The sequence below is a fragment of the Rhinolophus ferrumequinum genome, chromosome 5, assembly GCF_004115265.2.
Source record: "Rhinolophus ferrumequinum isolate MPI-CBG mRhiFer1 chromosome 5, mRhiFer1_v1.p, whole genome shotgun sequence".
In the NCBI taxonomy this organism is placed as follows: Eukaryota; Metazoa; Chordata; class Mammalia; order Chiroptera; family Rhinolophidae; genus Rhinolophus; species Rhinolophus ferrumequinum.
This window is the reverse complement of record NC_046288.1, coordinates 62646399-62790577: the sequence shown is the minus strand read 5'-3', so window position 1 is coordinate 62790577 and position 144179 is coordinate 62646399. Positions and strand designations below refer to the sequence as shown.

General features: G+C 36.0%; 1 protein-coding gene across 1 annotated transcript; it reads left to right on the top strand.

Moving 5' to 3' along the window:
* Positions 1-107853: 107853 nt before the first annotated feature.
* Positions 107854-108642, top strand: LOC117022367 (obg-like ATPase 1). The gene has a single exon (XM_033106387.1). It carries the CDS (start codon positions 107904-107906, stop codon positions 108234-108236), a length of 333 nt encoding a protein of 110 aa, XP_032962278.1. The 5' UTR covers positions 107854-107903; the 3' UTR covers positions 108237-108642.
* Positions 108643-144179: the final 35537 nt, after the last annotated feature.

The following is a 144179-nucleotide window of genomic DNA, read 5'->3' as shown; positions in this document are numbered from 1 at the left end:
TGTATTTCGATTTGATATATTGAAATGATAGGCTATCACTGTGGAATTTGGCTGTGTCAAAATCTTATTGTTTCCTAATTTGAAATCTGTTTTTAAGAAACTTGCTTTAATGAGTGATAGTGGGGGAAATTAATGACCTTCCTCTGTCCAAGTATTAAAGTAATTAAAAATAGACATTAGAATAAGGTAAGGATAAAACGACCAATTTTATTGCCAATGAAACTGAATTACATAACAGAGTCAACCTGGGGTGACCTCTTTGTTTCTACCACTTTACTTGAAATTATTCGTCCGGTCCCCGGCAGTTTCTGAACGTGAGAATGCCCCCAGGATCCCCCCACCCACCACCACCAAAAAAAACCCACAAGGAAAGTGTACACATAGTGCTTATAAGAAAGAACAAAGGGTTTCTATACCACCTGCTGACAATGACACTTTCCATTTCCCACCAATAATATTCACAAGAGCTCCTTCTGCCAGGAGACACACATTAAGGAGGGGACAAGATGGTTGGAACATTTCTCATCACTGTTGCTAGGTGAAGAGAAGTTACTATTTTATGCCCCTACAGAGACAACTCAGTTATTGCCTATCTAGTTATCCATTCATCCATTAATGTATCCATGTACATAGCTAAGTATATGTAAATACATCTATGTATCTATGAATCAATGTATTTGTGAATATATCTATCTATCTATCGCTCTATTATCTGTCATCTATCATCTATGTATCATTTTATCTTACAAACTCTTCAGGCCTAAAAATAGTACATGGATGTTTTTACGTACCAAATTCATTCTTCAGATGTAAAACTATTATGACCAAATACTAAAAATATTAACTAGAAATATGTGTGTGGAGAGAAATATAATAAGTGATTGTTTTAGGCATGGATTTCAGGGACTTCAAGTCTCTATGTGCTGAATATAATAAAATCTGTGCTGTATGTAGCCATTCAGGGCAGGTACAAATTCATACAGATACTATGTCTTTCAAATGTTCAGTAATTTAAAATTTTCATTTCGAAGTGAAAATAGTCCACCCACCCTGAGAAGAAAGAAGCACATGGCAAAGTAATTAGCATGTAATTGACCTCTCTAGGGTCCCCAACTCATTTCAAACAAATGTTTTTAATATCACAGTAAATAATAAGAACAGCACTTTACAAATTTAAAAATATGTGAAGCATCAATTAGATGGGATAGATGCTCTGCCACGTGTCACTAAGCAATGTATTTGTGTGCTGAACAGACAATGTGCTACCGGTATAAGCATTTCAAACCTTATTTTAAAGACCAACGCTGTGAGTCTCCTTAACCCATAAACACCACCTCACAATTTTCCTAAAACTGAGCATCCTAGCTGAATGAAAGGAAAAACAATGCCTAAAGAGCAATCATTAGAGTTTATTTTGCTATTTTTGTTGCTTAGGATATAGTAAATTCTCTTTTTGTGGCAACTCTTTTTTTCCTCTTTCCCTCTGTGCCGTTCCCCTAGTCAGGAATTTAAGGACCAAGTTTCTTATTCCATCTTATAACATTAAAGATTTTTTTCCGGATTCCCAGAAACCTTTTATAAGATTGCAGAGGAAACCCCTTGTTTTTCTTGCTGCTCAATGAACAAAATAGCAGAAAGATTATATTCATTTATTATTTCCTACATAATTTTCATTGAATACCCCCCCGTGTGACAGCAGAGCTGTATTCTGGGCTCTTCCCAAGAAGTATAGTCAGGAATTCACCACCCCATGGCATCACGACCTGGGTGGAGAAAACTTTTCTGCAGGCCTGAATAAATTCTGGAGATCTGCTGGTGTGAACAGTTTACCTACCATTACCAATACTGTATTGTACACTAAAAAATTTGCTAGAAGGCTAGATCTCATGTTAAGTGCAAGTAATTTTTCTTTTTTTTTTAAAAGATATGCTGTTCATCATTTCCTCTAGGACTGTGCTTCTTAACCAAGGATGGGTTTTAGATTTATAGAGAAACTTCTGTCAAAGCACAGAATACACACGCCGAGGCCCGTACCTGTAACTTCTCTTTAAGTCTGGTGTTGGGATTGTTATCAGGTTGTGATAATAATCCTCAGTTCTTTATCCTCTCGAGAGAAAGAATTCAGTCGAGAGACAGTGTTTCGGGCAGGAATAGGGTAGTAAGAAGTTTATCGATGAAGGCAGATACACTCCAGATGTGGAGCAAACCAATCACAAGACGGGGAAAGGCCCCTCTTTACACTGTATGAAGGCTTTGATTTCTGTGGGTAGAATTGCCTCCCCCCTCCCTTCTCTTTATCTCTTTCTCTTCTGCTGAAGTGCCCAGTCCTCCCTTTTGGTTCTCAAGGCAGTTTCTGTCCATTTTCTTTTAAGGATTTATTTGAGAAACTCATTAAAATGGTCCTGATAAGCAGGATGTATACTCTGATAAGCGGGATGTCTTCCTCCCTCTCTGGCTTCTAACACCATATCTCTTTGATTTAGGGCAGGAGTGTCCAAACTTTTTCCAACGTTTTTCACCAAGGGCCATATGCAGTAAAATACACACACAGCCGGGCCACTCACTCGAGGTGAAGTACGTATTGCCTCACCTGGTGTATTTAAGTAAACTAAATGTATTTTTGGAATTTGCTGCAGGTCAATTAAAAATGGATTGCGGACCGCAGTTTGGACACCCCTGATTTAGGGGCTTGTGCAAACATGGCCCTTTGATATAGGGATAAGTGTAAGCATGGAATTCTGCTGGGCTAGGAAGGCATTGCTGCCCTAAGTGAGGGCTGCTGCAAAGGGTCTTGACCCAAGTAGGAGCTGCAGCAAGGGGTTTTCTAACCAGGCCTAGGTCTCTCCTGCTCATTTCAGTGTATCTACCTACCCTACCAGGATAAAGTTATGTTTAATAAGGAAAAGCTACCAAATGTGATTACACTGCTACCCTCGACTTGGTAACTGCTTTTCTACAAAGCATGAGATTTACCCCTGAAAGAAAACCACACCATCGGAGAGCAGCATATTGGACTATTTATTGCAGCTGTGTCTTCCCCACACTTGGGGACTACAGATCATGCCTTTGGCCTATGTGTCAAGGTTTTGTTTTGTTTAGGTCCTTTGGTTTTTCGCTTAACTTCCAGTCTTCTCTCCTCTCTTCTCCAGTTAGAGACACTTTTAAACATTAGTTCGAGAGGGCATTTTGCTCTTTCCTGCTGAGCATTATGAGTGCATTTTTTTTAACAAACAGATCTTTCAAAGAGTATTTTCCAAGACTTGGATTGGCTTGCTCTTAGCTGCCTCCATCTGCTGCCCTTCTTTAGAAAGAAACACCTGTGTCACTTCATAGTGAGACCCATATGCACAGAGGGCATCTTCTCCTTCCAACCATCCCCTGAGATTGCAAAATAGGATCTATGATTCCTTCCTTTAATTGTTTGACCAAGGAGTGCCATTTTGGGTAGAATCCTTCGTTTTGCCAGACTCGCTCACTGCAGCCTGGTTAGTCTCCCTGCCATCATTCGCTGTCATTACTCAGTGTAAAATCCAAAATATCTCCACCTATTTTTAAAGCCGGTTAGGACAGCATCACTCAAATTCAGAACCATTGTCTATGAATTTAGGGACTCAGAGACCCCCGAAAATCCTCTTCACATCTCCCTAAAGGGCACAGAGACACCCATTGGAATTGGATGCTAGGGGAGTTCTGGGAACTATTAAATACTTCTGATATGTGAATTCTCTAAGTGTTGCCACGCAGCAGCCTACCCGTCTGTCCCCTCGTACCTGCCCCTAAAGAAAGGAGAGTCTGTGAGACGGATACTTTCAGGGACTTTACTTCACCTTTGTGCTTGCACCTTATGTCTCCCTATTTGGCCCCAGAAAGATGGCTGGTCAGCCAATGATGAGTAAGATTCCCCACAGTGGGGACAACTCAAGCCAGGTGCAGTTGAGTGGGGACCCACAGGAGAACCCACGGGGTTCATAGAGGTGGGCATAGCCCCCCCCACCTTCCCCTGGCTAAGGAGAGCCTCTGCCTCTGTGGCTGCATTCCTTCCCACAATGAGCAGGGGAAGAGATTCAATGATGTGCTCTCTGTCCATTCATATGCATAAAGGTTTTGTCCCTTGGGGAAATACATACATCCTGAGACTTAGGGTTCAGCTGTCTGCAGGCAAGGGTGGTTGGCTTGAATCAGTTTCCTATTATAATGTATAGGATTCACAGATCTTGAGATTGACAAGCTTTATCTCCTTTACTTCCCCCACCTAACTAATAAAAGCTAATGCGCAGGCCCGATTAGGCACCCAGTCCTTGAGACTGCAGGTCCCTTGGCCCCACTTACACTCTATTGATGGCTACTGTCTTTTCTTAACCCTGCGCCGCCCTCCTCGCTCCCTACAACCCTCGTCCCGCGGAACGCAACATCTAAGAGTGTATATATATATATATATATATATACACATACATATATGATATATGTAAGGGATAAACACTTTTCAACATGCTTTCTCTTCTAATGATAAGAGCTTTTTGAACAGATTTTACCTTAAGTACAAATATTTATTACAAAGTAATAAAAATATGTAGGCTGAATGTCATCCAGTGTCTCTGGTCCCACTCCCCACACAAGAACACAGGATATGGTGAGACCAAAAAGGAACACCCACGGAGCCATAGATAGGGGAGTCATACCACTATATTCTTGCTGGCAGCAGGTTGGAGACACAGGAAGCAGGAGCCACACGATCTACCATCCGCCATCCGTTTCTCTGCCAACCAACCAACCCAGTAGCCACAGCAGTTTATATTAGTGGCTAATGGCCAACTGGCCACAGCTGATGGCTAACTAGTCACAGCTGATGGCCATCTACTACCCAAGCCAGCAACTTTCCATGTGAGGTCGAGAGCCTGGAAACTGCTCTCCTGGCTCTGTCCCAACACTAAACTAAGTTATTTTTTTTTTAACTGAAAAATATAAAACACAGAAATCAGAAGAAAATAAAACCACCATTCTAAAATCACCTATTTGATAATGTATGGTGATGGAAGGGGAGCTGACTCTGGGTGGTGAACACACAGTGTGATTTATGGATGATGTGATACAGAATTGCACACCTGAAATCTATGTAATTTTACTAACAATTGTCACCCCAATAATTAAAATAAATTTAAAAAATAAATAAAAAAAATAAAAAAATAAAATCACCTATTTTTAACACACTTTTTACAAAGTACGGAAACAACATTTAAGACAGTGTTTACAATACCTGCGCACTGGGATCTTAGCACATATGAGGTATGATCAAAGATACGGTGAGGGTTTGAAATAAAAAATTACAGTAAAGACACATTGCCATTCATCCCCATCAAAATACTCCCCTGACTTCACACACACTTATCCCATTGTCTGAAGCACTTTCTGAAGCAGTTCAGGAAGTCCTCATTTTGAGTACCTTTACTTCATCCTCCATCATGACAAAATCCGTGTTACACATCTCTTCTGGTACGGCAATTTCTGTCAAATGAAACCATTACAGTGTTCTCATCCACCCTTATTCTCCAAATCTGGCACCATGGGACTTCTGGCTCTTCCCCAAAGTCAAATGACCATGAAAGGAAAATGTTTTGAATTGACTCAGGACATTGAGGCAGCCACAACAGTGCAACTACAGACATTCACAAAAGAGACTTCCAGAACTGCTTCAGAAAGTGGCAAGAATGATGGATAAGTGTGTTCAACGTGAGGGGGAGTATTTTGAAGGAGATGATGGCAATATGTCTTTTACTGTAATATTTTTTTAAAATTTAAACATCTGCTGTATTTTTTTTTATCATACAGCGTATACTTACTATTCTTTCAAAGCTTGACCCAGGTGGCTATCACAGTTTTGGCTTCAAGCAATTCTTCAATTTCTATGTTACAGTTTCTATACTCCTGAAAGAGAATGTAATTAAGTGAATAATGCAGGCCTCTGAGTTGGCTGTGTCCCAGACAGCAATTCAGAATGGGCAACTGTTTCTTTATCCTAAGAGAGAGAAAGCACGCTGTGATCACATCCATTCCATGAAAAACTATCTTGGATTAGATCACATCCATTCCACGAAAGACTATCTTAGATTATTTTAAGTCCTCCTGATATCTTCTTGCATTGCCAGGCAAAGAACTTATACAAGGATTAGTGAGGTCTTTTATTTCTGGTTCTCAGACCTTGGGTAAGTTATTGGATTTCACTGCAATTACTCTAAAACAGGGTTTTCTCATTTTTTTTGTTATTACTCCCACCAACCCAAGGAGAGTTTTCAGAAATTTGTCCTGGCTCCACCTCCAAACAACTTAAACTCTCCAGAACTGATGACTGGGCACGTACATTTCCTAAAACTCCACAGGCATTTCTGATTTGTAACTCTGGTTCAGAAATATTATAGTCTAAGATGGTGGTACTCAAACTTTTCCATGTCATAGAATCACCTGGAGGCTTTGATAGATCGGACATTGCTGGGCACCATCCCGAGTTTCTGATTCCATAGCCTGGATGGGGACCCGAGAATTTGCATCCTAATAATTTCCCAGGTGATGTTGATACTGCTTGACAGGGGAACCGGGGACGACACTTTAAAGAACTTTGTTCCGAGAACTTAGAATTCTAGTTCTAAGAACTGATGGTTGCCAGGGGGAAGGAGGTGGGGGGATAGGTGATGAAAAGCTGAAGGGGAATAAAAGGTATAAACTTCCAATTATAAAATACATAAGTCACAGGAATGTAGTATACAGCACAGGGATTATAGTCAATAATATCATAATAACTTTGTATAGCGACAGATGATTACTAGACTTATTGTGGTGATCACATTGTGAGGTATATAAATGTAGAATCACTATATTGTACACCTGAAAGTAATACAACATTGTATTTCAACTATACTTTAATTAAGAAAAAAAGTGTGGTCACCAGATAGCTTGTCAGAAAGACATTATTTGGGATATCGTTAAAATGCAGAGTCATAGGCCCCCACCCCAGACTTACTAAATTAGGATCGACTTTTTAACAAGAGCCCCAAGGGACTCAGATACATACTAAAATTAAACAACTGGTCTAAGGTTTGTTTGAAATGTCTATGATTTGGATTTTGATAACGAGCTGTTAAGCCTGCTCAATAATGCCATGTATGTGATCAGTCTACTACCAAAGCAGTAATTAGCTTCTGTGCTCTACAGTACTAAAAATAAAAATTAACTTCTAATAAAATATCACAAAAAATCTTTCAATCTTTTTTCCTTTTCTTTTACCTCACCATCATTTCCTGATCTGATGTTTGAGGATAATTTAGTTTTATCTTGAAGTTCTTTAAAAAACCGTTTCTTTCACAACTTGGCTTTGGCACACAGGAAGTTCTGCTGAAATGACTTGTTCATTCACATTGTTCCTGCTGTGCCTTACAAGTGCATTTGTGTTTTAGGTTGTCACTGTTATCCCTTTCTCTGTCTACTTCCTGCTGGGGTGTTTAGGGAGATTGGTTCATAAAAATAGTATTATATATATAAGATATTAGCAAGAAACCTTCCTATAACAAATATTTCAAACATTTAAGCAACACAGTTCTCTTTCTTCTGCCTTCTGCCTCCTACCCCTAAGAACATAATTTTCTAAATCTCCCTAAAAATAGGTGTGCATAGTGTTGTGTAAATCTAATATTTCCTTTTTTATGTGACTAGTTTTCACTCTTAGAGTACTTAGAGTATTCCTAGAGTACTTAGTATAATTTTGGCATCGGATATCAATGGAATTGAACTATCACAAAATAGGTATAGTATGTAATAGTTTAATAGATCCATAATCAAAGCCCCTGTCCTTTCTCTTGCAAATCTCACTTTAATGCTTCATTTAATATATATATTAGAATTGATAAATGAATTTAGTAAAATAGCAGGATACAAAAACTAACATTCAGAAATCAGTTGCATTTGTAAACACCAATAACTATCAGAAGGTGAAATTAAGAAAACATTCCCATTTACAATTGCTTCAAAAACAATAAAATATTTAGAAATAAATTTAACCAAAGAAATAAAAGACTTGTACTCAGAAAATTATAAGACATTGAAGAGAGAAATTAAAGAAAATACAAATAAATGGAAACACATACCATGCTCATAGATAAGAATATATGAGGCCTGACAATTAAGTTCACGAACTCATCCTAAAAAAAATGCTACATACCTCAATGCTGAATATCTCTATGGTCCCCTTCGAAGTACTCCCTTTGGGAAGCTATGCACCACACCAGCATCTCTAGTCCACCCTTCAAAGCAATTTTGGAACTCTTTCTGGAATGGCCATCAGAGCTGTTGTCTTATACTCTTGATGTCCTGAAAGTCATCAAAATGTCTTCCTTTCAATATTTCCTTTATCTTGGGTAAAGAAAGAAGTCATTGGGTGCCAGATCAGTGAGTAGGGAATGTGTTCCAATACAGTTATTTGTTTACTGGCTCAAAACTCCTTCACAGACAGTGCCCTGTGAGCTAGTGCTTTGTCATGATGCAAGAGCCATGAATTGTTGATAAAAAGTCCAGGTCGTCTAACTTTTTCATACAGCCTTTTCAGCACTTCCAAATAGTAAACTTCATTAACGTTTGTCCAATGGTTACCAATTCATAACGAATAATCCCTCTGATATCAAAAATGGTTAGCAACATTAATTCAACAAGTTTGCAGACTTAATTATTCATACTACCTAAGGCAATATATAGATTCAACGCAATCCCTATCAAATTACCAATGACATTTTTCACAGAACTAAAACATATAATCCTAAAACTTATATAGAACCATAAAGGACCCCGGATAGCCACGGCAATCTTGAGAAATATGAACAAAGTGGGAGGTATCACGCTACCTGACATCAAATCATACTACAAAGTTATGGTAATCAAAACAGCATGGTATTGGCATAAAAACAGACACATAGATCAGTGGAACACAATAGAAAGCCCAGAAATAAAATCCAGACCTATGTGGTCATTTAATCTATAACAATGGAAGCAAGAATTTACATGGGGGTAAAGACAGTCTATTCAATAAATGGTGCGAGGAAAACTGGACAAACTCATGCAAAAAAATGAAGCTGGACCACTTTATGCCATATATGAGAATAAACTGAAAATGGATTAAGACTTAAATGTAAGGTCTGAAATCATAAAACTCTAAGAAAATATAGGAAGTAAATTTGCAGACATTGCCCTTAGTAATATTTTTACTGATATATGCCCTTGGGCCAAAGAAGCAAAAGAAAAAAATAAACGTGGGATTACAACAACTAAAAAGTTTTTTCACAGCAAAGGAAACCATCAATAAAACAAAATGCATACTACTGAATGGGAGAATATATTTGCCAGTGATACATCTGACAAAGGGTTAATACCATGTTTCTCCAAAAATAAGACCTAGCCAGACCATCAGCTCTAATATGCCTAATATGCCTTTTGGAGCAAAAATTAATATAAGACCCGGTATTATATTATATCATATTATATTAGCCCTGGTCTTATATTAAAATAAGACCTGGTCTTATATTAATTTTTGCTCCAAAAACACGCATTAGATCTGATGATCCGGCTAGGTCTTATATTCATGGTATCCAAAATTTATTTAAAAAAACTCATACAACTCAACACCAAAAAAGCAAACAACCCAATTAAAAAATGGGCAGGGGACATGAAGAGACATTTCTCTAAAGAGGATATACAGATGGCAAACAGACATATGAAAAAAATGTTCAACGTCACTAATCATTAGAGAATGCAAATAAAACTCACAATGAGATACCACCACACTCTGGTCAGAATGGCTATCATCAATAAATCAACAAAACAACAAGCGCTGGTGAGGATGTGGAGAAAAGGAAACCCTGGTGCACTGTTGGTGGGATTGCAGTTTGGTGCAGCCAGTATGGAAAACAGTATGGAGGTTCCTCAAAAAATTGAAAATGGAACTACCTTATAAACCAGCAATTCCACTCTTGGGTATCTATTCAGAGAACTCCAAATATTAATTTGAAAAACTATATGCACCCTTATATTTATTGCAGAACTTCTCACAATAGCCAAGACTTGGAAACAACCAAAATTCCCATCAGTAGACAACTGGATTAAGAAACCATGGTACATTTATACAATGGAGTATTATTTGGCCACAAAGAAGTTAAAATCTTACCATTTGCAAAGATATGGATGAACCTAGAGAATATTATGCTAAGTGAAATAAGTCAGATGGAGAAAAAGACAAATATCACATGGTCTCACTTGTGTGCGGAATCTAAAGAACAGAGTAAATGAGCAAACTAAGCAGAAATAGTCTCAGACATATAGAGAAAAAAATTGATGGTTGCTAGAGGGAAGGAGGGTGGGGATGGGGGAGAAAACAAAGAGATCAGAAAGTAGAAATTAGTAATCACAATATTGCCACGGGGATATGAAAGACAGTTTGGGAATATAATCAATAATGTTGTAAAGATTTTGTAGGGTAGCCAACGGACACTTGTCTTATTAGGGAGACCACTTCACGGACTGTGTAGATGCCTGACCACTGCACTGTACACCTGAAGCTGAATAATTTTGAATGTCAACTATAATTAACTCTCTCTCATCTCTCTCTCTCTCTCTCTCTCTATATTATATATATATATAGTCACGGGATGTGGAGTACAGCATAGGGAATAGAGTCAATGGTATTGTAACAGCTATATACGATATCAGAGGGGGGTAGTAGATTGGGGGAGAGGGTTATCACTTTATGAAAAGTATACATTTTATATATATATTTTATAATATATATGTATTTTATCATACATATATATGTATTATATAAATATGTATATTTATATAATAATATATATTAATATAATAATAATATATATGTATTTTATATATATATATATATAACATATATATTATTGAGCCCATCAGTCAAATGTGAATAGGTGATTCCGGCAATTTGTCTTGGTAACAGAGGTGAACTGGATCTATGACTCAATCAATTTTACAGCTCATCCAATCATTATAAATGGATTTTTTATTGGAATTTATTCTTATAAATGTTAAATATCTTAGATTGTATGGAATAAGCTTACAGATGGTAAACTGCACGTATTCCTTGAACTTTCTTTTACTTATCAAATACGAAGTAAATGGTTAAGAAGTAATAGAAAGAAAAAGAAAGATACATATCCCCCAGTATACAACAACAAATGCCATTTCTGTATAGAGACAATAGTGTCCTGTAAAGAAGTCCTTTTTTTTTTTTTTTTTTTTTTTTTTTTGGTGGTGGGAGGAATAGGAGCCGCTTGCTTGCTGTTTTGTTTTTAAAATCCGGACATAAACTTATCTTCTTTGGACCATACTTTTATAGAAGTAAAAGCATCATGTAAAACATTTACCAAAAAGAGGGATCAAATATGTTGGCCCTATTGTTTTTGAGGCATATTGTTGTTGGTGATAAAAAACCAATTAAATTCTCTACTGCACTTTAAGAAGGAATGCTTCCCAAATGTTTCCAATCAAATATAAGCATCATTCCATAGCCTAGGGATTTTGAAAACAGAAGAGGATCAAAAGATCTCTAAAGCATAAATGTGATTAGATATTGGCAAATGGTAGCAATGGGAAACAAAATTAAAGGTGGATGTTCGTATCTTAACAATCATCAATAAGGCAGCTCTAGCAGACCCAAATTTAAGCAGAACAAGTAGAAAAAAGTAGACAGAGAGAAAGGCACATAAGCAGGATGAATATAGGAAAGGCACAGATGTCTCAGAACAGTTTCTAGAAATAGAAATCCTAGAATAACCTGAGGCTTGTGAAAAAAGGTGAAGGCAAGAAAAATGGTATTTTTTTTTCCTTGTGTTTTCGAGGATAAAAAAGAAAAGAAATATAGCCATTGCTTAGCACAGATGATGTAACATGATAAATAACAAAATGGAGAAGATTCTCAAATTTTGTTTTTTATCATCTGCTCTATTCACACTTAAATGGATGATCTTCAGACCAGAAAGTTTAGGACTGAACTTTGTAATAAGAAGGAAAAGGTATTAAAAATAGGGAGTTGGAGGCAGGAAATCCTAGTATTCTTATAGCTAGTGGACAAATTGTAAGAAGTCTTTGGAAATATCTGTTATCACTTCATGTAGAGTCTTATATTCAAATATTTCCTTAATAATTTAGTGCTGGTTGTTTTATTACTCAAAGCAAAAATCTCTGTTTTATAGCTACATTCAGTGCTTAGTTGCGCACATGTTTTGTCTCTACCATAATTAGGTAATTTATCTATCAGTTTAGGGATATTGCCTGGGCTCATGACATAAGGTTTTTTTGTCATGTCTGAAAAACCATTTGCTATTGCACTTTTTATTCTAAATGGCAATTACCCAGTCAATCCACTTTAGGCTTCATATAGATCAAGTTTTACGAGAACTTTTAATCCACATACCTTTTCTTAAATAATGTACAGTGAAACATCATTTTGGGTTTAATCATAATGATCCATAAGTAGACTGAATAAAATTTATTTTTGTTAGTTTTGGTTCTTGTGTGTAAACTGAAAATTGGGGATATTCTGCATCAAAATGTGTTTTATCCAGTCCATTCCATGCAACAGAGAAAGGTTGTGATCCTTAGTACCTGACAAAGCTTCTCCTTTGAAGCTGTCTTGATGAGTAGCGAAGAGGGCAAAGAAATTAAAATGGGGCTGTAAGAAGCAAAGAATGCCTGACTATCCACAGTGCTGACAGGTTGGGAAGGAAAGGTGAAGAGCCTACAACGGGCAATGATTAGAAACTGTAACCAGGGTTAGGAGACAATGACAGAATGTTTGCAGGGGCCACTGATGAGCAAGGAGAAGGCAGTAGCCTGCCACCAGAAGGTAATGCCAGAAAGGGAAGGAAAAGTTAACTAGAATTTGAAGAAGGAGACAGGGAGAAAGAGCCTCAGGATGTAGCTTTACTAATTAGAGCTTGAGATAGTTTACAAGGAAAGTCTGTACGCCTTCAAATCCAACTCAGGCTATTTTCTGAAAGAAAGGGGAATACACAGACGTGAAATATAGATGTATGATTTTCTGTATGTGAGGATGAGTGAATTGCAGGAAGGTCACTAATGAAGTCACCTTGTGTTAATCAGACCTTGTTCTCCTCACTGTGGCTTTCCTGAGGCAAGGGGCTGGATCTTCATCACCGCATGACACAAAGTGTCTCTCATAGAATGGGAATCCAGTACTCACACTTATCTTTCCATGTAGAAGTAAGCTTAGCTAAATTTTCCTAATAATTCTTATAGTCTTGTCTATGCACTTGTATAATGTTACATTTTTTTTACAGCTTGGGGAATTACAGGAAACTATAAATCCTTTTTCACTAAATATATTGTGACCATTTATTAGCCATTTAGTTTTTCTCTAAAGCATGAATTTAATACAATTCCTGCATAGTTCATGACTAATAATAATGATAATTAAGATAATAATAGCAACAATGTAATAAGTGGTTGTTGCAGTAGAAGGGACAACTGGTGCTGAGAAGAGAACCTCGTGCATTAGAGTTTCGTGTATTAGAGTTTTTCTCATTATTGTTTAGCATCAAATTTTGTAACTTAAAAAATAATAATAAACATCACAATTTAGCTATTTGCCATGGTAATCAGATAAAATCTCAGGAAGTCTCTACAGTTTCTACTGATATCAGCAAATTTGAAAATTTCAATGATAATAAAGAGACAGAGACAGAGAGAGCGAGAGAGACAGACTTAGTTCGAACAGGAATTTAACCCCCCAAAGACAGCATTGGACAGTTTTGCACATTTTATCGTACGCTGAGTTCTCATCCTTAAAATAACGTGTTTTTTTTTCATTTTTAGGAATGAAAACTCCCTAGAACTTTTTAAGATTTACATTTTTAACATACTATTTAAGTCAGACAACAACTTTAACATTAAAAATGAGATGCATAAGAAAACTAGAAAATACCTAGAAATCAAGTTGGTAGCTTATTTTTTGACTTTTCAAAATATAAATGGCAAAGAAGCAAGCAAGATCATTAAAAGTCGTAGAGGGGCATCTCGCAATAAGTAGATTAGAGTTGCCTTATAAAAGACAAATGGAACAAAACATATTTATGAGATATTTACAATGCTAAGTTTATAGTAAACATTATTTTATAAAAATGTATAAAAATAAAATAAGGAAGAGGTAATAATGGTATTCATTTCTACATTTATTTGTTTGTCTCTCTTTTTAAAACAAATTATAAGTTATTTTGGATATGTTCTTGGCTCTGGTTATTTATTATTTATGTAAAATTTAAATAAAAACCTACCTTAAATTTTATCCACTTCTAATTTAGGACACATTTCTGTTACTCTATAGTATATAGTTGTGTCTGTCCAGAATACTTCAAATGAAATTTTGCCATAACAGTTTTGTCATATATTTCATTATAAACAATGACACAAATTTGCCCGACCTTTTACAATGCTGTCAAAATGTTAGACTTATGATGCAATTACACTGGAAATTGACCTTTTTCGAAGTTTAAAAAATATCTAGACCCAAATAGACATCAATTTCTTCCTTTATTTCCTCTTGAATAAATTGTAGAGAAATTAAATTCTGTAATTTAGAAATTGTTTCCCAGAGAAATAGTTAGCTTTCATAACACTGAAGTTTTGAAATCGCATGACATCAGTGTTAAAGCAGAATGTATTTAAGTACAACACATTTAGCAAATATTTGTTGAGCACCTACTGTGTGTCTGTGGTTGTATCTTCTAGTCATAAATGTAGGGAAAAGGGCAAGGCTGCAGAAATTAATTGAGAGTTTTTAGCATTAGATTGTATTTGAACTTATGGCACTAGAAGGAATTGTCTAAAGAAGATGAAACAGAGAACAAAAAAGGGAAAATCTATTATTCAGCCCTACATCACCCCAACATTTAGAAATCAAAGAATGGGACACAACAAATAAATGTAAGATGTAGTGGCCAAGGAGATGGGAAGAAAACCAGAGGAATGTCATTTCATGAAAACAAAGAGAATAAAGTTTATAGGAAGAACCAGTTTGCTAATTGTACTGAATATTGCTAACAGGTGAAGAAAAATTGAGACCCAGTGAAAGCATTGAATTAGGCAATATGGAGTCATTGGAGTTTCTTACAGGAATAGTTACAAGCTGTAGAAATACAGTTTGAAAAGAGTATGTGAGGTCAGGAGGTTCAGAAAGACATAGGGAATACTAAGATTGGTATTTCAGGAAGAGAAATAATTAAGTTCATATAGACACCTACTTTGTGTTTAACACTCTTTCACTACTATGGTTTAACGATATTACATTTCCCTTCAAAGGTAAAATATTTCTCTTTGAGGATGGATTTTTAGGAAACCTTCATCACTTTACATTTGTTTAACATACTTACATGATAGAAAGTCTTTCAAGTTTGATTTGGAAACTCTGCAAGAGAGACAATGTTTTTGCTTTTCTCCATTAAAATCTGTGAGCCTGGGAAGGTGGAGTAATGTAGTTACACATATAAGAAAAAACAAATGAATGACTGGTTCTTCCACTCGATCCTTCCCTTCCACCTCAAGTACATACACACAAACATACAATGCAATCATATACAGATGAGCAGGCCAAAGGATCCATCGTAGCATATTTTAAAGCCTATGAGATAAATGGAGATTATATTGCAAAGCAAAATGCTTTGAGAGTAGAAGGTATTTTTTTCAATAAATGCCAAATCTGAATCTGAGTGTTATAATAGAAAGAACCTTGGTTACTAATTAGACCCAAGTTTTATTCCTACTCTGTCACTAACTTGTTAGTGGCCTAAGAAAAATAATTTAGCTTCATCTCTGTTTTCTAATTTTTAAAGCTAAGGAGCCACCTCGATTATTTTGAGGTTCCTTCTATGTTTAATATTCTCTGACTTTATAATTCTTTTTTGCCATAGACTTTTGACTTAGAAAAATGAGCAAAGATCAGATCTAAAATAATAATACAGGGTTCATGTGCTAGGCCATGTAATTTTACAAATAGTTTCTGTTGCAATAACGCTGTGCTATTTTTAAAGGTCTTATATTCTCTAAAATATGTACATCTAATTGTATTATTTAAGTTTAGGATTGTGTTTCTCACAAAAATAAATGTTTACCTATATATTCATTTTGAATATATATATATATATATATATATATATATATATATATATATATATATATATATATCATTACACAAAAGCTTTCTAAATGAAATGCTAGTGCAGCCTTTTAATTAAAGCAGTTTTATCACATATCTTCCAAAGAATATTTACAAGACTTTAAAAAATGTTAGATAGCACGAGATTATTTCACAAAGAAATAAAAATGCTGAAATTGAAGGTTTCTCATTTTATAATGACTTATTGAATAAAATTGAATGATGTCTTCCCAGGGAACGAGATTAGAATAATATTATGCATATAGTTAATGATATATGCATGAGATGTTTATACAGAATGCTGTGAACACTTTTTAGTGAATGGACTTGTTAAAAGTGAGCTAAAGCTTTCAGTTTCATTTATTTATTACTGGTCCATAATAAGCATTTTCTATTTGTTAAATCAATATATATTTAAACGTAATATTTACTGAGTAGTATTTAGATAGCTACTTATAATTAAACGTGGTGTCTTGGGGAGAAGATTATTATTTCTTTATACTCAAGCATATTTTCAGGAAATTGGAAGAAACAATCAGAAACCTATTTTAGAAAAATGGGCTTTCCTATCAAGCCACAAAAAAAGTGCTATTACCAAAAATTTTAGTACCAAAGAACAGGAAGTCAATCCATTCTCCAGAAAATCACTGAACTCATGAGGAAACAATGAATAAAAATCACCACAAACGGAAACCACAAGACTAGATCTCAAATACCGTAGATGTTAGAATTATCAAATATGGAATGTAAAGTAAATATGTTTAATAGATTTTTAAAAAATTAGAAAGGGAATTGATAATATGACAGAGACAACAAACATCAAAATTTACATTGCAGATTTTAAAAATACCCACTAAGACTTCTAGAAACAAAACTGATAATCCTTGAAAATAGTAAACAAATGGAGAAGTAAAACATCATATTAAACACTATTAAAAAGAGAATTAGTTAATGGGAATATAGATATGAAACATAATCCAGAAACCAAAACAAAACGAACAGGGAAAAGATACACTAATGCAATTAAACAGTAAAAAAATAAATAAAATAATGAAAAATAAAGTCCTCCCCTAAAGGAGCCTTACAGAGTAGAGACCAACCGAAAACCATAAACATAATAAATAATCGCACATACACAGATACATGTGTATATTTAGGGTCACAAGAGTTTTGAAAAATATTGAACGGGGCGGGGAGTGTGTGGGGTCTAGGAGAGGGCACAGTACCCATTTTAAGGCTGGGTAAACCTCATTTAAACTGACACTTGGATAAAGCCTTAATGGAGATGAGGGACTTAGCTATGCAAATATCTAGGAGAAGAATATTTCAGAGCATTCCATTCAAGATGTAAATAGTTTCAATAAAGGAGGGAGGACTGACAGACAGGTTTAAGGAACAGTCAAGAAGCCAAGGTTGAAGTAGACTGAGCAAGGTGACACTAGACGAGATTAAGTCAGAGAGGCAGCAAGCATCTGAGCATTTAGGACCTTCATACTATTGTAAGGACCTTGGCTTGATCCTAAGTAAAATGAATAATCATTGATGAATGTTGAGCATAAAAGTAACACAATCTGAAGTATATTTTTAAAGGATCGGTTTGGTCCTCTATTCAGTATATACTGTGGCAACAACAAAAAAAAACACAAAACAGTGTAAAGAGTCAATAAACATAAACTATTATTCTATTATGTCATAGTAACTTTTATAGAACTGTCGTGGGACATACCAGGAACTTTTAGAGTTTCTCAGTAGAGGATCAGAAAGCGTTCAAGGTGTCCTCTAGATTTCCATTTTAACATAAGGATTAAAGCCATTCTTGGGAACGGGCGGGGACAGGCTGAAGGTGCCAGCTGAGGAGCAGAGCTGGGGAGATGGAGGGAACATGAACAACACCTGAGTTCTTCTGAGGCCAGAGCAGAGGTTTAGTAGATGAGGCCTTGCTATGGATTCAAACAGAAGTGGTCCAATCAGGCTTCTAGCACTTTCTGTCTTTATGACCTTGGACAGATCTCTGAATGTAGATCTGCCTTTGTTTCCTTTCTATAAATTTGTATTGTCTATATCATATATACAGAGAAGTGTCGAAAACATAAATGAACATCCATTCAACTATCCTAAGAGTAGTAGTACCATGAAAGCCCTGGTATGGACGCCTCCTCAATCACCGAACCTAATCACCTCCTTGTCCCTAACCTTTAATCACCCCTCTTTCAGAATGACCTTTATCTTGAATTGTGTGATAATCACACCTTTGTTTTCTTTACACTTTAGTTTTACCATCTATATATAAATTCTTGAACAATAAATGTTTCTTCCTTTTCTCTACTCATTCAATAAATATTCACAATTTAATTACTATGTCTTGTTGTTTTTATTGCATATCATGTATGTGACATCCTTCTATGTTAATGTAAATCACTGTAGCTTATTTATTTTGATTAGTGTAGGTTACATGGTAGAAATATACCATAATATATGTCAGACAATTAAGTTAGAGAACTCATCCTAGAAAAAGTGCTACATACCTTATTGCTGAGTATCACTATGGTCACCTTCGAAATATTCCCCTTGGGAAGCTATGCACAAGTTCCAGTGCCTTGTCCACCTTTCAAAGCAATTTTGGAACTCTTTTTTCTGGGATAGCCATCAGAGCTGTCATCGTATTACCCTTGATGTCTTGAATTTCTAAAAATATCATCCTTTCAATATTTCCTTTATTTTCAAGTAAAGAAAAAAGTCATTGGGGGCCAGATCAGGTGAGCTGGGAGGGTGTTCCAATACAGCTGTTTGTTTACTGGCTAAAAACTCCCTCACAGACAGTGCCCTGTGAGGTGGTGCTTTGTCATGATGCAAGAGCCATGAATTGTTTGCAAAAAGTTCAGGTCATCTAACTTCTTCTCACAGCCTTTTCAATATTTCCAAATAGTAAACATGGTTAACTGTTTGTCCAGTTAGTATCAATTCATAATGAGTAATCCCTCTAATGTCAAAAAAGGTTAGCAACATCATTGCAACAAGTTCATGAACTTAATTGTCACACCTCATATTTGTATAATACATATTGTACATTTTATTGTTGTTTTCAGGATTTTTTCCTATGATCATTTTTGCACACATATCTTACAGAAAACATCATGGAATAGAATTTCTGGATCAATATTAATAGATAATGTCAAACTTGTCTTAAAATTATTTGTACTAATTTACTCTCCCAATGCCTAGTGCGATAGTTTCCTTCATTCAGTATGTATACCAACAATCAGTAATGTCAGAAATTTTACTTTTTGTAAATATGGACTTTGTATTTTTATTTCTCATTGTGTTTTAGAGTTATTTCTCTAATTACAGTTAAAATAAAATGTTTTTTTAATATATATATGAATTGGCCAGTTTTATACTCTCTTTTACAAAGTTCTGTTTTATGTTCTGTCCTTTTCCTCTTAGGTTGCTGTAGCTTATGATGTTATTGAAAATAAATACAAATGTGAATCTAAACTTAAACATTGGCTTAGTCAGTCCATTCAGCCTGCTACAAAATTCCATAGACTGGATGGCTTATAACCAGCAGAAATGTATTCCTCACAGTAGTGGAAGCTGGAAATCAGAGATCAAGACATAGGAAGATGGGTTATCTGGTGAGTGCCACTTTCTGCTTTATAGACTGTCTTCTCCCTGTGTCCTCACATGGTGGAAGAGGTAGGGGAGCTTTCTGGGGTCTCGTTTATAAGGGCACTAATCTCATTAAGGAGGGCTTCACCCTCTTGACTTAATAATCACCTAAAGGCCCCACCTCCTAATACCGTCATACGGGAGGTTAAAATTCAACATACAAATGTGGGAGAGAAATATTCAGTTTATTACAAACATAAATATAAACTAAACTCACACATACAGAACATATTTTAGATAATAATCCTTTGTCAGCTATATGTGTACCAAATATCTTCTCCCACTCTGAAGATCTATATTTTTACCATATTTAAAATAACTTTTAAGTAACAAAATTTATAATTTCAAATAGTCAAATCCATCAACTTTATATTATGTCTTCTTTAAGACATCTTTTCTTTTCCCATGTGGTGAAAGTACTTTTCTTATTGTCTTAAAAACTTTTGTTTGGCTTTAATTTCTTTAGACCACCTGTGACTGATTTTATAATATGATGTGTTGTAAGGGTCTAATTTTATTTTTTCCAGATAGGTAACTAATTATCTTAGTACCATGTACTGATTACACTATCTTTACTACTTAATCATTTTTAAAAAATTAATTGTTGGTGTTAGGTAGGGTACATCTACTTAACTTGTCTTTGTTGAAGAATATCTTGGCTATTCTTGACATGTTCACTTCAATAAATGTTTTACAATCATATTTTTAAGTTCATCAAAAATGTAGGGACATGTTTGCAATTGCATTGAATCTCTAGATGAACTTGGGGAAAATTGGTATCTTAACGTTGAGAGTTTAAAACCAGGAACATAATTTTATCCAAATATTTCACAGTTTTTCTACTACTATAATTTGTATATTTTAAGATTTCATTTTCTACCATTTTATTGTTGTGTAGGAATATAATAAACTTTGTAATTTTTATCCAGTTATCATGCTAAATCTCTTATTAATTCCAATATTCCTATAGATTCCTTTTGACATTTTTCTATGTATAAAAATCTCTGAATAGTAGATTTTTCATTTTTAATCTTTGTATCTTTCTTTTCTTTCCATTTTATTGTGGTGGGTAGGAGCTCCAGTAAAATGCACAGAAGAATTTATATTATCAGGCTTCCTTGTTTCTGATCTCAAAGATGATGCTTCCAATATTTCACTGTTAAGTATAATGTTTGCTGCACATTTTTGTAGATACTTTTTATCTTATTAAGGGAATTTCTTTCTCTTTCCACACTGCTATGTGTTTGTAATCATGAATAAATGTTACAGCAAAACTTTTTTGCATCTCATCTATCCTCATGGACATGTGATTTTTCTATCTACTAGTTATCTAGCACTTCTTGAATAAATCCACCTTGATAGTAGTCTATATCTTTTTTTTTTTTACTTCATTACTGAGGTTAATAGTATTTCACTTGAGATTTTGCATCTCTTGCTTTCAGGAAACATTTTAGCCTACAATATTTCAATTTTCTTTTTCAATGTTGATCTTGTCAGGTTTGCTATGAATGTTGTGCTCACAAGATGAGTTGCGTTTTAGTGCCTTTAATCAAAAGAAATCATGTATAGCAATATTAATAGCCATATAAAATAAATGGTTTTATGTGTCTACTGTTTATATGTGTATTCTTTTAGTCATTTATTCAATAAAGATTTATTGAGAACTTATTATGTGTCAGGTATTCTCCTACATACTGGAGACAGTGGTAAGCAAAACAGACAAAACTATTTGTCTTCAGGGAGTTTATGTACTAGAAATCTGAGACAGAAAACAAACAAATAAAATATATAATTTATATAATTTCTCAGATGCTGATAAATAGTACAAATAAATACAAAGCAGGAACAAAGGGAAATAGAAAATACCGGGAAGGGGCAGAGATCACAATTTTTAAACTGGAATTAAGAGAGAGTACCTTAAGAAGATAGCCTTATAAAAAGACCTGAGGGAGGTAAGGTAGATACTTCGTGATTTCCATGAGAGAGACTTCACCCTCCACTCTTGAGCAATACACGTGTCCTTCACATAATCCCTGTGTAATTTAATACTGACATCCTCCCTACCCTGCCGCCATAGGATCTCTATTTTATGCCCCACATACACACTGAAACTTTGTACTTTTCTGAGAAGCTCAGTAAAGTTTTCCTACCAAACTTGTAAAGTAGCCAAGCACATTTTATACTACTTGAAACCTTTCATAATAGCTTTTCTAATTAAAAAAAAGTGTAAGTTTTTTCTTTAGCTGAAATGCAATACCATATAATATCAATTGAGATACACTATGGTCTTTATCAGCTATAGATTTTGGTGTATTTTTCTTGTGGTCTTAAAGAAGGAAACCAAATGCATTTAATTTTCTCTGGACTCAAGCTTTATGAAACGTTGACATTTAATTCTTGCCCCAAATGGTCTGGAAAAGTCAGACATTAGAATGAGCTGGGGCCCATATAGCTAAGGTTTTTTGCATTATCAAACACTCAACATGTCTCTGGACATAAAATTTACCTGGATGCTTAAAATTCTATTTCCCAACACTTCTTGCCATGACTTTTTGGATGTTGTCGGTGGGGAAAAATATATAAACAATGTACAATATATGTGTACTTTAAGATCTTGAAAATAACTTGTTTTCAATCTTCTTTTAGATTTATTTGTTCTTTCACGAGATCATCATTTTTTTAAAAAAGTTTTTTTCAGTTCAAGGCTATAATGGCCAACCATTACTTGTCATTTTTTATTTTAATCCAGAGACAGAAATGTTAATCTATGTGTCTTTCTCCAGTGATGAACTTTTAGGGCATCTGTCTGGGATCAGAGAATCCTAAGACATTGCAAGACTGTGGGTTGAACTGTGTTGGGGAAATTTTTTCTCCTCTTGTTATATATGTTTGAAAAGTCATCTTGAGTGGAAAAATCTCTGCGTACACAAAATCATGTGTTAAAATTAATAGGAGCTGTTTACGATATTTGTGTTAGTGCTAGAGGAAAAGTAAATAATAAAACAAAAATTTATTTCGATACATTAGTTCTTCTATTTGGAAAGTACAACTCTGAGGTTCTCATAGTACAATATAGTCAAAGAGAATAAATGGGGTTAGTAGGAAATACACCAAAGCTTATATTCTATCTCTCCCCATCATTACCTGTGTGGCCTTGAGCAACTTGCATTTACCTCTTTGAGTTTTGATTTTCTACTTCTATAAATGGGTTTAACAACACCTACCTTGCAGTGCTATTGAGAGGACTAGAATTAAGGTACACATCTGACCCAGGTAAGCAGTGAACAACTCCTCGTAGTTAAATTTTTAAAACGAAAAAATGAACCCTTTGGAAAATAGAGATTATAAAATAATTATTTTGCCTTCCAAAAGAATATTTCACTTTTGCAAAAGTTTTATTGGCATAATAATTAAATGATCCCAGAATTTGATAAGAACTTAATGGGATAATGGATATAAAGTATTTATAACAGTGTCTGATTAAGATAAGAATACAATTTAAGGTAGATCAGTGTATCTGAGTGTATCAGAGATTATGATAATTTAAATACAACTCAAATGTCCACGGATAAAACATTTTCCAAAACTAGAAGTATAAACCAGTGACTGAAAGATGCTTCCCAATGTTGGGAAGAGGGCCATGAGATCAGAGGTAGAAGTCAAAAAGAACTTTTCAATTTTAAGGATATATGTCTTGAAGCAACAAAGAGACTGAGGGCAAATGTGACAAAATGTTAACAGTTGCTAACATGAAATAAAAGTGAATAACAATCTGTTTTGTTTTTTGGCATTGTTCCCTGCATTTTCAATACTTCTCAAGATAAAATTTTACCGGCATTAAAAATTTAAAGGAAGAAAAACCAAGCATATGGTTATGTCCAAGTTCCTGAAAAATCATTACGGTGTCACAAGTGTGCTCTTGGGACAGAGGAAGAGATCCAAATGTTGGGAAGACAGCAGTCGGACAGAGTGGCCAGCTGGCTCCACAGTGCAAAGGGGGCTTGTATATTCTCAAAGCCGCCTGATGTAGAGCTGACTAAAATCTGCTCAGAGGCCTTGCAATAGGATATCATTTGCAGAATTGTTTTAAATACATGCATCATTAGGAAACCAGTTCACAGAGGAGACAGCATAAGGGAAATCAGCACTCCCTGCTCTCGTGTCCTGAATCTCTTCAAATAGAAAAGGTCAGCTTCAGGTCCCTTTGATGACAGCCTCACCGCTTCATCAGATGTGAGCAGCATTTCTGAATGTTGAAGGAAACTTAAAGTGTCCATCTGCCAAGTGTGACCCTGACCTTTCCTCAGAGGAGTTTTCTTTGGACGGTACCCGGCTCCACAGATTGCCTTGAATTTGACATAAACAAGGTACAGAATGGTTGTCTAAGAAAAAATAATATTGTGTTGCAGGCCAAGCATATTCTATGTATTTCCTTCTCCAGGAATTCTAGTGTATTTCTTAACTGCTGTATTGATTTCTCCATTTTAGCACATGACATTTGTATATTCACACTGTTTTCTTTTTCCAGCAGGTAACACAGATTTTGTGCTACAACAAATCTAACCAAGTTCATTTATTTATTTATTTATTTGTTTGTTTGTTTGTTGTTTGTTTTGGAGTTGAATTAGTTGATTTGTAGAACTGCTTCAATAACATAGCTCCAGATCACCTGTCAGTTTTTTTCTGTTGCTTTCCTAGGTGTTTTGAGAAGAGACCTATCTGTAAGTAGGGAATTTCAGTTTTATCAGCAGCTTGCTAAGACTTGCTGCCAAAGGCTGCTACCTTTCTCAGTTGTAGACTAGAGAGAGCTGATAGATAATTATTTTCAGCATAAAAACAAAGCCTTGCTAGATGTTCACTACTTAAGGAAATTCAACATACAATTTACTCAAAAGATATATTTAAAGGCAATTGCTTATCTTTCCTTGAGGAATTCATGGTAAAACTCCTAGATAGGTAAGTAGACGATAGATAGATGATAGATAGATAGATAGATAGATAGATAGATAGATAGATAGATAGATAGACAGATAGATGTAAATAAGTAGAGTGGAGATCCTCTATTACTTTAGCATACTTGATTTATAAAATTTGGTTTACAGATTTTTTTCAATGAAAACGTCTATCTCATAAAACAAGGAAGGTATGTATACCAAACAGGTTTGGTGTTTACCACTCCAATATTTCTAGCAGTACACAGTCCTACAGAGAACCAATACTTTATTTCAGGAATAGCCCTTTAGGAATATTAACAAGTTAGGATATGACATTTCAACAAAGATAATTAACACCTCCACTCAACTCTGAATTTGTTCTGTAGAAGTTGAAAAATAATATGATATTGTGTGAGCTGACAGATTTAATTACAAAATAATGCTGAGTTTGTTCAGGAAGATTTAACTTTATTAAAAACTATCTTTCATGCTCATATAGTACTCTAAATAAATTAAAATATTGTAGTATTCAGACAAATTTTAATCACTTTAAAAATTTCCCTATTTTTCCGGTGTTGAATATAATAAATCCTAAAGTTCTTAACATCTATATGCTGATTTTTGCACTTCTCTCTTCTACACATTGTTTAATAAGATCACTGATCATATTCACTTCTAGCTCATTAATTGTTCAGCTTGTACTTTTGCTGATTGCTTTTCAGTAACAAAGAAAGTGCTGAATAACTTCCAAACAAACTTTCCTGAGACTGTTTTATGCATTCCTCATCAATTCATTAAATTTCTCCTCAATTTCACAATGAAGATATTGAAACTGAAAGCAATGTCCTCCTTACTAATATTTTCCCCATTACAATCTCATGAAGAGATTTTATTGACATTGATGTAAATGGAAGTCAAGAGAGTGAGGAAGCAAAGCACTGGGAAGAAAATCAGAAAGAAGGCTCACCTAGCCTTATGTTTTTGCAATTTTGCAGGCATAAGATTAGCAAAGAGATATATGAGATATCACTACAAAAATTCACAAGATAAAATGACAAGTCACCTATAGTAGGATTAAAACATCAGGTGGAGGATAAAGCAGCAACAAAATGGAATAATATGTATTATGAAAGAAAGTCAATTCAGTTCCTAAACTTGCAAGTTTTTTCAAGATTGGTTTGCCCATCTTTTGTGAATTTTCTTTCTTTCTTCATCATCTATTCATTTGAACATTAGCTGAGAGTATACTATGTACAAATCTATGCCCCATGAAATGTTAGAAATATTAGTAGGGAAGACTTTTTTTTCTGTGTTAATGTCTTCATTGCAAAGTTGAGAATGAATTTGGTGAACTGGTAGGGAATACTGTGCTTAGCTACCCTGAAGTCTATCTATGAGGCAAAATAGACTTTAATCAAGTAAATTGACTCTTGTTAATTTTGCAGATAGTTAATTACCTGTACTGTCTGGTGAGATGCCATATAATACAAAAGAGCCTCAAGAGAGAAATTTCAGGGATATGTTGCCTGTCAAGTCTTACTACCTATGGATGCCCTGCACTGTTTATGAGCAGAGCATGTGTTGTGTTTGGCATAACTTTTATTTTGAAGTTTCTTTCTTCCCAAAGCACATGATAGGTGACCCAAGGGAAGAAGTACTGGTCTGTCATAGGATGGAGGGAGGAACAAAGACATTCTCTGAGATTTGAAACCAATTGTGAGTAAGTGAGACTTTTGGATGCTGTCATATATGAGTCTTTTGACCCAAGAATGTGGAGGTCTGTTCCTTCTTATTGATTTTAGGGAAACAGGATCCAGCTATTTGCCAGCATATCCTGGATACAGTTCTTCCCAGAGGTCTGGACTGGATGACCTGTCAAGGTCTTTCACGACTCTGTGATCAGATGCCATGGACTAAAATTTGGTATCCTATTCCAAGACAAGGAATTAAATATTTATAGATTAGGTTTTCATCTGATGATCTTGTTTCCTTTTATATTTAATTCTAGCAGTTCTGAGAAAGCCTAAAGGTTCTCTTCAAAATTTTATGAATCCCTAGGCCCACCAGGATGTTAATTAGACAGTGTATTACTATAAAGGAAGTGAGAAAAATGCCTGGCACAATTGCGTAACATTTGTTTGCTCTACTCTGTGGGAATTCTCGAGAGTTTCATTAGCAGATGGGTACTGAAAGGTAGTATCCTGGAGTCTGGACTGGTGAATATCATTCTTCTTAATTATTCAACAACTAGCCTGCACAAGTCAAGTCTAAAACACAGACATTAAATTCAGAGCATGCTGGACAATAAATCGCCTTATCTTGAGTTAGGTTTCATTTCCTTTAATTAAGTATACTAGGGGTGCATGACACTAATTAATACAAGACACTGAGTATTATTTACTTGTGAGTCACCACTGCGTTAGATTTATACACTGCATCTTTTTCAAAAGCTATCTATTCTCCTCCATGTATATACTTAACTCAGTAAATATACTAAAAAGGTAAACTAAGGCATTTCTCCAAAAACAAACTTTTAGAAAACAGATTCTTCTCCTAGGGTTGGTGCAATGGCTGATAAAATTAATAAGATAAATCAGCAAGCAAACTTTAGCTGTCATAATAAGCTTGTTGGTAATATCCCAAACCCTGGAGTTTACCTAAATTGATAGGTTTACCAGGGCTCCAGTCCTGTCTCCACCTAATTGAGTTCATTGTGCCTGTTGTCATATTCTAATTCTGATTCCTTACACATAAGACAATGACACAATAATTCCGTAAACAATATTGGACATGTGTTGGTCAATGTTGAAATTTGATGACAACTACTTAAGAATTTATTATTCTGTTGTATTTCTTTGGTATTTTTTTTTTAATTTCCTATAATAACTAAAGAAAAAAAAAGATTTCATATTTATGATAGTTGTGCCCAGGTTATAGAAAATGGACAATTCTAAATGTAGTAAAAGGTAGTAAATACTTGTGAATGTTGACTATCTAATCCAGGACTCAGTTGTCACACTAGAGAATGACAGCCTGATAATGATCTGTCCCTGGAGGTTTATCACGTTGATGTGAAGTTGATGTGGATTTCTAATTGGCATAGCACACTGATGCCCCAAACTCCTGAGGTCGAGCGATTCGGCTCCTGCAGCCTCCTCTGCAGTAAACGACCGCACTATAACCAATTTGACCCAGGTTAATCGGTATTGCACCAGCTCTCCGGCTTACAAAACAGCCATTGGCTTGGTAACGTATGTATCCTGACATTGGTGCTTCCTTCTCTCCTTCTTAACTCCACTTGCCCCTACTCATGCTCTTTAGAATTAGCTCGCGGAATAAAGAGTAGCACATAGCTTTGCCTCAGGCACTGTAGACTCCATTCATAGCTCTGTTTGGAAATTTAATACAGGTGGGCATACTAAAGAAAATTTCATGTTAAAATATCTCTTTATTAGTATTTTGAGGGGATATCTTGGCAATAGGTGTACGTCTTACATAGCTGTGAAAAGAGAAGTAATAAATGTGAAACAAGATTGAGTCTCGTTGGGAATTGAATCAGAGCTGTCATCCAAGTAGAGTTTATAAATCATTATGAAGAGAACTATCTAGCAGTATTTTTCAAAATATGATCCTGAACAACACCAAGATAGACCACATTCTGGGCCATAAGAACACTTCAACCAATTTCAAAGAATTGAAATCATACAACCTATGTTCTCAGACCACAAAAAATTAAACTAATGTATGCTCTTAGACAATATTGGAATTAAACTAGGAATAAATAACAAAAAGATGGTCAATGCAATCCATCACATTGACAGACTAAATAAAAATCACAAGATCATATCAATAGATTGCAGAAGTAGCATCGGACAAAATTCCTCCATATGTCACCCAGGAAATGCAAAATAAAACAATGAGGTATCACTACACATCTACTAGAATGGCCAAAATCCAGAACACTGACAACACCAAATGCTGGTGAGGATATGGAGTCACAAGAACTCTCCTTCATTGCTCATGAGAGTGCAAAATGGTACAGCCACATTGAAAGCTAGTTTAACAGTTTCTTACAAAAGTAAACACACTCTTGTCTTACATTCTAGCAATCATACTCCTTGGTATTGACCCAATGCAGTTGAAAACTTGTGTCCGCACAAAAACCTGCACATGGATGCTTATACCAGCTTTATTCATAATTGCCAAAACTTAAAGACGAATGCAAGCTGTTCTTCAGTAGGTGAATGGATAAACTGTAGTACATCCAGACCATGAATATGTACTATTCAGCCTTGAAAAGAAATGAGCTACCGATCCATGACAAGACAGGGAAGAATCTTAAATGCATATTACTAAGTTAAAGAAGCCAATCTGAAAAACTACATACTGTATGATTTTTCAACTACATGACACTCTGGAAAAGGCAAAATAATGGAGACATTAAAAAAAATCCGTGGTTGCCAGGGCTTAGAAAGGAGGGAGTGATAAAAAGGTGGAGCACAGACGATGTGGGTGTCAGTGAAACTATTCTGTATGATAGTTTAATGGAAGATGCAGACAGTTACACAATTGTCACAACCCAGAGAATATACAATACCGGGAGTGTATCCTGATTTACATGAGGGATTTTGGGTAACAATTATGTGTCAATATAGTATCATTAGTACTATAATGATAGTAGGTTCATCAATTGTAACAAATGTTACAATTTTGTTGCAGGATGTTGATAGTGGGGAACGCTGTGCTTAAGTGGGGCAGAGGGAACTTTGTACTTTCTGCTCAATTTTGCTTTGAACCTCAAACTGCTCTAAAAAATAAATTCCATCTAAAAGGGAAAAGCAATTTTAAAAATTAAAAACATATATGATTCTCATTTTTAAAAACCACTTAAGATGATCTTTGATACATCAAACACTGAGAACCACTGACCTATATTTTGGAATGAAATCACAAAAGAAATTTTATGCCTACCTTTTAAAGTGTAAGTAGCCAAGAATGCAAGTCAGTGTCTAAATTGTTCCTTTTAAAAAAAGAAAAAGTATAATTCACAAGTCCACAGTCCATTCCTAATTTCTAGCCTTATCCCTAAGAAGCAAACTCATGATCTAAAAACTCTATCCCAGACTGGCTATGATATACGTGGAAAATATTTGGATAAATTAATTAATTAATAGACACCGTCTCCTACTTGGAGACCATCTCTAAAATTTCAGCTGCGCTACTTAGGAGAAAAGAATCCACACCTGTGGGAGCTGGCTTTCTAATTCCTATCTGTTAGAATCTCAGTAGAATAGCCTTTATTCCAGTTCTATCAGCTGCACTGGTCATCTCGCAGGAGAATATTTCATAAACTCCTAACAACCATTTAACAATCCATAATAAATTAAAATTATTTTAGTTCTGAATTTCTTATTTGTGTTAGAATTCAATGTACTCTAAGCATCTTATACTGGAAAAGAATGCTTTGGATAATGGAATTTGCTTGCAAAATTTGCACAGCAAAATATGATTTTTAAGACAAATCTAGTTAATTTTGGAGAATGAATCATTTCCACAAGACTTACGTAGAGTTGTAATTTTCTGATTTGAAAAACTCTGCGTTTTTCAAGTGCAGAATCGTTGAAGGGAAAAGTCACTCTATTCACTGTATTATGTAAAAGAGGCTTCATTGTAAAGTTTGATATAAATGGCAAATTTCATGTTGAGACCTGATTTTAGACTAACAAGTTCTGCCTAGGTCAAGTCAAGTTTAGCAAGGGTGTGCTCCTGACGTTATTGGAACAGAGAGGGTTTCAAACAAAAGAATATGACATCAAGCCAAGCTGTGTTTAGATAGATCCTGAGCTCACCCGTCATGCCGGAGGGGATGTTCACATGAAAGAGATGTAGTCTCAAGGTGAACATGGCGTAAAGAAGGTCCGGGACACTCGTTCTAATATAAATCAGCCATGGGAAGTATTTATTTGACAGTTTACCCCATGAGACTAATTCACAGATGCAGAGCAAATGATACCTGAAAACTAACCTCACTGGCTTAAGTAAGCCCTGGCAAAAGAACAAAGCAGAGAGAACAGTATGTGGATATATTAAGCCAAGATCAAAGTCAAAAGAGTCACACTGAGAGAGTTTGTGTGTTTGAATACTCATGTATGCACACATGTGTATATGAGTTTATACTTTTGTGTTTTTATATACATAGGTATGTATTATTTGGTGTATATAGTATACATCAGATAGTATTAAATATATAATATGTAATGTATTTGTTAAATTGTGTTACTAAATATTTAAGACTGAGAAATCTATATTCCAAAAACAAACAAACAAACAAAAAAAAAACAATCTCTCAATAAAAGATAGCTAAAGGAGCAGATAATTCGTAAAAAAGAAAAAATAAAACTGAATGGGTAATAAATAGTTGAGGAGACTCTCAACTTCATTACTAATCAAATATGTAAATATTTTCTGTGTATATATATATTACATAAAAATAGGGTGGAGAGATATACTTAGCATATAACTAAATATATACTAAATTTATAGTAGGGGATGACTGCATTGATGGAGAAAGGGCATAGGAATGTGACAGGGATGAGAGATAGAGGGACTTCATCTTTATTTCTAATGCTTTGATTATTTAATTTTAAGAAGGACAAATCAAAAATAACAGTACATTAGCAAGAGTGAATTCTAGAGACCTGTTACCTAGACTTTGATTATTTTATATATTGTACTTTCTTTTTAAATGTCTTTTAAAAAGCAGGAGTTAGTTGTATTTGAGGAAATACAAGTACCATAATGGTACATGAATGAAGACCTGGGATCATCTATGGATCTGTCCCATAATTTTCTCTATAATTGGAATAGTGTCTCAAAACTGAATTTATGTCTCAAAACATGAATTTCTATGTCAGTGCTAGGGATAATTCTCTTTCATTACCTTGGAAAACATGGGGCATCTTGTAAATTAATAAATTTACATTACTGAAAATGGGAAATAATCTTACTACAGGTATAATTAATCTTAGTATACTAGATAAAATTGTATCTATCCCTGTGCAGCATATAATGACCAAAAAAAAGAAAAGAAAGAGGCTAATCTAATAACATACATAATTCCAGAATTACTACCTATGTTCAATTTATGGAATTATAAAAAAGGATTTCAATCCTATTCCTACCCTTCTATGCTATCAATTAAGGTAATAGTTTCTGTTTTTAAAACTGTGCACTTATTCAGTTAAAAAGCAAACTAAAGAGCATGCACCTCCACTGTCTTAGGCTGGTATAACAAAATACCACAGACTGGATAGCTGATAAGGAACATAAATTTATTTCTCACAGTTCTGAAGGCTATGAAGTCCAAGACCAAGATGCTAGCAGATTCAGTGTCTGATGAGAGTCTGCTTTCTGGTTCATAGATGGCATCTTTTTTGTCTTCATTTTTGTCTTCATTTTTGTCTTTATATATAGGACGTTCAAGTAATCTCATCCTGAACACGTCAAGGAATCATCTCTCATTCTCCTTTGAAGACAGCAGGACACTAGAGCTATATAGCATAAAGTTTAAATGTATTTTGGTCCATTATTCTCTCTAATCTGGCTACCTGGAAATTGTTCAACTTTTTCTTTTATCCTCTGATTTCCATTGCTACTCAGAGTTTGCACTTATCTACCTGCACCAAAGCTGGTGCTATTAGCCACTAGCCTGTCAAACATTGCACTAAATCCTCACATATAATCTGTGCCATAATCAAATGTTCTCTCGTGGCAAACAGTTCACCCTATCTAACATATCTAAATCCTACGAAACCTTTTTCTTCCATCTGTGGACTGACTTCCTTGATCCCCCTTCCTATAAGAATGCTGCCTACGGTGTCTAATTAAATTGTGCATTTAATCCATATTACCTTGCACTGATACAACTTTTTCCATGGTATCTTAAAGTTGTTGTAGTTTGCACATTCTTGGGAAGTTCCCTTTAACAGTCCTACTTCAATGCCCAATCCCCTGGGCATAAGAAGGATGTCAGTTCGGCTCAGTATGTAACCTATGAGCACATATTACAGTGACTAGGTGCTCCTTAAAAATTTCTTGAAATAATGAATGAAGCTACAATTATATATTTATAGGGAGCACTTTAAAAATATAGATGAATGAGTTTTTAAATTGCACATTGAGATGTATTACAACCTGAGTTTTATCCTTTAACCATCTCATACCCTTCTAGAATACCTTTAAACTTCTTTAAACTGAAGAGAAAAATAACAGGAAGAGTCATAGGATGTTTAGTCCAGTGAAAAGTGCTTGGCTCCTGGGCAAACACAATCCAAAGAACTGATATCGTGGATTTCAGGTCAAATAAGCCGATTCTTCGCAATTTCTCAAACCCTGAATTCCTGAATCCAACAGGAACGCTCAGACTACAGATGAGTTCTTTCTATTTTAGGACCCTTCAGGGTTTCTTCGGTGACATTTTTATGCCTAAGACTGAGCCAAAGTCAAAAGTTTGTAAACAAAAACATGTTCTCTGATATAGGGTTTCAGGATAGTCACTCCGACAAGTAGTATGGCAGGGAAAGAACACCCATTTTTGTCAATGCTCAGTATCAAAGCTGACATGTGATTTTTTTTTTTTTGGTGTGGATGGAATAAATATATAATCAAGAACTCAATTGTCCCTGAGAAGAAAGAGTAAAGGGAACTAAAAGACAACTCTGTAGTCTGCCAAGACCAAATCTTTAACTATTTCAGGAGAAGAAGCCATGGATAAGTTTATATGTTTTTTAATGGATTATAATACAGAACTTTTTTAAAAAAATGTATGTTTTTTATGCTCTTTGATCAGTTTCTTTTAGTTTTATGAAGGCATTGCAAATGCATTTGATTTTCTGCATGTTACCTTTGGTCCCTAAGTATCTGTAAGAAGGAAGTATATTTCTGAATAAACTGATGGTAAATCTATGTAACCTGTTCAAAAAAAAAATTATCATCTTGACAATGTAATATATAGAAACCTAAATGAGTTTTTCAATTAAGATGAAAAAATCATTTTATGATTTCTGCAGATAATGAAGAAAAACATGCATGTTTATATATTTTTTCTTTCCACCATTTATTTATTCAGTCACCATTGAGTTAGTACTTTCTATATAGATGATCTAATTCGTTTTGAACCCATGAAGTAACTGAAGAGTAAAGTATTCACGCAGGGCTGGGTGGTGATAAGGGGGAAAGCCATATGGTGCAGAGGTATTGCTCTTTGAGATACCGTGCTGACCCGAATGTGGAGGCTGGACGATGGAAACTAGGAGCCAAGCAATGTAAAAATAAAGCTAAGGACCTTGTCACGCAGCATCAGCTTTCTATGCTTTATCCTACTGAATATCTTTACTTGTATATTTCACACAGGATATCCCTGGGAAGTCAAACCTAAAACTCTCATTTCATAGCTCTGTGCTGACTGCCTCAGAAAACACTTCTCCTCCCATCAGGATTAGTGTATTCAGCAACGGTGTTTACACTGGAATCTATCTCACCCCCTACTGTCTCCAGATAGTCTGTGTTGACATATGAGAATAGCAAGTGGGTAAACATGTCATTTTTTCAATCAGCCTTCCCCTGAGGGAGTCCTGAGCTTGGCAACACATAGGGTATTTCCTAGATCTATGGACCTTTGTCTTTACTTCATCAAGGTGGAGAGGTAGCTTTTCTCTGTGCATTTTGCAGTTTGTCCAACAGAATCCAGGCATGAATCTACATGCTCAAGGAATTCTGAAAAGTCTTGTATTCAAAATATAATTTTATGTATTCGGAACGTCCTCTATTCTGAGGGTCGATTTCAACACTGTAGTCAGGATACTTTGGATTCTGTTTATGTTTTTAATGTCTTTAGCCTCAAATCTTTATATGAGCACCAAAAATGTCTGGCAAAAGTTGTAAATAAGATCACCAACACTTATGCAGTGGGCTACCCATGCTCTCCACATTATTCAATCATAAGAATGAGCTTAATTACACCACATTTGGCTCATCAGTTGTCAGCTGACTAGTAATGATGTCAAGATCTTATATGGTGCCCCTGGGGCTACTCTTTGGAAGGAGTTCTTCTGTGTGGGCATTTTCTTAGATGACAGACCTCTTGAAGAAGAGAAGCAGAGCATTACTGATCTCCCCCATGTCTATTCTGTTTGCCGGCCCCAACCCAGGCTGACCAATCAGAATATTTTATCCTGCTGGCCTGCTGGCCACACTGAGTAGTTCCGGGATAGGCAGCTAGCTTAAACCAAGTAAAGAAGCAATAATAATCTGGCATGTCCGCTAGATCCTTTGGGAAACAGACCTTCTCTCCTAAGATACAGGCCTTGGTGGCCTCCTTACCATGACTGGAGGGAAAATATAGCTTAGAACAAAGGACACAAGAAGGAAAATCAGAGCCAAAACTAAAAAGGGGACAGGTTTCTGCACATTTCAATCAGCCATGTCAGGAGGGAAACAGACCACTGGAGTTTTCTGTTACATTATTCAATAAATCCCTTTTTTGCTTAAGCTATTTTGAGTTGGCTTCTGTCCCTTGCAACCAAGACTTGAAATACACACCACCTACTCTCTCCAGAGATCAAAGGGGGGCACTCAAAGATTCCCAACTGCTAGAGAGTCTGGAGTTTGGTCCCAGACTGAAGGCCACCGTGAGCGAGTTTGCCTAGAAATACCCTCCTCCTGTTATATTCTATCAAAATTCCTCCTTTGGGGTGGGGGAGAGACACCCACAAATGATACATGTGAGGATTAATGAAATATTTGAGCATCTCCTGAATCATCATATGTAGGAAAGGTAGAATAATATGTGTATTAATAGTGGAAAAAAATAAAACACCTGAGGACGCTCAAATCCAAATGAATGTTATCTTCCTGTCAGGTAGTTTGGGAAAATATGAATGCATTTCTTATTTACAATTATGATTTAACACTTACTGAGAATTATCATTTATCAAACATTGTTTGAATTCATGTAATCCTGTTAAATTAATTAAACAAGGAGGTCATTAGGCTGATATGGCTGTAATGCCATAGTAGCCCACACAAGCAAAATCTATGCTTGTACATGCCTCAAAGTTACAAAATCAAACACAAAGGACAACCAATAACAAACAGCCAACTAGACTTTAAGCTGTAGCCAATCAATTCATTTCTTTTCTTTGCTTCCACACTTTATACGTCTCTCCCCTGGCTCCTGTCTATGAAGAAGCAACCACTTCTGGGTTTGTGTTGCCCTATTCCAATTGATTTTTGCTCAAGTAAACTCTTAAAATTTTTAATATGCATGAGTAAATCTTTTATCAATCCTCATATAGCTCCTTTGAGGTAGATACTAATAGTATCCTCAATTTGTAGACAAGCAAATTAGGGGCTGAGTAACTTGTTTGTTATCATGCACACAATGAATTGGCAGAGTTGTGAGGTAAATCCAGTATAGCTCTGGAGCAGGGGTATCCAAACTGCGGCCCGCGGGACAACTGCGGCCCGCGGGACAACTGCGGCCCGCGGGACAACTGCGGCCCGCAATCCATTTTTAATTGGCCCGCAGCAAATTCCAAAAATATATTTAGTTTACTTAAATAAACCAGGTGAGGCAATACGTACTTCACCTCGAGTGAGTGGCCCGGCTGTTTGTGTATTTTACGGCATATGGCCCTTGGTGAAAAACGTTGAAAAAAGTTTGGACACCCCTGCTCTGAAGTATGAATGCATTCTTGCACTCGCTACTAGAATTATTTGTTAAAAACAGGAGAGGACCAAGCCTTACTATCAATTGAAGAAAAGGAATGGATCTCAGTATCCGCACACACAAATAGAAATCCTTAAATAATCATAACAAATCTACATCAATGATCTCATATATGCAGAAACAAAACCTTATTGAATGAAATTATTTTGCATTATAATAGAAGTATTCACCTTTTCCAAATTTACCTGGAAGCACCTTTAAAGTTATTTTCAAATTCACTAATTTTTACAAGTTTAAATTGGATTATAATTTTGGTGGAAAGAAAATCTTAGATAAATGCCATTGAAACTTGGCCCAGGGAGATATGCTTTGGACCCTGGATTGTGGCTGCTAATAGAAAATAAAAGTCAAAGAATATGCAATTAAAGCTATGAAAGGGAAAGTGTAGCTCCACCTTTACTTTCTTCATATATTCTTTATTTGTTGAAATTTATCCTACTCACTATCACAAAATATTTTTGAGCTGCTGGTAGCATAAGCAACTCTTTTTCCTTTCTCATTTCTCTTTCCTTTTTCTTATCTCTCACTTGCATTCAGTTATTCTAGAGACTTCTCCCTTACAACTTGTTTGCTTGCTGAAAATGAGTTAAGAGTGGCTTCCCCGAAAGACGGGACCTAGTCCTTATTGTCCGCTATGGGCTAAGCACTCTTCTTCATGCTTCTTATGCGATGCATGATTCAATCCTTGCATTGATACTATCAAAGAATAATTGTCATTTTTAGGTAGAGAAATTGTAGCTCAGGGAGGCAAAGTAGTGTGCTGAAGAGATCTTGCATTGATGCTCAGAAATGATTGTTGTAAAAATTGGGGAAAATCCTTGTAGAGTATTTCATTAGCATAAGGCACAGTACATAGTAAGTCCTTCATGCCAACCTACCTGGTGACACTCTCCCTACAACAGCTTCCAGTTCCATGGCTGTTATCCTGGTGTAGGCACTGTCTTAGAGGCCAGAGTTATAACTTATCATGCCTTTTCTCAGAATCCTTTATCAGACTAAAAGCCAAGGTTTTTACCATGTCTCCCAACCAACTCTCCAAGCTTATTTCCTAGCACTCTTCCCCTTCTCTAGCCACACCGAATTTCTTGCTTCTCTTCCTTAAATGTGCCAAGATCACTCCCCACCTCAAGTCCTCCAGGTTGGCATGCTTTTACCCCAGATATCCACATCAACACATTCCCCCAATTTCATCAGACCTCTCATCAAATACCTCAATCTATGTCTTGTATCTTATCTAATGAGGCACTGTGTTATTCTCTGTCCCTTTACTTTACCTCGTGTCTTTTTATACCACTTATAACACTTAGTAGTAAATGAATATATTTGCTTATCTGTATATGATTGGCCTTCCTCCGTCATCATGTAAGTATTATACACATAAGACTCTATTTTGGTTATTGTTGAATCCCCAACATTTGTAACAGGGTCTGAAACAAAATAGTGTTGTATACAATCATGTCGAATGAATAAATCTGTGGCAGATGGCCTCCCATTTGGATTACATATACAATTATATCCTGTATGTAGTTGGAGGCCAGTAACTAAGTTCTAGACAAAATACATAAACATACTCGTAAGTGATCTACAGCACTTTTAAGTCTCTCTATCCCTCATGTTCTCCTCCTACAGGCTGCAACTTGGAAATTATGAATGAATCAAATCTGATCCCCCAGATGGTGAAAATATAACAATCAAGAAGGAATCCGCTCCTCAAAAAGCAGAGTCACTCACCCACCCTGGACCACTAGTCCTCCTTGCATTTGGGGGGGGGGTCTCTTTTCACCTAAGCTTACCTAGTACCTTAACTAACACAGAGCCTAACACAGAGACAGCTTTATCTGGCATGAAGAAGAGACGAATGACTTTAGAGTTTCTGTAGAAATCAAAATAACAAGACTAGGTGACTGATGGGTTCTGTCGGGAAAGGGAGATGAGGGAATAGAAAATGACCCTGAAGATTTTAGCTTAGGAAATGGGATGAGGGTACTGCCATTAATCAAGTGACAGATGTTTATATCGGGGAGGACGGGTGGAAGGGTGAGTCATGTTATGAATATGTTAAGAGAAAGCTGCCTCCGTGACATCAGGGTGAAGATTTCCAATAAATTTTCAATTCCCTGCTTCAAATAGAATAACTACAAATCGACCTGAGATATAAACATTGGCTTTCAATGTAAGATTCCATGGTCTGTGCTTAAAAACAAGGTGTAGTTCATAGGAAAGGTGGAAAGCTCTCTCATGTAATAATAATAAAAAAATCATAGGTGATGGATAGACATGTATCTTAACATTTATATACAAATAGGCAAGTAATACACCTATACTATTTGCAAATAAGACATGTATCTTGCCTTTTTCTTAGAGCAGACACTCATATTACTTACCACATAACTTGAACAAAGAATGCACATTTTAGGAGCTGCAAGCATTAGAAATGTTACTTAACATCCATCATTCTAATTACAGGGAATGCATGGTTTCCCCAAGAATTTCTTAAAAATCAGTATCTCTTCGTTTTAGACTTTTACTAGTGAAATACATCAGAACATTTAAAAATGTTAGATCGTGTTTAAATAGTTTTTTCTTAAACATAGCAGTGTTTCCTTAAGGTAGTCTTTTATAATACAAAAATAGTGAAATAATTTTTGCTCCACAAATTTTACCCATAAATGTATGCACTTGCATATATATACACAAAGGTACGTGTATGTGTATTCACACACACACACACACACACACACACACACACACACAAAATATTCCCTGAAGTGAGATAAGTAGTATCAGTAAGGCTGAAAGTAAAATATTTTAAAGTGTGATTAACAGGAGAATAAAGATCTTTGGAAAAAATGTCCTTATATTTCTCAAATGTGTGTGTGTGTAACATACATAACACAGCTGAGTTCGCTGTGTCCCACCAGGCAAGGAACTTAATGGTCATGTCTTTTGTCCACTACTACTCTCTTGTTCCGGCAAGAGGAATGAGGTGGCGAGAGAAGAGAAGGAAGTAAGGAGGAGAAAGCACAGTCAGAACAGAGTAGATTTTTCCCAGACTATCAAGACAATCACAGCTGGAGAAGAGAATCTCTATTTCACATATGAGAAATAGGTTGCCTGCAACTAAGTCACGCCATATTCTCTGGGAACAGGGTGTAGCTTTCACTCCTGAAATGGAGCCCAAGGACTCCTTAAAAGTCTGTAGGCGTTCTTTCACAACTGGAATTCACTTTCAGTGTTACAAAGGGTAGAGCAGTTGTGAAAGAGAATATATAGCATTCTTCTTTTATTGCTCATGTTATGTTTTCCAATAAAAATGAAATTGGGTTAAGGGTGAACAAGCTTCATTGTTTTAAGGTGATTTTCCAAAGAAATTCAAGAGAATAGCATTCAAACATGGGTCATTATTCTCAAGACCTGGAGCCTGTTTTGGGAAATTGTAAGCATGAAGCACAAATGAATTTGGTGATGTCTGACATATCACAAGCAATATTCACATGAGACATTTTCTTCTCTATTGTCTTATTTCATCAATAAATGGCTTCGTTCACTCTTTCAAATGTGAGAATCTTTTTATTCATCATTTCTATATCATATACTATTTGACTGCCAATCCTATATTATTTCCTCTTAGAAAACTACCTCATTGAGACATGTTAGTCTTGAGATTTGAAAAATAAAAATAATCCATTTTAAGTAAGACAAGTAGTTCCCCCTTTAAAGAATAATTATGAAGTATTTAAAAGTATGTGGAATTAGAAATATGCAAAGAGGTCCCTCTCTGAATGTTTCATTAGTTACATAAGAAAATAGAGATGTTTTTTTATACACATCCTCTATGCTGTGGGAAAACCAAGGCTAAAGTTGTAAATTAATCTTCATTTTTAAATAAAATACACAGGGAATGATAAGTAGACTTCTTATTCTTCATCAGGCCTGTTTCAAAATTTAGCATCAATCAGTCAATACTTATTCATTCAGGGTTTCACAACCACCATACATACGGACAAATGTCAGTGTTATGTTGAGACTGACAATGAGACCAGATGCAGATTCTAGCTGTGTAAATGTATCAAGGCTTAGTTACTTAAACGTTATGGAAGAAAATCAGCACAATCAGGATACATGGTAGACATTTTCCATTGTTGTGAAGTATAAGCATCCAGGTCCCCCAAAAGGGCCACATACCAGCCAACACACATATTTGTGAGTTAAGTGTGATCTCAGAACTACTGATTGCTCAGTGGTCCTTCTGAGTCCATACCTATATATATAAGGAAGGAGTATTTCAGTGCACAGGTTACTCTGAATATGTTGGGGACCAGCTAACTTGAGCCAGTCTTCCCCTTCTATCTTGGCATTATGCAATATTCACTATAACTACGGAGTACATACATTCACATGTGTACCCAGTTCTCCTATATGACCCTTAGCTTCACAGACTAACAAAGCCTCCTATGAGGACTTACTTAAGTTAAAAAACTGCAGCATTATAGCACAGGTCAGTTATGAGGTGTTCTGGAAGTTGTGTTGGTGGAGCCCTTTGGCCAGCTTGAGGAACAATCTTGTAAGAACTCACCATGCATAAGATACTATGTGGACAGTTTTGTACAATAGGAAAAACAAGAATTTAGTAGTCTAAATCTTGGGTCCACCACTTATTTAGCTATATGATTTAGGGAAACTTTCATAAGTTTCTGAAGCTCAATTTTATGATTTGCTAAGGATAGTAATAGTACTGGCATTTACAACTCAGTGTTGTGGGAATGAAATTATTTAATCTGTGTAGAAAGCCTAGCCAGAATAAAGTAAGTATGCCAGAAATGTTTGTTCCCTTTTTTCCTCCATTTTCTCACCTATATTAAGGTGAAGTCACCACCTTTATCCTCAAAATACTTACTCTCCAATTGTGAAGAAAACAGGTTTATTCTAATAATAACATTAACATTAATTGACATTATCATTTAGGAAGTTATTATACACCAAGAATTGACCTGAATATGTTATATTGAATCTCTCATTTAATCTTCACTCAAGAGGTCAGTATTTTTATTGTTTTGACATTTTATAAATAAAATTTGTATTGGTTAGGTTTGCTATAGTAACAAAATAACCCTGGATTTCAGTGGCTTTCAATAATAAACAACACAGCTTTTTGTGTGTGTGGTTGTTGTTGTTTACAATTACTGCTAAAGCTCTATTCCATGTATTCTAATAAGTAGGCTGAAACAAAAGGGTGGTGGTTTGAACTACTCATCTTCTCTTAAAATTTTTAGGGGAACTCTCATGCTATTGGCAAAGCAAATCTTATGGTGAATCTGGGCAATGAAGCAGAAAAATATACTCCACCTTCAGGGAAGAAAATCACAAAGTCACACCATTACGGGCAGAGGGATTTATAGTCTACCATGAGGTTAAGTTATATATCTAAAGTAGCACCCCAACAAGTGGGAAAGCCTGCTTGTGAATATCAATGCAGAATCCCTACTTTTAACTAATAATTCTAAGCATCACATGACTGGTGATGTTAGTTCTACAGACAAGAATTGATGAAGAGACAAAAAAGTAACTGGTCAAGAACTTTACCAATTACTGTGACTTTTTTAATAAAAATTGAGGGATGGGAATAGGTAATTTTATTTGGACTAGAACATTATGAAAGGGAGTAATGGGACATATACCAAAAGAAAGGCTGTAGCCTCATTTGGAAGAATTAGAAATCCAACCTGAGTTATTATTCTATATCCTGTAGTTTCAGGTTAGTTATTGAGAAAGCTGTTTTATTAGCATCAGTCTGTCAATAAATATGATTAATTGACAATAGCTGGAGGGGAGGCATTGTGGTAATTCTAAGTGACACATAGAAAAACCAAAATCTTTGCAGCAGAGGGATGCCTTAATCAGAGTTACTGAGAGATGCTAAATTTCAACCATCCCCCTGACTTGTACAAGAGTTCTCCCTCGTAATGTGCCTTGGTTGATATATGCATTGTCATTCCCCTAATTTATTGAGAGTAACATCAGTTATTTTAATCATTAAAGTTTGTTTTGATTTCAAAAGCTATAAGATTTGAATTCTCCAAATCTGGCATGCAGTGGTAAAGTTCATGTGTGTCCAACTTTATTTAAAATAATCAGTTTAACTCTTCTGTTGGGCCTTTGGAGAAAGGTCGACATTAGTTACTTTCATCTGAAACAGAAACATTAAAAAGACAGTTGGGGTGACAACAACGGTGGCTTTATACACTGAAACACACTTTCAACCTTCGCACAAGTGGGGTGTAAACTCTACAGCCATCTACTTACTTTGCTCCCTCTCAGAAAAGAATGTTCAATTACATATTTGTTCACTTTGATTCAGGACACAGTTGGTATATAAAGGGCGGAAACTCAAAATGTCTTGTGTTCACAGAATCATGCTGAATCATGCTATTTAGCTATAATTATCTCTGACGCCTGCACCATTGTCCTAATGCCTATGACACTTCCAAACTGCAGTTAGTAGTAGTCAGTCACCTTTATGTGGATAAAGTTTGCACTGTGGCTCTGTTCCACACAAATTCTGTGTCCACCCCCTTAAAAAACAGGAGGACACAGACTATTATAGTGTTATTTGTTTCGAGGAGCAAGCCAGTCTGGGTTAGGCAGAAATTCTATCATTTAATAGCTCAGTGGGTATCTTAAGCCCTAGTGTCTCATGTGCAGAGTGAAATACTAAGAGAATTCGTTTCATAGAATTTTGCAGCTTTAAATAAAATAATGCATTCTGCCATGGCGACAATTTCTAATAAAAGCCCCTGTAACCACACGTTTTTAAATAACCATATATTTTTGTTCCTACTAGGTAAGCTAACAATTTGGATTGTTTTCCCACAGATAAGGACAATAGATGTGAACCATTTTTCCTCTTCATTCAAGAACCATGGACTGAGCACAAAGATAGCTGAGATATAGCTGCAGGGAGGAGGGGCCAAGGCACGTGATCCCTGCCCTCTTGGTGTTTTCACTCTAGAAGTCTAACTTACAGTCAGAGCTACCTCCCAGTATATTGGAAGCTGCATTCATGAGCCATAACTAAATTTCTTAGTTTCTTAACTTAGGAATCTTCATTTTCCTCAGAGAGTCTATACTTCACAGCTCAGCTCTTAATTACACACATTCATACTAGATGCTAAAGTTTTCATGGACTCTATTTTTTTTTTTTGAAGTCTTCACATGACATGAAGCAGTGCCAAAGCAATTTGTAGATATTCAGAGAGCTCTGGTATTTATCTATAGATATAATAGTAATCCAGAGAGTCTAACCCCATTGCCCTCTCCATAATCATTATTTATTATTATTTCAAGGTTTTACTGCTTTGAAACTTGAAACACGTAACATTCAATTCATTATATTCATTTATTTGCTAATTTCCTCATGTAGGTAGTGAATAAATAGTTATCGAGTCCCTCTTTTGTGTTAGATGCTGTGCCAGACACTGGAAATAAAATAGCGTACAATACATAGAAGTTCCCTGACTTTGAGGAACTTAAATTCTCCTGAGGAAGACACAATAAAAAGAAAACCAAGAAAATAAAGACAGATTACCCTAAGGACTTGGAAGAAAACAAACAGACTTCTATGAAAGAAAACCAAACAAGGCAGTGCGGGGCAGTAATTACATAGGATAAGCAAGGAAAGCCTTTCTGTGGAGAAGGCATTTTCCTTTAAGACCCAGAGATGAGAAGGAGGCAATCATGTGAAGAACCTTCCAGGTGCCCACCTGCTGACAAATCCAGGGTCTCTGAGAAGAGAGGTAGCTTGGCATGTCGGGAAACTTGAAGATGGCCAGAGTTACTCATTAGACTAAGCTAAGGAATAAGTAAGGTCCAAGAGACGCAGAGCTATATAGCACATGGTAAGGAATTTGGATGGCATATTCTAAGGGTGTTAAGAAACTACTGAGGTGTTCTAAGCAGTGACATCATACAATCACTTCTACAATTTTATATAATAAATAACAGCTAACATTTATATGGCACTTGCCAAGTACTAAGGACTGTTACAGACCTGTTTACATACATTATTTACTCATTTAATCCTCATAATAACCATTTGATGTAGGTACTATTATTATTCCATTTTATGTAATAGAAGAGGAAACCAAGTTATTGCAAGATTAAGTGCCTTGCCCAAGATGGCAAAGCTAATAAGTAGCAGAACCAAAATTCAAATCCAGACAGTTTAGCTTCAGAATCTGGGTCCTGTATCTTACTGTGTTGCCTTAGTTTGTGGGTCTTGTTCAAACTCAAATCAGGGATGCTGAGCAAACATCATCTGTTCTGGGATCAGTAGGAACAGCAATTATTCTTCCTCTATAGGACCATATTATAGTGTCGCTATTAAAATCAAAGAATTTTGTAACTTAAGCATACATGAAAGTTTTTTATGTGATATTCATAATGAGATTCTAAGTAGATAAGCACTCATCGCAAGTTACACAACTATGCTAGAAAACCACCACAAAAACGATCAGGGATTTTGTTGGGCAGACATTAATAATTTAAGCAATGAATACTTGAATACATTTCAACATTCTTATGAAAATCAGTTTTGGATTATGTGAAGTAATCAGATTCTCATGAGATTGAGTTAACAAGAGATGGTTTAAATTCTTGACAATAAAGCGTGGTTTTAAACTGGGGAAAGCAGACTTAAAATTCTCTTAAGTACTGGATACGGTAAAGTTACAACCAAATGAAAATCCTGAAATTGGTTAAATAGGTTAAATAAATGGTAGCAAAAAATACAAACAAAAATAGATTGTACATAGTTGTCTTTTAAGATCTACACAATCATAATAGGAAAAATGGTTGCTATAGTGGCAAAGGCACTAGGACATCTAAGACAAGTTGAATAAAATTACCTGTCAAGATATATAAAGTATTTCAATACTTAGAAGGAGACAATTTCTAATCACAAAAATACAATAATAGGTGAAAAAATTAGTTAGATAGATCATGTATTTATTCAATCACCAACATTAATTGAGCACTTATTCTGAGACAGGTGGCCTTGCGAAATTTATAAAGTTTCTATCCTTTGGAGCTTTCATTCTTGCCAGGAGAGTCAGCCAAACATAAAAAAATCAACAAAAAACAGACCATTGAAAGACTACCAACATAAATAAAAGTTGTAAGTTCATAAATACAAAAATCAACACAAACTTTGCCAGCAAAGAAACCAAATCAGTCCTACTCAGGCATTTTAGGAATAAATAACTTAATGGCTACTAATAAGGTAGTAGCTAAACATGAGTCAATGTAAACAATCTGTCTGCAACTCACTTCAAGAAGCATATGGCACAGGAAAAGTACACTCATCTGTCACAATGCAAAACCCCTCTTAATTATCATTCGGTGTCTAGCAGGCACCTCTCTCAATATGAGGACAGGTTGGGTCTCTGTCAGATTGAAGTGACATGATCCCAGTCCTCAAGAGATTTACATAAGTGACATGAAAAACAGAGAAAATTAGCATCTCTGTAAAATATGCAACAGAAAAGTGACCAAGTGGGAAAAAACAAGAGTGTCTTTGACACAGGCTGTCACAAAATAGACTAAAGAAAGTGGGGGCACTTTGGAGAGGAGTGTGAAAGAATAATAATGCTTATTGTTGGCAGGTTTTTTTTTCAGGTCAATTTTTTCATGCTTTGCTCTTCTCTGTCTGACTGATCCCTGCAGGCTCTGTTTTCCTTGTTTTTGTATTAGGCAGCTTACACTCGTTTTCGACAATGAGAGGAAACAGCAGAAGTTTGGAGAGCTAGTGAGAGGAAACAGGAAGCTAAATTTCCCCTGCCCTCTCTGCTTATGGTTGTGTCTTCTCAGCTTCTGAGATGCTTCCCTGGCTCCAGTGCCTCCTAGAAAACTCCATTGTAATTCCAGCCAAGTTACCCAAGCCCCCAGGCTCCATTCCCTACCTCTTCACTTAGATCTTCTATTCCAGGAGTGGTCGCCCCTACTTGATGTATCTTTGTGTTGCCTCAATGTCCCTCTTTGTCTCCCTGGCTTTTCTATGACCTGTACTCAATGTCCTGTATTAAATTCCATCTGTTTTAAAGACGTATAGTTTTCTTTTTTCTATTTATACAGAAAAAAATGCAGAGTAATATAGATGAAACCAGATATATTCCAAGTCCTTAGCTGAATTCTGGTCTGTCGTCGGGCTGTCTAAACTTGGGAAAGCGATGTAAAAATTATATGCCTCAAGTTCCCATTAACTCATCCTTCCCTTCACTCAGCAATCTACAAAGTGAAAATAACAACACCCACATTCTAGGATTATTGTGAGGATAAGATAAGGTCACGTGAAATGTTTAGCATCGTGTTTGGCTCATAGTGGGTCCTCAGTAAATGATACTTCACTTTCCTCCACAACCTCCTCTTGCCTCCCACTATCAAGATCACACTTACGCCTCCCAGGCAGCGGGTGTATGTCGAGGGTCTTGGCTAAGACCTTCGGGTGTGTGTGTTTGTGTGTGTGTGATTTTTATTTAGTCATTGTGTGTGTGTGATTTTTATTTAGTCCTATGAGTTAGTTGCCGTTATTATGTCCTTTTCAGACAAGGAAACTGAAGCTTGAAATGTTAACTGAAATGTCTGAAGTCATATAGTTACTATAGCAAGTGGTAGAAACAGAATTCAAATTTATGTATTCCTGACTTTAAAGTCTGTTGTCTTAACTCTGCTAAACAACCTTCCATCACTACACAGATAGATCCTATCTGGTCCTCGGATACCAGGACAATAGATATCCTCCAATATTCCAACCCTCCTCTCCTTTTGGACCTGTGCTATTGTACAAGGTCAGCTATGGATTTGGAAAGTAGGCTTTACAAATGAATAATTTTAGAGTTCTGGATAATGTAGCATATTAAATCGGAGAGGTAATAGTTCAGATAAATCAGAATGTCATGAAGAATCTCTACAGAATATCAAATTAGGAAAAAATAAAGCACTTAAAAATGGGATTGTATGAAGTATGTTGCAATAGTGTATCAAAATGTAACACAAAGATACATCAATTTTTAAGCGGGGCAGGCAAAGAATGCATTTACTTTAGAGATTATATTATAAACATCTTCTTGAGTATCAATAAGACATATTAATAATATCTGACTTATGTACACATGAAAAAAATTATAATTAGATGGAAATGACAGTAATGCTCTGTATGTGTATATATGTATATATTTCTGTATATACATATACATTCAATTATATATACCTGGCTCGTGTGTGTGTGTGTGTGTGTAACATACTATACATACGTGGTATATAGATATATATTTTTTCCCCCTTGATATTTAAAGAAAATATTACCAGAACATTTTACTAAGGATAGCTATGGGAATTTAATTCAAGAGGCTATCACAACACATTTAATACTGTTTTATGGAGGTTCTATTTTTTAAAAGTATTGAACATGTACATTGCTAAGACATTATCCTGTTTTCTTTCTGTCAACCTCAAAAATAAAATAGCGAATTTTTTTTTACCAGCAAAATGAGTTTATACAGGAATAGCAGAGAATTGCAATTCAGAGCAAGCAAGCTATGAAGAACTATAGGTAAGTTCAAAGAAACAAAGGAAGGTTGGCTTTTATTAGGTTTTCGGAGGAAATTGAGGAGGATTGTTTTGAATAAGACTTTATTAGAGAAGAACAAGAGTTTGAGGTTGTGGCTGTTTTTCAGTGGCTGCAAGCAGGGGTTAGTGGGTTGTTGCTAGGGCAGGGAGGGAATTTACTTCCTTTTCTTAAAAGCAGGAGATAAAATTCCTATGTGAAAAATGTCCTCCCTTGTCCAAATGATTCTTATCTTCCTTCTTCCTTTCGGTTATATACCCATATGCTGCAACCAGTGGTACATGCATGACAGCTCCCCTTTCAGGGCTTCCAGGCTCATTTTTAAATGAAGTTTCCTTATTTATTTTCACATAAGAAAATAAGTATAAATTTTAGAATTGAAAAAGAAATTCAAAAGCATGCCATCACAAAGAAATGGACGTACTTTAAAATGTATCCTGTCTCAATTTTTAGACATAAAATCTTAAGTAACCATCATGTCAAAACTCAGCATGGAAAAGATGGCTTCCTCATCACCATTTTTAGTGATTTCCTCTAATCGGCACAAAAATGAGAAGCAGGGTAAGTGATTCCTCATTTGCTGTATTTAAAACAAGTAGTTCCTCATTACAATAGACAATTATTACCAAAAAAGTCTCCTTAAGAATTTCTTCATGAAGGAATTTTAGAAAGCTGGATTAACAGTATAGGTCAGAGGTAGCATCTATTATATTGCAAGAGGGAAAAACATTAGGAAAAGTAAATTCAAATAGAGCATGTGGATCATTGAACTAGAAAGACTGTAAAGAAACAGATAAAATAAGGAGGCAAAAGCCGTAGAATACCTTTAACCACAGAAATGACTGAACCCAGAATATAGTGGGTTTCTGGCCTATGCTTAGTACGTAAATAGTATGAAAGAGTTTTACTACCATTTGCAACAACATGGATGGATCTAGAGAACATTATGTTAAGTGAAATAAGTCAGACAGAGAAAGATAAGTACCATATGATCTCACTTATTTGCGGATTCTAAAGAAAAGAATAAGTGAATGAACTAATCAGAAACAGTTTGGGAGACAATGAGGAAAAACTGAGGGTTGCTAGATGGGCGGGAGGGGTGGGGGGGTGGGGGGGAGGGTGAGGGGATTGGAGGGCAATCGGTGACCATAGGATGGCCACGGGCTTGAAAATTAATCTGGGGAACGTAATTTGGTGGTTACCAGAAGGTAAAGGGGTTGGGGGGTGGGGGATGAGGGTGAGGGGGATCAAATGTATGGTGATGGAAGGGGAGCTGACTCTGGGTGGTGAACACACAATGTGATTTATGGATGATGTGATACAGAATTGCACACCTGAAATCTATGTAATTTTACTAACAATTGTCACCCCAATAAATTAAAAATAAATTTAAAAAAAAAAAAACTTATAACAAGAGAAAATTGGATAACCTATAAATGCACAACTTTTCTTGAACCCATAAAAATGTTGAGGTTGCAAGGAAACCAATTTACCGAAAATCTAAGTTCAGACAGATGTTTCTAAAGAGAGAGGAATGTGATTACAGAACACCCTCAGAAGCCACGGAGGATTGGTTCCAAGACTCCCCCTTCCCATACCAAAATCTGCTTGTGATCAAGTCCCTTACATAAAATGCTATAGTATTTGCATACGAGGTCTGACAATGAAGTTCGTACCAACTGGACAAACGTTAACCAAGTTTATTGCTTGGAAGTGCTGAAAAGGCTGCGTGAAAAAGTTAGACGAAAACGACCTGAACTTTTTACCAATAATTCGTGGCTCCTGCATCATGGTAATGCACCAGCTCACACAGCACTGTCTGTGAGGGAGTTTTTAGCCAGTAAACAAATAACTGTATTGGAACACCCTCCCTACTTACCTGATCTGGCCCCCAATGATTTCTTTCTTTACCCGGGGATAAAGAAAATATTGCAAGGAAGACATTTTGCTGACATTCAGGACATTAAGAGTAATATGATGACAGCTCTGATGGCGATTCCAGAAAAAGAGTTCCAAAATTGCTTTGAAGGGTGGACTAGGCACTGGCATCAGTGCATAGCTTCCCAAGGGGAGTGCTTCAAAGGTGACTATAGAAATATCCAGCAATGAGGTATGTAGTACTTTTTCTAGGATGAGTTTGCAAACTTAATTGTCTGACCTCATATAACCTACTTACATCATCCTGTATACTTTATATCATCTCTAGATTACCTATACCAGTAACATCTAACACAATGTAAATGCCATGTAAATAGTTGTTGTTTAGGGATTATGACCAAAAAAAAAAAAAAAAAGTCTGTATATGATCAGTACAGAGGCAACCATTGTAGGCCTCACTACAGAGTATACATCAGCAAAAACATAATTTTGTTTTTTAATATTTTTATCTACAGTTGGTTGAATCCATGCATGTGGACCCCTTGGAGACCTGACTGTACTTGCTTACCTGGGACATGCAAGCAGATAAGAAAAATTTGGTTATATTTTTATTATTATTTTTTTTTTAATAAATTGCTACAGGCCAATTGTTGGCTAGTATGAGAGTGTAGAATGACAGGGAACCACAGACATAAGGAAATTAGCAACTCACAGGAGCTTCTCCACTGACCTCACGAGTGCTTGTTAAAGTGATCAAAGCACGATGAGATCTGAGAAAGCAGGGGAGGGCAGCAGCAGCTATTGTGAAAAAGGCATGACATTTCCATCTGGGATCCTTCTCCCTGCTCCCCCCCAGAGAACAAATGCTTTAAACCTCTGTGGGAAGAGCAGCACACTGTTGCCCTCAGGGCTTTGGTGAAGAGCCAGTATAGCTGGGGAAGGTAGGAGACAATAACCATATATCCCCTGAGAGAAGGGCAGGAAAATGTACTGAGCCTAGACCATCAGAGATTGCCAGCCACGAAGGAGGGAAGAATCATTAAGAAGGTCCCAACCCCAGCAACGAGGCTGACGCAGAATAGCAGATAAAGTCTCCCTGACCCTGCCACCCCTGCCCCACCAGGCGTCTACTGCTTTGGAGGGGGAAGAATGAAGAACGTGCAAGAAAACTGAAGCACAGGCTCCTGTGGCTTTGTTTGAGTCTCTCCCTCTCTTCTGTGAACATCAATCAGATATACCAAAATAATGCCTTGTGGCATTTCCCGATACTTAATGTAATTGAAAATGATATTTATTAGTTGGTTAATTGAATTAAAACCTCAGTGAGATTCTAATATAACTTTTACCCAACTAAATCCTCATTTAAATATTCATAGGGCAAAAATTCCATCTTGGCTGTGTAGTTGATTTCATTTTGATTCCAGCTCTAATCATGAACCTAAGTTGCTAAGAATATTTAGCTGTGTCTTAGCCCCTTTGCATACTCTTCTACATTCTGCTCTGCGCTCATGGGGTGGGACTCTGCAAACGACATTTCCCATGATCTGTTGCTAGCTGATTTTCTATTGTGTCTATGTTCTGCCAATAGGAAGATTTGTGAGAGATCAAAAGATTGAGACAAAGTAAAGCTATCTGCTTCTGGTTCCAATAGTATAGCACTTCATGGCCATTGGAGGGAATTGTAGTGTCTGCAGCAAAAGGAGGTTGATTTTCGAGTCAGCAGCCTGGACTGAAGTAGTACCTTTTCATAAACGACAGCCCTGATCAGAGCAGCACCTATTTGGCAGATCCAGAACTGGTCATGATAGTGTATCCAACAGAGCAGCTGCAGAATCCTGCATTCCCACCCACAGTTACTCTTAATTTTGGATTTCACGTTATCACCTTTTTTTCTTCTGATGCTCTCTTCCTTTTCTCTTTTACAGTTTTAGTTCTTCAAACACCTCTGTAGCCAATCCCTTGAACTCAATTCCTCTGACCGAAATTCCTAGAGTAGCTTTCTTGTTTCTATCTACACCCTTCCTGATATATGCCTGTCTTAATTTATAGACATTTACGCCGTTGGGAGAGAGGGCTGTGATTCACCTGCCAGTGGAGGCAAACAGCTATGTGTTGATAGATGTCTTCTGACAAAGTGAAGTTCGAATTTCACTTAGGCACATTCCAATCCGAAGCGAAAAAGTGTTGATTTAGTGAGACCATTTCCTAGAGTGTTGACCTTCTCTTATTGATCATCAATAAAGTGGAATTAATTTGGCTACCCTTTAATGGAATGAACATTTTCCCCACATGTTTGAAAGGAGATATGCTCTCACTTGAAAACAGGCCTTTGCACATGGGATGTAATCTCTTCCTTCTACCTCTATGCCTCAAGATTAATAGGCACTTCATCCGGAAAGCCTTTCTCGGCATGTCTCTCCTTCTCTGTGTTTTGTGCTTATGCCACAAGCTTTCCTAGGACACTCTGCCTCCCGATCAGAACATTTAACGAGCTTAATTTACTGTCTTCTCAGATAAGTTCCATGAGGACAAAGAAACTCCTGGAGCTTCCTACCATCCTACAGTCATATTCACCATTGTTTTTTTTTTTTTTTTTTTTTTTTTAAGAACATGGCCTACCTAAGTGTTGAATGGTGGGATTACTTCAAATAGCCATTAAGCCACACTACCTCCTATTGAACAGCATAGAAAATGCAAAAGCATAAAATATATACTAAGTCCTAAAGAATCGACAACTGCTTGTGAGGTTGAGTCATATAAAAAGGAGACTTAAAAAACAACTGTAGTGTAAGCTGCAGAAGGGCATGTGACACAAATCACAGTCCTTCAATGACCCCAGATGCTTCCGTCATGGGTAATCTCTCTTGATTTTTCCTTTTCACAGAGAGAAACATGAATTTAGGATGCCAGGTCCCATGCAAAGAGGCTTATCTGCAGCTTTTTCTTTATTCCTTTAAATGCACAGTATCCCCAAGAGAAGTTTATACAAATATGCCAAAGCTATTTTGTCACCTTTGATATTTGCATGACAATCTGTCAAGTGGTAAATTTCTATTTTCACATAGGAAGAGACTAATTATACATTTTACTTCACCGTTAATTTTTTCTTTTCCAAGTTGATACATACTGTCACAACTGCACTTTGGTCTGGCTGTGGCTTACAGAAGCTTGTAATGTTTGACTTTCTTTCCTAAGATATAAAACAATGGCCAGGAACATTTCGAACCATAAAATAGGAGTATGGAATGTCTTTCTCTTACAATCTTTAAATCTGATGACAAGAACATTTGCCAGAAGCTATTCCAAAAGGCCAACTCCCACTAGATGTAGTAAAAGTATAAATATAGACTGATTTTATTTGGAAATTGGCACATGTTTTTTACATAAATGCACATAGATGAAATTGAGACTTTAGACATTTGAAATTCCAATCAAACAATCTGATCTGAAATAAATGTAAATCTTGTAATAAATGAATAAATTGCACATTTGCAAAATGATAAATGGCAATTATTGAATTCCACTAAGCAATATCAACCAATAAATTTTAAACACATTGAAAAGAGATGAAATTATATTTGATTACCTATCAACAAATCCTTGGGGGGGATTATTTTGAGGTTATGGAAATTGCACAGCATGTTAAGTTATTATGGATGGGAACGTGTTTTTTACTCGAATACTTGGTTACTCTGACTTCTTGTTCATGTCAAACCAGATTGAAGCTCAAAGTTGTAATGTACTAAAATCCACCTCACAAAATTTATATGACAGCCTTGTCACTTCTGAGGATAGCTGTCTTCTACAGAATTGAGCCTGCTCACTAGCCTTTGACATGTGATCTGTAACGATTTACATAAAAATGAGATCTTCACTGCAGTGTATTTTTTAACAGTCTTTTATTGTCTGGAGAAATTTACCAGTGTTTATAATGAAAATAAACACTGGGAAATATTTTGTTAGAATGTTCTTCCTTGATGCAAATACTGTTTGGTTGCAAGTACTGCCCAATATCAGAGTTGATTCATCTATAATGTTTTTACTTTGCATTATCTTGGTCAAGGTCATGCTTTTGAATTATATAGTTTATGAACAAAAATATTTGGAATTATCACTCCTATAGGACTAGAGGAATAAATACAAATGATTATTCGATGTGTTTTCTCATAGGCATTCATTCAATGAATATTTGTTGGCCTTCCTTTTATACAAGTCTCTGTTTCAGATTTTTACTGGATACAATGGAATTGAATTTTGTCTCTGAAAAAGACATGTCATGTCCTAACCCTCAATACCTGTAAATGTGACCTTATTTGGAAATTTTTGTCTTTTCAGATGTAATTAAGTAAAGTCTCTCTAGATGATATAATTTTGGAGTTAGGGTGAGCCCTAACCTAATAACTGGTATCTTTATAGAACAAGAGAGAGAGAAATTTGAGACACAAAGACACAGGGGAGAAGGCCATGTCAAGGAGAAGGCAGAGATTAGAATTATGCTGCCACATAAAAAAGCTTGGAGCCCCCAGAGCCGGAAGCAGCGAGCCAAGAATCTCCCCAGAGCCTTCAGAAACAGCATGACACTGTCAACACCTCAATTTTGGCTTCTGACCTCCAAAACTGTGACAGGATTGATTGCTGTTATTTTAAGCTACCACGCTTGCAATACTTTGTTATAGCTGCCCTAGGAAATGAATGTAATGTCATTACAGAGATTACATTTGGGTTGGGTCGCGAAGGATGTATTGTATTTGGACATTCAGAGCCTATCACGTGTGGCATTCCTTGAAGAGCGAATGAATACCTGAATAAAGCCTTGGTGTTGGGAATACTTGAAGGGAAGAGGAAGTAAGTTTTTCAGTATCTTAGAATGGTAAGTGAATAATTTGGGGAAGTAGAAGAGAACAGAAGAGAACAGGTGATGTGGGGCATGGAGGTGAGAAAGAGAGGAATTGTGAGAAGGAAGAAAACCAGCATGAAAGCCATTGGAGAAGGAGATGGAGCAGAGTACCAAAAAGTACTATTCCTGTGGCTGAGGAGCATGAGACCCAGAGAATGAGATTCCTGGTCACTGTTGTCTCTCTGAAGTACAGGTATTAGAGGAGAATGTTTTTGAAAGAGAACAGAAGTCCCTGTATTTTCATGCGTAGGTGCTCTGATAATATCAGAAATATCTGATTTAAAGTTTTTACACAATCTTGAAATCAGGAAGTGTGATGCCTCCAGCCTTATTTATCTTGGTCATGATTGCTGTGGTTGTTTGGGGTCTTTTTTGGTTCCATGTGAACTTTAGGATTGTTTATTCTATTTCTTTAAAGAATGCCATTGAGATTGTAGTGGAGATTGCATTGAAAATGTAAATTACTTGAGTAGTATGGAGATTTTATCAACATTAATTTGTACAATCCATGAACATGAGATGTCTTTTTATTTTCCTGTGTTTCCTTAATTTTCTTCATGTATGCTTTATAATTTTCAGTGTATAATCTTGCACCTCTTTGGCTGTTTCTTATTCTGTTGGTATTGTGGATGGGATTGTTTACTTAATTTCCTTTTCAAATAGTTTGGGGTTTTTTTTGTGTGTACAGAAATGCAAATGTCCATCATCAGATGAAAATATGTGATATACTTATATATAATATTATCCAACCTTAAAAAGGAAGGAAATCTTACCATTTGCAACAATATGGATGAACCTAGAGGACATTATGTTAAGTGAAATAAGCCAGACACAGAAAGACAAAGACTGAGGATCTCACTTATGTGTGAAATCTAAAATAATCAAACTAATAGAAGCAGAGAGTAGAATGGTGGTTGCTAGGAGCTGACAGGAGGGGGAAATGGGGAGCTATTGGCAAAAGGGTACAAAGTTTAAGTTACACAAGATGAGTAAGTTCTAGAATTCTAATGAACAGTAATATGACTATAGTTAAGAATATTGTATTGTATATTTGAAATTTACAAAGAGAGTAGATTTTAAGAGTTCTCATTACACATACCCACGAGGAAATGCTAACTATGTGAGGTGATGGATATGTTAATTAACTTGATTGTGGTGATTATTTCACAATGTGTATCATAACATAGTCGAAAACCTTAAATATGTACAATTTTTATTTCTGAATTATACCTCAGTAAGGATAGAAAAATATCTTTATACAATCTAAAAGTTTTTGTAGCTAGAACTCTTTTTCCAATAATTATTTTCCTGATTCCTTTCTGCTTAGCAGTTACTATTTTATGTTTTCTTCTCTGCGCACCTGAATTCGTTTACCTTTTTTATCCCATGTGGATTTGTTTGTTTGGATTGTTTCATATCTTCCAAGAGAGAAAAATGTATTACTTTTTAAAATCTTTCCACTGATATTCCTTCAGAGATAAACTTCTTTTTTAATGTTTTTTTCATAAGACTTTTGCCATAATCTTTTATAAAAATGGACATTTTGAATTATGGATTAAGTAACAACTAAGAAATATATATATATAACAAAATTTAATGATAAATCAGTTTGACTCTATTACCCTGATTTTTAAGCATAGATTTTTAAGGAATACGAAACTCTTTTACATACATTATCTCATTGGTTCTTTATAATAATAGGCAGTGATATGCTAATAAACTGGCTCTCAAAACAAAAAAGTCCTGATTTATAGTGAATGATCATCATTTCTGTAGCATAAATACTTCCACCATGCTCAATTTCAACTAATGATTTCAATGTGGGTGTGCAATGTTTATGCATATTTAGCAATCAGCTCTTGCCAGCCATTCAACTCTAGCACATTATTGAATGTTGGGGCTCATTTCTCATTTTATCAAAGGAAAAAAAGGAGCCAAAACAGATTAAAGAACTTTCTGAAAATCACAGGTAGGATGCCAGCTTGGTTATCCTATTCCATACAATATGTTTTGTTTCATACCATGACTCTACCTCCTAATTCGTAACAATGCAAGTTTTCATCAATTGCATTATTGTGAGTCTCTTGCCTATTCATGAGAGAATTTGAAGTACTTATAGAAAAACACATTATAAAAAACTAAAAGGCATTTGTAGATAAAACTAAACAATCATTTTTAAATGAAGCAAAACAGCTAAGAGCAAATAGTATTGATAGATACAAGTAGTCACACGTACCAACAATTTTTGTCTGGAATAAAACTTTTCTTAGAAGTTTATTATGAAGACTGTTGTTTGGAGGACATTGAATGAGAGAAAAGAGTAGTCTGTTAACCATGGTTTTATGAAATATAGAAACCAAATAGTTTTCTCATAGATATTCAAAGACAGGTCACCTTACATTTATTTACTCATGCCTCAGTGGAAGCGATTATGTTAAGACTGAGATGGAGCTGATTAACGAGGGCAGTGGGGAAACAACAACAAAAGAAACCATGGAGTGATAAACCTGTGTTTTAGGCTGGCCTCAAGTACGAGTAGGACATGTCTTAGAAAACAATTTTTATCTAAACAAATTACAATCCAACCCTTCAGTAGGCCTATTAGGACACTATTCTATACTGCTCAATAAAGTGATATGTTTCATACAAGCTATAAAAAGCCAAGCATTACTTTATATGTGGAGAATTCAACAGCAAGAAAATATGGTTATTCAGAAGACTATCAGAGTACTTTAGCCCCAGAAATGAGTAACAGAATTGCTCAAAAGGAAAAGCTATTATTTTCTGAAATAAGCTTGGATGTTTTTCCTTCCTACCCACCTCCCCAAACAAAAATCATTATTTCATTAGTCATTCATTTATTCATACCTTCGTTCAACAAATGATCTGTGACTATGTACCATAGTACAAGTATCATGTTGGAAGCTGATCAAGTTTGCAGTCTCATCATAACATCCTTGAAAGAAGGAAATATTTTCTACTTGAAAGAAGAATACATTGTTTTAAAAATTGAGGCTGGACACTTATCTGGTTGGATTACAATATAAACAAATATTTCAAATCAATATTTACCAAATACATTTAGAATAGAATTTAAATCTAGCGTTGCTCCTTCTGTTGCTCTTGCTTCTCCTCCAGTCATCCCAGTCATCCCAGGTCTCCCAGAGAACAACGGAGTCCTACCACCTCACAGACTAGCAGGTACTTGGAATCTATTAGGTTAGATATTTCAGCCCCCAGCATCATCACAAATCAGAATGGAAATGACGGCACCTCCTTGGCTACGGTGCTCACTCAGTCTACCTGGCTTTTCTCTCAGGAGCCGCACTAACAAGAAGGTCAGTTTCCTCCTTCAACCACAACTTCCTAAAAATGCCAAGGTTATCGCCTATTTCCCTTGGCACCTAAGCAAGCCGGAACTATGACTGCCTCTTACCTAAGGAGGTCATTTCCTTGTGTAATTAACTTTGGTCTTTGGGTCTGCCACTGAATCCCTTGTTGCTTTGTATTCCAGCTGTGCCAGTTTTGATTAATAAAACATCCAGATTGTATTATGATAACCTGCTGTGATCAGGATTACTTTGTAAGTGCACAGAAACCAATAGCAAAACTCATCAACTAATAGCTTAACACCTAAAAAGAAAAATTAATGTGGCTTTGCTCTTAAAAAATAAAAAGATCCAATGTATGCAGAACCATTAAAAATAATATCAGAGAAAACCAGATTTACTCAGTCTATAGGAGTCTCATTTAAACAATCATAATAAGGTTCAATGCCTTATAAAATCAATGCTACACATAAAACACTTTTTTTTAATGGTGGTTCTAATGACTTACAAACAAATTATGAAATGGCAAGATGCCTTCTCCAAGCTCAAACTGCCATCATGGGGAATCATCGGTCCAAGAGATTGGGGAATACTTCTGTGCTGAATCTTCAGCAAGAGATATTTATTTGACACTATTTTCTATAGAGAGGTTTTCATCTAGAAGGAAGCGGAATAGCTAATAGTTAAAAATATGGCTCTGAAAATAAATGTCTGGATTTTATTGCTCTGGCACGAACAAGCTGCATAACTCTGAGCAAATTAGTATAATGTTTGTGTGCCTTAGTTTTTTGTGTTTGTTTTTGGTGGTGTTGTTGCTGTTCTTTAATCGTTAAATGTGGTTACATATAAATCATGCTTCATTGATTACTGTAAGGATGAAATGAGTTAATTCATATAAATTACTTAGAGCAACGTGCAATGTGTTGTAAGGACACGATGAATCTTAGCTATCATTACTATTATCTGAGGGTGGCTCCCAGGGCCACTTTCATGGGTGTGCGAAGTGTGCCCACACTATAAAGGGCCCATGTTTGGTTGAATACTCTGCTGTAGCTGCCTTAAAATTTAATAATACTTAAACAGGGGTCCTATATTTTCATGTTTCCCTGGGCTCCCCAAATTATGTAGTCAGTCCTGGTCCCTACCCTCAGAATCTGGATAATTATAAGATTGATCTCATTCTCTGGCACCGATTCTTTCCTTCCTATCACTAATCTCTCCATGTCTAGAATCCAAGGAAATAGGACGACTGAATGAATTTTTGCAGATTATCGAATCATATAATTCATAAGGCCAACCTCATCCGCCCTCAAATCTTATTTTCTCGTCTTTCTTTGCCATTAGGCATAACACAAACCATTGCAGTCCTCACTTTTGATTGCACCACTTTGGTTTATCACCCAAAGGAAAAGAACATTCAAGGCAAAAGAGCATTTTAAACATAAGTTGTTTGAGGAACAGATGTATTTTTCACATTTTACTTAAACTAAGATATAAGTCTTCATGTTATCTCATCTTTGTGTTTGGAAAATCTAAATATGGTTCGAATAGAGTTCTAATTATGTAGCATTAGGTATTAGTGCATGCTGAGTTATGATAGTGATAGTGACAACTTTTCTTTCAGTGCCATCCAGGTCGTGTGTGTGTGTATGGACTGGGTTGGGATATTGTGGGTGTCAAAGTATATGTATATGAGAAGTGGTGAGGGAGAAAGGCACAACTACTCTACCAGGAAAAGACCGTTAGTTGATCATCCTCTAAACTTGGAATATTATTTTTTTAAGGTATCAGTGTTCGATATGAGATGTCTTTTGTCAAGTAGTCTGGAGTGATACTGTCACCATACATGGCCAAGTGTTAAGGCTTGCTTTTCACATAGATTCATTGGGGATAGAAAATATCATTAATCCATCTATTCCCATGAAAATAAGCTTCAGTGTAAAATAGCAACATAAAATTGAATCAACAATCTACAAGTAAACTCTAAAGACTTAAATTATAAAATAAAAATGAAAGGACAAGAATGTCAAGCTCTGACATCTTCCTGATCCTGATAAATAAGTTTTATATTTTGCCCAAATTAACTCTGGGTTCTAACTTTCCTTCACAAAGCTCCTAGTAATTGACTAGAAGCCCTGCTTTTAGAGGGACATGTATTCTGTACAATAGTCCCTCTTCATATTTTCCTATTTCGTATATTTTACTGTAGTTCTTGAGCATCAACCATATTTCAGGCACTGTTACAGTACTGTAGATTATATAGATGATAGATAATAGGTAGGTAGGCAGATGATAGATAGATAGATAGACAGACAGACAGATAGACATACAGATAGATTTGCCTTAACTAAGTACCACAAACTGGGTGGCTTTAACAACACAAATTTATTGTCTCTCGGTTCTGGAAGGTAGAAGTCTAATGAAAGTTCAGTAGGATTGGGTTGTGAGGAAAGACCCTGCTCCAGGCACCTCTCTGGCTTATGTAGAGGGCTGTCTTCTCCCTTGTCTCTTCTCATTGCCTTTTCTCTAAGCATGTCTGCAATGTAAGCCCTAACAGTTGGCTTTTCTTTTTGTGATGCAAGTGCCTGATTTAAGCTTTGATTGCTGAGGCATCCACTTCAAAGAGGCATCGGCTTCAAAGATGCTATCTCAAATAAGCAAATTGCCAGAGACAAGGCTCCATTGGAAGTCAGGCCCCCCAAACCCCAGGCTCCTTGTTATAGAAATCTTGGTTGATTTCAATAATTGACAATTTGGGGCAGCTTGGTTTTTTCTCTCTCCCCATGTTTTAAATTCCTGCTTTTATATTCTAAATTAACCAATAAAGGGTGAATTCACAAAACCTTAGGCTCCCACTCTTGGTCCCAATAAAAGCAGAACCCCAGTCCTACCCCTGTCCAACCTCTCTGTGTGGTCCCAGGTGTGCCATGGAATTCCTGGAACCTGAAAATAATGTCTTTTTTTTTCCCCCAAAGTTTTCTGATGGTTATTGCTGAGAATATCTTGCAATCATAATAAGAACCATAAGGGCTAGTCTTGCCATAGCACTGGTTATTGATAAGGGGAGACTGACACAAAACAACATCTGCATCCAAATTTCCCCATTTTATAAGCACATCAGATTGGATTAGGAGTCCGATCTACTCCAATATGACTTCATCTGCAACAAATTCCCAAAACAAGTCTACATTCTAAGGTACTAGGGGTTAGGACGTCAATGTGCTAATTGTGGGAAACACAATTTTGCTTATGAAAAAAGGAAGGAAGGGAAGGAGGGAGGGAGGGAGCGTAGGAGGGAGGGAGGGAGAAAGGAAAAGAGAGAGGGAGGGAGAAAGGGAGGGATGGAGGCAGAATCTCGTTTAATATCCAATAAGCCTCTGAGTTTTAAGAGGTTCAACAGCATTCCCAACAGCACGAAGCTTCTGAGATCAGGGGAACCTACATAGTTAAGCCGTATGCTATCACCGGTTAATTCCGTCAACAATTCTTTAATGAGCCCCGACAGGTGGTAAGCACATTGCTATGAATACCTTTTCAAAGCTATTTTTCATAGTAATAGAGCCTCGGACACTATTAATCCAAATGACCCAAATTACAAATAGAGAGATTGAGTCCAGGTCCACACTGGGGAAGTATCTCACTCCAGGCTACACAACACGTGGCAGATTCAAAGATAGATTGCTTTTTCCCAAACCTTCCTTATTTTTCAATTTGTGAAGGGAGAGCAAAATAATTCTGTTTTGTACACTTAAATTATTTGTCTGTTTCTCTATCAGTCATTCAGCTGCCTTCTGGCCTTCTTGAAGTGAATAAAATAGAGTTTCTGCTTATGAAGACAGTTTATCTGGCAAACAAAATTCAAACATGAAATGTGTGTGATGACAAACAAGTGATGTAAAAAGTAGCGTAGAGGTGTGAAGGATTCATCGACTGTTCTTCCTAGAAGAGGCAGAAAGGGTTCACAGGAGCGTGATCTTAGAGGATGAGCAGGAGTTCACCAGCAAGAGAATGCAGGGAAGAACATTCCAGGCATAGCCTAGAGCATGAGCAAACCCAGCAAATTATGAGAGTACTTCCCACGCATAAGGCATAAGTACATTGGCTTTTACTTATATTAAGTCAGTGGGTAATGTAAAAGGAGAACGGTGACGGAACATCATTCTCTCTTTTGAGGCTGCCTTCCCAGTCCCCAAAGCACAGAACTGTTATTACACAGATTTGTTCTAGGTCCCTTTGGGAAATATGCTCTCTGACCCTGAATCAGAAATTGTGATCACTCTGTAAATGAGATCATTGACTCTTAGTTTTGAATTAGTTTTCTCTGCTTTCTGCATGGTGCCTTCACTTCAAACAGGTAAATTTAACCATGGTCTCCATTAAGTCTCCAATTCTGTGGAGATTTTCTTGAATGCATTCAGCAGATATTCTTGGAGTGGTATCTTTACAATATAACCATGGGGCACTATTTGTTTAGATTGTAAATATCGAGAGGGCAGATTCTCATTCTTATATTAATAGACATTGGATCCACACCAAAATATCCTTTACAAGCCAGTGCACTAGCCCCCAGCACGAGTTAAATGGAGTCTCATAGCTGCCTCCACTTTTTTTCTAACAAATGACTCCATGCAAAAGAAATCCTCCACACTGACATAGGGCTGACCTCAATCCATAACTAACTGACATAGGAGAATAAATGATCTGCCCCTTGCTGCAGGGTGGGACAAAGCCTATGCTACAAGTTATGCTCTAAAGCTTCCCTGAAGTCAGACCAACTGAAACTGCTTCCTGATTAACCTTCTTCCTCTGCTCTGTTCTCATGCCTCATTTCCTCCCCTTAGAATGCTTGAGCTAGAATCACAGTCTCAGGCTTTGCTCGTAGATAATAACTTGGCACATGACATGGTTTTAAGAAATATAAATTGAACTGAAATCCAAAGCATAGCAATTATCAAAACACTAGTTTTAACAAAAAGCCATCCAAAATAACAGGTGTATGTATTTTTTATAGTTCTCCTAGCATTATTTTATAAGTAACATGATTTACATTAAAAGTAGTTGTACTTAATGATCTTGCAACAGTAAATTGAAATAATTTGTCTAAAAACAATGGGGGAAGTAATTTACCTTTTTGTTTTTTTAACAAGGGAAATCATTGCCAGGAGGTATAAAGTTGATACATTCTTAAGCATACTCTTTCTACCTCCTAAAACATTACCTCTACAGTGAGTAGTCAATACTTTAATTTATAATAAAATGACTTGAATTGATTTTCTTACATTAAAAGATAATCTTAACTAATTGAAACAATTAAAAATGAAATAAAATACAATTGGATTCTGTTAATATCTTATTTATTAATTTTTAGCAAATGAAACAGAATTCAGTTCTATTACTGGACTTTATTATGGAAAAGATATCAGAAGACATTCTGAAATTAATTCATATCCAAATCTTTAGTAATTTTTAATAAAGAAAATGGTAAAGAACGGAAAACCTGAAGAATCACGATTGATATTTTTAATATGACTACCCACTGTTTAATTGTATTCCCGGATAAAAGTTGTAAATACAGTACCAGTACCACATTGAGTAATTCCATCGTACAGATCTACACCCAGGACAGAAGCAGGGAAGGTGATAAAGAATTGTTCCTTCTTTCTCTGTACATTCTTTCAATACTTAATCTGAATATTACATTTAGCACTGGATTACATACACTGCTCTCTTAGTGTGTGAATAAGAAGAAAAGGAGTGCCTCATGGCAGAGACTTTGTCTTATACCTCTTGGTCATTTAATGTCCTACAGTTTTGGTTATTTTTAGAAAGAAACATAGATAGATAAGTACCTGAGCAATCCTGTTCTAAATGCTTACAATCAATGAACTTTCACGTGCTCATCTGAGAATAGGCATGTTATAAGCTTTGTCTCTATCCAGAATTATTTGTGTGGATGGTATGTGTAAAAAACTCAATGTAAATTCTGAAGTGAAAGACACATACAAGTTACTAACACTGATCACTGTTCTTCTCCATTAACATTATCAAATAGCCTTTTCTTCTAATCTTGAAGGATATTTATGTATTCTGGAACTTTCCCTTCTTTTGTTGTTTACATGTTCCAAGCCAGAGTCTTTCCACAGAGCTTCCTAAATAAGCATGTGCTTTTTGGAGCCAATACATAATTCATATTATAATACCTAAATCACTATAAATTTTTTATTTTAACTCCGAAATAGAAATAATAATAATGGAGGTGTTCAATCTCAAAACTTCTTTGATCACTGCAAAGATTTTACCCAAATGTTGATATCATTAGAATACATTTGTGTGGGTGCCTTTCTCAATTAGTTTATCAAAAAGCTAGAGTTATTATATACCCTTTAAGGCATTCATTAATACAAGGAAAGTAATCTACATTTTGATCATTCAGTCTTGATCACCTTATTCTATTGAATCATACTTTCATTTTAAAATCATACTCATTTTAAACCTGTAAATGGATAATACACTGTGTATATTCTTTTGAGTTTTGATTCTTTGGCTCATCCTAATATTTGTGAGATTTATCCTTTTGCTTTAGTTTTGTTTTGATTTTCTCATTTCCATTAAGGTGTAATCATAACACAATTTATTTATTCATTTAAGTATTAATGGACATTTGGGTTGTTCCCAGCATTCAGCTACTATAAACAATGTTTTTATAAACATTCTGTGTGTACAAGTATATCTTGGTACACACATGCAAGAGTTTCTTTAAGGTATATGCACAAGAGTTGTAATTGCTGGTAACACAGAAAATGTGTCTCTTCAATTTTACTAGACGATGACAAACTGGTTTCTAAATTGGTTGTTGCAGTGTACCAATTTTATAGATGAAGAAACTGAGACTTCGAGGATTGAATTGACTGCACGAGTTCTGAAAGTTTGATAACTACAAATATGGTGGCTTCCTACATCAATATATTTACCAATCTGTACTGAAGTTAATTTGATGACCAAACTCAGCACAGTAATGGCATACAATATTCACAAAAGCAACAATTGACGTAGATGCAGGTCAATGTTAGACTTAGCCCCACTGGCTGCCACAGCTTCCAGAGAACCTGAGGAAATCCCAGTGCAGTTCTTCATCTAGAGCTGCAGCTCCACCCAGGGAGGGAAAGGTCACCAGGGCAGTTGAAATCGATGATGATGATGATGATGGTGGTGAAGATGACGATAAAAACACCAGCTATTGAGGGCATGCTATTGTTAGCTCAGACTGTTGTCTTCTACTCCAATCCATTTCTACATATTTCCTCCTTGCTTTTTCTCATTTTATCATTTCATCTCCTTTCTTCTACATTGAGAGCTGCCGCTCTCAATAATTTCAACATTTACTCATTTGTTCAAGCCTTCAATAAAATTATAATAATTTCAGAAAGGTTTCACCATACCATGATGACAAAACAAATCCCCTCAAAATAGTCCTGGTTTTGTTTGCTCTTTTTCCCTCCGACTGCAAGACTGAGAGTATGTAGTTAAATATTTTGTAAAGAGCCACTTGGATTTGTCCTTTTATACATTTTCCTTTCTTCAGTATGATTGTGTTACTCATTTGAAAAACAGTTGTGCTCATTTTTTTAAGTGTACTCTTAAATATTTTTCTATTATTATTATTAAGAGTTATTTGGGGAATCTATGAACATTTGCATGCTCCTTAATCAAAAGTATACAAAAGCTATATTCAAAAATGTGTCACTTCCTTTCCCATCCCTCCATGCTGCTCCCTCCTTTCCTGCAGGTAACCACCTTTACTGTTTTCTTATATATCTTTCTTGGGTTAATTTCTTTAAAGAAATTAATTTCTTATTTGTCCATCTTTCTTCAATAAAAGATAGTATGTTACACGTAGTTCTTTGCGCTTTGCTTTTTTCACTTTAACAATTGCTCTTTAATATCTCTTATTTTACTGTTTGTAGTTTGTTCTTACCATTACAATGCTGTGTGAGATGAAATGTACAGGTGGAAAGTTTACTATTGGGAAGAAAGAATTATAAATTTGTCATTTTAAATCAATAAGGCATTCCTAGTACTTTGTGCTCATCAAACTTTATTATATGACTTTTATTATTACCAACACTCTTAATCGAATTTGAAAGAGTATCATTTGCCACTTATGATTGTAGTTTAAAAAGGCATTTTCAAAAGAAGGAAGCCAAATATGGCAGATGTCAAAAGGAGGCTTTTCACGAGTTGTTACCATCTGTCCACCTTGCAAATAAGAGTTCAGGACCGGTGTTAATATGTGTTAGAATTTTAGTACAGAACTGTTTCCTAGTTAATACAGCTGATGGTGGCTGCAGAAATAAATGGGCAGAGCATTAGTGTGGCAAGCCAATTGGATAAAAGAGTTAGGGGCCTGCCATTACATTTGTATAGTTATATACAGTTAACTGTTTTACTTAATTTTATGCTTTTTCACCGAGGTCACCTGCATATTTACAGCAGTTGAGAGAACCTAATAAAGATCATGGGACTGGTGAAATTGTCAGGAAGATGGCTTCAGCTTCATTCTCCTCACCCCACACACATCCTGCATACACCACTAAAACTGGAGGGTTCCTTTGAAACTTTGGAACCTAGGAATCAGTGTGAAACAAGGTTGGGGCACTAGACGATATATTATTGCAATACTGCTATTGTTTGCAGTCACACGTGCAAATATTTGTACTGTTCAACTTTGTCACTGCAGGACAATGTTGCGACTCTACCTGTATTCTTTTATTAGATTATAACCTCTTAGAAGGCAGTATTCATCATAACATTCTGCATTCTGGATTGCCAGTGACAGAAAACCAATTCAAATTAGCTTAAGCTAAAAGGGAATCTATTGCCAAATATTCCTGGGAATTCAACAATGCAATTCTCCATTTGAATTTATTTTGCATGAAGTCAAGTTGCCAGGCAAGATGGCTGTCAGCAGCTCCAGGCTCACATCATCCTAGTTTAACAATTACAGTAGAAAATGCTTCTTCTTCTTCTTCTTCTTTTTTTTTTTTCCATATGAATCACTGAAAAAAGACTCTGTCTGACCTTGTCTTGCTCATATACCCATTCTTGGCTCTAGTCATGGTCATATGCCCATTCTGTATCTTGAAAGGTGATTTCCCCAAGGAGAGGAGGCTGTCAGACAGGAACAACAGGTCTACTTCAAAGACTGAGGCAAAATCTGAGTCATCTTTTTATCCCCCACAGGTCTTTGACCTACCAGATTTTCAATCAAGGATGCCAGAGGAGCAAAGAAAATTTATTACTGATGAATTTATTTAATATGGAAAGAGGCCAAGATAATTTACTAGGAAGAAAGAGGTAAAGTGGAAGCAGAGAAGATTGGCAGGTAAGAGAGTGGATGTGAAGAGCAGGGAAAACACACAAAATGTGGAGAATAGGGTGAAATTTGTCTTTGCTTTGTTTTACAAATTTGTATAGAGAGTCAATAAAAGCCATTGTAGCTTTCTTTGTGAGAGGAAGATTTTAAAAGGCATGCATAATTATCGGGATTACTTTTAGAGAGCCTTTATAAAAGGCCAAAAAGTTTATCAAATTCCTGTCATGACTGGGTTGTTAACTGTGGCATGTCTGTTACATTGTTATATAACTGTTGATACTAGTTTGATGGGCAATCCCAATAGACTGTGTGAGCATCTGCTAACTACAATTACTGCTGTTTTGCATATGAAGATCCTGAAGATAATTAAATTGGAATCCCATGGTTATTTAACAATTATGGACTAGAATCGGTAGGCAAGACTTTCACACCAATTTCATCACCCAGTGCCAGAATTCTCTCATTCCTGTCAAAGGAAACACGAATCAACACTGAGGGTGTAACATACAGATGGCGTCTGTGACCTTCTCCACCTAGATTGACCATTTTTAGTTTCATATTCTCCAGGAGATGGAACAGAGGGCACACACATACACATGCATTCACATACTCACATCCACTAAAACAAAGCACCACTAAACAATAGAGAGTTGACTGCTGATTTGGAGATTAAAAGAGATGCCTGTCACAATGAACAATATATAACATTCCACTAACTTGCTTGCTCCCTCCTCTATCTCTCTTTCTCCTTTTTACTTCTTTTGCCTCAAAATTGTTGTATCTATTTTGCTAAAGATCTGTCATGTGCTGAAGGCCGGGGACTATGCCTTACATTGCCCTGAAGCTTGGGTCTACCATCCAAGAATATCTCAGAAAAACATCTCAGAAAAGATGAGATTTTTGTTACAAGAGATTCTAGTACCCAAGCCAAAGGAATACAACTTTTACAAATAGTAGGAATAAACAATAATATTACCTTACATTTACTGAGCCAAGCACATTTATGGCCAACCACTGTGGTATTTCATAGGCTTATTACATTTGATTCTTAGACTATTTCTGTGATGTTGGAATTATTATTATCTTTGTTTCTCAGTTGCCCAAGATCACACATTAAAATAGCAGAGTTGCAATTTACACTGTAGTTTGATCTAAATCTCATGCCCTGGTTTTTCGTCTGAAGTGGAGTGTTTTTTTGGCATATTTGGTATATATCCTCTACAAATTGACTTTCAGAAATCTTTATTTTATATGAAATATGAGTTTCCCTATGCATTTCATTTGCGTCCCTGGAATATTTTGGTTAAAGTGAAAAATGGTAAAAAACCTATATTTCTAGTTGACTGGATCAGAATCCTAGATGAAATGGGATTCCCTACAAAAAAGGAAACGGTGTCACTCAACCCAAGGTGACAGTCACTGGGATTCTTCTAGCAAATAGATTGGACATGTAGTGCTAGAATCTAGATCCTGTATGTATTTGCTTTACTCTCCTAACCTCTGAATGCATTATAAAATCTACTATGTCCTACTTAGATAAATATAGGGAATTCTCGTGAAGAACAGGAAAATAAGACAGGGAATACATTTCCCCCAGTAAATAGAGAATGTTAAGAAGCTTGTCATGAAGAAACAAAGACAAGAATAATAGTTCCCATCTGAAAAACCTTCCTCTGGATAACTCAAATTTAACCCACATGCCTATTGCACCTCAGGATTCCAGAAAAGACTTGCACAAAATTCCCCATAAAGAGGATTCATTTTTAAAAACCTCTTTAGGAAGTAGGTGAAATATTTATTCTAAATTTTCCTTGAAGATGGCTAGCACAAGAAATGTGTTTACAGCATCCCTTCGGTAGGATGAGGTCTGAAGAATTGAGGTGAAGCTCTTCCCTGACATCAGTGCCTTGTCACAGTACTTGTGACAGAGGGCATTTTACATTTCTCACATGATTGTTTCACTACTGCCTGTATCCCTCACTCAACTAAAAGTACCACAAAAACAGAGACCCAACCAGGTTTTGTTTACCATTTATTGCCAGTACTTAGCATGGTTGTCTGACATTTAACAGATACTCAGTAAATACTTACTGAATGAATTAATAAACTAATAAAACATGTGATTATTTCTCATTTATGGCCCTCACAAGAAATGATTAGTCTGACAATTGTGCATATCAAAGAATATGGATTTTAGTGTCAGAAATAAAATAATGGAAATGTGCCAGAAATAAAATAATGAGAAACTGTAAAACCAGTAGATATGATTAAGAGCCAATATTGAAGGTTTGCTTTTCAGTCAAAGAACAGCCAACCCAGAGCTACTCAGAAGAAAGAAGCTTCTATTCTGTTATGATTGGGGCAGGAGTTGCCTCCTTATTGATTCTTCTTTTAGTATTGCTTCATATCAAAATTTAGGAGTACTTATGTTTTTCAGAATGAAAGGAAAAACAAGCAAAAGCAACTAAAAATTTACTCTGTTAAATAAAAACAAAAGCCTTAGTAAAAACCCAAAATCCACCTTGACAGCCCTACCACAGAGATCCATAGTTGGCACACAGATGTGAATTCTTCTTACACAAAAGAATATTAAAATGTACCCATGTTTAGAAATTGGGAGATATTATGCCAAAATCTCAGTTTCTTGCTTTTTTTGAGAAATTAGAATATCTTGGTATCTCAAACCCATTTTCTTGCACGGCAATCATCTACTCAAGCAAAGTAGCTGACACTCTTTTTCAACAGAAGGTTATATGCTCTCCAATATCCCAAAAGTCACCTTCACTTCTCATTGTCCCAGTTACACCAAGGCTAAATTTCGGTTGCAATGTTTAAAAAAAAATTTATGTAATATCAAAACCATTATAGCTTTTTGGTTGAAATGAAATTCATTCATTTACCCACATATTTCCTATAGGCATTTGAATTTATGACCTTGAGTTTAGGTTAAAAGAAAAATGTATAAGTGAGTCAGACATGTTCTGACTAGACTACATTAGCTTTAACATAGAAATGCAGAGGAAAGTTTTCAGATTAAGACCTTAAGCACACGGCTCCTTCAAGGAGCTGAACACACATAAATTTCACCACCTATGGGACAATTCCCATCCAAAGGGACAGGTGACTATATCTCCCACAGCAAACACTCAGCACTCTTGTTGTCTTCTGCCAGCCTTTGAACAAGCAGTTTGCCTGGCCTTTCCAGATATAAAAGCCCATTTGTACACTGACCTATGGTAGCTGCATATGTTTTATACAGAGTGGATTGAAAAGCCCGGAGTAAAGTCATTCAGGCTATTTAAAGAGTAGAATTTTTGTACCAGAAAGAATTGCAGAAAGGGTCTAGTCGAACTATCTTTCCTCTTTTCCTTTTTTTTTTTTACCTTCTTCCTTCTTTTTACTGTTCATCTCACTCTTTCTCATCCCATAAAGTGTTTTTTTCCAATAACCTTCAGAGTTGTGACTAAAATAATAGATTTAAGATGTCCAAAGAAAGAGTAATGGAACTCTGTTAGTGGCTGTAGAGTATCTGATTCAGGAGGGAATAGCACACATTTTAGCACATATTAGGAAACCAAAATGTTTTAAAATCAATGATCAAAGTTTCCACCTCAAGAAAATAAAAGCAATTTAAGGCCAATGAAAGCAGAATGGAAGAAATAATAAAGATTTAAACAGAAATCAGTGAAACATTATAAAAGTATAAAACAAATAAAAAAAGGCAAAAATTTGAATTTTGAAAATGATAAACTTATGGAAAGATTGATCAAGATAAACAGAGAAACACATTAGTAAATCAGGAAGGAAAAAAGTGGGACATCAATTCAGATACCATAGATATTAAAACATTAATAATAGAATATTATTTTAAAGTTATGCCAATAATTTGATAACTAGGATGAAATGTCTTAGAGCCTTTAAAATGTATTAAAACCAACAGAAGAAAATGTAGATTATCTAAAAGTTCATACATCTGTTAAAGGAACTGAATCAGAAACAAAAACAAAGCTTCCTACAAACAACACAGCAATTGAGATTATTATTACTAATGAATTCTTCCAAACATTTGTGAAAAATATAAAACAAAAACTTTGCAGTCTTTCAAAAAACAGAGAAAGAAGAATCTTTGAATGTGATACCAAAACCTGAGAAAGATATTAGAAATCATTACAGACCAACGTGTCTTATAAGCATAAGTGCAAAAATTATAAGCAAATATTAACATATTGAATCTCAGTTTTTTTCTTAGGAAGATAAGGCTAAATTAGCATTTGAAAATCAATCTAGTAATTACCACATTGAAAAAGAAACAAGAAGAAAACACATAACGATCTAAATAGATATAGAACAGGTATTTGATTAAAGTAGACGTTCACGAAGAACTGGAAAAAGGAAGAAACACAAGACCTACAGCTAACACATAAATGATTAAGTTTTGAAGACTCTTCCTTGAGATCAGGCAAAAGAGAATGTTACAACTACTGTCACGCCTATCAACATCATACTAAAAATTCTAGTCAGTACAATATTATAAGAAAAAGAAATAAAAGGTATAAATATTGGAAAGGAAAAGATGAAAATTTTTATTCTCAGATAACATGATTATAACGTAAAAAATCCAAAAGTCTGTAAAATATTTTAATTAATCAGATATTAGGATAGTCAAAAGATGAAAAATTCAATATTTCTATACTCTAGCAAGAAAGAATCAGAAAAAGAAAATTAAACAAATACTACTTTGTTTCCCGAAAATAAGACCTAGCCAGACAATCAGCTCTAATGTGTCTTTTGGAGCAAAAATTAATATAAGACCCGGTCTTACATTATAATATAATATAATATAATACAATACAATATAATATAATAAATACTGGGCCTTACATTATAATAAATTAAGACCAAGTCTTATATTAATTTTTGCTACAAAAGATGCATTAGAGTTGATCGTCCGGCTAGGTCTTATTTTCAGGGAAACACGGTATTTATAAGACCATCTAAAAAATCAAGTATCAAGACTTGATTTAAAGTACAAATCTTTAAAAAAACTTTATAAGACCATCAAAAAAATCTTTGTAAGACCATCAAAACAAATCAAGTATCAAGACTTGATTTAAAGTACAAATCTTTAAAAAAACTTTATAAGACCATCAAAAAAATCTTTGTAAGACCATCAAAACAAATCAAGTATCAAGACTTGATTTAAAGTATAAATCTTTAAAAATATGTGAAATACCTCCATATAGAAAACTATAAGACACTGAGTGAAATAAAAGGAGACAATCAAATGGAGAGTTGCACCATTTTCATGGATTGGAATACTCTATATTGTTAAGATGCCTATTGTTCTGATACTGATCATTATATTCAATACAATCAAAACAAAATCAGAGTACAGAATTTTGTACAAATTAATTTTTTGAATACAAAATGTATATGGAAGTGCAGAGAACCTAGACTATGCAAGACCAGCATTAAGAACAAGTCAGAGGACATATGTTACTGAACTTCAAGACCACTCTAAAACTTCAGTAATTAAGACAGGATAACAGTGGTATAAAAATAAACTAGAGAATACAGAATAAAGAACATAGAGAGTACAGGAAAGTCTCTACATTGTGTGGTACATTTTGTTGTAAAGATTTTATGTATTATATTTCCTGTGTGCCCATTGATTTGTCACAAAGTCAATAAGGAAACAAGTCAGTTATACATTTTTTGAATACCTGCTATGCATAATGTGCAGTAAATGTATAAAGAAGTTGAGTAAGTCATAGTCCCTGATCTCAAGTTTATATTTTAGATATATTTGAAATTATCTGAGATACAATAGAGTAGTATAACAAGGCATGTAGAGGATATACCGATTTTACCTAATGAATATCCTGGAAGACATGTGAGAGATAATAATTTTGAAATAATGACTAATATTGTATCAACAAAGAAGCTTATCTCCTATATGAGCACAAGCAAATAGTAATTAAGTCGGCCTTTACCTGATGTTGGTTCTGAATAATATTAATTTTAGGAGTGTGTGTTTCAGGAAATGTGATTTAGAAATCAAACACTAGAATATGTAAACGGTGAAGATATATACTGCCGAGGCTATGCAACTTAATTTGCTAAAATGAAAATATGCAATTTACTATAATACTTATTATAGATGTACACAATAATTTTCACTTAATAAACTGCTTTCTCTTTTTCATTCAGACCCTAGCCTGATATGTTTTGATAGGTGTGTTACTTGGGTTCATATTTCCTTTTGGGGAAGTACAATGCTGTATGACTCAACCAAAAAAGACTAACAGATGGTATCTGTGGTACTGAAAGCTATTTGCCAAAGTCATAATTTTATATTAGCAAGATCTGGGAGGTAGATTAATGAGTCATTACTCTGTTGTTTCAAAGTTCACGGAGGCTGGTTTGAAATGAGTTTGCCTAAGTATTCCCAGTGAAAATTAAAATTTACCGACATTCTTCTCATTTCTAATAAAAATAAATCCAACACATTTTACTAAGCATCTACTGGGACCGAAGCATCTGTGATGAATGCCAAAGAGAGAGCACCATGTACCCTTGAGGATCCAGGATTTAAGAGAAACTTTCTGAAAGTTTCCTTCCTGCAAAATAAAGCAACATAACTACAGTAGTCCATACCACACTTACCAGCAGAGGATAAGTTACAAGGTCCACAGTGGATGCCTGAAGCCATGGATAATACCAAACCCTATGTGGGGACAGAGCCAGGAGTACAGTTTCCAGGCTCTCAGCCTCACATAGAAAGGTGCTGGCTCAGGTAGTAAATGGCCATCAACTGTGATTGGATGGCCATCAGCTGTGACTAGTTGGCCATCAGCTGTAACCAGTGAGCCATTGGCCACTAATATAACTGCCATAGCTACACTAGCAGCAAATGGGGGCTAGCAAGAGGATGGTGGCTGAGCCTGCAAGCGGTGCAGTGCCTGCTTCCTGTGTCTCCAACCCAGCCACTAGCGAAAATATAGTGGTATGACTCCCCTACCTGTGGCTCCGTGGGTGTTCCTTTTTGGCCTCACCACATCCTGCGTTCCTATGTGTGGAACGGGAGCAGAGACCCCGCAGGCCGCCTTGCACGACACCCTATATACACCATTTTTTCCCCCTAAACACACATACCTATGTAAAGTTTTTAAATTAGGCACAGTAAGAGATAAACAACAATAAACATAAAATAGAACAATTATAACAATATACTGTAACAGAACTCAGGTGAATGTGGATTTTTCTCTCTTTCAAAGTGTCGTATTGCACTCACTGTTTTTCTTCTTGTAATGATGTGAGATGATTAAGTTGAGAATTTTCACCTTTTCACTTTAAAGGAAGCACTTACGGCTTCTCTGGCATATCCAGATTTCCTGCATCACTACTCTTGCATTCTGGGGCCATTGTTGAGTCAAATAAGGGTTACTTGAACACAAGCAGTGTGATACCAACACCACAACAATCAGATGGCCTGTGTGAACAAAGGTCAGAGAGCATCTGTTGCTTGAAGACGCCAGATAAATGATTTACGTCCTGGGCGGGACTGAGCAAAACGCGCGAGATTTCATCATGCTACTCACAACGGTGCACAATTTAAAACTTATGAGTTGCTTACCTCTGGAATTTTCCACTTAACATTTTCCACTTAACAGACCACAGCGGACCACGAGTAACTGAAACTGCGGAAAGAAGAAATCAAAGGTAAGGGGGAATACTATACATAATGCCTAAGGTCATGTGGTTTCTAAGTTTCTTCCAACTCTTACCTCATTTTCAAGCTGTGTTTATACCACGTCTGACAATTAAGTTCACAAACCCATCCTAGAAAAAGCGCTATATACCTCATTGTTGAATATTACTATGGTCACCTTCAAAGTACTCCCCTTGGGAAGCTATGCATCGTCACCAGTGCCTAGTCCACCCTTGAAAGTAATTTTGGAACTCTTTCTCGAATGGCCATCAGAGCTGTCGTATTACCCTTGATGTCCTGAATGTCATCAAAATGTCTTCCTTTCAATATTTCCTTTATCTTCAGGTAAAGAAATAAGTCACTGGGGGCCAAATCAGGTGAGTAGGGAGGGTGTTCCAATGTAGTTATTTGTTTACTGGCTAAAAACTCCCTCACAAACAGTGCAAAGTTTAACAAAAAATTTAATGTTTGTCCGTTGCTCTAATTCAAGCTCAGACATTCTCGCAACAGCACACAAAAACACACAACAATAATGAATGCCACTCAGCAAGACACCACCACGTGTTGACATGAACACAGCTGTGAGACACTGATACACCAAGGTTATGAAACCTTACCCAGTTGTTTGTACAGTGCTGCCAATGTAAGCGCATGGTGATAAGTTCACGAACTTAATTGTCATAACTCGTAGTTATGCGGAAGAAAAAGAGAATGACATAAATCAATTTTTAGTCAGATACGTAAGATGATGTAAAATATCAGAAGCAAAAAAGATTATTTTATTAAAGATAAACATGGATTGAAGTTTAAGTCTTAAGGCAAGTCACAGAAATGAGCTTGGATGTGAAAAGGATGGGGGAATCGCTTAATTTTGACGATGATCCATTGTGGAGACGTCCTGAGGGCTTTGTTTAAATAAAAGAGTCAACTAAATAGTTTAGATGTACAGCTGTGAAATTCAGCATAAACTAATGATAACAAATTCTTGAGAAAGAGTGTGACATCAAGAAAGTTGTATTTGAAGAACCAAGCACTCCAGAAATTATCTCCTAGTTGCAAGTTTGTCCCTTAAGTGACATCGCCCCATTCTTCCACCCTCCAGCTCCTGGTAACCATTCTCCTCTGTTTTTATGAGTTCGAGGTCAGCTCTTTTAGATTCCACGTATAAGTAATATCATACCGTATTTTTCCTTCTCTGTCTGACTTACGTAACTTGACACAATGCCCTCAAGTTCCATCCATGGTGTTGCAAACAGCAGGGTTTCCTTCTTTCTCATGGCTGAATTATATTCCATTCTATGTACATACGCCAGTATAGTGATTATAGTTAACAATACTGTATCATAAACTTTATGATTGCTAAGAGACTAGATCTTAGTTGTTCTCACCACAAGTAAGAAATGATAATTATGTAATGAGATAGAGGTATTACCTAATGCTACAGAGGTAATCATATTGCAATATTTGTCATATCAACACATTGGACACCATAAACTTATACAAAGTTATGTCAATTATATTTCAATAAAAATAATAGAAATTAAATTAAAAATTTAAAAAGCCCCCAAAACCAATACTTAATAGTGCTATGAATGAATAGGGGTGCAAAGATAAGTAAACTACCCATGAACTTTTTGCCTTAGGCATAGGCTACGAAGTTCTCACTCGATGTGGGTGAAGAATTTTAAAAAATTATCATTGGAGAAAACGTGGAGTATGATGATGTATTTTACATATTGAGGGAAGGCACAAAGAAGAGAAGGGCATTTTATACAAGGAGATAAGGATCCAGCAAAATGTAACAAATAAAGTGACTGCAGAGTATGCCATTGGAGGTGTTCTATAAGTTAAATCAGAAACTAATGAACATAAAGGTGAATACCATAGATTAAGGCAGATGGGAATGAAATGAGTTTTCTCCTCTGTGCCATTCTACCTGTGCCCTAAGGCAATTTTTACTATAAACATAAAAGGATTACAATAAATGCTAAAGGTATTTCCTTGTAAAGAAAGGGTGTGAGCATCATAGAGGAGACCATGAAAGTCAGCTGGCAGAACAAGAACTGCATGGGGCCAGTGGCCATGCTTTTAAGGATATTCAAGAAATGAAAAAGCACAAAAAGCAAACACATAAGACAGAGGAAAAGAACATAGAATGAGCAAAATGATTTGGGAGTATATGGAGATAGGGAGCAAAGAGAAGGGACATAATGTAAAAGGAACCTGTAAGAGTGAAAATCATATTGTCAGGTTGAAGAAGAGAAGAACCCACTAAAAAATGACTAAAGTATTATCATGATGGTTTCGAGGTATGTGTGGGAGAAGAAGCTATAAAATTCTTAGTTTAAATGTGGTGAATGATAGACAAATGGAAACTGAAGTCTATAGCATTAATTTAAGGAGATCAGGCCAATAGTTTAAGCTTAGACTCTTGGAAGTTACAAGCATCTGAAAGTCACCTAACGTTTGTATTGTTGTCACATTGTTTTTATCATTATATTCTAGGCTTGAGAAAGTTGGTTGTACTCGAAGTTGCATAATTTACACCAAATGGTATACTTATTATCATAAAATTTTGTCGTAAAGGGGACAAAAGTGTTAAGAAAGCTGACAGTTTTCATATGCTTCCTCTACATTTTTTCTGGTACTAATATCACTTATTTCAAGGCACCATTGCCCAATGGCTGTAAGCATGGACTCCTAAGCCAGACTGTCTGCGTTTGAAATCTGGCTCTAAAACTTTACAGATGTGTGAGCTTGAAAATGTCAACCTGATGCCTTAGTTTTCTCATCTGTAAAATGGGAGTACTAACAGTACTTACTTTATAGGTTGTCCTGAACATTCTATAAGTGAGTTAGTAGATAAGTGAGTTAGCACTTAGAAAAGTATGCTGTACACAGTAAGCTCCCAGTAAATGTTACCTATTATTAACAGATACTTCATTTATTTCTCTTAGTAATCCTTAGGCTATAAGTGTCACTTAGCTTTTGCAATATGGTTTATTTAAGATTTTGATTCAGTTTATCATATAAAGAAGCACTTGTTTGTAGGTTTGCAGATCCCTCTCCCACATTTAAGTCATTGAATTGGTTTGTCTGAACACTGACTATAATAAATCAAAATATACCATAATAATCACTATATGTACTATAATTTTGAAACACATTAGTTGTAGTCCTCTACTATAGTCTGTAAATGATGGCAATAAATACACATTAGGTTTGAAATAATTATCGAAATGTAGACAAATGTGAGACATACATATATATGTATATGATGCATATACTTGTACATACAAAAGTATGCATATAAATCACACTGATCAAATAAATAGACTTTTATTCATTTATTTATGATTGTTATAACTCCCATTGCCTTGAAGGTGATTAGGTCCTATTGATTGGAGTTTCCTTTATAAAGACGAGCACGTTTAGGATTGATCAGTTACCTGTAATGAGTGGAATTCTTCATGATGAAGGGAGGATATAGTGTTTGGACCTCTTGGAAGAAAGAAAGGGAAGGGGAGAGTAAATGGATTGCAGAAGGCAAAAAAATAAATAAGAAAAGAGAGAACAAAACAAAGTTATAAAAAGTCGCATTCTGCAATGTGATCCTCTCCATGACTCTAATACGTTGTTAAATTCTATTTTTATTCTTGTGTTTTTAATTAAGATTCATATTAAAGCAAGTAAAATTGACTCTGGGTAATGTAACTGGAAAAAAAGATATTCTTGAAACGCTTTTTGGTAGTTCACAGACTCTTTGGGAAGTCTGAAAGAAACTGGCTCAGAAACAGGCAGAAACAAATGGAAACACAACCAAACCACACCGTAGAATCCAACCACCTACTGCTGCTTCCATAGGCCACCTATTGCTACTGCTGTGCATATCACTGTCACCACTGGTCCAGGTTGCCGGACACTAGCGCTGGCACTGCTGGCAATTGTAGGCCTGTGGGTGAGCATTACTACCACCGCTCACAAATGAATGAATTCTCCACTGCCTCTACTTCTTGGTGCCACTAGCTCATGGGTGGACATAACTGACGAGACCCATCTGTGCTTTATACTGCCCATACTTTAGCAGCCAGAAATACTAGAAAAACTAGTACATGGGAATTAAGCTCTTCATCAAATAAAAGAAAGATATCATATCCTGGGCCATGTATAGAAACGTCCATTAGACCTTTCTGACACTGAGTGAATTTTGTTGAAGCCACGTGGAAAGGGAGCGTTGATGTAAAGGAAATGGAGTTTGCCAGAAACAAACGTGAGCATGAGAATGTACGTCCTCCTGGGAATCGATGGAAATCTTGGGAAGGACTTTGGATATACCAGGTAGCAGAATGGAAGGTTCAAAGTAATTCACTAGATAGCAAGGAACAAAGAGGGCCTTATTAATATTTGGTATACATACAGAGGAAAGCTACAGGTTTCATGAGCAAGCCAGAATCTGTAAGGTGCAAGCAGAAAGTAACTTTATTCATTTGTATTTCCTCCTACATGGATCTGTACCCCTCTGTCTCTTGTATGAATTTTGAAGTCTCCATGGCTTTCCAAGTAACTCTCAAGTAATAAAAATCTTGTTCAGTCTAATATCAAATCTTCACACTCTAAAATAATATAAAATGTCTTTATTTACTCAACTTGGACCTCCTTAGGCCTGGAAGCCTGCAGGATGGAAGCCTGCAGGAGATTACGGAGAGTTTCTCCCCTATTTCTTCACTCTACCTCTGTCCCTGAGTAGCTTCTGATGTAGGCCCATCCAGCATTGGAGGAGGCAGAGGATGAAGAAATAATAGTCATAGAATAAATGCTACCATTTGTGTTAAAAATCTTACAGTAGTGCCCTCAGGGTGTAACAGATTTTTTTTTTTTAATTTATTGGGGTGACAATTGTTAGTAAAATTACATAGATTTCAGGTGTGCAATTCTGTACCACATCATCTATAAATTACATTGTGTGTTCACCAGCCAGAGTCAGCTCCCCTTCCATCACCGTATATTTGATCCCCCTCACCCTCATCCCCCACCCCCCAACCCCCTTACCCTCTGGTAACCACTAAATTACGTTCCCCAGATTAATTTTCAAGCCCGTGGCCATCCTGTGGTCACCGACTGCCCTTCAATCCCCTCACCCTCCCCCCCACTCCCACCCCCCCACCCATCTAGAGTTTTTCCTCTTTGTCTCCAAAACTGTTTCTGATTAGTTCATTCACTCACTCTTTTCTTTAGACTCCGCATATAAGTGAGATCACATGGTACTTATCTTTCTCCGTCTGACTTATTTCACTTAACATAATGTTCTCTAGGTCCATCCATGTTGTTGCAAATGGTAAGATTTCTTTCTTCTTTATGGCTGCGTAATACTCCATTGTATAAATGTACCACAGTTTCTTAATCCTGTTCTTTCTTACCAGGGATGCCGTGTGGGTCCCTTACAGATCTCTATCCCTAGTGACAATGTGATGCTGTGTGTATCTAACCCCTTGGATTCCTTCTCTTTCTGGACACCTAAGAATCCCTATAGAAATTGCTTCACTCCGTGAAAAAAGGCCTTCTTTGAGCAAGGTCCTTTCCAAGACAGCTGTAGCTGGCCCGCTTTCATGGGGTGTACATATGACTCTGCTGCCCAAAGTGCTACAGCTGACTACAAGCCACAGCCTCACATACCAGATTTTTCTAGGTATGAATCAGGTACCGGACTCCATGTCCCACAAGCTACAGATGTCTGTTTTCTTAGGTGGGGGTTCCTTAAAACAAAAATTGAAGTGGGAATTTGAAAACATTTAATTTATTCAGGGCATCTCTCAGGAGAAGGAAAGATGAGAGAAGCAGGATAATGCAAAAAAAAAGACATAATTTTAGCTGAAGTTTCATTTCAGTTGATCTCTTGAGGGTCTCTGGAGCAAGAACATAATTGGTCCCAATATAAAGCAAGGAAGCACACATTTTATATCAGTTATCATTGGCTACAGGCAGCTCAGCTAGGAGCTGGGGGGTGACACCCAGTTCAGGTGAATCTCGGCAAGATGCTAAGAGCATTTACTACACTTGTGAATGTATTGCGGAATTTTTCTTTCTAGACTTGCAGTGGTGGGAAAGCACTCTCATCCTTTCTCTCCACGTCAAGGGGCTGAAAATGCATAGCACACTTCTCGCCGAAAAAATTCTTATTCTTGCCCCTTTGAATGTTCTAATAAATCTCTAGTCTTCTCTTGGCTTAGCCTTGAGGCGGTTGATGAGTCGATAGTGGTAGAACTTCACACCTTCTTAGCATGGCCCACTTTGATATTTAACCACCTTGCCATGTGATCTGGAATCCTTGGGATCTGTTGCATTGTTCTTGGCTCTGGCTGAAACTCTGAAAAATAAACTTACATTTATCCTCTTCTGAACCCTCCAACCTCTTGGAAATAAGGAATTTCCTTCAGGGTACTCACAGCTTCAGGGTAACAGTTGGAAGCTTAGAGAATTGTCTCTGGTCCAAGAAATTCTGGATATTTCCAGTAGACTTCCTTTGTTACATAAATCAATATTGGTGTCTGTGTTCTTTGAGTATTTCTGGAGTTATGTACAGCAGTTAATTTTGGTTGGAATTAAGTCATTCTGTAACAATTAAGGGTTTTCTTCCGAAACCCTTATTATTTCTCTGCACTTTCTGTGGCAACTGAGCCAAATCCCCTTCTTTCCTCAGTGGGAAGCGACCACGATGTTATGATCCTAGTACAGGCACAGATATAATCAGCACTCAGTAGTCAACAGTGGGCACCACAGAATCTCCCCTCTTCTACCTGTCTGCTCTGAACAGCCTTTTTGACCATAATAGTGTAAGAAGCTTGTTTAACCTTTTCTTTACAGTTGTTGATTAGGAATGACAAAGGACTCTCTGGCACTGTGCAGCTAAGGAGCCCTCAGGAATCTAAATGCCAGTGTGAGCACTAGAAAATGGGATGGGTGATAACTCTGCCCATAGCTTGCTACAGAATACAGGTAAAGGGGCAGTGGCCTTTCTGTAAGAGAGAAAGTCATTTGAGACAATTTCCACATTAAAGGCAGTTATTGAAGAATAACTGGCTGATGCATTTTTAATAACATTAATCTATCTTCACTCTTTCAGTTTTTTGCAGTTGGCAGCCAAAAAGTAATGCATTGCAGAACACTCTCAGTCTGTGGAACATGTGTATTGGTTTTTGATGAAAATATGACAGGGAGAAAGATTGCCTCAACTCTGAAATCATTCATAGCTGAGTAACCAGATCTCTCCAGAAAGGTGGAGTATAATTTGTTGAACATGTGAATGAGTAAAAACAAGCTTGCAGATAGAAGATGGATACATTTTAGAGATCTAACACACAGCATAGTCACTATAGTAACCAATACTGTATTATATACTTCAAAGTTGCTAAGAGAAATCTTCAAAGTTCTCATCACACACAAAAAACTTATAATTATGTGATATGACAGAGGTGTTAGATGATGCTATGGGGTAATCATATTACAATATATAAATGTATCAAATCAACACATTGTACACCGTAAACTCATACAATGTTTAGGTCAATTATATCTCAATTGTATGTGTGTGTGTGTGTGTGTATATGTATACACACACACACACACACACACACACACACACACATATATATACATATACGCGCGCGCACACACACACACACGGTGCCAAAACAATGTATACAGATTTGAGAAAGGAAAAAACTATTAAAATTGTATTACTCAATATACACCGATAACAAAAGATGAGTACAAGTCACATTTGATTTCTGCAATTACAAGAGGTGCTCAAAGTGGTTACCATCAGTGTTCAGACACTTCTGATTATAGCGAACTACTGCTTGAGCAACATTGACCAAAGTGTCCACTTGTATACATTTTTTTTGGCACCATGGGATATATATATATATATATTTTTCCAAATAATTATTGCCAAGCCCTGGGGTTTTTAAATTTATACTTACCAATGAAAATAAGACTTTCTTGATATTTTCACCATAGATTTTTATCAGTTTTTAAATGACTGAAAGGTATAAACAATCTGGGATTGAAATCTCTGTGTAATTGCACAAATATTTATAAACTCTGGTTAGGAGAAAATTGCTATTCTAAAAAGGTTTTCTAATTAAAAACTAGCTGAATGCAGAATGTTATTTTCCTGTCTTTCTATTTAAGGTTCTTTCTATTCTATAAGACAAGGAGGCATTTAGACAGCTGCTGCTTTGTTTCAGAACATACAGAAAATTTATAGGAGGATATTGGCAATGAAATATCATTTAATAAAAAAGAACTCTGGAGGAAAGCATAGAGAGCAACAGAGTAATCTTTCGTGAAGAAATTTAATTAAGACTGTATATTGTCTTCCAGTTACTCGTAATAAACACATTATTCCTCTTTTATGGCTAAAACTATTGACAGGATCATTGAAAGATACAGGAACTAAGGATGATTTCCATTAAAATTTCACATAATCAATGAAGTGTGTCACACAAGTTAAAAAGTACTTTTTTCAAAACATAGACCTAGTTTTTAGACTCTTTATAGAGCCTTGGAGGGACCTTGAGTATATGTTTAAAATCTTTAAATTGGCGTGAGACTAAACATCAAGACAGTTACCAAAGAGTGCCGTGGTGATTGAAGTAAACATGTACATATTCATGTAAACTTTCTAACTTTCATTAGCTCTTCAGTAGACAAGATAAAATCTAGCCTTTTTCAGTAGCAGGTGTCAGTGAACTGACCCAGCAAGGGACAAAGAGTGATAGGGGGGAAATTTAGAATATTTGGGTCAACAGTTTGTGTTTATGTTTTCTGGAGGAGAATGATCCTAGCTGGTAAAAATGATTATAATTCCTAACACCCAGAAAGTTTGCAAGGGACTATGAGGGCCAATGGGTGGGAGTAGGAGGGTAGAAGGGAACAGCGTGTCACAGGCTGCAAATAAGAATTACCAGGAGTTTCTTCCTGATTAGGAGCTCAAGCACTAACAGACGCAGCCAAAAGGACACTTACCCTAGCAGTTTACAGGGGACCTTTGGACAAATTATATTGCTATAAAAATGATCAATATGTTTGCTAGAGAGAACAGAAAGAGCTTGAGCAAATTATTAGACAAGATGAGGACTTCAAGGAAGGATAAGAATAAAGAAGGTCACAGCAACAACAAAAATAATTGCTCAAAAGCAAAAGAAAATTAGAATTACTAAGAAAACATGACATGTAACAAAGAAAAGGAACTACATGCTATTGGAGATTTAAGTATCACAAGAGGCCTCTATCCTGACTTTTGTAAGTCAGACTTGACTTTCGAGGAAGTACTATAAAACAAAAACAAGGATTCATAGGAGGAACACAGGGCCAATTCTTTGGAATAATATATATGTGATGATGGTCAGTGACAGCTTGCTGGGCACGTGTTTTGTGCGTAAACATAGTCACGGGTTCTAATGTGAGGCCCAGAGTCTTCCTGGAGCTATACTGTCCCAAAAAAAATTATTGTGAGACACATATGCAATTTAAAAAATTTCCAATACCCACGTTATAAAGAAATAGGTACAATTGATTTTAATAATACATTTTTAAAAGATTTTGATTGAAATACAGCTAGCATGCAATACTATATTAGTTTCAGGGGTACACCATAGTCATCCAACATTTATAGACCTAATGAAGTGATCACTATGGTAAGTCCAGCAACCATCTGACACCGTACCATGCTATCACAATATTATTGACTATATTCCCTCTGCTGTACATTACATCCCCATGACTTATTTGTTCTATACCTGGAAATTTGGACCTCTTACTCTCCTCACCGTTTCACCCCCTTTAAATTTTTTCAATTACAGCTGACATTCAATATTATTTTATATTAATTTCAGGTGTACAGCATAGTGGTTAGACATTTATATAATTTAAGAAGTGATCTTCCTGATTAGTGTAGTACCCACCCACCTGGCACTATACTTAGTTATTACCATATTGTTGGCTATATTCCCTATGCTTTACTTTACATGCCCATGACCCTTTTGTAGCTACCAATTTGTACTTCTTAAAACCTTCACCTTTTTCACCCTGCCTGCCAACCCCTTCCCATCTATCATCCTGAGAAATCTAGGACCAATCTGACACCATACACAGCTATTACAAGATTATTGACTATGTTCGTTATGCTATACCCTACATCCCCATAACTACTTTGTAACAACCAATGTGTACATCTTAACCCCTTTTTCACCCACACCCAACCCCCCTCCCATCTAGCAACCATCAAAATGTTCTCTGTATCTATACGTTTGTTTCTGTTTTGTTTATTTACTTTGTTCTTCAGATGCCACATATAAGCAAAATCACATTGCATCTGTCTTTTTCTTCCTGACAATTCACTCAGCACAGTACCCTCCAGGTCCATTCATGCCACTGCAGATAGCAATAACCTATTCCTTTCTATGGCTGCGCAATATTCCGTTGTATATATGTACCACCGCCTCTTTATCCATTCTTCCATCTACAGACACCAGGCTGCTTCCACATCTTGGCCAATGTAAATAATGCTGCAATGAACATATGGATGCACACATTCCCCCGAAGTAGCATTTTGGGTTTCTCCAGATAAACACCCAGAAGTGGGATTACTGAGTCCTTCTTTGTCACTTCTTATAGCCTTTGTTTTAAAGTTTATTTTCTAAGTATTGCTACCCCAGCTTTTGTTTGTTTGTTTGTTTCCATTTTAATAAAATACCTTTTTCCCATCTTTACTTTCAGTCTGTGTGTGTCTTTTGATCTGAAGTGAGTCTCTTGTTGGCAGCATATGTAACGGTTTATTCTCTTATCCATTCAACTACCCTATATTTTGATTGGAACGTTTAATCAATTGAGATTCAAAGTAATTGTTGATAGGTATGTAGTTATTGCCATTTTATTATTCACATTTTTATATATTTTTTTCATCTTAATGAAATTCCTCTAAGATTCTTTATAATATTGGTTCGGTGATGATGAACTCCTTTAGCTTTTTCTTGTCTGGGAAGTTCTTTATCTGTCCTTTGATTCTAAATGATAGCTTTGCTGGGTAGAGTAATCTTAGTTGTAGGTCTTTGGCTTTTTTTTCATCACTTTGAATATTTTGTGCCAATCGCTTCTGGCCTGCAACGTTTCTGTTGAGAAATCAGCTGATGGTCTTTTGGGAGTTCCCTTGTAGGTAGCTAACTGCTTTTCTCTTGCTGTTTTCAAGATTCTTTCTTTGTCTTTAACCTTTGGCATTTTAATTATGATGTGTTTTGACGTTGGCCTCTTTGGGTTCATCTTGTTTGGGACTCTGCAATTCCTGGGTTTGTATGTCTACTTCCTTCACTAGGTTAGGGAAGTTTTCTGTTATTATTTCTTTAAATAGGTTTTCAATTCTTTTCTCTGTCTCTCTTTCTTGTGGTACTTCTATGATGTGAATGTTTGTACACTTGGTGTTGTCCCAGAGGCTCTTTAAATTATCCTCATTTTTTTTCTATTCTGATTATATGTTTTCTACCTTATCTTCTGAATCACTGATTCAATCCTCTGCTTCATGTACTCTATTGATTCCCTCTAATGTATTCTTCATTTCAGTTATTCTTTCTTTCTGATTGATTTTTTTTTTTAATTTTTCCAATTTATGTTTTCTATCTCTTTGTTGAAGTTTCCCCCAAGATCATGGAGCATCCTTATAACCAATGTTTTGAACGCTGCATCTGGTAGATTGCTTGTCTCAACTTTATTTAGTTCTCTTTCTAGAGCTTTGTTCTGCTCATTTATTTGGAACATAATTTTTGTCTCCATATTTGGCTGCCTCCCTGTGTTTGTTTCTATGTATTAGGTAGGGGTGTTATGCCTCTTGGTCTTAGTAGAGTGGTATGAAGTAGTAGATGTCTTCTGGGGCCCAGTGGCATAGTCTCCCTGGTCACAAGAGCTGTGTGATCCAGCAGTGTCCCTTGTGTGGGTTGTGTTTGCCCTTCTGTTGTAGTTGAGCCCTGGAAGCTCTTTATATGTCAATGAGAAGGACTGACCCTCAGTCTGGTTGTGAGGACTGGCTGTGACTACAGTAGAGGAGCTGTGTTGCAGAGGCTGACCCTATAGTGCAGGATTCACTTTAGCAAGGCTCTGGTGCCTCCCAGTATGCTCTTTGTGTGTGTCATCCTTGGAGGTGGCCAAGTGATGCTCTAGCTGGGTTTGAAGCTAGCCACTGGTCATGCCAGCCCCAGGGCCTCCTGGAAGGGAATCTGCTGCAGGCAAAGTTCAGCCAAAGCCTTTGCCCTGCCTGAGGACACCAGGTACGAGCCACAAAGCAATCTGCAGATGGATGCTGCATATGCTGAGGTAGGAGGTGCCTCTAGAGGCCAAACTGCAAACTGAATCTGGCTGTCACTATTGCTGGGCTTAGGGCTGCTCAGCAAGAGGTATAGGACATGCCAAATCCAGATGCTGCTTATTTGAGTTTTGTGAACCTTTGAGAGATTTTAGGAAAGTCCACAGCAAGAGCCAAAAAAAGCCATTTGTAGTGTAAAACCACTGGCTTGGTGGGCCTAAAAATTGGGTGGGGCAGAGTCTCAGGGGATCAGCAGGGCAGGGTGAATGAACGGTGTTAGCCAGGTTGATGGAGACTAGATATGGTGGCCACCTGTGTCTGCATGCTGGGATGGGGGAGGGCTTCACAAAGAAAGAATCGCCTCCACCAGCTCCTTTGACTGGGAAAAAGCTGCCCCTACAGTCCTCACCCTGTAGCCAGACAATCTATTTCATCCCTTACTGTCCCTGGTGCCTTTCAAGCTGCTGCCTAAGTGCTGGAGCTCAGAGCAAATGAGCCTGTCAGTGAGTAAGTCTGTGTGCATGCCCTTTATGAGGAGCACCTGTGACTGCAGCTGTTCTTGTCACATTCAACCACAATCTTTGTTGGTTTTCACAGCCAGAAGTTATGGGGACTTCTCTCCCTGGCACTGAATCCCTGGGCTGGGGAGCCTGATGTAGGGCTGGGACCTTTTGCTCCTCTGGGACAGACCCCTGCAGCCAAAATATCCCTCCCAATTGTTAATGGTCAAACATAACTGTAGGACCAGCCTGTTTAATGTGTCTGCCCCTCTTACCAATTTTGAGGTGGCTTCTTCTATATGTCCTTAGAGGTAGGGCTTCAGTTCAGCTAGACTTCAGTCGATTCTCAATGATGTTGTTAGGTAGCTTAGTTATAATTTTGATGTGGTCATGAGAGGATGTAAGCGCAGCATTTATCTACTCTGCCATCTTGACCAGGAATGTAATAATAAATTTTATTTAACCCAATTTATCTAAAATAATCCCATTTAATATGGATTCAATATAAAAATTATTAAGGAAATATTTGAAATTTGTTTTTACACACTAAATCTTGAAATCTAGTGTGTATTCTATAATCACAGTGTAGCTCAGTTGGGACCAGCGACTTTCAAGTGCTCAACAACCATATGTAACCAATGGCTACCATATTGGACAGTTCATTCCTAGAATATGAATTCAAAATATGACAGTAAGCCAAAAAAGTCTTGTCAGGCTGGAAAAATTGCTTTCTGATGTTTAGCCTCTTGATCTCACCTCACTGTTCCTCCTTAGCAATCTCACTCAGTCAGATATTTCCTTTCTAATGTATATATGTATTTATGCAACCATTTCCACTCTGCTCACTCTTCTTCCTCAGGCTAGAAAAATATTCAAATCCTTTTCATACTTGAAAGCAGAGCAAACATTTTCAGTTCTTCATTCCCTTTTCTTTGAGTCAATATAACCAGGTTTCGTCTGAGCTATATGTGCTCATTCTTTCCATTTTGTCATACCTCATTTCTCAAACCTGAACTGGGCATTGCACAAGCCCAGGTTCTTCATCCCCAGAGAATACAATAGACAAGGTTCCCCTAGTGGTCATTTCTCAAACACTGAAATTTTCCTCCTGTCCCCAACAAATCCACGGAGCCTGCCTTCACCACAGTAACAACTTTCCTCTTTATTGCTCAATGTAATGACATACTTTAGTCCTTTGCTCTATTCACGCAGTGGTATCTGTCCTCCTCTCTAGGTTTTCCTAAAATCAACTTCATTTGTCCTTAGTCCTCCTTCTCATGTCATTTCTTCTTAGTCTCTTTTCAAGCTTACATTTTTGTACCCATACTTTACATACTGCTGATTCTCAGGGTCTGTACTTCTCTCACTCCTATTCTCACATTCAAAACTTTTATGAGTTCTTTTACTTACTGTCAAGACCTCTTCTTCCAAATCTGTATTTTTACTCCAGATATCAATCCCTAGACAGCAAACCATATAGCCAACTTTTTAATTTACATTTCCACTTAGATATCCCTCAGGGATTTCAAACTCAACATGCCTAACACAATATATCTTTTCCATTAGGAATACTGCTGAATTCCCTGTCTAATCAAGAATGTACTTACCTACTCAAGTCACTAGAATCAGTCACTCAATCACCATTATTTATTTTCCTAACTCCCTTAACTCTACATTTATTCAGTCATAGTTCTTTGTTATTTTACTAACTTTATATTTTATTCCTCTTGTTACTACTATATTTAGACCATTGTCAAAGAGACGCAATAGAAGAAGCATCTGGTTTTGATGCAAGTTTTCTAACTTTGCTGAACATTGGTTATTTCATATGATGTGTGTGAAAAATACAAGGTCTGACAATTAAGTTTGTGAACTTGTTGCAACAATGTTTCCAACGGTTTTTTGATATCAGAGGGATTAGTCATTATGAATTTGTACCAACTGGACAAACAGTTAGCCAAGTTTACTATTTGGAAGTGCTGGAAAGGCTGCATGAAAAAGTTAGACGACCTGAACTTTTCACCAACAATTCATGGCTCTTGCGTCACGACATTGCACCAGCTCACACTGCACTGTGGGTGAGGGAGTTTTTAGCCAGTCAACAAATAGCTGATTTGGAACACCCTCCCTACTCACCTGATCTGGCCCCCAGTGACTTCTTTCTTTACCTGAAGACAAAGGAAATATTGAAAAGAAGACATTTTGATGATATTCAGGACATCAAGCGTCGTACAATGACAGCTCTGATGGCCATTCCAGAAAAAGAGTTCCAAAATTGCTTTGAAGGATGGACTAGGAGCTGGCATCAGTGCATAGCTTCCCAAGGGAATATTTCGAAGGTGACCATAGTGATATTCAGCAATGAGGTACATAGCACTTTTTCTAGGATGAGTTTAAGAACTTAATTGTCTGACCATCGTATTTAAGTTAACATGTAATGGACACTCATTATTCTACTCTCAATAATTCCTCAAAGGATTCTTTAATCTTCACAATAAATACAATTACCATAGTGTAGCCACAAAGACATTTATGACCTGGTCCCCAGTTTCAAAACTTTCACTTTAAAATCTTCTCTTTGTTAATACAGGCCAACTTTTTTTTCTGGAAACACCCGTGTGATTTTGCTGATCTTGCTCATTCTATCCTGAACATGTTTCATAGCAGTAATCTCTACCTGATGGCTACCTAAAAATGTTTATCTATTCCCAGACTTTGCTGAAATATGAACTCCTATAAGATTCATTCACCCCCTCAGTTTGTACATACTTAATCATAGCATTCAGTTAATACAGTTATAATTGTATATACAATTATTCATCTTAAAGGTCTTAGCTTAAATGGATACAAAGCTTCTCCAAAGTAATAGATACAAAAATATATGAATGAGTGAATGAATGAATGACTTGATGTGGTTATTCTGTGCATGACACTAAAGAATTTGGGGATACAATTGAAAGTCATAGCATTGAAAGTGAGGAAGGCCTAAAAAGAAAAGAGATGGTTATATTGATGACATTAAAAAATAGGATTTTGGTTTCTAAACCAAAAAATATTATAGTACAATGATGAACAGACTCTTGGCAAGAATCTAAGAACTCTTCTTGAGTATCAGAAGTAGATACTTATGTGTACTCATAAAAAGAAGTCCAAACTAACATTTAAAGAAAAAACTGATGGGAAAATTTTTAGAGACCAAGGAAAACTTACAGATTAATTGTCATTGTTGAAAAAGCTATATAATAATTATCTAGAGAAAATAATAGTTATGGGCTGAGAAATAGATGTACTAAATTGATTAAGCTTGAAATTAATTTCTGGTATTTCTTTTGAATCTCTAGTCACTAATCAAATTAGACTAGACTAAGAGATTTCTATTAAAGCAAGAGAGGATTGGTATAACAGATCATCTGAAAACATAATTCTCCAGATATAAAAGAATATAGATCCATAAAGCATCAATAAAATATCAAAAATTCCCACTCACATCACATAAAAAATTTACAGTTGAGGAGAGAAGATGGATATGTAGAGTAGAATTCTTAGGTCTCCTGAAGAAGTTTAGGGAATGCAGACAGGGACTTCTCTCCTTCTTTGGGGGGTAAATTCCAGGGAAGTAGCAAGAGTCCAAAGTTTTCCTATTGCCTAAATGCTTCAAGGGTTAAAGAGACATACTTGAGATTCTAAGCAAATAGACTTAAGTCAATATCACAGAAGACCTGTTTTATGAGCAAAATTCATGGAAGATTGAAATATTTTCTTCTACCAGAGTGGAGGTACGTCAGAGATATCTTGAAAGCCACATAAAATTGAGATGAAGAGAATGTAGCATTGACATTCATGACCCTAACTCCCTACAGGAAGAAAAATGTCTCATTGGGCATCAGTGTGGGCAAATGGCCACACAGGACCAGGTACTCCTCAACTCCCAGAGCCTCCACAATACTAATGTCCCTCAGAAGATCAAGAAACTGGTGAGGATGCTAAATTGAGATAAAGTTTCTGCCACTTGGCAGAAGGGCAGCTTGTGATAGAAATTTAATGTAGTTAAAGAAAAATAATGGAAATTACATTTCTTGCAAAAGTTATATAATACATGCCACATTTAATAGGAATGGAAAAAAAAACAAAACAAAACAGCAAAATCGAGCCTGGAAAAGATTCAAAGAACATGATGATTGTCTTCAAATATTTGAAGGACTTCAAAATGTAATTTCTTTTTGGTGTAGTTTCAGGAGACAGATGTACTTTTAGTGAGTGGAAGTTATAAAGTGACAGACTCTTGGTAAATTAAAAACAAACAGTTCTAACAATGAGAGTCTTTTAATGGTGGAAGTAACTCTTTATGGATGTACTAAGCTCTGCAGCTGGGGCCTGGAGGAGAACCAATATGAAGTGTTGTAGAAGCAATTCTTCAGTTTGATTAGACAACATTCCACGTGTTCTCTAACATGCTACAATGATGGCATAAATTTTCACAGTATATCAGAGCTTCAATGCATGAAATAGGAGCAATTTCTCTGAATGGGAAATTAAAAGGGTGCTAAAATAGAGATTTAACCTGTGTTGCAACAACATTTAAACCAAAAAAAGGACTTGAGGAAGTATGTGGGAACATTTGTAAGCTTACCAAGTTTTGTTTTGAATGGTTGTATCTTTCATGCTTTGCTGAAATATTGATCCATCTCTGAGACTAATCAATGATAAGATGCTGCCAACGATAATACTGGTTCTGCGATACATCGACAGTAATAAGATTTGAAATTATGTGAATTCATTCCTGTAGGAAAATAATGACAAGAGGAATTTGATGTTCACACTGAAAGAAAGTTTTTTGAAAAAAAAAAAATGTTATTCTTGCCATGCTTTTCAATCTGTGCTAAAGACATGTTGGTGACAGAGTTGTAACTGAAAAGTTAATTCTTTTGCATCTTATCAGCTCTTGGCAACATATGGTTGATAACCACCTAGCTAACTAAGTATTTAATGAATTTTTTGTATGATATTTTTTCATTTAATAGTTGTTAATTCAGAAGTTTCAAGAGTTGATTTTATGGGCTATCTGAGAGGAAATGTTTTAAAACTGCTGAGATAGTCACAAGTTAACATTCAATAATTCATAACTGTGTCTTTAGGCATTATCCTACTCTCTATCATTACGGAGACGGCCATAAGTAATCATGAAAATAATTACTTCTATCTCATTGGATGTTTGGCAACATTAATTGAAAATTGTTGATGTAGAACAACACCAATATTAAATTAACCAGTAAGAAACCTAATATACTCAATTAAAATAATTCATAACAAAAACACAAACTAACAAGTATAAATAGGAATTGAGATACTAATAATCATCATTCATCATATCTTAATATATTGGAATTTCTGATCACAAAGTTGATTTTTTTGCATGTAATTTACTTTAGTAGTTGGAAAGAAGATATAATGGAAAAATTTTAATTACTAATGGAGGCTTTGGTCAGTCATTTGCAGAATTCAGAACTAGGACTCAGTCTTAAACTTTGGTACAACTGATGGTGTTACATTTGAAGTGATGTCAATGATTTCTTATAAATTTGTCTGCATTTGTTATTCGATCTTTTATATTAAATGATTCTTAAGCCACACACCATTTTTAGACACCCAACATTAGTAATGACTACAAATGGAAATAGCATAGTAGCTACATAAAATTACATAGAATTCCATAGCTAAATGGAATTCCATAGTAATTCCAGAAATCTGGGTTTTTTAATATATTTTTTGTACTCTTGTTATACTCTTTACTGTGCTAAACAAGACACTAGCATTCACTGAGTGCATATGCTAATTCAAATCCTTTTTTAAGCATTTTAGATATATTCTCATTTGATCCACACAACACGTTATATAGGTACTATTTTATTCCCATTTTACCATGTGAAAACCGTGCATCATAGAAGTTAACTAACTTGTTCCAGGTTGCCTAATAAATGGAGGATCCCGTTTCTCACTAGCACCTTGAAGTCCATACGTGTCACCACTAATCTGTGTCACCTCTTGAAGGCTGAAGCATACGTGGTCCTTGCACATTAAAAAAGTTGCTGAAATAAGACTTTCCCTTTTATTTCACATTCAGATAAATCCCCAAAGCTGAGAATGTTTATTTAATACGTAAGCATTCTAGAAAGAAACATTGCACCAACCTTAGAGAAATTGCTAAATGGTAACTACTAAAAATCAGGTTAATGACCTTTCAATGACCTTGAAGGTATATAAAGAAAGACTTGAATATTGATTAAGACAATGAGAATTTCTTTAGAAAGAAGGGTACTTTTAGAGTGTAGGTCTTTCTCTTTCCTATGGTGGGATTACTCCCCTCAAATTAATCCAAGGATATTAATTCGTTTTTGCCATATAACTAACCACCACAAATTTAGTGGCTTAAAACAACAATTTATTTAGCTCATAATTTTTCAGTTCAACTATTGGGGCTGCAGTAGACTGGCCAGTCTTCTGGTGTTGGCTGGACTGATGCTTCTGCATCAGCTGTCCGGTCAGATAGGAGATGGCTGATTTAGTGGGAGTTCAGCTCAGATAGCATATCTGGATTCCATGTACTCTCATCGGTCAGGTGAACCCATGCTTGTTTACATGGCAGAGGTAATAAGTGTCCCAAGTGGGAGAGTAAAAACGTACAAGGTCTTTTGTGTACTAGCTTTGAGAGTGGCTAAAAATTGCTTTTATCAGCCCATATTAAGTCCATATTTAAGGGTAGAGAAAGGAATGCCATACTTTGATAGGAAGAGTTGCAAAATCACATTGAAGGGTGTGGATACAGGAATAAGTACAGAATTTGGGTGATTTTTGCACTCTTACCCTGTCAAGTAAAGCATATTCTGAGATAACCACCTGTAGAATTTGGCCTGTATTTTTTGAAATGTTAAACATTCAGAGCCTGGCACGTGACCCAAAGACTAAAATCAAGGCTATAGGAAGAGGAAGAGAGATGGCTACAGAGGGAGGAATCTGTATTATCTTGCATGTAGAGATAAATATACATGTTTTCTGTGGGATACCTGTAAACCCTGCAGAATTATAGTGAGACATATTGAAAGGTCTCTATCCAAAAAGATGTCCTTCAGGCAAGTCTGTTATGGAGTAGACAGCTGAAAAATAGGAACAGAGAGTAAAATATAAGTAGCCAGAGAGCAGAGATTTTTGACCCTACGAGGAAATTATAGTTAGAGGAAACTACTAGTTGTATTGGAAGAACCGTGTGCCCAACCCCCAAAAAAATCCCCAATATAGAATATGAATGTTGATATTTGTTACCCAACAGATCATACCACACCAGATTACAACTCCAACAATCAAGTAAGATTTTCCTGACCCTTATCTGTCTTCTGTCCCTTGGCTTCAACACTGGAAGACCTAAGGCAACAAAGTAATTGGGGGAGGAGGAATAGAATAGAAGAGCAAAGCTAACTATTGAAGAATTCAGCAACATCAGTGAGCAGCTTTGTGACATTGTGCATCCAGAATATGACCACTTCCTACCACCTCTTGGACCATTGCCTTGGTCCAAGCCTCCATCAACTCTTTTTTTTTTCATTTTTAAAAATTTATATTTTAATTACAGTTGACATACAATATTATATTACTTTCAGGTTAAACACAGGGATTATACATATATTTATCTTATGAAAATGATAACCCTGATAAATCTAGTACTCATCTGGTACCATATGTAGTTATTACACTGTTATTGGCTATACTCCCTATGCTATATTTTACATAGCCATGACTATAAAATAACTGCCAATTTGTACTTCTTAATCCCTTCACCTTTTCACCCATTCGACTCCATCTTGTGACCATCAATTTGTTTTCTACATCTATGAATTTGTTTCAGTTTTGTTTGTTTATTTTGTTTTTTTAGATTACACATATAAGTGAAATCATATGGTATATGTCTGTCTTTGTCTAACTTATTTAAATTAGCATGATATCCTCCAGGTCCATCCAAGTTGTCACAAATGGTAAGATTTCATTCCTTTTTTATGGATGAGTAATATTCCATTGTATATATGTACCACACATTCTTCATCCATTCATCTATCAATGGACACAGGTTGCTTCCTTATCTTGGCTATTGTAAATAATGTTGCAATGAACACAGGGATGCATATATCTTTTCAAATTAGTGTTTTGGATTTCTTCAGATGAATATTCAGAAGTGGAATTACTGGGTCATGTGGTAGTTCTGTTTTTAATTTTTGGAGGAAATTCCATAGTGTTTTCTATAGTACCTACATTAATTTGGAATCCCACCAACAGTGCACGAGGGTTCCCTCTTCTCCATATCCTTGTCAGCAGTTGTGATTTGTTGATTTATTGATGATAGCCATTCTGACAGGTGATATCTAGGTGATATCTCATTGAGGTTTTAATTTGCATCCTTGATGATTAGTGATGTTAAGTATATTTTCATATGTCTATTGACCATCTGTATGTTTTCTTTGGAGAAATGTCTATCAAGTTTTTTGTCCATTTTTTAAAAAGATTGTTAGGTTGTTGTTGTTGTTGTTTTTGGTGTTAAGTTGTATGAGTTCATTGTATATTTTTTATCAGATGTATCATTGGTGAACATATTCTCCCATTCAGTAGGTTGTCTTTTCATTTTGTTGATGGTTTCCTTTGCTGTGCAAAAAATTTAGTTTGATGTAGTCCCATTTGTGTATTTTTTTCTTTTGTTTCCCTTGCCTGAGGAGACATGTCAAGAACAATATTGCTAAGAATGATGTCAAATCATTTACCACCTAAATTTTCTTCTAGGAGTTTTGTGGTTTCAGATCTTACATTTAAGTCTTTAATCCATTTTTAATTTGTTACGTATATGGTATAAGAAGGTGGTCTTATGGATTATTACACTAACCTCCTCCCTGCTTCTACCCTTTTCATCACATAGCCAAAATGATTCTTTTTGAAATTAAGTCAAATCATGTATTTCATCTTCTCAAACCCGCTTTCTCTTAGACTAAAAGTCAGCCATACAATGACCTAAAGGCCTGGAACAGAAGGTGTGCTGCTCAGATCTCTTCAAAAACTAACTTGACATCCAGTTGCTCGGATTAGAGTTAACTGATAGCTTCTAGCTGTAGCATTTGAGGCCACACCATTCCCAGGCAGTCCTCAGCCAATGACGTAAGTATAGTACGGATAGTCCCGCCAAATATTAGGCTCCCTTAGAGGCAATCTTTGCTCTTAACCATTGGTTTGGCTGAGACTATGTCAAATATGACTCACAGTTAAGGTAGTCTTTGCTCGATTCTGTCTCCTTTCCTCTTGCTTTTCACAGATATTAGATTCACATTTCTGTCTGAAGACTTTCCCTAATCAACTCACCCCTCTCCTTTTTTTATCCATAGGGTGTTAACCCCCAGTAAACTTCTTTCACTCCCAACTCTGTCTCAGCATCTGCTTACTGGGAGAGCCAAACTGACCATGATCTGGCCCTTTGTACTTTGATGTCCTGATCTCTCCTACTCTTCACTTCATTCACTCTGCTTTTCCCTCTGGTCTCCTCACCATGCCTGGAATATGTCAGGCCCATTCTTATCTCCCTCTGTGGAGAAGGCTCTCACCTCCAGGTATAAGCATGGTGAACTCCTTAGCATTATTCAACACTTTTATCAAATATCAGTTTTTTCACAAGGCCTATGCTCTCTCTTATGCTCTTTCTTACTCTGCTCAGCTTGTTCTGTTTTCCCTGACATGTAAGCTGAACACAAGCTCCCAATGGGTAGGATCTCTGTGAGATCACTACAATATCTCCAACATTTAGTCTGTGCTTGCCATGTAACTAGTTTTTTATGTTAAATTCCCTCTTCTATGCTATAGCTGTAGCCTTCCTATTTGAGGTAGGTCCAAAATGAGGAATACAGGATAGGCACTTTAATGATAGACTGCAATGGATTTTTAATACCTGGAATTGAGATCTAATTTACCAGAATGTATTGAAAAAGAATGTGCAATCATGAAGGTATTGCAAAAATGGTTTAAGGAGAATCAACACAACAGCGGGGTGTATATATGGGGAAAAGTGTACTTTCTGTTTGTATCCTGCTGTGTCCTGTTAATCCAACGAACCATCTCATAAACAAAGCAATTTTATTCTAATGGAGATCTATTGTACACCAAGAGGACAAAACAAAATACAAAAACAAACAAACAAAATACAGAATTAGAAAATTTGGATTTAAGTTTTATCAGAGATGACTGTTTGGGTGGCCTGAATGGATTCATTTTCTCTCTGACAGAGTTCTCATCTGTAAAATGAGGATAGTTATAATTAATTCACAGGAGTTTTGTATGACTCGTTAGGTAAACAGAAAAGTGATCTGGAAACTATGAAATTTACTATGGGGTTATAATTGGAATCCAGAGAGAAGTGCTGATCTTTCTAAAATCATTTCCTGACAGACATTTTTGGCTGATTCAAATCCAGAGCATGACAATTTATTAACAATTTCAACAAAGATATAGAAAAGGAAAAGGGAAAGAAATAGGAATAGTTTCCTTTATTGGAAGTCTGTTTTCCTTCCACATGACCCTCTCAATTCCTTGCACATGACCTCTATTTACCTTAAAAATGACAATGGAAAATGAAGAAAATAGAAATAACTTAGTGTCTTAGAAGTATGAGATTGAATCAACTCAAAATCCTGTATATTTATTCAAGCAGAACTATTGAAGGGCATAACATCTATTTTTTCGAACAGGACAGAATTAAAAGGCAAATTGATTAGTGGTAAGTTATTTAAAAGAAAATAAGAAGAAAGGTGAGCTTCCCGAAACACACAATTTTTCACCCGTGTTTAAAACAATGTCCTAATTACAAGGTAAACTCAAAATTAATGTATGACCTGAGTAGGTCCAGCTATAATACAATTATTTGACATGTTTGACGTATATCTATAGCTCTGTTCCTACTCACGTTTTGAATATTGGATAATTCTGAGTTGATGATAAAAAGTATGAAAAAGAACAAAGCAAAAACACATGCTGTGTATGCGGCAATTTCTTTTTGGCTCTTCTGTTACCTTAGTAATAATCTTGGAAGGTATTTAAATCCTGTTCATAGCTAAACACAATTTTATACTTATTATAAAACAGACACACTATTTCACACATGAATTCTTTTGATTATCTGATACTTTACTAATATTCACATTCCTAAACTCAAGCCTAAATGATGAAATAGCAAAGAGAAGGAAAGGGGGAAAAAATGTTCATTGATGTCAGTTAATTCAGCAAGTCAGAGTCTATGTGTTTAATTCTTTTCCTGAATTAATCTATTGTTAATGGACAAAACTAATACAAGTCTATGTAAATCACCAGCTGTGATGAATTGTCTGACTTATCTGGCACCAAGCCATTTTTAAACCAACAGACCATGTATTATTAACATTAACACAACAGTGGACCAATCTGACAGCACATTTACCAGGGCTGGAAAATAACCGAATTGCTGGGTATGCCAAAATATTCTGAGTTAGATCAAATTCTTTGGGCACACTATTTACAATAACTTACTTGAACAAAACAAATGACACCAAGGACCCACAAGTGCCAACCCTAATGAGGACAAATAACCAAAAGTCATGAATTTTTCAATACATAGTTTAGAGGAGATTTTTTTTATGAGTATAAGTTTAATGATAGTAATCAATTTTTCTCCACAGAAAAACAAAATTTATCTCCTCCAATAGTTCTGTTTGAATAATCTTATACAGCATTTTTATTTGATGCAAGTGAGACATATTCATCATAGTGTGCAGTGAAGTTCTCAATACTTTACTCTGAGGTTTATCTCAAGCCCCACTCCATCCAAAAATCATTCCTGTTCATTCCAGTGAACTCCTCAGATATAGTAGCCATCACTCTTTGAGGATAAATGAATAGTGAGATAAATTACCTGCCTCCAGAGAACTTATGCAACTTGGGCCTCAACTATGGTGTGTGGGGTAAGAACATGGAACTTTGAAAGGACATCTAACTGCAGTGGAGAGAACAGGTCAGGGAGGACAGCTGTGAGGAAATGGCAGGAGTGGTGTGTAATCATGAACAAGAGTAAGGTGGGCAGCGGCGGGTTAAGATCAGGGTGGAAAGAAAAGGATGACAGGGAATAGGTGATTTTCATTGGGCTCCACCTATGCTCAATTTAGAGCTCTCCCTTCTGCTCTGTTTGTCTCACACTCATGCATGCAGTTATAGTTTCACAGTGTTAAAAGATGGTTCCATGCTCTTTCACAAACCATACCGTCAATTCTCTATTTCTTCAACACTCTCACTCAGTGCCCAGGATAGATCTGTGCACAGAGGATGTACTCAATAATTGGTGTGTTCAGTGAAAATGGAAGTTTCAGAATAGGGTATTTTTTAGATCTTATCATGTCACCTTCAAATAACCACTATGAGTGCCTGTAATCTATATGTCTTCGCACAGATTTATCCCAGCAAGTATTTGACTGAGTTCTCCAACCCCCTTCCTTTCTTGTTGTCACCACAACATGTGGATTTTTGTAGATACTGACAGACTTGAGTCCATCATGCTATTTCTTAAATAAAATTTAATAGAAGTTTTAGCTAACCTGCCTTTGCTGCCTCCTCAAGCAGGACAAAGGCAACATTGCCTAGCGATGAAATTCCATTTTTCACCCCCAAATTGTTCTGTCATTCCATGTTGAATGCAGTAATTCTATTTTATAAAGAGTTATTTATAGGAGCTTTTAAGGAAAATGTGCTACCAAGGTATGCTAGCATCAATCTTCTTTTTCTTTTTTTTTCTGGCATAAATACTGAAACTACAAAAATAGATATAAAATAATTAACATCTTCAGATTTGATTTCTGACTTTTTTTTCACAATTCTCTGCCTGACATTCAGCCTTTTTCAAATCAATTACGGTAATAAAATAATATACTAATATGTACTAAGAATGTATTCCTTTAAAAAGATTGAGGATTTTTTTTATTTGAAGAAGGAAAAGGAAATGTTTTAAACAGAGAACCCAGAGTATAATATTTTTAATTAGAATATTCATTTTTTTAAAAAAGGTGTGACCACATTAGAAAAGTTTTCAAAATTATGCCAAAGCATGCTAGCATGTTATATTTCTAAAGAGGCAGAAATTGTTGGTGTAAGTGGTATGCAAATAGGTTTTCTATTAAGGTATTGCCTTAAATAGAATTCATTTCTCTGAAACTCGTAATTAGGTCAAATATATCATTACCATTCACCTTGAGGTGGGTTAACAAACCGCAGCTTCAGAGAAAAAAATCAACATAGGATGTTACTCTTGGAGTTAAAAATGAAGGAAAAATCCCTTACATTTATTTATATCGAAAATGAATGTATTCACTTGTTATGAGAAATTCTCCCTTTCCAAGCAATCTCCTCAGGGACAGATTTATCATTGGTAAAATCAAATTTTCAGAAGTTGAAAATTCTAAGAGTACTGAATCTATTTCCTTTCCAATAATATGATTTTATATTTAGACCCCCACTCAGTTAAGAACGAAGGGAAGGAAGCACATATGGAGTCCTTGACTTTACTTCTCCCTCTCTTTGTTTCCCTGCTTGTGAGTTTGGCCAACATGCTGGTTGATGTCTTTCCTTACAACGGCAGCAGCCTGGCTTAGAATCTGTTTTCTTCCTTCTCAAATATGGAAGGCTGTGTTGGCCAAGCAGACTCTGGGTCCACTTCCTGGGTAGTTGACATGACTGTATATGGCAGGACTGCCTTACTCACCAATCTCTAATAGAGAAGCTGCAACAGAGCACTCAGGTATGATAGAGCCTGTGTTTAGAAGGCCAGCCATGCCCTGGTTGTGCTTATAAATGGAATTGATTCATATATATATGTAAGGTATGGTAACTCAGTCCATGATATAATGAGGTCCAGTGACTAGACTAACACCTTTTTCTTCCTTGGGGAAGAGTCAGAGAGGTAAATGGGAAGAGGGGTAGGGGATTTCCTGAGAACTGGAGAAAACTTTTGAGCAGTTCCCTTCTCAAAAGACAATGGCAGAAAAGAAAGGAAAACAAGAGTTAAGTTTGCTACCTAATATTCAAATATTAATATAACTCAGCATTTTCCAATATTTGTTCTGTATATAATAGATATGTTTCTGATAATGTTAATTCATGGATTTTTCATTATACTTGAATTTTAATGCTCGGTGGTTCTCCATGTGATAAAGTGATGATTTTCAAGATTTCAGGAGAAGAGTAGATATTAGGTGGAAAATAAAGCCATTGGTCCTTTTTGACTCTCAATTTAGATAGTTTGTTCTTGTTTTTCTAAAGCAAGACAATAGCCTTGACTGCTAGACCAGGAAAACTTGCTATAGAAATTTACTATAAAAAGTGATTGGAGAGAATTCAAAATATTATGAAGTTGCATCCTTGTACAAACAGAAATAGAAGTCTTTGGGTAGAAAGAGGGGAAGAAATAATGCAGTAGATAATTTTGAGCAACTCCATATTCCAGGTACTTGTCAAGGATTTAATACACACTATCTCATTCAATCTTTATTCCACCTTTCTGATATTTTCTTCATTATGTAGATATGGAAATATGCCAACAAAGGTAGGAGTTTTAAGTAATGTGCCCAAGTTTAAATAGTTATAAGTGGCAAAGGGAGGGTTCAAACTCAAGAATTCTGCGTCCAGAGCTAATGCTTTTGATGCTATACTCTACTTACCTCTCTATTCTACAGAGTTCAGATACAGCTTTCCTCACTGCCAACTACCTCATTTCCACAGGGTCAAACTTCAAGTCAAGAAATAGAAAAGGAGGCTGGAGGCAAATGTTACTCAATAGAAGACTCAGAGAGATTAAGAAGAAGCTCCAAAAAAAGGGGGATTATACCTGACTTTATGTTTTAAATCTGCCATATACAGATTAGCCATGTACAGATTAGCCCAAAAAGTGCCACTGTGCCTCATGTAAATGCATAGGTGATGTGTGAGTGGAGAGATTAATGTTTAGGCACAGAGAGGGTTTGAGTTCTGCTTCTCTGTGGTGTTAAATTGGTCTAGAAATTCATGCATAGGCTGGAGGAGAAGAGAGAGATAGCTTGTGTTTAGAAAGTTCAAAAGAAAGCCATAGGATTGCTCTGACACAAGGCAACATGACAATAGGGTTGAGAGAGCGAAGGCTAGCTGAGACCAGGATGTCTGTGATGTTGGGAAAAAACAAAGTGAGGCCAAGTCATCAAGGATTTTGACCACACCAGTAGGACAGACCATGGATACACCAGTGCAGGTGCCAGGAGTAAATTCTAGCAGAACAGTCAGTGGAAAAGCTCTCAAGGAGGAAATCAAAACCACTGCTTAAGACCACTAATGGGTCCAAGGTCATAATCCCTATCTTTAGTCATCATCCCTCTTGATTCCAAGTTCATCTAGGAATAGGGTTGGAGGAAGGAAGAGCCTCTGAACTTAGGAATATTTACCAAGAAAACGAGTATATGTTTGTCAGGAATTGTTTTGAACTGGAAAGATCTGGGATACAGTGAATTAGCACTTTTTACTTGTGATTGGTTTCTCACCCTTACCCCATCATACATAATGAGTACTCCACAGAACACCCTTTGGGAAACAATGGTTTGGCTCAACATAAAGCATCTATGCTATTATTAAACATAAAGTCAGGAGATCCAGATCCAGGCTGTGTATGATCACTCATACTCACCCACACAGACACAGAAGGAGAGAGAGAGAGAGAGAGAGATTCAGAGAGAGAGAGAGAGACCTCCTTCCTTGGAAAATTACCAGAGCTAGTAATCTTATTCTGCTAATCTGCATCATATATTCTATTTTGTCCTAAGCAGTGAGACAGTGAGATTGCTTCTTCCCCTCAGGTAAGTCGTCTCACACATGGCCATCACAACACTGTTAGCTATAATAAGAGGGTCTAAATTTTGAATTAACGTTAGTCAAGAAAAGCTAAACAAGTTTTCCTTCCTCCCTGCTCAAGCACCACATTCGCTTTAGTACAGGTAATCAAAGGCTGAGATTCTCTTCCCAGTGACCATTTATTCATTTGTCCTGGAGTTTTTTCTGAGTAAATTTTTGTAGAAAAATCTAGATGACCAAAATAGAAGCACTTGCTAAAATCCACACCTTTTGACACTGCTTTGTTTTTTAATCTATTATAGATTAAGTTACACTTGAAAAAAATTATCAGTCATATACCAAAAAAAAAAAAATGCACGTTTTGCTTCCTTGAAACCCTCTGTTAAGACTTTTGAGGTTCTATTGTATCTGATTAATCTTTATGGACCTCACTGCTAACTCTAAAGACAGGTGTTGCAGCACAACGGGTAGAAAATCCACAGGCACATTATAATCAGTTATTCTGAAATGATCCTAATGTTGTACCAACACAAATAAGCTGTTTAAATTCATGTTTTAGCAGCAAGTGTTGCTAGCAGATTTAATACCTGATTATCAGATCAGGATTTCTAAGTCCTTTCATCCAGGAAATACCTGAAATATAGTTTAGTCCAAATTTGTGTCAGAAAAATCCTTGTCCTAAGAGTTCATGTTTCATTTAGGGAGGTTATCATCTTTCTCCCCATGTTAGCTTGTCTTTTTTCCAGTTAAGAGATGCAGAAGCACATTCTGGTTACTTTCAGTCAGGGAGAGATATTACAAGTAAACATGGAGAAGCAAGGAAAAATCACACACCCTGGAAATGCATATTACCGCTCAGGGATTAGAAGTTTCCCCAGATGTCCAAGAGCAGCTGTGGTGTCTTTCTCAAAGAATTTGACTCTTAAAAATGCTCTGTATTCTGATGCTTAACCAGTGCACTTGTTGGCTTATAACCATTCCCAACCATTAGTGTTCTGTCTATGTCTCATAGTCACGCTCCCAAAAAAGTGAATTCGATTAGTTCGGATGGACTCTGACAATTGGGCAGCCCTCCCATGGACATAAATCCACTTCTGCTTCAAGCCACCATTGTCAAGAAGGGCAAGTCACATTATTAGGTTCCCTCTGAAAGAAATATGGAAGTTGTAAGCAGGGAGAACCTAATAAATTCTTTTCCAATGCATCTTAGTGTAATGATCCTCTCAAGAACTGTAAAGGATCTGAGATTTCAACCTACCTGCCACTAACACATTAGCCTGCCACAGTTTCATGGTTGCCAGCTAAAGATAGGAGATTTCTGAGTCAGAGACAATGAACAGTTTTATTTTTTGATTGTTTATTGCAATAATGATAGTCCGAGCATCATCATTTTGTACCACTTTGCAAAGCCACAATTCCCAAAGGGCAGTAGGGAGAGGGCAAAGTGATACCTGCACAAGAGAAATCCCAAGCTTAGGGAACCTGAATCTTTTTAAATGGACACTAAGCCTTCCTGCAGCTTTCTCCAGAGAGAGACATTATCTTTATTATACTTGCTGTAGTCTGCAAGTTTGTGCCCCTACCCCCAAATTCATATGTTGAAATTCTAATGCCCAATGTGATGGTATTAGGAGATAGGGTCTTTGAGAGATGCTTAGTTCAGGAGGGTGCAACCCTCATAAATGGGATTAATGTTCTTATAAAAGAGACCCCACAGAGATGCCTCACCCTTTCCACAACATGAGGATACACTGAGAAGTCTGCAACGTGGAAGACGGCCATCACCAGACCACACAGGCGCTCTGATCTCAGACTTCCAGCCTCCAGAACTGGGATTATTTTCTGTTCTTTATAAACCACCATCTGTTGTGTTTTGTAATAAGAGTCCAAATGGCTAAAACAGTGTTAGACAGTAAACAAAGCTGGACTTTACTCCAGATGAAGAAAGTATTCCTACCTTCCAAGGTTGTTCACTAGCCAAACATCTTTGAAGGATAGTTCAGAGCAAAAGGCAACCGGTGCCTCTGCTTGCTAGACACGCAGAAATACGCGAGAATTGTCTCCCAAAAGACCCCAGCTCAAAAGATGCTAAACATGATTTGTATGAAGAGGTATAATTAAAACAGAAATAATATTGCACATATGAAATATTTGAGTTGCATATAAAAATTGAAAACATCAAGCGTGAACTATTCTTATCGCTCATAAGAAGAGTCCATCCCTGCTCTCTCCTCCTTCCAACACCTCTACCAAATGCTGCCTTAAACTCATTGTTTCTTCTGCTAGTGGCTTTATGATAAAGCACTGAGGAAAAAGACAGCTTGTCTTTCAAACACCCAGGATCTCCATAGAGATGAAGCATTTCCTGTCTATCTGAGCGCCATCATTTCCTTCTTCATCTTTTTTTTCCCCTGAAATACAGAGATATGAACAAAAGCTACTGCTCTCAAGAGCAGAGAAATCATTGTGCGATCCCTCTGTCACAAATATCAGCTAGCATTTTCTTTTCAGGAAAGCCCATTTGTATGGCTAGAAATGGATACCTAAGGAAAAATTGAATTTCTAGGAGTAGCAGGATTTCACCAAGGTGTTTGTTTTGCTTTGCTTTGTTTTTACTTGCATACTCATAGACATACTCATGTATATCATATATTTCTGATTGCAAAGCAGTAACTGATTATGGCAGAGACTCCATGTCTATTCATCTATTTTTCCCTTCTTCCATTTTAAAGATGTCAAATTTATTCAGACCATTAATATGACCAGTCACAGGAACGCATTACTTGGCTTTTCTTGGAGCTGGACATAGCCATAGACTAAAGTCTGCCAAAAATGATAATGATGTAAGCAGATAATTTGGAGGAAAACTGAGGAAGGTTCCATGAAAAAGCTGCCACCGCATGGAAGTGTACTGGTTTTTTGTCTTTTTCCTTGGCTTTATTATTAATGCCTGAAATGTGGATTCGATGGCTGGAGCTTTAGCAGCTCTTGCTAAGAATTGTGGAGCAGAAGTTTAGAAGTAGCCTGGGTCCCTGATGTCTTCCTGAAACCATTATACCAACCTCATTCTCTCTATCTCCAAACTTCTATTATGTGAGATTATGGCCTGCCCCTACGCCCAAATCCTTAATGTGTTGAAGCCATTATGGTTTTTTATTGTTTTTGGAGCGGGTTATGTTTCGTTCTTTGTAGCCATAAATAACTGCGAACTGTGTAATGATACAGAAAATTTGGAGAGTACAGTAAAAAATTTAAAGAAATGCAAAACCATCTCATATTATTGGTTTAATGGCAAAACTTACCCAGATTGCTAATGTGTTACAAATAAATACATTTAAAACATTTCTAGTATGAGGAAACCAGCATTTTGTATTTATAATTTTATTTTAATATTTATTTTTAGCTTATTTTTTAAGCAGATCACATTCTTGGCTTTAGAAAGTAAGGATCTAATTTCTACCTTTGAGTTCTTCTGCAAGGTCCATGAGTTAGTAATATAACTCCCTGAGATTTTCGCTAGGCCTCAGGTTTTTTGGTGGTATGTTTAATGCCCTACATTCATATATATTTTATTATGAATATAATGCAACATATGATAAATGCAAATGGCATAAAGGATACAAAATGAAAAGGAAAAGTCTTCATTTAAACCCCCTTCTCGAGGACGCGTCTGCCACTGCCGCTGGGACCCCCGGTGTCATTACCCTCCCCGAACACGATGCCCCCCAAGAAGGGAGGTGATGGAATTAAACCACATCCAATCATTGGAAGATTTGGAACCTCCTTAAAAATTGGCCCAGATGAAGTGCGTGCATGGACCATCAGGAAAGGAACGAAGGCTCCTCAAGCTGCAGGAAAGATTCACACAGATTTTGAAAAAGGATTCATTATGGCTGAAGTAATGAAATACGAAGATTTTAAAGAGGAAGGTTCTGAAAATGCAGTCAAGGCTGCTGGAAAGTACAGACAACAAGGCAGAAATTATATTGTTGAAGATGGAGATATTATCTTCTTCAAATTTAATACACCTCAGCAACCGAAGAAGAAATAAATTTTAGTTACTGCTCAGACAAACATACAATTTCCAAAAGGCGAATGATTTTTTTTTTAATTAAAATTTCTGAAAACTGAAGGGACAAAGTTGAGGGGGTGGGAATCTTCTACAAACAGAATTATTTTTATTTGTTTTAAAATTAAAATACTGTGCACCCCCAATGAAATGCAAGTTCACTAACGTGAACAGCTTTGCTTTTCACATGATTAAGACCGTACTCCAAATTGTAGAAGCTTTTCAGGAACCATATTACTCTCATGATACTTCATTAATCTCCATCATGTGTGCCAAGCCTGACACATCTGACAGTGAGGACAATGTGGCTTGCTCCTTTTTGAATCTACAGATAATGCATGTTTTACAGTACTCCAGATGTCTACACTCAATAAAACATTTGACAAAACCAAAAAAAAAAAAAAAAAAAAAAAACCCTTCTCTTCCTATCAAACTCTAAATGGTAAAAAAAATTATGTATTATTTCTAAAAATCAACATGTTTCCAAAATGTATTTATACACACAACGAACATCTGTTTTATGTGAAGCCCTATTTTTAAATCCTAGGAATTCAGCAGTGAGCAAGGCAAGTACTCTGACCTCTAACAGTTTTTACAGGAAACTTCTTTTCATGGGAAGGAAGAACTGAAAAAGGAAATAAATATTAAATATGATATCAAGTGGTGTGGTACTTACTATGAAGCCAAAGAAGACAAGGAACAGTGGCAGGGAGTGATTTGGGTGAAGAGGTTGGGCTGGTTAATATTGTCTGTTGAAGTGAAATTTGAGAAAATATATGAAAAATGTGATGGGATCTTATATATAGTTTATATGAACAGACTTTTCCATTTAATAATATATCTCGAAGATATTTTTCTTTGCTTTGTATATTCACTTCAAACGCAGCACAGGTTATCATGTCATAGTATAAGGCCTGATATTTTAGACATTCCTGAATTTAATGAGTTTCATGAGGTGTAATATTAGAAAAAAAATGTTAGTCTAATTTTCTTATTTTAGGAATGAAGATACTGAAACACACACACAAACATATTTAGTCACTTTGCTGAGGACATACAGGTAGAATATATAAGATGACTTTCAGCTGTGGGCCTTGGCATAATGTCATGCATTATTAGCACAGTTCAAAACTAAAAATTAAAACTTACATTTCTCAACTCCAAAATAGCATGCTTCCTCTTTAAGTAATTCAGTAGTAACACAGTTCATTATCATTTGGGGTATCTATTCAGAGTGCAATGTTTGGCATTATCTCTATTCAAATGTGAATGCATTTGATAAGTAAGTTATGAAAGTAATTGATTGCTTCATCAAGAATAGATCCTAGTAATAGACAGGATCCAAAAATTATATTGACAATTCTACATTGTTTGAAATATTTATATGTATGTATGTATTGTGTATATACATATATGTGTGTATATCTGTTTGCGTGTGTGTGTGTGTGTATATATATATATATGATGTATTTGAACAATAGGTACTCAGGTTAAAAAGATTTGTGTCCAACATTTCAGTACCGTAAGCTAGCTGTCTGGATTGATATTTTTGCCATAGTAATTATTCTTCCAGAGGGGCTGGCTGCACATTTAACCTCATTTTGGTTAAAATGAATAAGTTTTTAGTTAATGACCTAAATTACTACTAGGCCTAGACATTTTACAAAGATATAAGGATGTTTTCAGTTGTCTTGAAAGGGAACCACAATATTTTCAGATCCATAACTTTATTAAGTGAATAACTTGGCATTTTTTTTGAAACAAAAAAAATACAAAAGTGATAAGATGTGACATTTCTAACGAATATCAAGGCATAAATAATTCTTTGCACTGTATGTTATATCTCCTCTAAAGGATTACATAAAGTTTGGTGTCTATGTCAAAGTAAATATATGAAAGACCTGCAGATGATTTAATGAGTATCAACCAAGATGTTAAAAGAACAGCAATTTGAAAGTCTGGAAAAATGCATATGAAAATTTAAAACGAACCTGAGAGTGATTACATTTTCTCTCTAGTTCTTCAAATACTTGAATGGGAGAGAAATAATGTTAGTTTCTAGTGCACAAAATGAGAGTAAGCACAAGTTGATTTTTGCTCAAACTTGAGTGGGCTCCCTGCAGAATAATTAACATTTCACCTCATCTGGGAGGAGCTATGAGGACATAATGGTTAAAGGTAGACATCTACCTGGGTGGTTTAGGTGTTCAAGCAATTTGAGGCTAAATAATCTATCCATTTGAGTTCACCCTACTTCATTATTCCATCATATTTTATCCTCTTTTCTTTCCTGGCATTCTGTCCATCTATTTATGATGGTAATTCCAGAAATGAAATTGCATGCCATAAATAGTTTCAAAACACAAAGTGCTATTCAGAACAAAATTTGAACATGGCAGGTATTTGTGGTTTAAATTACCTGCCACAAAGCCAACTTGTGTTGCAGCCACCCAAAGAAAAAAGAAACTGCTCATATTTCTTTTCAAGCCTTTGAAATCTAACCATTTTAATTCACAATAATGATTAAAATAAAGATTATGATTGAATTGAGTAGCAGAAAATCACGAGTCAAAATGTTAAGGTCATTTTCCAAGGTAAAAACCTCTCCATGATGATGTAGAAGTCTTTTATTGTCGTTGAAAACCTAAAAATGTTTAAATAAATTGAATGAAGAAAAAATAAAATTGAGGAGAAGAGAAATAGAAGTGCAGTGTAAAAAGCAGAAATGAGGGAATAAAATGAATCAGAAATGCATAACAAGGGAAAATAATATTTTTTCATACAAAACTTGTAAAGCATGTCTGAATAAATGTGAACATAAAGGATAATGCTAATGTTTTATATTCAATAATAAATTAGTGTTCTAGACCTTTTTCATTCAAAATCAAAACTTTAAATAATAAACATACGCAGATACATTCATTTCAAAAAAGTTTATTAAGTGTCTACTAGTTCTGATCCCTGTTTTGATATTATGGAGGATTCATAGATTAAACTAATATTGTTATTATGCAAAAGTTTGTTTGTAGTTAAGATCATAGTGAAAAGTCATTAAAGGAACAAATGTGAAAAGACAAAAGATAAAGATAATTAAAGGATAGTACCCTTTCTAGAAATTTGGGGAGAACAATGTAGGCCCTTCTCTTCCTAACCTCGCCCCCAGGTTACCATATAAATATAGATGCTGTGCTCCTGTTCTCTCAAGAAGTTTCAAGGAAATAGATATGTGCAAAAAAAAATAATAATAAGATCCTTAAAGAATAGAACAAAAAAATTTTGAGTCATAATTATAAATTTGATTGATGAGATTTATAAACATATTAAATGTGAATACGTAGAAAAGGAAGATAAAGGAAAAGTATGAGCTCTCTGTCTTGGATGACAGAAAGTTAACCAAGTTATTAGTGTGTATGAGGAGGAGAACAATAGAGATAGAGCATATGGTAAATGATTAGCTCACGTGGGAGCTATTAAATTGCAACACCCTTTTAGATATCAACATGCAGTAGTCTCCCCTATCCAGTTTTACTTTCTGAGGTTTCAGTTACCCACGGTCAACGATGGTCCAAAAATATCAAATAAAAAATTCCAGAAGTAAACAATTTAGAACTTTTAAATTGAGTGTCATTCTGAGTAGCGTGATGAAATCTCGCACCGTCCCACCTGGGACATGAATCATCCCTTTGTCTACGCTTCTACACTGTATACACTTCCCATCCGTTAGTACTTCGCAGCCATCTTGGTTATCAGATCAATTGTTGAGGCATCACCGTGCTTGCATTCAAGCAACCGTTATTTTACTTAATAATGATTCCAAAGAGTAAAAGTAGTGATGCTGACAATTTGGATATGCCAAAGAGAAGCTGTAAAGTGTTTCCATTAAATAAAAAGGTGAAAGTTCTTGACTTAGGAAGGAAAGAGGAAAAAAGACACTCAAGGATGCTTCTCAGAAATTTGGAATCTGACTAGAATTTTGTACTTACTCTTCTCTCTACCTTGATTTGTTTTTCTCTAGAAAAGTGACTGCCTCACCACTTTCAAGCCTTGCTCATATTTTATCTTTTAGTGTGACATTGCCTGGTTATGATATTTATATACACATAACTCCCCAACAAATCTCTATTCTTCTTGTTTCCTTTTTATTTTACCTGTGGCACTCATTACCTTCTAACTTACTCATAATTTATGCATTTTAATTTATTTATTATTGCATTTCCCCATATAGAATGTTAGGTCCATAAATGCAAAGGATTTTGTCTACTTTGGATACTTTTTTATCCATAATGCATAAAGCAGTGTCTTCAGTTACTCAATATGTATTTGTTGAATGAATGAATGAATGAATGAATGAATGAATGAATGAATGAATGAATGCCTAGAGAACTGAGCTATCTTCTTAGCCCAATAAACTCTCATATTTGCTAGGAAAACATTCAGAGAGACAGCTTTTGAAGAAATGATCATTCTTTTATTAGCATACTCTACCTTTTGATATTTTGTGAACTGGCTCAAATTTGTATATGTATAAATATATCTTTTATCGGTGAAAGTTCTACTCATATTCCAAATATTTCAGTCTAAACAAAAAGGGTGTTTTCTGTATACCCTCTATAATTGAATTTCAGGAAAAACATACACATTCAGACTATCAATTCCTGAGTTTTCCCTGTACATCATAATCTTTATTTGAGGACTAATTCTCGAAGGGCAGGGTTCCCTTTAGTGGATGATACATAACCACACTTGGATCAGGGATCATCCTTTAGAGCCTAAAAATTTTACCTTCTGCCATGGTTTATCAGCTGTATCCTTCAACTCACTCAATAAAGAAAGATTCCCCACACTCCCACTGTGTCAGATAAAATCCTTAGATTCAACTAAGCCTCAATTTATAGAAAAGAACACAGCCACACTTGGAGAATGTACCAACTTTTTTCTTCCACTAAGTTAAAAAAAAAATACAAAGCACTTACTGACAGTATTTCTGAGCCATAGGAGGCATTTCCAAGGTAGACATGTGCATTCTTTCAATGACTGAAAAAGATTCCCAAGGGGAAAGCAGTCTCGCACTGACATTATTCCCAACAGGAGAGAGACAAGAGATTCCAGCCCTTCTTACTAAAGCCTGTATGTGGCTCGGGCTGTCTCTTTCCTGGGAATCTGTGTTTCAGTTGGAGTAGTGCTGATCCTGGCTCCCTTCTCGGGGACTTTAGAATTTCATGGTCAAAGAAACTATTTTCAGAAAAATTCTTCCCATAGTAATATTGTTTTTAAGAAAAGAAAAATATGTTGAATGGCCTGACATATTATTATAATAAACCCAGAAAGTATTCTTAGATAAAGAGTATGTTTTACACATAATGAAGGAATTAAAGTTGCTTCTATATGTGAAATTGCAGCTGGTCGGTTAAATGCAGATTTCTTCCAAGATAACCATTTAGTGTGTATTGATATTTCAAGAAAATAACATTAAATTTATGAAATCTAGATGTCTCAAGTGGACTTCTTAGAAAGTATCTGGCACGTTTTTGTGATTACAAGATAGAGAACAGCTATAAGTTTCATATGAATGGGGTGTTTAATACAACATGGATAAGGATACATAGCTTTAACCACTAAATCAAAGGCCTTTGAAATTTCAGCCTTTATTTTTATCAACTATCTCTGAATGCTTCTTTATCTCAGAGTCATATCTCCCCACTGTAGCTGAGTCCACAACTATTCATTTACCCCAAATCCTTTATGATGAGTAACTATTAACTCAATATTGCAACCTCTGGCATCAGCAGAATTTTTTACTAGATAGGGCTAAATCAAGAAAAATGGGATTTAGGGTTTCCTGTTTTTGTTTTGATGCCATATACATATATATATATATATATATATATATATATATACACACACACACACACACACACACACACACACACACATATTCCTATATATATATATATATATATATATTCCATATATACATATTCCATATATATATATATATATATTCTACATATATATGTGTGTGTGTGTGAACTGGCTCAAATTTTATATATATATAAAATTTTAATGCATTTATGAAAGAAAAATACAGATTTTTTTAGTGTAATAGAGCAATCTAATATAGATTGCAGTAGATTGCAGTTTTAAGCTGATAGCTGGAAAGTGAGGAGGAATAAATCAGACGAGGAACAGATAAATGAGCATTCGTGATAGTTAGAATGTGTGCAAACGCCTATGGCAGGAAGGAATTTGATGTGATCAAGAAATAATGTTAAAAGTTCTTGTGATAGAAGCTTATGCGTTAGCATTAAAAACCTCAAGTGTTCTGGTGAAGAACACGAACACAAAGTCTCAGCAATGTAACATAATAAAAATTTATTTTTGCTGCTGTCCGAAGCAGGTCAGGTGGCACTTCTGCATGCCTCTCCTCCAAATGGTGATTCAGGCATACAGACTGTTGTCGTTGGGTGGGTTGGCCATTTCAGAATCTTTCTCTTTCAAGGACAAAAAAGGATCACATGGGAAATGTTAGTTATTACAAGAGGGGTATATCCCTCTCACTCACATTCCTTAACTGAAAATTGTTCATTTGTTTCCAACCTAGCTATGAGTGTAAAGGAGAAATATAATCTTCCTTTTATGTTCCGAAAGGATGAATATCTATGCAGACTTTGCCACAAAGAGAGATGAGAGATAAAAAGCTGAGGCCAGAGAGCTAAACAGGTGCTAGATGATACAGTCCTATAGTTCACTAAGCTACTGAGTTATATCGAAAACATAGGAAATAAATGAATGGCTTTAAGCAAAAGAAGGATATAATTTAATTTGTACTTTTACAAGATCATTCTAATTATCATATGGCTATCAGAAGTGAGTAGGGTGTATTGGTCTGAAGCTCAAAAAGAGTACAATTTGCAACAAAATCTGGAATTTGATGTCCAATAGGAGGTAATTACAGTGAATGGGACTGGATGAGTTTACTATAGAGGGAAAAAAACTACAACATTTTTAAAACAAAGACAGTTCAACTTAATATTATTTTGAATTTATTCTTGTTTTCAGTACAGCTTAAAGGCTAATGAAATGTCTGACTTTCAGACCGATGACCATTCTTATATTGTACATTCAGAAAAGGAAGAGGAAAGAGAGCACGTGGATCTGACACTTAATTTTCCTTCTGCCATCTGGAGAATGCTGATACAGTACACGAAGCTTTATTGTACCTACTTCTTGGACCAACTTAGAAAAGAATACAAATAGCATACACTTTAATTCCCAGAACATTTTTTTTAATGTGTGAAAAGATTTAAGTGTATGGATGAGTCAAAGGATAAGTTTCTGTGAGTCACTGGGGATGAAAGAATAGAAATGCCAATTTCAGTCTCTAGTAACTGACAGATTTGATAAACATTTATAAAACAAGATTATCTGTACCATAACATGCAGCAAGATGAAAATGCAATGTGCAGTTCTCCCTTCATTAAAAGTTCCTGAATATGACAACTTAAGTGACTAACTGATACAGGGTCAGAGAAGGGACCATGGCCAAGTTATTCCCGGTCATATATAATTTCCAGAGGAATTATCTGCTTACAGGCAAAATGTGGTTTCAATGACCATTAGGGTTTATTTACGCATTCCCACCGATGGTCATGTTTTAATACAATAATGAGGAAGTGTAAACAAATATGAAATGGTCTTTGTCTCCTGTGTTTACCAATAAAGAACAGAGCAAGACTGTGGCCCAGGGGACACATAGACAGTAGTGGACTCTTAGAGGCTCTGGAGGCAGGATCTTCAAAGTCAGTTACATATCGATATTAATTTTGTTTCTGGTCCAACTTGTGTCTGATATACTTGCTCCACCATTAGTATGCCTTATTTGACATGCCCATTCAAGACTGGAATATTAGGAGCTCTGTCCCTGAAGTAGTTTGTTTTTAAGCAATAATGGAGATGCACTGAAACAAAAGATTTCCTAAAATCTCATTATTCTATTTGCCATAGAATTTTATAATTATGCTCATCTATAGGGCTCGAGTAAATTTCAAACCTTTCACATCACAAGATTCTGAAAACAGCTATAGACTCTGTTCCAGAAAATAAAAAGTCACACATGTAGTGACACAATTTCTAGTTTCTTTTTTTGACCTCAAAAAAAGAGTTTTTCTGAACTCAACCATGTATTAGAAATTTATGACTTAGAGGAAGGATTTACTTTTCCAAATCTGGGACTTGTACTCATTCTTTCCACTCTCGGTCCACTACTGTAGCTACCATTAGATATTCTTGTCTTAATTCCATTTTGATGAGCTTGCGTTCATTCTGTAGATTTTAACTGACAGGAGGTCTTGCTGACCTTGGCAGTGAGCTCCATAATGAAATTCACATAGAACTTGTCATCTGGTTTTAAAGTCCTTCTTTAATAGCGTAACCACAGAATTCCCAAGACTCTCTCAAAGTGGAGATGTATATTTCCCAAAGTTTTATCTTCTCTGCATTTTATAATTACGCAGTTCCATTTCCTTAGAGTGACACCCAATGAATTTTCACCATACTTATGTAAAAATTCTAGAGTCACTTCTTTTGGTTTATGAACTTTCTTTCTATAATACATCCTTATATGACATGATCTGGGTTACTGCAACTAGACCAAAGATAGGCAGAGAGGAAAAAACTAGTAGATAGTTGACATTACTTTAATACATGTACGTATATTTTTTCAATCCAAAAAGGGATGTTATTTTTCAAAACAAACAAGGTTCAAAATGGGCTTAAGTGACAAAGGGAGTCACCAGAGATTTTCTTCCAACCTACTTTATAATCTCTCTAATCATTCCTATTGGTTTGCCAACACATTAATTATTGTTAAATTTAATCTATTTCAGAAAATTAGTGACAATGAGCAAATGAAAGAGTTTTGTCTAATCACTTAGCATGCAGTTAGAGAATTGTTAGGAAAAACAGAAAACCATCTTTTGTTCTGTGCACATAATACAAAGCCCAAATCCAAAACTTTATAGTTATATCCTTATCCCACATCTAAGCTATCATCATTGAAGCCTAAAGATTTTTAACTATGGAGACTTCATAGGTTCCTCTTTCTTTCCTGAATTTAACGAATATTTGCCCCTTGAGTGGGAGGAAAACAGAATGGGTATAGAATAAATTGACAAGAAAAGAAACCAAACTTCAGCTGTTTCAAAGGGAAAACAAACAAATGAGAAAAGGAAAGGCATTAAATAGTTTAAATTGCTTCCAGACAAATGGCTGTAGCCATAGTCTTTGAATTAGTCAGCACCACATAAAGGAATGGCAGATAATAGGCACCAAGGAGAAGTACAGGATGGAATGAAAGAGTGAAAAGGCCAAGCGATTATCCCATGTCCTGTTGCCGAAGGTTAGACCTTTACTGTCGGTGTGGATGCTCTTTTCTCTAAAGGGCTTCTTTTCCTTATGGGACAAGGAACATAGAAATACTTCCTGTAATAAGGAAAGGATCCAGCTTCTTGAAGAATGTGATGTGATTTCAATGTGCTGAAAGACATCCTTTCTGCAGGATAAATTTTACATCTTTAATATCCCATCTAACTTTTCTATAATTCAGGGCTAGTGCTCCAAGGATATTCACTAGACAGTGAACTCTACAGTAGAAAAACAAAATGCAGCATGAAAGACATGGATGCTCAAAAATCATTTTCAATGCCTGAATGTTTCTCAATAATTCCTCTCCTGGCTTAAATGCCTTTTCTCTTCATGTTCTCTTTATAATGCAGATTCTGTTGCTTTAAAAAAAAAAGGGGGGGGAATACATTAACCAACTAGTAATCACTGATTAGCTTGGATTTAGGTATAAGCTACTTGCTTTATAATAAGCACATTAGGTTTCTTCATGAGGAGAAACATTGGAAATTTAAGAAACATAGGTGCAGCTCAGAGCAGAGACACTTGGTACAATTGGATTCTAAAATACTTTGCCATAATCCAGAAGAGGGAAACTAAACTCTCAGAGTTTGGGGTGAAAACCTACAAAGAACTGAATTGTGGGAAGTAAGTGAGGAGGGAACTAAAGACAAGAAACATCTAATTTCAATATTGCCAAAGGCTGTGTGGGTACAGGTCCAGGTGTCAGGACATGTCAGGTTTATACTTGTTTTCATTTTTATTATTACTAACTCCCTTTTCACTCTCAGAAAGGTCCTAATTTGGTCCATAAATTTCATCGTCACCCTGTCAAAAACCAACCTTTCTATGTTTCTCTTCTCAATAGAAGACAAAGTCTTAGGAGGGGAAAATTTTTGCATGTGGACATGAAAGGAAATGTTTTAGGGTGATAGTATATGCAACTATTTTAGTTCAATACTTAGATGCTTCACAGACATCTTAAAATGAAACTTTTGACTTCCGCCCATCATAATTTCTATTTATTAAATTATTCAATCAGAAACCCATGAGGCGTGCCCTCTTTTTCTTGACACTCGTGATAAATAACCTATCAATATATTTCATTAGACCTACCTCTGAAACATACCTGGAACCTACCAGTTATCTCCTGTTTTATTCACTTCAATCTGGTCAGATCATCTTTCTGGTCAAGATGTTCTTTCATCTGACCTTCTTACTGGCCTCCCTGTTTCCATTGTTGGCCCTCCAGTACATTCTCCACACATGGGCCAAAGACACCTTAAAACATAAACCTATCATGCCACTGTCTGACCTCTCAAAGGCTACTTGTTACACATTGATAAAACTCCTTACTATGGCCTACAAGATTTTGTTTGGCCTAGCCCCTAGCTGTCGCCCCCACCCTATCTCATACAAACCTTCTCCACGGGCCTCACTCATCAACCTCCTTCCTCTTTCTTGGTGACACATGCTTCCCCATATCAGGTCCTTTGCACCTGCTTTTCTTTCTGCTGAAATTCTGTATCCTCCCTATGCACACGTCAGCTCCTTTCTCCCCCCTTTAAGTTTTGGCTTAAATTTCACTTTTCAGGGAGGACTTCTTTGGCCTGTCTAAGTACCTTATTTCTATAAAACATTACAATTTATGATCGTCTCATATATTTCTCCTTTAATTAATTTACTGTTTTTTCATATATAAGCTTCAGGGTAGCAGTGAACATTTCTGTGCTTTTTCTCTGATGACTTCAGGGCCTGTAATATGTAAATATTTGTTCAATCAGCTAGTCAACTGATTGATGACATGTCAATATTTCCTGTGTGCTTCAAAAAAGCTTCTAGGGTAAAAAATAAACCAAAGAGATTTATCTTTGGTTTGCAGAAAACTTGATGTCCAAAGTTTGTCTTCCAAAGAAGTCCTTTTCAGGGATGACTTAAGACAGGATGTGGAGAGATGTGTTTTCTCTGTAGATCACAAAACACCTTACCTTTGGGTTGCTTCTAGGACCTATGAGTTAGTTACTAATGCACAACTATCTAGTCCCTCTGTTAACTATGCAGTGCCCACTTCACTGATACAAAATAGATGTCTGGAATTTATTTGATGGGCATCCTTGCCATTTAAATGCTCAAACCCACACTTCAAATCTAACATCCAATTAAAATGCATGAGGGAAGTTCACACCTTGGTATCTGCCTACATAGCTATCTATTTATGTAGCAAAATCTGTCAACACGACAAGAAGAGAGAGAATTTTTCCCCCGTTCAGGAAGTACACTAACAACATTAACAACAGAAGTCAGAGCAAATTGAATTTGTGTACTTCTGCCCATCCCAAGATACACAACATGAGGACCCTTTTAAGTTGTTCCAAGTACAACGACAGGTGTGTTTCCTGGCTTATAACTTTCTAACTTTCTACTTTATCATTCCTTGTACCTTTCTGTTCACCTTTTCCCCACCCACCCCTGGAGCTGCACACATTGAAAATGCAGTGATAATAAGGAAGACTTAGGTGGCCACAATTTAATCTCTCTCTCTCTCTCTCTCTCTCTCTCTCTCTCTCTCTCTCTCTCTCTCTCTCTCTCACACACACACACACACACACACACACACACACACACACGAGGTCTGACAATTAAGTTTGTGAACTCATCCTAGAAAAAGTGCTACATACCTCATTGTTGAATATCACTCTGGTCACCTTCAAAGTACTCCCCTTGGGAAGCTATGCACCGACGCCAGCACCTCGTCCACCCTTAAATTTTGGAACTCTTTTTCTGGAATGGCCATCAGAGCTGTCATCGTATTACCCTTGATGTCCTGAATGTCACCAAAATGTCTTCTTTTCAATATTTCCTTTATCTTTGGGTAAAAAAAGAAGTCATTGGGGGCCAGATCAGGTGAGTAGGGATGGTGTTCCAATACAGTTATTTGTTTATTGTCTAAAAACTCCCTCACAGACAGTGCCATGTGAGCTGGGGCAATGTCGTGATGCAAGAGCCATGAATTGTTGGCGAAAAGTTCAGGTCATCTAAATTTTTATGCAGCCTTTTCAGCACTTCCAAATAGTAAACTTGGTTAACTATTTGTCCAGTTGGTACAAATTCACAATGACTAATCCCTCTGATATCAAAAAAGGTTAGCAACATCATTGCGACAAGTTCACAAACCTAATTGTCAGAACTTGTATATGTATATGTGTATATTATGTTTATTTATTTACAGTACATACATACTTGCATACATATATACATACATTTAAATGAATGAACAGTGGTTTCTATTATCTTTTTGAATCTATATATATAAAACATTAAGTATTAATTAAGCACTAGGGTGACTGGTTGTTCTAATTAGGATATGAGCCAGAATATGAATCAAAGAATTTAACCAAGCATGGTGTCAGGTAGCTTTTTTGTAGCGACAAACCACCCCCAACCTCGTGGGCATACAACAAGAAGCATTTATTTACTCTCACTCACAGATCTGTTTCTCTTCTCCACACATATTCATTCTGGACCCAGGCTGAAGGGATAATAGCCACTCAGGGCCATGTTTTTCTCAGTGGAAAGTTTTAGAGTTTCAAGAGGGACAAGCAGTAACATTTGGTGCTAAAGCCTAGACTTGTAACTGGCACACTGCTACCTCTGTCTACATTCCTTTGGCCAATTAAGTTATAATGCAAAGTCCAATAACCGTAGGGCAGGAAAATATACTTTTCTAAAGAAGGGGGGGTGAATATTTGCTAAATAATCTACCACTTTCCACTTTCTTGTTCAAAAATATTTATGTGGCTTTCTCATGCAAAATACCGCTCCCAAAAGAAGATGCCCCAAGTGTTGCATCCAGTTATGGTCTCAGGCTCTCAGTACAGAATGCTGTGTAGTTTTCAAATTCAAATTGTGTTCCGCATGATCCAGAGGTATATAAACTAAAGAAACAAGTTATATGCCCCTCACTGCCAACATCTAATGGTGGAAGAGGAACAGAATAACTACGATAACATTTCTGTCCAAAATGCCGAAGAATTACTGACACACAGCAGTCACCACTCCGCAAAACTTCTGTTGTATAAATGCTGTAAGTTTGCTCTACTGTGGAGCAGGTAATTTCCCTTCATTAGCCTCCACTTTTTCTGCCAGGAATAGCTTCCTGACCCATCGTTCTCCATAGTTCGTGGCTCTGCTTTCTGGGAAGTCCTTCCTTTCCCCCATTTTGAACATTACTGCTGAAGAGGGCATGAGAGAACGTATGCTTTTCAGTGGGAACGAGACTTCCTTTTGCATCTCAAATACATCTTTAATTCTTTTAGTCTAGGCTGATTTGGTCTTTAAACTAAAGCTATGCCATAATGGCCACACTTTGGATTTGCTGAGAAGTAGTGTTATTTATAACACTGCAATTTCTGAATTATTTATATCCCCTCTAAATTCTGCTTGCAAACTATTCGTTTTTTCCCCTGAGCTTATTTCTTTCTTCAATACCTTGTCAAGTGCACTTAGTTGCAACCAGCTCTCACAAAATATTGAGTATTTTGCCTCAATAACACCTAAACCAAAGCTATAAGATTATTCACTATATATACTGTCTTCCAAGTCAGAGCAGGCCAGGTTTCAACAAATATTTTTCCACTCACTAAAACAGCTCATTATTTTTCCACATCCGGTGAAAAATTTCTTCCTGCTCACCACTTATTCCCAAAGCTAATGCCCCACAATTCAGGTTTTAGTAATGTCAGCAATCTACTTTTAAGTATGTTTGTACCAGGCTGTCTGTCATATTAGTTACTAATGCTATGTAATACATTACAATAATTGTATTGGCTTAAAATAATACACATTTATTATCATCTCAGTTTCTGGGAGACAGGAATCATGGCATGGCTTAGTTGTAGTCTTTGCTTTAAGATCTCTCATGAGGTTGCAATTAAAGTGTGACTAGAGATGGGGTCTTATCTGGAAGTTCGACTAGGGAAAAGGCCACTTGCCTACTTGCATGGTTGGTGGCAAAATTAATTTCCTTGCAGCTGTAAAATCCATACCCTCTAGCTTCTCTAAAGACAACGATGGAGAAAGAGACTTCAGCCCAGCAGGAGAGGTACTATAATCTTAAGTAATCGCATAAACGTAATCACGTACATCCCATTACTTTTGCCATATTCTGTTGGTTAGAAGCCAGTCCCAGACCCTGCCCAGTCATAAGAGGATGGGATCAAACAAGGATGTGAACACTTGAGATGAAGATCACGGGGGCACCACATCTGTTGTCCACTCAGCACTCCCAATATCCCTTCTAAAGGGGCAATTATGTTCCCAGAATCTTCTAACTTATGTATGTGACTCTGGGTTAGAGATTGCCAACGAGAGGAACTTCTTTATATAATTTGGGAAGTGGATGTGAAATGAAAGCCACTATTCTTAGAAGGTTGTAACACCCAGAAGTAGAGACTTTACAGACCTCCTCAGGTCTCTTGTTATATTTATGGCAGCTTCTTGGATTTTCCCCCAAGTTCTGTCTGCTCCTTGTACTCCAGTGCTTCTAGCTAAAGTTATTACTGGCTGTTTCTTGGATCCTCTGGCTACACTCTTCCAGACCTTTATTACCCCAGCTTCTTCCCTAATGCCTACATTCAGTATTTTATTTTCGTAATAGTTGTAGTGGTTCTGTTTTTCTGATCAAACCTAGAAAGATACATATGTACTGCAGACTAACAATTTAAAAAAACCTATTTATATAACTAAATAATCTTGGGACAATTTTAAAAGTCTCCATTGAAAACCAGAATCTTTAGATGGTGGACCTTAGAATCTGTATTATCACAACAGTTTCCCAGGTGATTTTGATGCCAACTCAGCTTGGGGAGCCAAGGAAGCAGCACTAACCTGTAAATCAGGAAACCTGAACCAAAGTCTCAGCTCTTATACCAGTTAATGTTCTGACACTTAATAATTAATATATATTAATATATTAATAACACTCAATAATTAGTAATTGACTTAATAAAGTCACCTAATATCTCCATGTCTCTGTATGCCATATATAATATTTCCTTGTATATGAAAAGAGAGCAGCTCACTTCTAAGATTCCTTCCATCTAAAATTTGATTCTGAGACTCTATTTCAAACACAAACATCCTTATCTAAGTTCTGATCTAAGTGCCATAATTTACTAGATCTGTAACCTTAAGAAAGTTAATTCAGCCCTCTAGGTCTCAGTTTCCTCACCTATAAAATGGGGACAATAATAATAGTGCCTACCTCAATGGGTGGTTATGACTATTAAATTTATTGAATTATACAATGTCTGTAAAGTATTTAAAAGAGTGCATGGAATATGGTAAGCAATACATAAATGCTTGTTAAAATTTAAATGTAATTTGGAGAATAATATTTACTAGTACTAATATTATAAGTTAATAGTATAATATTCTAGGCAATAGCATTAGAAAATAAATATAAGAACAGTGCTCTGTAGATCTTACAGCTTATGGGGAAAATGGAGGTATTATGAACAAAGAATTGCAAGAGGACATGATAAGTGGTCAATGTATAACATTCCTTAGAAACCCTGGAAATAACTAATTTTGCCTTGAGGGAATAGGGACCGACTCCCTGAGGAGATAACATTTGAGTTGTTTAGAACATTGCCTGGGGGAGAAATTAGTACTCCAGGATAGCAATTTTACCCTTATATTCACATAGAGAGAGAGAAAGAGAGAGAGAGCAGGCTGTCAAAAATATTTTTTTCCTCAGACAATATATAGGCTTTCAACAAAGATGTTTGATTTATAAATAGGTTAAATATAACACTATTGAAAGTTGAAAAGGTGATTGGCAGCAGTTACTAGAAAACGCAAATTTGGTGCCTTTTACTAGATAGGAGTTTATTTGTCTCACACCAAAATAAGTATGGGAATAAACCACTCAGTTCTGGTCAGGTGGCTCAATGACACTTACTGTCGGGAACCCAGGCAAGGTATCTGCATATGGCCCACCATCTGTGCAATGCACAGTGCTAGGGGCAGCCCGCGGCATAGACTACAGAGTAAGTCTGATCGTCTCCCACTAACCTCAGGCTCTTTCTGTCTTTTGCATCACCATCCTTAACATGCAGGAACTGATCCTCCTGTTTAAGATGGTTGTTGCATCACCAGGCTTCGTATTTACCATCCAGACAGCAAAAGCAGAGAAAGGCAAATGGGGTATAAATGAGTTGTTTCTCATGGGGCTTTGTTTTTGATTCAAAAGTGATGACCTCCAGTGGGACTTTACAAATATCTCATTGCCCGGAATATGGCACAACTTCGCTGCCCATGTGGTGGGGCAATTCAGCATGTAGGTTTCCAGAAGAAAGCCAGAGGGAAAGTGGATTTGATTGGAGGCTGACATCTATTGACAAAACCCATTCTGAGATCATTTTGAGGGAATTGCAGTGTTTGTGAGCTTTGTGACTTCTGTTTAATATAAGAGGCAGTAACCTTACCCTGCTTGTTTTCTTTTTTTCCACTCCCCACTTGCTGTCTGTGCACCAGCCGTGCTGGACTTCCTTCAGCTTCTTGGAAATTGTACTCTAACAATAACTGAAGAGTCATATGGTATTATTGGCCTTTGGAAGGATACTCTAATCAACAGAAGAAGTAATATAGTTCAGCAGGTGCTTGGGAAACTAAAATTATGTTCTAGCATATTATACCGAAATTAAGATGCAAATCAAGTTGCATTCTTTGCCCTGTTCTTCTTTGTTTCAAGATTTTTGCCTGCTCTGCCTTCTGCCAGATCCCCTATTTTCTGCCTCTCTTTCCTTTCCTAATTAATTCCTGCCCATTTACCAAGTCTCAATTTAAAGGTCACTTCTTCAGGGAATGCTCACAAATGCCCAGGCCAGGTTAGTTCTATATCCAATAACACTGTATACTCAGCATATTTTGAATTCTATTCCATGTCTGTCTTCTGCTCTAGCTAATAAGCTACATCTGGGAAGGATTCTGTATTTGCTTACAAATTAGAGTATCTGGCCAATAATACAATTTGTTCACTTGTTCAATTATTTAATCAAAGGGATGATAAACTTATAAGAATTCCTGCATGTTTTAGTTTTCTCTAAAATCAACAATCTAGGTGTTCCTATGCACCACAGGAAATACTTAAAAATAAATTGGTTTCTTTATATTATAGAAATTTAGAGGATAAAAGTACAATAATAAATTATAGGAGCCACCAGTGGAAGTGTGTTCATCTTTTCTAGACCTACACAAATGGTAACTTTCTCTAATAGACACAAATATAATCACCTCTGTTACTCTTAAATCTTTTCCCTGGGGCCACAACTAGTTATTTAAGAAGAATATTCAAACACTGCTTGCACTGTAAAAATATGAGTAATTAAAATTGACTTTCAGAATTTCATGCTTTTTTTCAAATTCAATATCTTGGTCTAGTGCATTCCTTGCATATCCCATGCCGGACTCTAAGACAATTTATAAATTTATTTTTTCCATTTATCAAATATGCATTATCTCTCTACTATATGTCAGGTATTCCTTTTCTGTGCATTTTAACAGAAATTATTTCCATGGCGTGAAAATGCACATATTAATCTTAGAATTACCATATGTAAACCATCTAAAAATTAATTTTTTATTTCATGAAGACAAAATTAAACCACTGTAACCTCTAAGAATGAACATCAGTAAGTCATACATTTTATTACCTAAATATTTTAAGGCATCGCATTAATAACGTATTTATCATATGATAGAAGAAATGGGGGGTAAAATTTAAAACCTCTCTTCTTACTCTAAAATAAAGGAAATGAATGATTTATGCCGTCAATCAATTAAGCTCTAGTATTGGTCCTTACATTCTGTCTTTTACTAATTTGCTGGCTTTTGATTTCTGATGGCCTTCTCTGTCTTAATATAATTGAGATGGTAAAGTCTATTTCAGGGATATGTTTTTCCATGGGGAAGTGTGCTCTGTGACTCCATTCTACTTTTCTAAGTTTTATAAAATATCCTTTATATCTTCATTGCCACAGATGTTGGCTTTGTTGTAATGCAATTAAACATGAAACAAATGATGCATAAAGAACATCAATGTCAGATTAGGCTTTCAACTCATTAGCAGACGGCACAACAATCACCCAAGAGAGTGTATTTCGAGGAAGCAAATAACAATGTGCTTTCAACTTACTTTCTATCTCTTTTTAGAAACAAGTAAGATAGTGCTTTATTTGCTTCAGTAGTCATGTTTTCAAAAACTAAAGGCAAAGGACCTCATCGATGCAAGTTATGGTCAAACTCATTTTCTAAATTTAGAAGAATCTTGAAATTGATGGTACATCAAGCTGTGAAAACTAGTCAAGTGATAACGGAAAGCATATAATTAGGCTTGTTTCTGATTGGCCTGTTCACTAGGGAATAGAGAGACATAATCACTGGTCTTGAATATCTAGGGAGATACTATACAGGTAAACAATATGTTTGTATTATTTGAATGTTATATCAAGCAAAGAACAAAACTGAAAAAAATGTAATTAAGATTAAGTAAAAGGAAGACATTTAGGAGTTTAGAATATGAAACTTCTGGTTAGTTGACAATCTCTCCTTTGGGATACATATTTAGTTTAATTAAAATGGTGACATAAAGAATGCAACTTGATTTGCACCTTAATTTCAGTATAATATGCTAGAATGTAATTTTAGTTTCCCAAGCACCTGCTGAACTCCATTACTTCTTCTGTTGATCTGAGTATCCTTCCAAAGGGCCAATCATATCATATGACTCTTCAGTTATTGTTAGAGTACAATTTATTGAAACTTTAAACAGTGTATGTTATTTTTTGATTTGTGGTTTTAGGTATCATTTTCACACTAGAATTTTAAATTTACAAGGTTTTCTGTCAAACTCCTAAATTATACAATAAAAATTAGATAAAGTTTTCTAAATGTAATACTTATAGTACATATAGCATCTGAGGACTACAAATTCAGATGTTCCCCTGCTCAAAAAAAACCAAAAAACTGTTTTATTTGTATGTAACTATTTTATATTATATTAGGGCTTGTCTTAGTCAGGGTTCCCCAGAAACAGACCCCATAGGATATACAGAAATATGTAGAAAGAGATTTGTTATGAGGGATTGGTTCATATGATTACAGAGGCTGAGAAGTTCCATGATCTGCCTTCTCTATGTTAGAGACCCAGGGAAGCCAGCGGTGTAGTTCCAGTCCAAATCCAAAGGCCTGAGAACCAGGAGCACCAATATCTCAGGGCAGGAGTAGATGGTTGTCCAGCTCAAGAAAGAAAGCGAATTCACCTTTTGTCTACTTTTATGTTCTATTCAAACTCTCGGTAGATTAGATGATGCCCACCAGCACTGGTGAGAAGACTCTCTTTACTCAGTCTACCTATTCAAATGATAATCTCTTCTGGAAACACTCTCACAGTCATACCCAAAGAAAATGTATTACCAGCTATTGGGACCCCTTAGCACAGTCAAGTAGACATATAAAATCATCACAAGTCTCCATTCTACTGATAACTAACAATTATAATCAGGTCAAAAGCGTTCTCAATCTTTTCAATATTTTCCCTCTCTCCATTTTTGTCCCAGAGTTGCATCGAAATTCCTTTGTATATACATAGTGTCAAGGCATCAGAAGGGGCATTGGTGCTTTGCAACAATTTGTACTTGTTTACATTGATAGAGATGTCTATTTTACCCTCTAGTCTCCATTTGTTGAACAACCTCTATTATTCTGAGTCTTCCTCATGCTTATTCATCTTGAGATCTCTTCAGGCTTTGGATTCTCAGTTGAATACATGTCTCCGGGGTTTATTTGCTTATGGAAATAATCCAATAGAGAAAAACAAAAAATTTTGATTCAGAAGAGTGAGAAAATGTATGGAGCAATGTCTTGAAGTATAAAAAAGGGATAGAAATTGTATATAAGTGGAAAGGTTTTAACGTTTGAGAAAGGAACATTAATAAAGGTAGAGTAAATGTAGACAGACATATGCAGGTAAATAAGTAGAAGTGTTCATGGAAACTCATGAAAGTTCTTTTCCAATTGAGTCTATTTTCTCAGTGGAATAGAATGAAGTTCTTCAGTTGACCATGAAAGTACACGTAGTAGAGGAGGTAGGTGTAGAGTAGATGTTAGTAATTAGAAAAGACATAAGGAACAAACTTTCATCTAGGAGAATGGGAAAGTGAATAGACTATGATTTCTGGGAATAGTCTTGTATGTGTTTTCCAGTCCCATTCAACTTCATGGGAAAGGCATTAAGTAGGCCAAGAGTTGGTTATTACCAGGATTGGTTTGGCCAAGCATGTACTAGAAGCAAGAAAAAGACATGGGAGTTGAAGTTATTTATAATTATAAAGATCGATTATATAATATGCATGTCATTATACAGTTCTTACAAATTATTTAATTATTTGATTTTGTCTCTCCTTCCCATTAGAGCTCTTTGAGGGTAGGAACTGGGTTTTGTTCATCTTGTGTCTTTAGCACCCAGCACAGATTCTACCAATATGACGTGTTGCTTTAGGAAATGGATGAAAGAATATCTTATCTCTTTAATGGCATGTCTTTTTGGTTAGGAATGACGTTTTTTCTCATGATTGCATCCAAATCTTCATTATCCGATTCTCAAAATCACTTTGTGGTAAAATGTATCTCCATCCATCATAACCATATTTCAAGCTACAGGAAATTAGGAGAAAGGCATGTTCTAAAACTCCCAAATACCAATTTCTGCATTCATATCTTTGATTACAGTTTGGTCATTTGACCACTTTTAACCACAGGAGAGACTGGAAATACAGTATCTTGTTTGGGCATTGGCACTAAGTTTAAAACGGCGAAGATTTTACTCAATTTACACACTAAAAGTCTTTACGTATATAAGTACGGACAGGAGCCACAAATTTCTGAGAGATAGATTCTGAGAGTTAATTACTCAAGACCAATGTCAGTTCCTCACACTCCAATTCCTCACAAGACAATATAACTAACAATAAAAATATCTGCATATACAATGCACTGACATCACAGGAGAGGAACATCAAAATTATGAGACTCAGATTTTATATAGAGAATTGTAGCACAATTGCCCAACTCTCCTCCAAAAGGAAAAAGACTTTTCTCTGGAATATAACAAATATTCTCTGGGAGGTGAGAGATGGGTTAAATCTCTAGGTATTCTTACCCTGGAATGTAAACAATTGTTTCTAGAGCTACATCTCTAAACCTCTCCTAAGGGATAAACTATTGGTAGCTTTCCAGACATGTTAGCTCTTTAATCATCATTTTAACAAACCTTGTCAGTGATTGCTCAGAAATCTACAGTCATGCAGAAATGTATTTATGGAGAATTGCTCCCCAACAATTGGACACACAAAATCAAGTCCTGTCAGTATACAGATTGGAAGGGATATTTTGGTTAACAAAATAATGGTTTCTGTGACAATTAGAATTTGAATTAAAATTTAACTCTCCTTATTATATTGCATTATCGTCAACATTTTTTTAATTTACTATTTAAAATTATTGCTCTTCATGATGAAGTACTTTTAGATAAGTGACACAAGTTTTCTGAACCTAGTGTCATCACTGAATAATGAGAAAATTTAATTGCATTACTATTAAGATTACTTCCAAATTTAACATTTTTTACTTCAAATAAACTATGTGAAACATATCTAGTCTAAAAATAATAGACCTCTTATAATGCACTTTTGGAAAAATAGATGCTGCATGCCCAAACAACAAATATACAGAGGGTGCCAAAGAAATGTATACATGTTTTTTAAGAAAGAAAAAAACTGTATTAAAATTGTAATACTCAATATATACCGATAAGAAAAGATGAATACAGGTCATGTGTACACGTTTTTTTGGCACCCCCAATATATACATACATATATGTGTGTGTGTGTGTGTGTGTGTGTGTGTGTGTATATATAAATGTTTGTGTACTTGCAATGTTTTCATTTTATTTTTTGCTAGGTTTATTCTTCAGATCTTTATATGCTTCTCCAAGATAGCCCAGTACTAAAGAACCTAAGATTTTGGAGAGAAGGGGAAAACACTGAGGTGAGTCTGACATTTGCACCAATTTGCTTTGCAAGGATTTTGCCTATTTTTAAATGTCACATCTCATAGAATAAAATAAGCCGAAAGAGCTACCTTTGATATATATATACATATATATATGTGTGTGTGTATATATATATATATATATACACAAAAATATTTATTATGCCTAAGTATGGTTTTCTTTATATTATATCTACCCTGCTTACAATTTATAATGCATTTTGATTCTGTAAATTGGAATTTATTTAATTAAAACAAAATTTTGGCCATCATTTTCTAAAATATGGCCTCTGTCACTTTTTCTCTCTAGCTTCTTTTTGGACTCCAGTACGCATATGTAACACATTTTTCTTATAATCTAAGAAAAAGAAATCTAATTTCTTTTTATAATCTAAGATATTATACCATTTGTCTTCTATTCACTGAATTTTCTTCCTTTATTGACTTCATGATCAGTAAATCATTTTCTTCTGTCATATCTCAAGGTCGCTACCCTCCCTTTCGCTCTTTTGAAAAACTCTACTGAGGTATTTACTTATTATACTTTTAAGTTCTAAGACTTCCATTTGATATTTTCATAGATCTTTTTTTGTTCTCTCTTGAAATTCTTCATCTAGTCATTTATTTTCTTGTATATGTTAATCTACATATGTAAATTTGTATGTGTATATCTATGAGTCTATTTCTAGTATCTGTTTTGTTTTCTTGATCCTGTCTCCTGGCATGTCTAGTAAATTTTTATTGTCTGCTGGACATTACACATGAAAAAAGTTTGAGGCTGTGTGACATTATTTTCCTATAATGATGATTTACTGTTGCTTCAGGAGTATTAAAGATAGAAGCAGATAATTTGAACCCAAAATTGAAATGATTTCAACATTTAGTCTTGTATGAGGGTTTATTTTGGTTTGTTCTTAGCCAAGTAATTTAGTTATTCAGTGCCTCAATTGAAAACTTAGGATGTTTACAAATGTCTGTTTTCCTTAGTCGATATTGAACTATACATTTTATTTCTCAGACCCTTGAGAGACTTCTAAATCTTCGTTCAACTCAGCTGCTTATCTTATTCTCTCTGATGGGTTTTTTTACCTTAGCCCTGCTCTACTTAAAAATCAGAAAATGTATAAGAGGGAAAAAAGCATTCCAATGTAGTGCTCATTCCTCCTTATATCCCTTCTCTCTGGAATTTTCTCCTGCTATGAATCCTGACTATCTTTTCAGTCCTGGGCCCAGAATTTTTTCCCCCCTTTAGAATGCCAGAAAGTTTTGCTCAGGTTCTTAGACCCTTAGCTAGCTCCTTCTGCCTTATCTTATTCTATCAGACGTGATACTTAAAAATAGGCAAAATCCTTGCAAAGCACATTGGTGCAAATGTCAGACTCACCTCAGTGCTTTCCCCTTCTCTCCAAAACCTTAGGTTATTTAGTACTGGGCTATCTTGGAGAAGCATATAAAGATCTGAAGAATAAACCTAGCAAAAGATAAAATGAAAACACTGTGAGAGTACATAAAGAATGCCTAGATAATGAGAAGATATACTGTATTCAGGAATTGGAAGTTTCAATATTATAAGGAGAGTCTTCCTCCTTGACATTTAACTACAAATTTAATGCAATGAGCCAAAATTCCAATTATTAACAGAATTTGAAATGGTAATCCTAAAGTTCTACATAAAGTGCTAGGAATAACCAAGTCAATTTTGAAGAAGAAAGGGTATATTTCTCTCAAATACTGAGATACATTATAAATCTATAATTAAATTGTCATGGTATTGCTACAGGAGATAGTTAGACACATCAGTGGACAAAATGAACAGCCAAAAAATAGACCACTTATAAGGGGGAATTGGGTAGTTGACAGAGTGTATTATCTTCTTTTTGTTTAATTTATTGGAGTGACAATTGTTAGTAAAACTACATAGATTTCAGGTGTACCAATTCTGTATTACATCATCTATAAATCCCATCGTGTGTTCACCACCCAAGTCAGTTCTCCTTCCATCACCATATATTTGATCCCCCTTACCCTCATCTCCCACCCCCCACCCCCCACCCGTACCCTCTGGTAACCACTAAACTATTGTCTGTGTCTATGAGTTCTTGTTTCTCCTTTGTATGTCTTGTTTTTTGTTGTTTTTGGTTTATATACCACACATCAGTGAAATCATATGGTTCTCTGCTTTTTCTGTCTGACTAAAAAATCTGAAAACATTTATACATAAAGACACGTGTGCTCCAATGTTCATTGCAACTTTGTTTACGGTGGCCAAGACATGGAAACAACCAAAATGTCCTTCGACAGAGTGTATTATTTGTCAATGGAAAAATAATGCACAATTCAATAAATGGATGCGGGAAGAATTGGCCATCTATATGGAAAATAATCAAATTGGATGCAAACCTCAAACTAGACACAAAAATAAATTCCAGAAAAATGAAAGACCTAAACAGGAGAAAAAAAAAAACATTTAAATACTTCTGAAGTACACATAGAAAAATGTATGACTTCGAGGTAGAGGATAAGTTATTAAATAAGGCACAAAAAGTACAAACAAAAACAAAAGATTGATAAATTTGTATTAAAATTTTTAAAAATGTAATTAAAAACAACCAAAGTTAAAATACAAGCCAATCTTGGAAATGGATTTTAATTGTATAGAATCAACAAAAATTTAGCATTCATAATATGTGAAGCACTTCTATATAAATAAGAAAATCAATATGGAAGAAAAAAATGGGCAAAAAGATATGAACATTCAATTCAATTCACAGATGAACAAAAATTAGTGTTCAATAAACATTTAAAAGATACTCAAATTCATTATTGAAAATACAAATTAAAACAAGGTGATACATATTGGATTGGTAACATTTTAAAAGTCTGTTATGTGACATAGGAATACACACACACACACCACCACCACACACATTTAACCCTATGCCCTCTAACAGATATATATATATATATAATGCAATTTAGAAATACCTATGAAAGTCAAATATGAAAAACCCAACCATTGTTCATGTCAATTATAAAGGATGTTAAAAATCATAGAAATAATATGCACCAACTTTAGGATACTGAAATCTCTATGAAAATAGGGGAAAGAAGGGAAGAAAGAATGGAGGTGACTTTTGGCTATATCTGTAAGGTTTTATTTTTATTACTTTTACATAAAGAGATTGGAAGTAAAAACATGAAAATATTCACATCTATTAAGTTCGGAAGAGATACACATTAGTGTCCGTCATACTATTCTCCGTATTTTGTCATTTGTTTGAAATATTTCATACATGAAAATACATTAATTACAAACCATTTTTAAGAAACTGAAGAAGTATTGCATACATTGGTGTGGCAAAAAACAAAAATGGCTGAAAAAATTGAAAAAATAAAATTATACGATTGCCTAAGTTCACGAGTACAATTTTAAAACGAATTCGTGTATTATATTTTATAAATGAATTCACATTTTATATTTTATAAAATGTAATTCAAATACTTTAATATTGTATTCTCATAGCAATAACTTTTCCACAGCTGAGTACAAAAATTTCCCAAAGCATAAAAATTCTCCCATGCTTAATATTATACACCTTGCAATTAAACTAGAAATGTGGCTACGCTTGATTACATTCAGGGCAGCCAAGAAAGTATTCTAAATTGAATTTGTGGAGACATGAAAGGAATTTGAAAGTTTCTAGTAATGATATATCTTTGGAAGAGAGAAAACATAGGCTCTCCAGCAGTCAAGCCGGCTCTGATTTTGCGTCCTGTCTTTTTCCTTTTAAAGCCCAGCCTTACTTTTTCCAACAGGGTGGCCAATAGCCCTGTGTTAATTTGCATGGCTGATGTAAACTCTAATTAATGTCTGCCAAACAACATATGACAACTTATTAATGTAAAAACCAGGAAATTAATTCCCATAGTCTAATTCCGGAAATGACCTTTAATTTGGTCAATACTTTCCATTTGTGATAGAAATAATTGCTTGAAAATTGATTACTGGGAAGATCCAGCAGGTAATAATTAATATCAAAGTAAACGTTAAGTCTCATGTACAGGAGAAAAAATTCTAGTAAATAGCCAACAGAAAATACAACTATTCCAAAATTTAGCATTTACTGAGCTGGCCCAATATTATGGGTTCTATATCATAATTAAAGAAATATGCAGTGATGGTAACTTAGTGCCATAAATTATAGCATGGCTGCGTAATTAATATTTTATTTGATTCTGTATAATTCAATGTTAGATAGCAATTAGTTTATGATTTAGCAGCAAAACTTTTAAAGAGCTTCAGATCGTCAAATGTTTTTGGAAGCAAGCCATCGCTGTACATTAATTATTTTAAATTATCCTTTAGTGCAAAACTTGGGATATGATTCTTGCTTTAGTCAATTTAGTTGATCAAAGAGAATTAAATTTATCACTGACCCAGCAACTAAGTTGATCAAAATACGAATAACTATCAGAGCCTGAGCGTCCTATTAATTTATTAATATGTATTCTTAACAGTTGTGCTGATTTTAAGAATAACGTTAAGTAATAAGTATGATCATGGTTTGCAAGCATCAGGAATTTCTGTATCTGAGGGGTTTAGTGGCTGTAATCCCTTTGGGAGTAGGGGCTAGAAATTTGTCTTGAGAATTTGTAAGAAACACATACAGTTTTCACAAGGATGGTATGTTTATTGAAGTGGCTTGGTGGAATCTGATGGAAATTATGAAGGAGTTTAATCACTTCCCCCTTTCTCCATTCTCCCTACATACTTACCTGTCTTTGATTTTACCACATCAGATTCATTCATAATATTCCTCCCATTTTAGTCAATATATACTTTTAGTACATATATACCATATATACTTTTCCTTTTGAGTTGTTCAAAGATATGAACATGTATTTATAATATTATGTGATAATACTCCTGTAGGAATTGAGACCAAGAAGGAAGGATGGAAGGAAGTACATACTTGAGTTGAGGGGAAAGGCTGACAAGAGAGTGAGATTTCAGGGAAATTGCAGGACAGCCTTAGTTAAAGACAGACTAGCCAGCCAACTTTATGATGTGCTTTGAGGACTCACTGATTCTCCAATCTAAAAATTAATTCTCCTTTCATTACCCCTTTATATAGAGTGCACTGCAGCTGAAAAGCAAATACTCCTCGAAAACAAAAATACATGCATACCTCAGAAATATTGCCGGTTCGGTTCCAGACCACTGCAATAAAGCAAGTGTCACAATAAAGCAAGTCGTAATCTTTTTGCTGGTGAAGGATTTTTGCCTTCTGTTTGTAAAAAAAAAAAAAAAAAAAAATGCAGCACCTGTGAAGAACAATGACAATAAAATGAGGTACACCTGTAGAGTCATTTTTGACCATTAGAACCTTTTGATATAACTTGTTGTCTGATGGTTTATGAAAGCCATTAATATTGCTGTTAGTTATCTATTGCTGCATAAGAGATTACTTCAGGCTTAACAGCTTAAATAACATTTATTATCTCACCTTTTGTATGAGTTGGGGATTTGAGAGAGGCTGTGCTGGGTGTTTCTGGCTCAGGGTCACTCACGAGGCTGCAGTCAAGATATCAGTTGGGGCTGCAGTTAATGAAGGCTTGACCGAGGCTGGAAGATACACTTCCAAGTCGGCTGGCCCAGTGGCTATTGGAACAAGTCTCGGTTCCTTGCCATGTGAGCCTCTACAAAGGGTTCTTGAGTTTCTTCACAATGTGGTGGTTGGATTCCTTCAGAGCAATTAACTCCCAAAAAAGGAAAAGACTATAATACAAGTGAATTTTGATTTTAATAAAGGGGGGAGAATAGGTTAAAAATAACTTGAAATGTAATAGGCATTTACCAAGGAAATAAGAACTCTGTACTCAAATAAGTTTTTCTGGGTTTTGTTTGTTTGTTTGTTTGCTGAGAGACTCTCCTGTGCATCATGAAATTTGAAAAGAGGAATATATTTTTCAGCTATTGTTAACTAACCTAAGCCACTTTGACTATTCACAAATCTTCAGGGTTCTTTTGACAAAATTCAGTAATTAGAAATAAATGGGAGATACACATTTCTTCCTTACTGCCTTAATGCCAAAAGGAACATTACAAGAAATGCAAGTTTTAGACAAAATTCTGCCAATCATACATACATTTATTTGCACGTTGACCGAATGAGCTATCACTGCTTCAGCAATCGTCAAATCAGATCCGTCAACAGAGATCTTCATGAAGTAGGAGGATAGAGAATTAATATTGAGCTCTTAATATTGAGCTCTGTTATAAAGACCTAGTTGAACTTGCAAGACTCTTAATATGAAAGAAAAGTTATTACCAATCAATCTTGTGCTAATTGGCAAACCACCAATGGGTATAGTTTCCTGACCATTGCAGGTCCGTAATCCCTAACCGCCTCTAGAAGTTGGGTTAAAATTAATTTATGCACATACACATCATACTGTTTCTGTTAAAATAAATTGTCACCCGGAAAACAGAGAAATAGCATTTTCCAAGTATTTCATTACATTATCTTTTACTTCAGAGTATTTGTGGGGCTAATATTTTTAGAAAAGATAGAAAAACTGCTCTAGCAAAGGAAAACAATCAGGAAGTAAGAGGTCCAGGTAATCGAGAAGAAGCTCCCAAAGAGAAGTCAATAAAATTATAATGGGAAATGAATGATAACAGATGCTGACAAGACACTATCTGAATCTCACTTTCCTAATGAAAGAACTGTAAGAGTCGAACAGTTCCAGTAAAAAGGCGTTATTCATCAGTGCCCATCTAAGGCAGGGAGAAGTTGAAAAGTATGCCCAAGTTTCTACACCAAATAGCGGGGTTTTACTAAAAGCCAGTTCAGTGCTATTTCTTTTGGACTTAAGCAAGTACAATGCTCTATAATACTACAATAAAAAAAATGTGAATAATTCTAAATAAAACTTCCCAGATTTTCCAAACCCACACCAGCATTAGGTCTGTGTGAGACAAACAAACATGGAAGAAAATGCCAATCTGAAGTATGACGTCTTCTGCAGTCTGATAAATTGTTTTCTTTACAAATCGAAGCCATCCCCAGTGGATCTGTGAGTCACTAAAAATAATATGAGCATTGCCTGATCAGTTACCAGATTCTGCTCCCCCGTCATGTTTGGCTTTACAACCAGACATTTGCCCGTAGAGCGAACAGTCTTGTTCCTCAGAGTAAAAGAAACTTTGCCAAACTTGACCACCTATGTCTCTTTATTGTAATCTGTATCTGTGCAAGTTATGAAATCACTTTGCATATTTTGAAGGAATCCCCACATTCCTGTTATCACTTGTTTCTGCTTCCAACCCCTTCCCTCCATGTTATTTACAGAAAAATTTATTTCATCTCCTTATCTCTTTCCTAAAATGAGCCTGGTGAATCACTAATTCAGTACATCTGCTCTACATCTACAGAAGAGAAATGTAATCTACAGAGTTCAACCAAATCTCTTAGGATGGAAACTTGTCAAAAAAGCTACGGAATTGTTTCTGAGACAAGCAACAGACAGCACATAGTTCACCACGGTGTCTGATGGGGATTTTGTGCGTGGACTTTTGTTTGCAGGTGTAGGGATGAGGAGAGATGTCATTACATTTTCAGCAGAGGAAGAGCAGATAGAAGTGTAGGAGAAACGTGGAAGGGTTTGATAATAATATACCAACATAATATTGATGATTACCGTTTATTGCAGGCTTACTCGTTTCTAAGGACCATTTTATGTATTTTACAAGGACTTAGTCCTTGCAAACAAACAACAAAAAATCCTATCTACTATTGGTATTTTATTCTAGCTGAGAATACTGTGACTTCCGCATTGCCACACAACAAATAGATGGTAGAACTTCAATTTGGTCTTAACTCCAAAGCCCAGATACTCAACCACTCTGCTCTACATCTTGTGAAGCTAAATGTTCTGAAATGGAAATCTCTCTCTTTTTTCCATCCAATTTGGGCATTCAGTAGCCCAGAGCTCCACAGGCTAGGGGGTGGTGTGAGCCTCTCTGAGGAGGCAGACTATTAGCAGAGATGCATTCCACAGCCCACTCCGTCCACACACACCACGGCTTTGGAGAAACCCACATCCTAAACAGTGTGGGCTTAACTGAAATTCCCATCCGATAACCAAATATAGCCTCAGTAGAGGAGGTGAAATTCAGGTAAATAGCAACTTGCCCCAAACGCATTTTGCTTATTCTCTAACAGCCTGTCTTTAGAATGACTTTGCCAGGTCTGTGAAATCTACTACATTTTTATGACAACGGCTTTCATTAAATCACAATCCTATGTTTACCAGCCTTGTTGTTATTTCCTTCTTTTTTTTTTTTCTTTCTTTTTTTTCTTTTCTGGAACTCAGACAACTTTCTAGGTCACCTGTTCCTTGGAAATAACTCTACAGATATGGTAAATGGCAATTAAACTTTAGTACCTTCTGCCATGGAGTATACTGCTGAAAAAAAAAAAGAGAGAGAAAATTAACTGTAAGTTCAGACCACTCTAACTCAACTCATCGTTCATCCAGCTGGAAGGAAACTAAAGTGCAATGTATAGAGTACATATATTTTATAATACTTACCCGTGTATTACCATTAAACAGAATTTATTTTGCCTATGTTCAAAAGTCCCTCTCTCCTTAGGGGGATTATAAAGACAATGTGTCTCTTTTGTTCTAAATAATGGAGTGAAGTTTGAAGCTGACAGGATGTTGATTGCTTGGGAATACCTATGACCCTCCTTCCTCAGCTAAGAAAAAGGAAGGGTCTCTGAAAGGTACAGTGTGTGGGGCTGTGCCCCAGGCATGCAGAAATACCACTGAGACTTGGAGACACGGCTCTAGGGTCTTCTTTTCTGTCTACAAGTTACAAATTAAAACTTTTTTCCCTTTTCCAAAGATTTCAGTTAACCAATAAAGAAAGCACACCCTCGATGACAACACTAATATGAAAGATGTCTATAAAAAACTCATTGTCAGCAATATTCTCTTTTAAAAATTGGCAAATTCATCTGTTCGTAGTGGATATGCCCAAATTCTGAAGAATCCATTAGAGAGTTTCAAAGCCATTAGAGGTTTAACTCTAATTTAAATCAACATCTGACCCATAGAAATTATTCTATTAACTGTCTCAGCATTTAAAACAATCTCATGAATGCAAGAGGCAATAGTTATGAAAACTTCCCCTCCAAACTCCTGCTTTCTAGTGTATTGAGTCAATTTTGTTATGCATAAAAGTGGTCCTGAGAAAGTAGAGCTGGAGTCCAGTCTGCACTTCCCATGGGGCCAATTATGGTGAGGTGGGTCCTGCTTGGATATGCAGTGTGCTATGGTTAGGTTGGGGGTGACAGGGCCCCCCAGTGGGACTGTGTGGATATGTCCAAGGGAATTTTATTTTTACCATACCCAAAGTGTGAAAGTTTAGAGAAAAACACACAACAGCTGTTTCTATAGTTGGAGAGAATTTTTCGTTGGAAACTGAATGTTTAATGTGGAAAGAGAGATCTTTTAAGATGTTTGCTTGCTAAACACTGTGATTGTATTATAATTACCCAAACCCCACTCAGTATCAACTTTGGTGTTTTCTTGAGGTACCAAGTAGAGACTTAAATATCTTTTAATAATATTTTTCTGTTAAGCTGCTGTTTTTATGAATAAGACATGTTACTACACAAACCCTCCGTTATATTTAGATTCCATTGATAACTTTTAAGGCAATGGTTTCCCAGAGTCCCTCCAGCAATTCTTCCCCTCCAAAAGAAAAAAAATGATCAATAACAGGTACCACCTTGAAAAGAATATTTCCATATGATTAGTTTTATCTTTTACACTCAAAGCTTTAATAATTTTTATATAAAGAGCTAATGGAAATTGATAGGAAAACAAGTGAGTTTTAATAGGTAAATAGGAAAAGCATAAACATTTCATAAAAGAGGAACTAACATTATAAACAAATATGAAAAAATGACTTATTTTAGCATTGAATTTTAAGAAAATATTTACTGGCATGACATAAGATTACTTGGTATACATTGTATGTTTTCAATGAGATGGAGATGAGAGAGAGAGAGAGAGAAAGAGAGAGAGAGATGATAAGATACAGATATGTTTCAGAGAGTTATATCAACATTTGGTGTCTCAGCATCAGTGGTGCCTTTCCCTAGAGCAGTCCCATTTCCCACAATCTCCCCTTGGCAGGACACCAGAAGCTCCTCCCACCAGATGCTTCTCTTCCCTGCTCTGGAATGCCAGGAAGTAAGCACAGGAACTACACTGGGCCAATCAAATGCTCATTCCTATGAATTGGGCTCTTGACTGTAATGACAGATGAAATGGCCAGTTTATTTATTGTAACAATAAATGCTGAGTATTTCATGCTTTTAAAACCTCCTGCAGCTACCAGTCTATCTTCAGCCTCACTTAGAATCCCCTTCCCTCTTATATATGTATGTAACAAATTCTCTTTTCAGTTAAATTAGCCAGAGTCTATTTTAATGCCTCCATTCAAATAACCATAACGACACCTACATGTTTTGGTTGCATTTTAAAACTCACTTTTCATCTGATTCATGGGATTCATTGTGCAAATAGCTTTAACACTTAAATGTCATGAACTATCGCTTCACATCTATGTTATCATAGCAAACAGCTAATTAAGACACAGTAGTCATAATAGAGTCATTCTGAAAATGAATATATACAGTTGGTGGGTGTGTTTGCAACTTCTGCTGTCAGCCTATTCCAGAAGCATACATTTTGTTTATTGCTTCATGGAGAACTTTGCCAGGATAGATTCCGTACAAGATGGAGTAGGCCTAGAGCTTCATAGATGGATATGCAGACATGACTCTAGTCTCCTACCTTTGTGCCAAGCAAAGACTAGTCCGTAGACCAGCATCTTCACCATCAAGTGGCACTTGTTAGAAATGCACAGCCTTGGACCCTACTCTTGACCTGTATTTTAAAAGATTCCACAGTACATCTGCTTGCACATTCAAGTTTAAGAAAGTCTATTCTACTTCAATTTGCACTTATCATTTTATAGCTGAACTACTTTAGTCTCTGCTCTAAATATAATAGTGGACTGCCTTTATGTAGGTCCTTTTCAAAGCCCTTTCATATCAGTTTTCTCATTTAAGAATCTTGTGAGACATGGACGGGTACTATTGCTTCCCATTCTAGGAAGGTAAGAACCGAAGCCTAGAGAAGCTGACTGGTGAGGTCACCACCGTTCAGTGGTATAGTCAGGATTAGTCCATAGTCTTCATGTAACGTGAAGGTGTTGGGTATTGAGCGATCATCCGGCTCAGTAATCTAAGAAAGAACATTTCTGCAATATCTCCCTTAAAAGATTTGTTCTGTCTCTGCTTGCATCCACCCACAGGTCAGGATCTTATTACTTCAAAAATCAGCGGTTCCATTTGCTGGACTGTTTTAATTTTTATAAAATGATCTGATTTGAAATATGCTTCCTTTATCTGAGTCTAGGGAAAAAAAGAGAATGTTTTCATCTTTTCCCACAAAAGCTCTTCAAATATTATAAAAGAGTTAGCTTGTCCCTCTTTAAGTCTTTTTTTGTCCAGAGTAAATTATTTCAGCTGTTCCCCAATGACATATCATCTAATCTTTCATCTTGATCATCCCCATTGAGAACACTCAAGGTATATGGAGTTCTTATAAAAAACATTGCCCATAATCTAATACAGTCTAACCAGAACAAAGTACAGTGGGATAATTATCTCTATTAATCCAGACATTCCACTCTTGCTAAGGCTGTCTGAGATTTAATCAGCCTTGATAATATTAATATAATATTTTTATCTTAGACTGAGACTGTATCTTCATTTTCATATAAACTTTTCTCATGTCAGGTTTCTCCCATTCTATCTCTGAGCTAGTGTTTTTTTTGTAGTTATTGGTGGTGATGGTTAATTTTTGTGCCTAACATAGAGCATTAATTCTTGTTTGATGATGTCTTATTGGTCATAGATCATCATTCCAGACTCAAAAGGTCCCTTGAATTCTCAGTTGTACTGTGCAGGCCAGACCATGGGGGCAGATTCTTCTACTCAGACAATCAGAGCCAATCCTTTCCTTACCTGAGCCTTACAAACAAATAAATCTCTCACAAACAAGCCCAAATAAATCTCTGTGGATCTGCACAGGACCGGTCATCATTTCACTATAACCTAGAGCCCTATTAAGAACTGTTGAGGTTTTGAGAGGCTAATTTATCACTCTCCTCTTTGAATTCAAAATCATTTGAGTAATAGCAGATTCAGATAGTCATCAGAACATAGGCTTTATTGTTCACAAAACTTATTGAGCAGAGGCTAAAACTGACTTCTAACTCTCACGTGCCTCTCTCCTTGCCCCTTATAGGAGGTTGCCCTGTGCTAATACATGGAGGATAGGAGTAGAAGGAACAGCCAATAGATAGGCAGCTTGCAAACAGAGCCAATGAGAGGTGAGAAGGGACAGTTCAACTAGACAGAGCCGCTTTCCCTACTTTCAGTCATCAGATCAATCACTCCACCTCCTATAGGGAGAACCACCAAGGAGGGTGCGGCCAGGGCCAGACGTGTTCTCCCAATATGTTCTCTCCTGGGGTGGGAAGTGGAAGTCACCCCCCCACACCCAGGCCCCCCCCCCCAACCCCTGCCAAATGGAAGGAACAAAAGAATGTGTCCTCCCTAACAAGAAGCCCTGGAACAGGGTATGACCCTGCCAAGCAGGCTGTTTGCTGTCTCTTGCATGAGATTTGTTTATTTCTACCTCTAATCCTTTGCAAATACCACTGCTTGATTAGAATCCTTCCCCTTCTCCACTAAAACAAATCTCCTTGTGTCTCTATTTACTTGTAGAGATACATTATTTGAGGCATCAAATGTTGAACCACCTAAAAATCACTACTTTAAACTTAGATTTGTTTCAAAGGTAGACACATGAAATTCAAATGACTGCTGCCCATCACATGCAATAGGGCTCTTAGCACCCATTCCATGTCTCACTCCATGAACATGAGATGTAAATTTAGAGGGCTTTGTCATTTTCTATCCCTGGAAGAAGTTCACTTGCTCCCAAAGCATCAATGCAGATATTAATGTATATACTTAGAAAAAAATATGGGTCATGATACAGTACTTTAAATTTTTAGGGATGAAATTTTGGGTAGATGTGTGTTATTTTTATACTGAACTTTGCGAAGGTATAAATTTAAAGTAATTTAACTCTGAATTTTTGTTTCACTTACAGTACTCTCAAGTATTGAAAACTCACACAATTTTAGAGCAGGGGTCAGCAAGCATTTTCTGTAAAAGGCCTGATAGTAACTATTGTAGGCATTGAGGTTCCTTTAGTCCCTATTGGGACTTCTCAACTATGCTCTGTTGTCGGAGTGGG

What these genes read in the sequence shown, in the direction of transcription:
- LOC117022367 (XM_033106387.1), top strand. Translation starts at nt 107,904, where the DNA reads ATGCCCCCCAAGAAGGGAGGTGATGGAATTAAACCACATCCAATCATT.